The sequence below is a fragment of the Acartia tonsa genome, chromosome 9 (genome assembly GCF_053477335.1).
Source record: "Acartia tonsa isolate MP-2025a chromosome 9, ASM5347733v1, whole genome shotgun sequence".
NCBI lineage: Eukaryota > Metazoa > Arthropoda > Copepoda > Calanoida > Acartiidae > Acartia > Acartia tonsa.
This window is the reverse complement of record NC_137268.1, coordinates 127098-257500: the sequence shown is the minus strand read 5'-3', so window position 1 is coordinate 257500 and position 130403 is coordinate 127098. Positions and strand designations below refer to the sequence as shown.

General features: G+C 32.1%; 6 protein-coding genes and 2 long non-coding RNA genes across 10 annotated transcripts in view; 6 read left to right on the top strand and 2 right to left on the bottom strand.

The window, feature by feature from the left end:
- The window catches only part of LOC145328381 (immunomodulatory peroxidase-like), a 36303-nt gene extending 16652 nt beyond the window's left edge, over window positions 1-19651 (top strand). Inside the window, exons 14-23 of the mRNA XM_080172014.1 lie at window positions 2371-2457; window positions 4056-4105; window positions 5173-5274; window positions 6601-6700; window positions 7677-7733; window positions 8607-8689; window positions 16166-16244; window positions 17251-17384; window positions 18172-18304; window positions 18660-19651. Of these exons, the coding sequence (XP_080028140.1) occupies window positions 2371-2457; window positions 4056-4105; window positions 5173-5274; window positions 6601-6700; window positions 7677-7733; window positions 8607-8689; window positions 16166-16244; window positions 17251-17384; window positions 18172-18304; window positions 18660-18803 (969 nt within the window). The 3' untranslated portion in view covers window positions 18804-19651. The remainder of the gene's footprint in view (window positions 1-2370; window positions 2458-4055; window positions 4106-5172; window positions 5275-6600; window positions 6701-7676; window positions 7734-8606; window positions 8690-16165; window positions 16245-17250; window positions 17385-18171; window positions 18305-18659) is intronic.
- Window positions 19652-25791: 6140 nt separating this feature from the next.
- On the bottom strand, window positions 25792-35304 carry LOC145327972 (uncharacterized). 2 transcript variants are annotated; one of them, XM_080171491.1, is made up of 11 exons: window positions 35191-35304; window positions 33934-34057; window positions 33535-33624; window positions 31317-31415; window positions 31057-31155; window positions 30570-30668; window positions 30318-30416; window positions 29948-30046; window positions 28339-28407; window positions 27748-27796; window positions 25792-27166 (listed from the first exon to the last, which is right to left on the bottom strand). In XM_080171491.1, the coding sequence occupies exons 1-10, from the start codon at window positions 35293-35295 to the stop codon at window positions 27768-27770; spliced, it is 912 nt and encodes a 303-aa protein (XP_080027617.1). In that variant the 5' UTR covers window positions 35296-35304; the 3' UTR covers window positions 25792-27166; window positions 27748-27767. The 2 variants fall into 2 exon arrangements, with proteins under 2 accessions (XP_080027617.1, XP_080027618.1); XM_080171492.1 differs by lacking the exon at window positions 30570-30668 and having other exon boundaries at window positions 25793-27166.
- A 7662-nt stretch (window positions 35305-42966) lies between these two features.
- On the top strand, window positions 42967-75416 carry LOC145328377 (uncharacterized). Its single transcript, XM_080172011.1, has 23 exons — window positions 42967-42995; window positions 43843-43914; window positions 44383-44450; window positions 44582-44680; window positions 46355-46408; window positions 46528-46585; window positions 46948-47033; window positions 47562-47598; window positions 47754-47825; window positions 67370-67437; window positions 68377-68475; window positions 68959-69016; window positions 70891-70987; window positions 71079-71210; window positions 71448-71485; window positions 72029-72062; window positions 72210-72243; window positions 72530-72652; window positions 73387-73485; window positions 73760-73855; window positions 74242-74340; window positions 74924-74992; window positions 75403-75416. Exons 2-23 carry the CDS (start codon window positions 43877-43879, stop codon window positions 75414-75416), a joined length of 1572 nt encoding a protein of 523 aa, XP_080028137.1. The 5' UTR covers window positions 42967-42995; window positions 43843-43876.
- On the bottom strand, window positions 57061-59689 carry LOC145328334 (uncharacterized). Its single transcript, XM_080171965.1, has 5 exons — window positions 58772-59689; window positions 58476-58532; window positions 57998-58038; window positions 57469-57606; window positions 57061-57078 (listed from the first exon to the last, which is right to left on the bottom strand). Exons 1-5 carry the CDS (start codon window positions 58959-58961, stop codon window positions 57061-57063), a joined length of 444 nt encoding a protein of 147 aa, XP_080028091.1. The 5' UTR covers window positions 58962-59689.
- A 14038-nt stretch (window positions 75417-89454) lies between the features above and the next one.
- Window positions 89455-95344, top strand: LOC145328375 (uncharacterized). The gene is made up of 10 exons (XM_080172009.1): window positions 89455-89519; window positions 90069-90161; window positions 90278-90329; window positions 91167-91305; window positions 91617-91653; window positions 92096-92167; window positions 92552-92619; window positions 92751-92849; window positions 95240-95274; window positions 95336-95344. Exons 1-10 carry the CDS (start codon window positions 89455-89457, stop codon window positions 95342-95344), a joined length of 669 nt encoding a protein of 222 aa, XP_080028135.1.
- A 74-nt stretch (window positions 95345-95418) lies between these two features.
- LOC145327971 (uncharacterized) lies at window positions 95419-96684 on the top strand. The gene is made up of 4 exons (XR_013882296.1): window positions 95419-95473; window positions 95823-95908; window positions 96437-96473; window positions 96616-96684. It is a non-coding gene; the product is annotated as an uncharacterized LOC145327971 (long non-coding RNA).
- An 11504-nt stretch (window positions 96685-108188) lies between these two features.
- LOC145328374 (uncharacterized) lies at window positions 108189-111336 on the top strand. The gene is made up of 4 exons (XR_013882429.1): window positions 108189-108283; window positions 110613-110711; window positions 110974-111072; window positions 111233-111336. It is a non-coding gene; the product is annotated as an uncharacterized LOC145328374 (long non-coding RNA).
- Window positions 111337-111496: 160 nt separating this feature from the next.
- Window positions 111497-113614, top strand: LOC145327969 (ankyrin repeat and KH domain-containing protein mask-1-like). 2 transcript variants are annotated; one of them, XM_080171488.1, is made up of 4 exons: window positions 111497-111590; window positions 112434-112502; window positions 113045-113089; window positions 113356-113614. In XM_080171488.1, exons 1-3 carry the CDS (start codon window positions 111506-111508, stop codon window positions 113071-113073), a joined length of 183 nt encoding a protein of 60 aa, XP_080027614.1. In that variant the 5' UTR covers window positions 111497-111505; the 3' UTR covers window positions 113074-113089; window positions 113356-113614. The 2 variants fall into 2 exon arrangements, with proteins under 2 accessions (XP_080027614.1, XP_080027613.1); XM_080171487.1 differs by having other exon boundaries at window positions 113045-113093; window positions 113356-113613.
- Window positions 113615-130403: the final 16789 nt, after the last annotated feature.

Sequence of the window (130403 nt, the reverse complement as noted above, 5' to 3'; positions counted from 1 at the left end):
TATCTATCTATCTGTCTGTCTGTCTGTCTGTCTGTCTGTCTGTCTGTCTGCATGTCTATATATCTATACAACTACCTATCTGTCTGTCTGCATGTCTGTATGTCTATCTATCTATCTTACTATCTTAACCCCCAATGGAATGATGAAACTCTGTTCCAGGTACAAATCTATCTATCTATCTCTCTATCTATTGGTCTATCTTGATATCTATCTATCTATCTGTCTGTCTTTCTATCTATCTTTATATCAGTCTGTCCGTCTGTCTGCATGTCTGTCTATCTATCCAGACATCTATCTATCCATCATTCTATCTATAAGAAATTAGGGCTACATACATCCAGTCTATAGAATGAAACAAGGATGACAACATCCATAAGTATAAATATCCATAAAACCTAGGAATCGATTTAGCACCTTAACCAATAAGCAAATCTTAATGAAATTCTGTAGGAATATGTAAAATGGTTCCCCAAAAACGTTTCAGACATACGGACAGACGGACATTTCAAATTATAGAGTAGCTTCGCTACGAAAAAAAAATATTATTTGTAAAGCACCATGTTATGCATTAATATTAGCATTAACAGATTTTTTAAAAAATAAAATTTTTAAAAATTTTTAAAATTATTTAAATTACAAATAAACATAATTTAACAAGGATGACAACATCCATAAAAGCGAAGCACTGAAACGGTAGGACAAACGGACATTAACACTTGTATAGTGTTAGAACTTAATTATCATAATATAAATATATAAGAGTCAAAGCAAAATTGTAAGTAAATTTGCTGAAAAACTGCTTGATACAGGATAATTTTTATGGACATACTTACATTTTTAGGACTTGATTATAGAGTTGCTTCGCTTATTACATTATACTTTGTTGTCCCAGGAATCATTATACCAAAAATCAGATCAATCGGATGATTAGATCACATAAAAATTTGTTGTTAAAAAAGTAAAAAAAATCAACATGTTTAAAATGGACATACGGACATTTTGGTAATGATAATAGAGTTGCTACGCTTTCTAAATCGTACCTAACTACTAAAGGAATCACCATGCAAAATTTGAAATCGATAGGACAATTCTAACATGCCTAAATTAACGGAAAAAGCTATCCGTTACGGACGTACGGACGGACGGATGGACGTACGGACGGACCAACCCTAATTATAAAACAGCTTCGCTTTTAAAAATGTCCTCCATACATTTCCACACAAGAATATATAAAAAATTTAACATTGTAGGAGACACGTTTCATATCTATCTATCTATCTATCTATCTATCTATCTATCTATCTATCTATCTATCTATGTATATATCCATCTATCTATTTATCTATCTATCTATTTATCTATCTATCTATCAATCTATCTATCTATCTATCAATCTATCTATCTAACTATTTATCTATCTATCTATCTATCTATCTATCTATCTATCTATCTATCTATCTATCTATCTATCTATCTATCTATTTTATCTATCTATCTATCTATCTATCTATCTATCTATCTATCTATCTATCTATCTATCTATCTATATATATATATATATATATATATATATATTATCCATCTATTTATCTATCTATCTTTCTATATGTCTATCTGTCCTCTATACATTTCCACATAAGAATATATAAAAAATTTAATATCCTAGGATACAAGTCTCATATCTATCTATTTATTTATTTATTCATCTATCTTTCTATCTATCTATTTATCTATCTATCTATCTATCTATCTATCTATCTATCTATCTATCTATAAATCTATGTATCAATCTATCTATCTATCTATCTATCTATCTATGTATCTATCTATCAATCGATTGATCAATCTATTTATCTATCTATCTATCTATATATATATCCATCTATCTATCTATCTATCTATCTATCTATTATCTATCTATCTATCTATCTATCTATCTATCTATCTATCTATCTATCCTATCTATCTATCTATCGTAGGAGACACGTCACATAGTCGCAGCACTGGTGCAGCACATCACCTTCTAACTATCTATCTATATACTAATCTATCTATCTATCTATCTATCTATCCATCCATCTATCTATATATCCATCTATCTATGCTAGGAGACACGTCACATAGTCGCAGCACTGGTGCAGCACATCACCTTCTAACTATCTATCTATATACTAATCTATCTATCTATCTATCTATCTATCCATCTATCTATATATCTATCTATCTATGCTAGGAGACACGTCACATTGTCGCAGCACTGGTGCAGCACATCACCTTCTAACTATCTATCTATATACTAATCTATCTATCTATCTATCTATCTATCTATCTATCCATCCATCTATCTATATATCCATCTATCTATGCTAGGAGACACGTCACATAGTCGCGGCTCTGGTGCAGCACATCACCTTCAACGAGTTCCTACCCATGGTGCTGGGCAAAGAAGTCATGCAGGCATGTTCAATAATGTTATCATACTACTTTGGGTACTTATTACTTTGGGTACCTATTTCTTTGGGTACTTACTACTTTGAGTACCTATTACTTTTGGTTCTTATTACTTTGGGTACTTATTGCTGTGGGTACCTATTACTTTGGGTACCTACTACATTGGGGACTTATTACTTTGGGTACCTGCTACATTGGATACTTATTACTTTGGGTACTTATTACTTTGGGTACTTATTACTTTAGGTACTTATTACTTTAGATACTTATTACTTTGGGTACTTATTACTTTGGGTACTTATTACTTTAGGTACTTATTACTTGGGGTACTAATTACTTTGGGTATTTATTACTTTGGGTACTTATTGCTTTGGGTACTTATTACTTTGGGTACCTACTACATTGGGTACTTATTACTTTGGGTACTTACTACTTTGGGTACTTAATACTTTAGGTACTTATTACTTTGGTTAATTATTACTTTTGGTGCTCATTCCTTTGTTTTTAAGCTTTCTTGGTTGCTATCATAGATAGATTGCTGAGTTTTTGTGTGAAGATTTTACAAATTAATTTGAGTATTTATTAAGGGATCTAAAGGGACAAGACAATGACTATTAAATTGATGTGCATTCACAATGATTGTACACAAAATTACACCTTCAGTAGATCAAAATTAATTTGAACACTCAACTTAATGATTCCGAATTCACTCCAAAGTTGTTAAGCCAACGAATATTATAATGTTATTGTAAAACTTTTGGGGACTAGTGTAATAAACAGCCTATTGTCCCCTCTCTCTCTCTCTGGTATTTACTCTTTAACTAACTTATTTTTCATTTTCAAGGCTGGTATTAAATATCCAATATGAGTATCTACTTTAAACTAAACCCGCGACCGTGGCTCAACACGTAGCGCATCCGCTCGTCATCGGGAAGGTGATAGGTTCGAATCTCGGACCGACACCGCGTCATAACTAAAGACGTTAAAAATGGTTCCTACTGCTACTATGTCAGATGCGCGACATAAATAGAGTAGGGGGAATGCCTTGGCCCAAAACAGGCGCAACTCGTTACCATGCACAGTTGGGACTTCTCAGACAAAGGTCGTGCATCACAGAAAGTTGGTTGTCTGTTGGATGTTACTTAACCTAATATCCTTGGGTGTTTGGACAGAGAAGGGTGCGCAACAGTCATCCTTAGTTCTCCTGGATTGCTGGACCAGGACCTAGACAGTACACCAAGTCGAAAAGGTCCTGGACTGTAATCCCGCCCGTACGAGGTAATCTAGGTAATCCACTTTAAACTAAAACGACCAAGCTAATATTGCTTGATTCACTTTTACAAGAGACAAAATGAATGCTAAAATGATTGCTAAAATCGAAATATATCTTCATGTCTTAGAATAGTGTGTTTTTTTTAAATAGGTTGAAAAACATACTAACTTTAAAATATCTACTTTATAACTAACTTTTTTAGTCGGTCGGTGATATGGATTAAGGAATTTAAGGAAAAATGTGATTTTTTGGCTGCTATCATAGAGAGACATATTGAAGTTTCAGCTATGTTGCTCTAAGTTATTGAGCTACATTAATGAATATGCTATAGGCCCATGATTTGGTTCTACTGAAAGATGGATACTTTGACCGTTATGACAGGTATATAGATAGATAGATAGATGGATAAGTAGATATATAGGTAGATAGATAGATAGATAGATAGATAGATAGATAGATAGAAAGATAGATGGATAGAAGATAGGCCCATGATTTGGTTCTACTGAAAGATGGATACTTTGATCGTTATGACAGGTATATAGACAGATAGATATATGGATAGATAGATGGATTGATGGATTTATAGATGGATACTATGACAGGTATATAGATAGATAGATAGTGAGATTTATGGAGGTATAAATGGATAGATAGATATTATAATGTACATTTGATTAATGATAGATAGATAATAGATAAACAATAAATGGACAATAGATTAATTATAGGAGGACAATAGATAATCAATAGATGGACAATTAATCAATGATAGATAAATAATAGATTGTCAATAGATGGACAATAGATAATCAATAGATGGACAATTAATCAATGATAGATAAATAATAAATTGTCAATAGATGGACAATTAATCAATGATAGATAAGTAATATATTGTCAATAGATGGACAACAGATGAACAATAGATGGAAAAGAGGGACAATAGATTGAAAAAAAGACAAATTATAGATAGACAATAGATAAACAATAGATGGACAATAGATTGATAAGAGATGAACAACAGATGGATAATAGGTAATTTTTTAGATACACCAACCCTACAGCTGCCAGTGGATTTGTAATAGATTAACAGTAGAAAGACAATAGATTGACAATAGATTAACAGTAGTTGGAAAATTTGTCAATGATAGATAGACAATAGATTAATAATAGATGGACATTAAATTGAATAATAATAGAATAAGAGTAGAAAAATAATAGATAAATGATAGATGGACAATAGATAGACAATAGATGGACAATAGATAAACAAAAGATGAACAATAGATTAATAATAGATGAATAATAGAAGAACAATAAATGGGCAATTGTTTAGTTACACCAACCCTACAGCTGCCAGTGGATTTGTAATAATAGATAGACAATAGATGGACTATAGATAAACAATAGATGGATAATAGATTAATAATAGATGGATGATTATTTAGATACACCAACCCTACAGCTGCCAGTGGATTTGTGTCTGCCGCCTTCAGATTTGGACACTCTCTCCTTCCCTCCACAATTGAAAGATGGTCTAAAACCCACAGGTATGACTTCCAAACCGATTAATATCCGGATGGATAAGAACCGGTTCTCAGCTAGGGTTAGGCCGGATATCCGGTTATCCAGCTGGTTTCTCATACCAGATATCCGGCTGATTACCAATACCGGATATCTGGAAACTATCTCCCTCCCTCCACTATTGAAATATGGTCTAAAACCCACAGGTACGGCTTCCAAACTAATTAATATCCGGATATCCGGCTAATTTTTGATACCAGATATCCGGCTGATTTATAATAACGGATATTTAGACATTCTCTCCTTTCCTCAATTATTGAAAGATGGTCTAAAAAAACCACAGGTATGGCTTCAAAACGTATTGATATCCGTATATTCGGCTGATTTCTAATATCCGGATATCTGGCTGATTTATAATACTGGATATTTGGACAAATTCTCCTTCCCTCTACTATTGAAAGATGGTCAAAAACCTACAGGTATGACTTCAAAACTTATTAATATCCGATATCCGGCTAATTTTTGATACCGAATATCCGGCTGATTTATAATACCGGATATCTGGAAGCTATCTCCTTCCCTCCACTATTGAAAGATGGTCTAAAACCCACAGGTATGGCTTTAATATCCGGATATCCGGCTGGTTTCTAATACCGGATATCAGGCTGATTTATAATGCTGGATATCTGAAAACTGTATCCTTCCCTACACTATTGAAAGATGGTCTAAAACTCATAGGTATGGCTTCCAAACATATTGATATCCGTATATTCGGCTAATTTCTAATATCCGGATATCCGGCTGATTTATAATACTGGATATCCAGAAATTCTTGCCTACCCTCCACTATTTAAGATGGTCTAAAACCCACAGGTATGGCTTCCAAACTAATTAATATCCGGATATCTGGCTAATTTTTGATACCAGATATCCGGCTGATTTATAACGCCGGATATCCGGAAACTCTCTTCTTCCCTCCACTATTGAAAGATGGTCTAAAACCCACAGGTATGGCTCCAAAACTTATTAATATCCGGATATCGGCTAATTTCTATTACCAGATATTCAGCTGATTTCTAATGCCAAATATCCGAACACTCTCTCCTTCTCTTTTATGTTTAGTCACGTGACAAAATGAAGCCGTACTATTGGTTGATATATTTTTTTCTAGATATGTTGGATCTCAGAAGTTATCCGAGATGTTGCAGCAACTGTATGACTATAAAGCCCTCCTATTGGCTGATTTTTAGTCATGTGACAAAATAAAGCCCTCCTATTGGCTCATTTTAAGTCACATGACAAAATGAAGCCCTCCTATTGGTTGATATTCATTCAAATATATTTTATTACAGATATGTTGGATCTCAGAAGTTATCCGAGATGTTGCAGCAGCCATACGACCTGTACAAACCCGGATGGTCAGATGCCTATCTCATGGGTCTGGTTAACCAGGTAAATATCCGGTGGATTAGAACCGGTTCTTAGTCATATACTATCCGCGGAAAGCTGTCTATAAAACGCAGCAGCCGTATGACCTGTACAAACCCGGATGGTCAGATGCTTACCTCATGGGTCTGGTTAACCAGGTAAATATCCGCTGGATTAGATCCGGTTCTCAGTCCTTTACTATCCGCATATTATCCGCGGAAAGCTGTCTATAATACGATTTATGAATACATATACAACTCAGGGATCTAAAGGGATAAGACAATGGCCAATAAATTGATGTACATTCCCAATGATGATACACAAAATTACCCCCTAATGTAGCTTGCAATTAGTGGTTGAAATGTTTGGACGCCAAACTTATTGAACTAACCAATATAAATTCAATAATAGTTATTTCTAGCATTGTATTATTAACAGCTTTTCGCGGATATAGAATGTACAATTATAAGATTAGAACCAGTTTTTTTTAGCCCCGAGGTGCCGAAGGCACGGGCTAAATACGATGGGCTATAATACGATGTTAGACATATTTTTTTCGTATGGATTAGAACCGGTTCTTATCCACCAGATTCGAATGAATACGATAAACGTCCCTAAAGCTGATAAGCCAACAAATATGCTTACCTCATGGGACAGATAGATAGACAGATAAATAGACAGATAGAAAGACAAATATATAAACAGATAGATAGACAGAAGATAGACATAAAGATAGACAGATAGATAGAAAGATAGATAGACAGATAGATAGATAGACAGATAGACAGACAGATAGAAAGATAGATAGATAGATAGATAGAAAGACAGATATATAGACAGACAGATAAAAAGACAGATAGACAGACATATAGACAGACAGATAAGCTGAAGGACAGACCGACAAACAGAAAATGATTGCTCAAGCTTTGGTTAATTTTAATTGGTTGGTTCATTAAGTTGAGTGTTCAAACGTTACAACCACTAATTTCACTTAATTTAGGTTGCTCAAGCTCTGGATGATTCTGTCACTCAAGAAGTTACCAACCATCTCTTCCAGGTATGATATGCCCTCCTATTGGCTGACTTTTTGTCACGTGACAAAATAAAGCCCTCCTATTGGCTGATTTTTGTCACGTGACAAAATAAAGCCCTCCTATTGGCTCAATTTTGTTACTTGATTAAATAAAGCCCTCCTATTGGTTGATATTCATTCATTTTGTATACAAAATGCCCTACTATTGGCTGATTTTTTGTCATGTGACACAATAAAGCCCTCCTATTGGTTGATATTCATTCAACCAATTTTCTTTTTTTCATCATATTATTATCGGCTAGTGGCACTTTAAATGTTTTTTTTTTTACTTGAAATATGTAATCATTTCTATAATGAGTTCCAATAAAGTAACAGTATGTAAGTGTGTTTGTGTACATGTCTGTACCGAAGGATCTCGCTAACCGCTGAACCGATCGGGATCTCCTTTACAGAGTACCTTTCATAGGTCCCGTGAAGGTTTATGACTATTTTGGGGGAGGGTACCACCACCCTCCCAAGAGTAACCACAAAAATATAAAGGATTTATCTACTTTTCTATTTTTCCATCTATCTTTAATCTACCATTCTATCTATCTATCTATCTATCAATCTATCTTTTTACCCAATTTTCTATTATCTATCTATCTATAAATCAATCTATCTATCTGTTTTTTCTACCAATCTATTTTTCTATCTATAAATCAATCCATCTATCTATCTTTTTATCTATCTATCTATCTATCTATCTATATATCTATCAATCTATCTATCTATCTAACTATCTAGGAGCCTGGCAAGAAGTTTGGCCTGGATCTGGCTACCCTGAACATCCATCTATCTATTTATCTATCTATCTATCTATCTATCTTTCTATCTATCTATCTACTATCTATCTAGGAGCCTGGCAAGAAGTTTGGCCTGGATCTGGCTGCCCTGAACATCCAGAGAGGTCGGGACCATGCTATTCCCAGCTACAACAGGTAAGACAAACTTTGGGTACCAAGAAAACTTTGGGTACCAAGAAAACTTTGGGTGCCAAGAAAACTTTGGGTACCAAGAAAACTTTGGGTACCGAGAAAACTTTGGGTACCAAGAAATTTTGGGTACCATAAAACTTTGGGTACCAAGAAAACTTTGGGTACCGAGAAAACTTTGGGTACCAAGAAAACTTTGGGTGTCAAGAAAACTTTGGGTACCAAGAAATTTTGGGTACCATAAAACTTTGGGTGCCAAGAAATTTTGGGTACCATAAAACTTTGGGTGCCAAGAAAACTTTGGGTACCAAGAAAACTTTGGGTACCAGAAAAACTTTGGGTACTAAGAAAACTTTGGGTGCCAAGAAAACTTTGGGTGCCAAGAAAACTTTGGGTGCCAAGAAAACTTTGGGTGCCAAGAAAACTTTGGGTACCAAGAAATTTTGGGTACCATAAAACTTTGGGTACCAAGAAAACTTTGGGTACCAAGAAAACTTTGGGTACCGAGAAAACTTTGGGTACCAAGAAAACTTTGGGTACCGAGAAAACTTTGGGTACCAAGAAAACTTTGGGTACCAAGAAAACTTTGGGTACCAAGAAAACTTTGGGTACCGAGAAAACTTTGGGTACCAAGAAAACTTTGGGTACCAGAAAAACTTTGGGTACCAAGAAAACTTTGGGTACCAAGAAAAACTTTGGGTGCCAAGAAAACTTTGGGTACCAGAAAAACTTTGGGTACTAAGAAAACTTTGGGTGCCAAGAAAACTTTGGGTGCCAAGAAAACTTTGGGTGCCAAGAAAACTTTGGGTGCCAAGAAAACTTTGGGTACCAAGAAAACTTTGGGTACCAAGAAAACTTTGGGTACCAAGAAAATTTTGGGTACTATGAAAACTTTGGGTACCAAGAATCTTTGGGTTCCAAGAAAACTTTGGGTACCAAGAAAACTTTGGGTACCAAGAAAACTTTGGGTACCAAAAAAACTTTGGGTACCAAGAAAACTTTGGGTGTCAAGAAAACTTTGGGCACCAAGAAATTTTGGGTACCAAGAAAACTTTGGGTACCAAGAAAACTTTGGGTACCAAGAAAACTTTGGGTACTTAGAAAACTATAAGATGCAGGATGTCCCAAATAAAACACAAAATTCTAAACGGCGAGACAAAGTATGTGCCAAATAAAACTCAAAGATTCTACGCAGCTAGATAAAGGGTGCACTACAAAATTTAAAGGTTCTATGGAGCAAGAAAGGATGACTCAAAAAATTACAAAGAACTTAAGGTGTTAAATTACGTTGAAACGTTTGGACACTCAAGTTAATGAAAAAAAAAAACAATCAAAAAATTGAATAAGTTGTTAAGCCAACGAATAAGATTTCATTATAATAGAACTTTGGGGACTTTTGTCTTGTTTTTGACTTTTGACTTGTTTAATAAACAGTCCATTGTCCCCTCTAGATATGTTTGAACAATTTGGGTATCAAATCAATCTAAAAACTCTCAAAATGCGCAGTTTTTAATCAAAAAACTTTATAAGACTTACTTTTTGAAATAAGAATTAATGTGTTTAAACTTCGATTATTGTCAGTTGAGGAATTTTTTCAAGTGACATTTGTCCGCTTACAATCCGCTGGATTAGAACCGGTTCTCAGCCATACTATCCGCGGATAATGTCCGCGGATAGCTGTCTATAATACTGTCAGTTGAGGAATTTTTTCAAGTGACATGCATCCAGGGATCTAAAGGGATAGGACAATGGCCGAAAATTAGATTAATATCTCCAAAATTATTCCTTCTGTAGATTACAATTAGTGGTTGAAAAGTTTGAACACTGAACAAATATAAAATTGACTAAAGGTCCCCAAAGTTGTTGGGCCAACGAATAAGAAAACGTTAAAACGTTGGGGACTAGTGTAATAAACAGCCTATTGTCCCCTATCTCTCTGAGATAAATTGACAATGGACCGTTTATTACACTAGTCCCCAAAGTTTTATGATAACGTTTTCTTATTCGTTGTCTTAACAACTTTGGGGACTTTAGTGAATTTTGATTGTTTTTTTTTATTAAGGGATCTAAAGGGATAAGACAATAGCCGGTAATTTGACATACATCCCCAATGATGATACACAAAATTACCCTTTTCTGTAGATTACAATTAATGGTTGAAACGTTTAGACACCTAACTTAATGAACCACCCAATCAAAATTTATTAAAAATCTCCAAAGTTGTCAAGCTAAGGAAAAAGAAAACTTTGGGGACTAGTGTAATAAACAGCCCAATGTCCCCTCACTCCCTGGGCAAACATGCAGAGACATTTAAACTAAACAGATGTCATTCTAACCCTTTGAGTCAGACTTGGCCGTTTTTGAGATTTTATTGGACATACAAACGTACACATTTTAAAATATAGGATATATTTTAGGGAGGGAGGGGACAATGGGATGTTTATTACACTAGTCCCCAAAGTTTTATAATAAACGTTTTCTTGATTTTGATTGTTTGGTTCATTTAGTTGAATGTCCAATAATTATAATCTACAAAAGGGGTAACTTTGTGTATCTTGATTGGGGAAGTATATCAATTTATCGGCCATTGTCTTATCCCTTTAGAAGTTTAGATCCATGGTTTGTTAAACTTTTTTGCAGCAAATATTTGTCTCGTCCAAAAAGGGTTAAACTGTCAATTGACAAGAATTAGTTTACTTACTTACAATGTGGCTTTTTAGAAGCGAAGCTACCCTAAAATTAACAAGTCATGGATATACGTCAGTCACAAGAATTTCATGTTCTCTAATAATGTGAAACTCGCAGCTGGCTAAAATAACAAATTCCCCTTTTCACCACCTTTACCCTATCCCCTCCCCTAGATATACCACACTTTTCTGGGATCTTGCTGCGTCAAGTATCAACTGTTGGGAATATCAAAGGATGACTCCATGCAAAATTTGAGCCGGATCCGGCCAAAACCGGCCGTGAATTTTATAAAAAAAACCGGTTTTTTCCGGTTTTTAGGGGGTATCTGTAAATCGATTCAGCTGGAGCAAAACCGGTTGGAGGTACAAAAAATTTTACTTCACATGAAATTTAGCCAATGCAATTGCCTACAAAAATGTACTTCATCATCAACTTGATTGGACAACTCTTTCCCCTCCTAAATGTCCATTAAAACCTCGGAAACGGCAAAAATCGCCAAAAATCACGCCTTCGGCGGCGAATAACGGCTAAACGGTCAGTCGGAGGCGAATGAAACATAAATAAAGAAATGTCCGCCTCAAAAAGTTGTTCAATATCAAAGAGATGCTTGAAGTCTCTAAAATGACTCCTTCCCCTCCTTTAAGGGGAAAAACTGAAAAAACGTCATTTTCAAAAGTATGCCCACTTCGTGGGTGTGGGGGGCACTGAACCCGTCACCCCTGGGTCACCAAATATAAAGTCTAGGCGGCTCACATTCCTGAATTTTCACCAAGTGAAAGTCTTGAGTCATTATCTCTTATGAGAAAAAAGTTATTAATGAATTAAAATTTCAAATTGTGATTTTTTGATGGATTTCTTTGATGAAATGACAGGCCGGTCAATTTTTAGGCCATTTTTTGCGGTTTTTGGGCCGTCACGCCCAAACGGTTTGAGATAATCTCACGGGACCTTTTGCCCAACCTAAGTCTGGTTATTTGTGAGGTCTAGGAACAAAAATCAGACTTACGCAAAAGATTATAATAATAATCTTTACACAGAAAAATGGCACGAGGTGAGGGTTTGAGGGGGCAAAATGAGACGACCAGCGATTTTTGACGGCGCGCAGCGACGTCGTGCTTCATCCAATCAGGGATTTTTTTTTATTAGACCTCACAAATAACCAGACTTAGGTCGGGCAAAAGTTCCCGTGAGATTATCTCAAACCGTTTGGGCGTGACGGCCCAAAAACCGCAAAAAATGGCCTAAAAATTGACCGGCCTGTCATTTCATCAAAGAAATCCATCAAAAAATCACAATTTGAAATTTTAATTCATTAATAACTTTTTTCTCATAAGAGATAATGACACAAGACTTTCACTTGGTGAAAATTCAGCAATGTGAGCCGCCTAGTCTTTATATTTGGTGACCCAGGGGTGACGGGTTCAGTGCCCCCCACACTCACGAAGTGGGCATACTTTTGAAAATGACGTTTTTTCAGTTTTTCCCCTTAAAGGAGGGGAAGGAGTCGTTTTAGAGACTTCAAACATCTCTTTGATATTGAACAACTTTTCGAGGCGGTCAGTTCTTTATTTATGTTTCATTCGCCTCCGACTGACCGTTTAGCCGTTATTCGCCGCCGAAGGCGTGATTTTTGGCGATTTTTGCCGTTTCCGAGGTTTTAATGGACATTTAGGAGAGGAAAGAGTTGTCCAATCAAGTTGATGATGAAGTACATTTTTGTAGGCAATTGCATTGGCTAAATTTCATGTGAAGTAAAATTTTTTGTACCTCCAACCGGTTTTGCTCCAGCTGAATCGATTTACAGATACCCCCTAAAAACCGGAAAAAACCGGTTTTTTATAAAATTCACGGCCGGTTTTGGCCGGATCCGGCTCAAATTTTGCATGGAGTCATCCTTTGATATTCCCAACAGTTGATACTTGACGCAGCAAGATCCCAGAAAAGTGTGGTATATCTACCCTCCCCCCACTTCTAAATGAACGAACTGACCAATACACTGATTCTAAGTTGCTACGCTTTCCAAATCATACCAGTTACAGGAATTACCATGCAAAGTTTAAAATCGATAGAATAATACTAACATACCTAATTTTATAAATGTATTGACCGACCCTAATTGTAGAAAAATCTTCGCTTCTTAAAATATTTCAATTAATCGTTTGATTAAAAGAAATACTGTTTTTTTTGTCAAGGATCTAAAGGGATAAGACAATGGCCGATAAATTGATGTATATACCCAATGATGACACACAAAATTACCCATTTTATAAATTACAATTAGTGGTTGAAACGTTAAATTGAGTATCCAAATGTTTCAACCACTAATTGTTATCCAATGAAGGGGTACTTTTGTGTATTATCATTGGGGATGGATATGCAGACAGATAGACAGGGAGATAGACAGAAGGATAGACAGACAGATAGATAGACAGATATACAGACAGATAGATAGACAGATATACAGACAGACAGACAAACAGATATTTAGACAGACAAATATACAGACAGATAGACAGAAGGATAGACAGACAGATATACAGACAGACAAATAGACAGATAGACAGACAGATAGACAGATATATATATACAGACAGATAGACAGACATATAGACAGACAGATAGATAGAAAAGATATACAGACAGACAGACAAACAGATATTTAGACAGACAAATATACAGACAGATAGACAGAAGGATAGACAGACAGATATACAGACAGACAAATAGACAGATAGACAGACATATAGACAGATAGATAGACAGACAGATAAACAGACAGATAGACAGACAGATAGACAGACAGATAGACATACAGATAGACAGACAGATAGACAGACAGATGGACATACAGATAGACAGACAGATAGACAGACAGATAGACAGAGATATGTATAGTACAGGTTGATGTACATTAATTAATCGGCCATGGTCTTATCCCTTTAGATCCCTGGATTCCATTTAATTGTTCAGGTCAAAATGTCAGGAAATATTTCAACACTTGAGATTTAATCTAGAGTGTAAACAAATCAGCAAAGAAATACAAATCCGCTTACAATCCGCTGGATTAGAACCGGTTGTGTCAGTCATGCTATCCGCGGATAATGTCCGCGGAAAGCTGTCTATAATACAAAGAGAAAGATTTGCTGCTATGTCAGGCACTTGTAGAGAGATAGAGAGAGAAATAGAGAGAGAGAGAGAGAGAGAGAGAGAGAGAGAGATAGATAGAGAGAGAGAGAGAGAGAGAGAGAGAGAGAGAGAGAGAGAGAGAGAGAGAGAGAGAGAGAGAGAGAGATAGAGAGAGAGGACAATGGGCTGTTTATTACACTAGTCCTTAAAGTTTTATGATAACGTTTTCTTATTCGTTGGCTTAACAACTTACTTTGGGGAAGAGTAAATTTTTGATTCATTAAGTTGAGTATTCAAACGTTTTAATGTACATAATTGGTAATTTGTGTATCATCATTGGGAATGTACATCAATTTATTGGTCATTGAGGCACAGAAGCACTTGACTATTCATGTAAATAGGGGTTATACCTTGACTTATAAATTTGTTCAACTTCCATGCATGGTTAAGGACTTTAAGGCAAAGGTTGGATAATCAAAGAGTTTGTTGTCTGTTTCTGGTACCTGTCCTCTAGAGGTTATCGAGGTTCCAAAATAAGGCCTTATCCTATCATTTAAAGTTGTAGAAAAGGATCTTGCTAACCGCCAAACCAATATGGTTCTCCTTTACAGTGTAGCTTCTTATGGGTCCAGGGAAGGTTTTTAACTAGTTTTGTGGAGGGTAACCCCACCGTTTAAATAAAAAATGACACCACCCCTCGAAAAAAAAGTTTTATTTTTACTTTTTTTTTGAAAACTCAAATTGAAAATGGGGAGGGGATTGACTTTCCCTCTTCCACCTTAAGTGCCCCTAGAGGCTTTTAAGGGCAAAGCCGCTAGTTGAAAATAAAAAGACTTTACTTTACTTTCTTTGAGACAATTTAGAGATCTATTAAAATATTTTGAATTCTTTCTAATTAAAAGGATAAAAGTAAAACAGACAACTAACAGATTTGCAAACAGACTATCTATCTATTTCTTAATCTGTCAGTCTATTTATCTATCTATCTGTCAATCTATCTATCTATCTGTTTCTTAATCTGTCAGTCTATTTATCTATCTATCTGTCAATCTATCTATCTATCTATTTCTTAATCTGTCAGTCTATTTATCTATCTATCTGTCAATCTATCTATCTATCTGTTTCTTAATCTGTCAGTCTATTTATCTATCTATCTGTCAATCTATCTATCTATCTATTTCTTAATCTGTCAGTCTATTTATCTATCTATCTGTCAATCTATCTATCTATCTATTTCTTAATCTGTCAGTCTATTTATCTATCTATCTGTCAATCTATCTATCTATCTATTTCTTAATCTGTCAGTCTATTTATCTATCTATCTGTCAATCTATCTATCTATCTATTTCTTAATCTGTCAGTCTATTTATCTATCTATCTGTCAATCTATCTATCTATCTATTTCTTAATATATCAGTCTATCTATCTATCTATCCATCTAACTATCTATCTATCTTACTATCTATCTATCTTTCTATCTATCTATCTAACTATCTATCAATCAACCTATTTATATTAAAATCTTTCAGTCTATCTTACTATCTATTTATCTATCTATATATATAAGCATCTATTTGGGTACCCATAAAAAATTTGGGTACCAAAAAAACTTTGGGTACCAAATATCCATTGGATCTAATAATCTAATAATCTAATAATTTTATTTAGGTGGAGAGAGTGGTGCGGCTTGAAGCCTATGACAACTTGGGATGATCTCCATGGAGTTATGGCTAATAAATCCATTAAGGTAGGTTATCTATCTATCTATCTATCTGTCTGTCTATCTATCTATCTATCTATCTATCTATCTATCTATCTATCTATCTATCTATCTATATGTCTATCTATCTATCTATCTATCTATCTATCTATCTATCTATCTATCTATCTATCTATCTATCTATCTATCTATCTATCTATCTATCTATCTATCTATATGTCTATCTATCTGTCTATCTATCTATCTATCTATCTATCTATCTATCTATCTATCTATCTATCTATCTATCTATCTATCTATCTATCTATCTATCTATCTATCTATCTATCTATCTATCTATCTATCTATCTATCTATCTATCTATCTATCTATCTATCTATCTATCTATCTATCTATCTATCTATCTATCTATCTATCTATCTATCTATCTATCTATCTATCTATCTATCTATCTATCTATCTATCTATCTATCTATCTATCTATCTATCTATCTATCTATCTATCTATCTATCTATCTATCTATCTATCTATCTATCTATCTATCTATCTATCTATCTATCTATCTATCTATCTATCTATCTATCTATCTATCTATCTATCTATCTATCTATCTATCTATCTATCTATCTATCTATCTATCTATCTATCTATCTATCTATCTATCTATCTATCTATCTATCTATCTATCTATCTATCTATCTATCTATCTATCTATCTATCTATCTATCTATCTATCTATTTTGTATATTATCTCTCTTACTTTATTGTCATCTTTTGATGTTTAAAAGGTTTGAAGCAATAGGACAATTCTAACTGCCTAAATTTTAACTATCGATTCCGGACGGATGGACCAACTCTAATTATAAAAAAGCTTTGCTTTAAAAAGGACTGCTTAATCAATTGATTTCATTCAGTTAATGTAATTTATTACAGGCATACACAGACGAGTATCTATATATCTATCTATCTATCTGTCTGTCTGTCTGTCTGTCTATCTATATATCTATCTATCTATCTATCTATCTATCCTAGGCATACGCAGACGAGTACGCCACCCCCGAAGACATTGACCTGTGGACGGCCGGAGTGACCGAACAACCGTTGCCTGGCTCCATGGTCGGTCCAACCTTTGCCTGCATCATCAGCAAACAGTTCCACAATTTCAGGTACCAGTATAAAACTTTGGGTACGAGTATAAAACTTTGGGTACTAGTATAAAACTTTGGGTACCAGTATAAATTTTTGGGTACTAGTATAAAACTTTGGGTACCAGAATAAAACATTGGGTACCAGTATAAAACTTTGGGTACCAGTATAAAAAAGCTGTCTATAATACGATGTTAAAAATAAATATATAAAACTCAGGGATCTAAAGGGGTAAGACAATAGCCGATAAATTAATGTACATTCACAATGATGATGCAAAAAACTACCCTATCTGTAGATTACAATAAGTGGTTGAAACACTCAACTTAATGATCTAACTAATCAAAATTCAATATAGTCCCCAAGGAAGTAAACATTATTGAAAAACTTTGGGTACCAGTGTAATAAACAGTCCAACTGTACTCTATTAAACTAGTCCCCAAATTTTTATATTACCGTTTTCTTATACATTGGCATAACAACTTTGGGGACGCTTAGTGAATTTTGATTGGTTGGCTCATGAAGTTGAGTGTTTACTCTTCAGACAGGGTAATTTTGTACATCATTCTATCGGCCATTGTCTTATCCCTTTAGATCCCTTATTTTACATCCATCTACATTGTTAGTGTCCAAACTTTACAACCAATATTTATTTCAGAAATAGGGGCATATTCTGGTATATGAGAACAATTTACTCTTTTATATTAGTTCCCAAAGTTTTATTATTTATTGGCTCAACAACTTTGGGGACTGATTCTACATCCATCTACATTGTTAGTGTCCAAACTTTTCAACCAATATTTTTAGATATGGGGACAGATTCTGGTATGAGAATGGCGGCTGGCCCAGCAGCTTCACGCTGGAGCAGTTGAATGAGATCAGACACGTCAAGCTGTCAAGGATCTTGTGTGATAACTCTGATGATCTGGAAAATGTCCAGGTATCTATCTATCTATCTATCTGTCTGTCTGTCTGTTTGTCTGTGTGTTTGTCTGTCTGTCTGTGTGCGTGTCAGTCCGTCTGCTAAGCTGTAAAGAATCTTGTGCAACAACTCTGATGATCTGTAAAATATCCAATTATCTATCTATTTATCTATATGTCTGTCTGTTTGTCTGTTTGTTTGTTTGTCTGTCTGTCTGTATATCTATCTATCTAACTGTCTGTCTATCTATATGTTTGTCTGTCTGTTTGTCTATCTGTTTGTCTTTTTTCCTGTCTGGCATTCAGTTTGTCTGTCTGTTTGAGTGTCTGTGGGTCTTTCTGTCTATCTATCTATCAATCTATCATCTATCCAGGTGTACGCTATGGTGCTGCCTGATCATGAGATCAACCCACGTATCCCGTGCAAGTCCGGCGTCCTGCCCAGGATAGACTTGTCCAAATGGAAGGATGCCACCTACCACCCTCCCCCATCCTCCTTCCATGGATTCGGAAAATAGAAGACCCCTAATATGCTACCTTGGAGCACTCCATTATAGAAACATAATAGGACCTAATATGCTACTTTGGAGCACTCCAATTCTAGAAACATAATAGGACCTAATATGCTACCTTAGAGCACTCCAATTCTAGAAACATCATAGGACCTAATATGCTACCTTGGGGCACTCCAATTCTAGAAACATAATAGGACCTAATATGCTACCTTGGAGCACTCCAATTCTAGAAACATTACAGGACCTAATATGGTACTTTACATAATAGGACAATTGTCTGTAATTTTATAACTCTTGCTATGTTTTTAAGAATGGAAACTTTTAATTTTAAAAAACATTTTGGATATTATCATAGATATCATAGAATATGAAGTAATAGAATAGAAAAGCCTACTTTTTCTTCTGAATCTTTTTATTCTATGATTTTATAGTCAGACATTGAAAGGAGGGTGAAAACCGCCTAAAATACCACCATATTAATAGCCATTTTTGTATTTATAGAAAAATAATCATTAAAAAAATACTTTTTTATTAAGTTTTTTATATTTATATTGTTTTATACTGTTTCATTTAATTTTCAATTTTATTGTTTTTTTTTGTAAAAAAATATAATTTTATTTTTTAACAAATTATTAGGGCATTTATTTTTGAGTTTTTTTTAAATAACATTATTATAACAACCTAGTCATTTATTATTTATTTATTTATTTTTATTTAACATAATGTACCTAAAGTTATGATTTAAATTTATTTTAATTTTTTAGAGAAAATAAATTTAGATACTTAGATGTAAAATGTATGTAGTTTTGTTAAAAAAAAAGAACTTAGCTAATAAATTATTTAATTTAGAATCTTATTTTTGGAAGCGAAGCTACTCTATAATTCACTTTGTCTGTCCGTATGTCAGTAAGCCCGTAACGCTATGGGGAAAGCGTGGTTTTCTCAGCTTCTATTAAAGATAGACATATGACATACTCTATTGATAATTTTTCCAGAAGCCGATTCATAATTTTTTAGCTTTGCTACTTATGGTTGTTGTCATCCTTGTTTTAAGGCAAATCTTAAAAGTTACACTGCGGCATAATAAAGACTTTAAAATAGTATCCATGGTTGCTATGACTGACTGGTGACGCTAATTAGCTTAACCCCTAATGGTTAGAGGGGGGGGGGGGTAGGCTGAAAAAAGGGGTATAATTAGGTGACTTTTCAAAAATGGGTATTTTACATAACTGAGAGTTTGAATATCTCCATCCTGGCAGGCACACTAAGCCAGCAAACCTGGCAGGGTCATCCAGGTAAAAAGCATTTTATGTTAGCAAAATACTAAAATATCCCATATAGTACATCCCAATTTGAAATATATGTGTTCAAGTCAATTTCATCAACTGGAAATATAATTTTGATACTATTATTCACAAAAACTTTAAAAATCAGACATTAAACCAACAAAGATATGCGGAAATATGTAAAAAAATCAAAAAAAAAGTACTTGTCCTTTCTTCTGTCAACACAAAAATCCTTTGGAACCATGGGAAAATCGAACCAAAAACACCAAAGATATAGGGAAATATGGGAAAAATATAAAAGTGGCTAAAAACCTGCCTAAAAGCAGCCCATCTGCCATGGAAGTTTTATAGTTAATCATGCTCCATATTTATATGTCATCAATGGGATGTTTATCAATTGATAGGGAATTGTCCTATCCCTTTAGATCCCTGTAAAAAAAGTAACAAGATCTGTGTCTGTTTGCACCAAAGGATCTTTGTAACGGCTGAACCGAAATGATTCTCCTTTACAGTTTAGAACCATATTTCCTGGAAATGTAAGTAAAAGTAAGTAAGTAAGTAAAAGTATAAAAGTAACAGGATGTTTGTCTGTACCAAGGGATCTCTGTAACTGCGGTACCTACATGGTTCTCCTTTACAGAGGAGCTTCTCATAGGTTCTGGACAGTATTAAAACTTATTTTTAGAGAGGGTACCACCACCCTAAATGACCCCAAACATTTACAAATTTTTAATTTAAAACGACAATATATAAATTGATATGAACTATTATAATAGACAAAATTACCCCTTTAATAGAATAATTAGGAGAAAAATCTGGACACTGCTATTTTGTACCAACCAATTAATTACCCAAAGTAATAAATGAGATGTGTTTATAAAACTTTGGGTACCAGTTCAAATTACAGTCCAATGTCCCCTCCCTCTCCTCCCTACAGATAGATAAATAGATAGATAGATAGATAGTTAGATAGTTAGATAGTTAGATAGATAGATAGATAAATAGATAGATAGATAGATAGATAGTTAGATAGATAGATAGATAGATAGATAAATAGATAGATAGATAGATAGATAGTTAGATAAATAGATAGATAGACAGATAGATAGATAGATAGATAGATCATTATGACAACGGATGATAGATTGATGTTAACTCTGCCAATTATCATCAACAAAATTACCCCTTTAGTAGAATAATTATGGTAAAGCTTAGGTAAACACTGTTAGTTTGTACATACCAATCAAATGAAAGAACCCAAAGTTTTTAAGATAACAAATGAGATAAAGTGTTTATAAAACTTTGGGTACCAGTTCAAATTACAGTCCAATGTCCTCTCCCTCTCCCTAGTACCTACACAGATAAGACAATGGATGATAGATTGACGTTTACTCTGCCAATTATCATCGACAAAATTACCCCTTTGGTAGAATAATTAGGGCATAGCTTTGTTAAACATTGTTAGTTGGTACGTACCAATCTAATAAAAGTACCCAAAGTCTGATTTTATCTTGTTTTCAATAATATACTTTGGGTACCAGTTTAAAGAACTAAAAGTACCCCAGATTTGATGTAATATTTATCTATCTGTCTATCTATCTATCTCTCTATCTATTTGGCTATCTATCTATATATCTATCTATCTATTTAACTAACTATCTATCTATTTATCTATTTATCTATCTATCTATCTATCTATCTATTTAGCTATCTATATATCTATCTATCTATCTATCTATCTATATATATATCTATCTATCTATCTATCTATATATATATCTATCTATCTATGTATCTATCTATTTATCTATCTTATTATCTATCTATCTATTTTTCATTAATTTTAAAAATTATTACCATAGTCTGATTTCATCTTGTTTTAGAATGGTTTAGTGATTAAAATATTTTATACTAAACCGGGATCCTAAGGGATAAGACAATGGCTGATAAATTGATGTACATTACCAACAATGATGCACAAAATCACCCTTTTTTTAGATTATAATTAGTGGTTAAAACATGTGGACACTCATCTTATTTATTTATCTATCTATTTATCCATTTATCTACCTATCTATCCATCTATCAATCAATCTATCTATCTATTTATCTATCTATCTCATAACAATCCTAAAATTTTAGAAAGGTTTAGTGATTAAAATATTTTTGTTAATATATATAATACCATAATATGTATCTATCTATCTATCTATCCATCCAACTATCTATCTATCTATCTTTCTATCTATCTATCTATCTATCTATCCATCTATCAATCAATCTATCTATCTATTTATCTATCTATTTCATATCAATCCTAAAATTTTAGAAAGGTTTAGTGATTAAAATATTTTTGTTAATATATATAATACCATAATATGAATCTATCTATCTATCTATCCATCCAACTATCTATCTATCTATCTTTCTATCTATCTATCTATCTATCTATCCATCTATCAATCAATCTATCTATCTATTTATCTATCTATCTCATATCAGTCCTAAAATTTGAGAAAGGTTTAGTGATTAAAATATTTTTGTTAATATATATAATACCATAATATGAATCTATCTATCTATCCATCCAACTATCTATCTATCTATCTTTCTATCTAGCTATCTATTTATCTATCTATCTATCCAACTATATATCTATCTATTTAGCTATCTAATATTAATTCTAAAATTTGAGAAAGGTTTAGTGATTAAAATATTTTCTGTTAATATATGATACTATGATATATTTATCTAACTAAAGATTAAGAACTTATTTGTATCTATCTATATACATTAATTACAGTCTAATTCCCCCCCCCCTCCCCTCCACTCTTGTCCGTATAGGGATATGACAATGGATGAATGGTAAAATTATTATCTATCTATCTATCTGTCTATCTATCTATCTGTCTATCTATCTATCTGTCTATCTATCTATCTGTCTATCTGTCTATCTATCTATCTGTCTATCTATCTATCTATCTATCTATCTATCTATAAATATATATATATATATCTCTATCTATATATCTGTCTATATATCTATCCAACTATCTATCTATTATATTATTCCCAAAATTTGAGAAAGGTTTAGTGATTAAAATATTTTTTGTTAATATATATAATATGATATATTTATCTAACTAAAGTTTAAGAATTCATTTATATCTATCTATCTACATTAATTATAGTCCAATGCCCCCCCCCCCTTCTCTCTACAAGGATATGACAATGGATGAATGGTAGAATTATTATATATCTATCTATCTGTCTATCTATCTATCTTTCTATGTATCTATCTATCTAACTATATATCTATCTATCTAATATTAATCCAAAAACTTGATAAAGGTTTAGAGATTAAAATATTTTCTGTTAATATATGATACTATGATATTTTTATCTAACTAAAGTTTAACAACTCATTTGTTTCTATCTATATACATTAATTACATTCTAATTCTAATTACAGGTATATGACAATGAATGAATGGTAGAATTATCATCTATCTATATATCTGTCTATATATCTATCTGTCTATCTATCTATCTAATATCAATCCTAAAATTTGAGGAGGGTTTAGTGATTAAAATATATTTTTGTTAATATATATTTATCTAACTAAAGTTTAAGAAATCATTTGTATCTATCTATATACAATAATTACAGTCTAATGCCCCTCTCTCCCTTCTCCCTATAGGGATATGACAATGGATGAATGGTAGAATTATTATCTATCTATCTATCTGTCTATCTTTCTATATATCTATCTATATATCTATCTTGTATCAATCTATCAATCTATCTATCTATCTATCTATCCCACTATCTCATATATGATAGGAATTTGACAATGGATGAATGGTAGAATTATTATCTATCTATATATCTGTCTATCTTTCTATATATCTATCTATCTATCTATCTATCTATCTTGTATCAATCTATCAATCTATCTATCGATCTGTCTATCTATCTATCTTTCTATTTATCTGTCTATCTATCCATCTATCTATCTATTCAACTAAATATATATCTAGCTATCTATCTATCTAATATCAATCCTAAAATTTGAGAAAGGTTTAGTGATTAAATATTTTTTGTTAGTATATGATACTATAATATATTTATCTAATTATCTATTTAACTATCTCTTTTTTTTCTATCTATATACATTAATTACAGTCTAATGCCCACCCCCTCCCTTTTCCCTATAGGGATATGAAAATCTACCCATCTATCTATCTATCTATCCAACTATATATCTATCTATTTATCTATCTAATATTAATCCAAAAACTTGATAAAGGTTTAGAGATTAAAATATTTTTTGTTAATATATATATGATATATTTATCTAACTAAAGCTTAAGAATTCATTTGTATCTATCTATATACATTGATTACAGTCTAATGCCCCCCCCCCCTCTCTCCCTACAGGGATATGAAAATCTACCCATCTATCTATCTATCTATCCAACTATATATCTATCTATCTAATATTAATCCAAAAACTTGATAAAGGTTTAGAGATTAAAATATGATACTATGATATTTTTATCTAACTAAAGTTTAACAACTCATTTGTTTCTATCTATATACATTAATTACAGTCCCCCCCCCTTCTCCCTACAAGGATATGACAATGGATGAATGGTAGAATTATTATCTTTCTATCTATCCATTTAATCCTTTCTATCTATGAAAAATCATATGAATTTGACAAAGGTTTGGTGATTAAAACATTTGGAATTAGTGCTGTTCACAGTTATATGTTTCTAGATATTAGTTTTAGTAGTGGAGCTTCTCTAGAATTCTTGCTGTATGTCCGACATTGAACATCAGCCATTGAAAAGCAAATTTATTTTCATTTTTATTGGAATTGTATATCCCTATTTTTAAATACCTATTTATTTATATTATATTACTAAACTTTACTATGGTGACTAGTGAAATAAATGAATGGATATGCCTTAAATCCATTAATTAAATTATGTGTGGCATAAAATATTTTTTTTTATTTTTAGAGGTTTAATGATTTTTATTGTCAATTTTACTCAGATTTAATTTAATGACTATGTTAGATTTTTTATGTAAAAACAATATTCTTGAAATATAATCCTATTATCTCAAGTAGTAAGCTTTTTTTGTCTGAAGCCAAGGATATTGCTAACCACTGAACCGATATGGTTCTCCTTAACAACGAAGATTCTTATATATTCAGAAAAGGTTTTTAACTATTTATGGGGAGGGTGTCTCCACTTTAAGTGTCCCTAGAGGATTCTAGGTGCATTACCGCTAGTCTATAAAACAAAGTAGAACAATGTTTGTCTGTTTGTTTCTTTGTACCAATGGATCTCACTAACCACTGAACCAATTGGGTTCTCCTTAATTTTTACTTATCTTTGAAATCAAAATAAATAGTGCTCCTAGAATCCTAGGGACAAATCCGCTTGTATAAAATAAAGAGGAAGCAGAAAACTTTCTATAACCTAAACAGAATAATAAATAAGTAGCTATTGAAAATAATATAGACTCATTATAGACATACAAAGTAAATTAAATTAGAAGATAATTAAAATCATAAAATTAAAACATTGAATGCTAATAATTTTATTGGTTATATATCAAGGACAATTAATCCATAATAATAAATGTTAATAATCAAAAAGTTTAAAGTATCCAAATCTATAATTTTTTTGAAATATTGCTTTAGATTAAACTTGAATCAAAAAATCACTTTTTACAAATTTATAAGAAAAAAATTTATAGATTTGAACTGATACAAATTAACAAAATATAAACTTACAAACTAAATTAATATGTTATATGATTATTATATCTGTAAATAACTAGCTATATAGAAATAAGAGAAAAGTTAATGTGAAGTCACAACAACCCAAGCTACTTTGTTTTCTTTCCATGATAAAAATTATATATTCTACAGATAATAAATCAAACTGGCAAAATCTTGAAAGTACAAACAATATTGATTAAATTCAAGGTATTATTTTTTTTAATTTCTTATGCTTGGATCCTGATACCTGATGTTTTTATTTTTTAATACCCAAAAATCTAGATAATTTTGTTAGTAAACTGGACCAAATTATATCTTTAATATCAAATTCTTATTACTTAGTCAAAATTCATGCCAATTTGCTCCATATACCATGTTTATATAGTAGACACTCAGTCCCTTAATGTAATTAAGATATTCAACAAGACATAAAAGACCAATTAGTCAATAAACTAGATTATTATCTTCAATAAATCCTTATAATAAAGTAAAAGGATGTTTATATATTTGTTTGTTTGTCTGTGTGTCTGTCTATAAGAATATTGTAATGGTTTCTTTTAAGATATTTTGATCTTTTATTTTCTCTTAAATTGAAATAATTTGAGGACACAAAGAAAAATTCCTTTTCAAAATCACACTTGAAGTAGCAAAAATGGATCATATTCTACATTTTATAAAATTATTTATTTGATAACTCCGTTCAGATATAATTATTGTTTTTTCATCTAAAATATTAAAAATGATAACCAATATTCAAATCATTACTCGGATGGTGGTTTAGTTTGATCTATGAAAATTTATGCCAAGCAATGTATTTTATCCCATTTACTAAGATTATGTACAATCATTTTTTTATGGCCCAAGATGCTGAAAGCATAGAATAAGAAAACTGGTTTTAATCTTATAATGATACATTTTTATCCGTGGAAAGCTGTTTGTAATATGATGCTAGAAATAACTATTATTACATTAAGGGAGAATGTCTGTAACTGGATATAAATTGAGTAAATAGTAATATATATAGTTAATAAAAAAATATGGGATCATGTAAAGGAAACACAGGTGTGAGTTTTATCATATTTTCACAGTAGGTTTTAAAAAGTTATTTCAAGTTAGGTTACGTTAAATTAGGTGATTGTCCTGCTGGGTAAGAGCCCACCGCAGGGTCTAGAAAGAGCAGAAAAGCTTCTGTGAAAATATGACGAAACCTGCTACTTTGTTTACTTCACATGACCTAAAATATGTTCTGTGAAGGATCTTTATCTGCTGCCATTTGTCAATTCTGAAGTATTATCATTGAATATAATAAGAAAATCCTTTTACTAAAGTAGCAGGATGTCTGTTTGTCTGTGTATTTGTACCAAAGGATCTTGCTAACCGCTGAACAGATCGGGTTCTCCTTCTCATAGTTCCCGGGAAGGTTTATAACTATTTTGGGGGAGGGTACCACCAACCTCCCAAGAGAAATCACAATAAATAGAAATTTTTTTTTCTCAATTAGAGACTCCTATTTAACATTGCAAAGTATCGTAGAACATTGATAGAGACTCCTTTGAAACATTGCAAGGTATCATATTATTTTTTTTGTTTAAACCAAACATTTAAAGTGCCACTAGAGACCTCTAGGGGCGTAGCCGATAGTAACAAATAAATCATCAACAAAAAAGATTCACTGGACTTAACTTATTCATACATTTAAATATTCTACAACAGAAAATTAATAAAAAAAAGGATGTGTGGTTTTGGTACATTAATCTTTGTTTAAACATGGAATTTTATCTTGAATGATTAAAGAGAATATTTAACTCTTTAGTTTTATTTTTCTTACATGTTTGCATATGTCGAATTTATATAACTTTTAACCTAATTTCAGTTTTGTTCATTTACTCAATATCCCCTCCTCTCTTAGCTCCTGAAATATTCATTACATCTTTAAATTAAATAAAAATAATAGAATGTAGATACTTTGATATCTGTATTTCTGTCATTATGACCAATCAAAGTTTCCAAGATGTCACAAAATTAACAACTCCTGGTGTATACAGAATAGCAATTTAGTACACACAAAAAAGATTGTCAATGTCAATCTTAAAATTTTATTTTTTTATCTGTCTATCTGTAGGTGTGTCTCTCTATAAATTAAGAAACCATACAAAAAATTTGTTATTTGTTATCTACCAGGAGACAATTTAAAGGTTTCTTTATGTACAGATAAGGGTTGCTAGATAGTATGGGCAAAGAGGCAAGTCAGAACTATAAAAAAGGGACTTGCACATACACATTCAGCAATCTAGCTCAACTGTATGGTGGTCATTTTGGATGAAACCACCCCTCCCTTCCTCTACAAATGATTGAGAACTCATTTAGGTTCCAGGGTATTAGGGTAAAAACAAAAAATGAGAAAGAAAACATGCTTCCTGCAACAGCTAAAGCTTAAACAAAAGGGGAACTTACCATTTTCTCTGAGTACATCTGCAGTTTCAGTAAGCCCCATAAAAATTGCCATGTCAAGTGCTGTGTAACCTAGACACATTAATTTCTATAAAACACATGTTCACAACTAAATATCTAGCCTAATATAAGATGGACAGAAAAAGAGGAATTAAACATATATATACATGGTGGGAGGATAATAGTAGAAAATTCTGATCACAATCAAGCTGTCACTCATTTGTTTTTGAAGATAAAAGAAAGCATAGAACATCCTATTATGAAATATATGAGTTAAAGTCAATTTCAGGTTACTGGTGCAATCCTGCAGGTCCTAATCCTACATGTCATGGCTTTTGTGAACACAATTTTTTAATGGACCTGGAGTAGAAAATTCCAGTCCCAATCAAAGTCGTAAAGATAAAAGGTTGTATGGACATCCCATTATCAAATATATGAATTCAAGTCAATTTCAGGCTCCAGGTAAAATCCCGCAGGTTCAAATTCTCCAGGTCATAGCTCCTGTGACGTAATTTTTTTATTTAAGGACATTGAGTTTTAAACTTTAGCCTTAGTTTACATAACATTTTGAGTTTCCTTGCTGACCACTAAATGCTGCAGCTGGACCTGCCAAGTGCAGCTACCAAAATTTTTGTTTAGAGAATTCTAATATGGTTCTTTTGGCTTCAAAAATAAAAAAATTCAGCCATTTAAATTTTTCAAAGTTAAAAAGGGCCTAAAACCCAGGAACTGCTATTCAGCCAATTAATTCCATTTGAAATTGCCATAAGTTAAAAAAGTATTTTAAAATGTGAAGGGGTTGTAGGAAAATTGTCGCTCAGAATTGTTTGTCAGAATCACATTCACTTTTCCTTGCCTAAAACCAATGGTTCTTAAATAAAAGGGCAAAGAAAGCATGCACAAAATGTTTAGCTCTGTAGCTCATAAGACTGGTACTTCCTAGATGAACATACATTTGTCTAATATATAAGAATATTAAGCAATAAAAGTATTGTGTAGCTAACCATTATTCTCCTATGAATAGTCATCAACCTTATGTTCTTATAAATAATTAACAGGTAGATGGATAGATACAATTAAAATAAATTGTGTAACTAACCATCTTTATTCTGTAAATTGACATCAGCTCCATTTTCTAGGAGAGTCTTCACAATATTAGTGTATCCATTTCTTGCTGCCGACATAAGACTGGTTTCTCCTGGATAAACATTTGTCTAATATATAAAATCATTCTACAATAAAAGTATTGTGTAGCTAACAATTATTCTCCTATAAATAGTCATCAGCCCCATGTTCTAATAAATAATTAAAAGGTAGATGGATAGATACAATTAAAATAAATTGTGTAACTGACCATATATATTTTGTAAATTGACATTAGCTAAATTTTCTAGAAGAATCTTCACTATATCAGTGTGGCCTTGAAATGCTGCCCACATGAGAATGGTTTCTCCTAGATTAAATGCATTTTTCTTATATATAAAAATATTATAAAATAAAAGTATCGTGTAGCTAACCATTATTCTCCTATGAATAGTCATCTACCTTATGTTCTAATAAATAATTAACAGGTAGATGGATAGATACAACTAAAATAAATTGTGTAACTCACCATATTTATTCTGTAAATTGACATCAGCTCCATTTCCAATCAGAATCTTCACTATATCAGTGTGGCCCTCCATTGCTGCAAGTATAAGACTGGTTTCTCCTAGATTAAATGCATTTTTCTTATATATAAAAATATTATACAATAAAAGTGGTGTGTAGCTAACAATTATTCTCCTATGAATAGTCAACAGCCCCTTTTTTCTAACAAAGAATTTTCTTTAAAAAGTAGATGGATAGATAAAAATACATAAATTCATATAAAGTAATGTAGAAAACCATTATTCTCCTATGAATAGTCATCAGCTCCATGTTCTAATAAATAATTAAAAGTTAGATGGATAGATATAACTAAAAAAAAATGTGTAACTAACCATATATATTTTGTAAATTGACATCAGCTCCATTTTCTAGGAGAGTCTTCACACTATCAGTGTGTCCTCTCTGTGCTGCAGCCATAAGACTGGTTACTCCTGGATAAACATACATTTGTCTAATATATAAAAATATTATGCAATAAAAGTATTGTGGAGCTTACATTTATTCTCCTATGAATAGCCCCATGTTCTAATAAAGAATCAAAAGTTAGATGGATAGATATAACTAAAAAAAAATGTGTAACTAACCATTTATATTTTGTAAATTGACATAAGCTCCATTTTCTAGAAAAATCTTCACTATTTCAGTGTGTCCCTCCATTGCTGCAAGTAAAAGACTGGTTTCTCCTAGATTAAATGCATTTTTCTTATATATAAAACTATTATATACAATATAAGTATTGTGTAGGTAACAATTATTCTCCTATGAATAGTCATCAGCCCCATGTTCTAATAAATATCAAATATTATTACAATGAATTGTGTAACTAACCATTATTATCCAGTATATTGACATCAGCTCCTTTTTCTAGAAGAATCTTCACAATATCAGTGTGTCCATTCCATGCTGCCTGCATAAGACTGGTTACTCCTGGATAAACATACATTTGTCTTATATATGAAAATATTATATAATAAAACTATTGTGTAGCTAACATTTATTCTCCTATGAAGAGTCATCAGCTCCATGTTCTAATAAATATCAAATATTATTACAATGAATTGTGTAACTAACCATTATTAGCCTGTATATTGACATCAGCTCCATTTTCTAGAAGAATCTTCATGATATCAGTGTGGCCTTGAAAGCTTGCATGCATAAGACTGGTTTCTCCTGGAGGAAAATACATTTGTCATATATATAAAAATATTATTGCATAATAGTACTGTGTAGCTAAATCATCATTATCCTCTAAAGAGTCATCAGCCCCATGTTCTAATAAATAATTAAAAGGTATATGGATAGATATAACTAAAATAAATTGTGTAACTAACCATTATTATCCTGTATATTGACATCAGCTTCATTTTCTAGAAGAATCTTCATGATATCAGTGTGTCCTTGAAATGCTGCATGCATAAGACTGGTTTCTCTTAGATAAACATATATTTGTCTAATATATAAAAACTAGCAGTTTCGCCTCTAGGGGCTTTGCCCCAAGCAGTTCGATGAACCTATTTTTGTGTTATTTAAATTCAAAAATGAAAATAAAAAAAAAATAAAAATTTGGGGTGGATTTTTTTTTGGGGTGGGGGTGGGTGTTGGAGGTGTCCCACCCCCTAAAAAAATAGCTTAAAACCATCACTGGACAGACAGACGGACAGACGGACAGACGGACAGACAGACAAACAGACAAACAGACAGACAGATGGACAGACAGACGGATAGACAGACAGACATTGTGTTGTAAAAAGTACATTTCTCTCCCAGAGAATATATGTATATTATTAAATATAGCTCAGTCTAGTGTTGTTACTTCCTGAAGCAGGTTACTGCTCTGGGATTGACACAGACAAAAGTGTATTCAGTTTATATTGTGAACTATTAATATCTATATTATCATTTAACTTGTATTTTAATTAATATATAATCATTAGTAAAAGATCTGTTTCTCTTTGCCTCGGCTACGCTACAATTGTATTACTTTGGATTATAGATATTATTCAATAAAAGTATTGTTTAGCAAAACCATCATTATCCTAGCCCCATTTTCTAGTAAGAATAAAAGATAGTTACAATTAAAGTAAATTATTTTGTAAAATTTTGTTGACCCTTAACAGTCGGGGCCTTTGCAGCACATTAATCAGTCAGGTTCAACGCTCCCCCCCCCCCCTATTACCTCAGTTCCTATTAAAGCTAGAGGGCTAAAATAATAATGTTTGATAATAAATTTCCGACCTTAAGTAAGTCAAAGTCAATTTTTGCTTCCTTCACCCTTTTATTTAACAACCTTTGTTTTTAGGTCCTTTTTTACTTAAAAATTTCAAACTGCTGTAATTTTCCTATTTTTGAAGCTAGAAGAAAATTGTTTTTGCAGAAAATGTTTATCTTTATGTAAATGGGCACAGGAGCCTTTTAAAGATTTCTGGAGACCTGGAGGATCAGAACCTACAGGATCATACCTGGAACCTGAAATTGACTTGAACATTTGTATTCAATATGAGGATGTACACCTAGAGGATATTTTAGTATTTTGGTAAGATAAAATGCTTAGTTTAAGTCAAAAATACATCTTTGCTCTTTACCTGGATGACTCTGCCAGGTTTGCTAACATCCTGTGCCTGCCAGGATAGAGATATTCAAAAAATTCCAACTCTCAGTTATGTGTCATATCCAAACTTAAAAAGTCAAACAGTTTGGGAGCTTTATCTTTCACAGGAGTACCATATCAGTTCAGCAGTTAGTTATATCCCTCAGAACAGCAAGACAAATAGACATTACCTTATTATAAGAATTTACACAAAAAGTATTTTTTAGAGTGTACAGTAGGATATATAAGTTGGAAGGAATTTTAATGTTAGGGGAAGATATGAAAACTGCATCAAAATTTAAGGATTTTTTATAAAATTCGTTTTTTGTGTAATTTTTTTTATCTAACAGCAGAAATACAATTTAAGTTAATTAATTTTGATATCTGTGATGAAAACTCTCTGCGCTCTGATTGGAGAAACTTAAGTGTTGTACATCATTCACCCAATTAGAGTGCAGGTAGTTTCTAGTCCACCTATCCTATTGGTCAAAATTAATTAACTTAAATTGTATTTCTGCTTTTAGATAAAGAACTTTACAAAAAACAAATTTTTACAATTTTTCGAGATTATATTTAAAATAACTTTTTCATTTAAATTAAGAAAACAAATGAAGTTTTCTAACAATATTTTTCTTAAATGTGAGTTATTTCATATCATTTAATAATGGATGAGAAAGTTGACATGTCCATTTATATGCAGTCACATTTTTTTTGTCAAAGTGGTCATAACAAAATAATCTTTTGATTTCCATGCAAACTATCTATAGTAAGTAGAGCGTAGAGTATGTCAAAAAAGGTTTTATTTTTAAGTAATTCTTGGAGTTGTTATTAAAGGGTTAATAAAATTTTTAAAAAGAAAATAAACTTAAAAAAAAGAAAAATATAAAATTTGCAATACTAATTATGCTATCTTAAACAAAATTTTAACATTTTTTTGCACATGAAGAAATTTAAATCTTTACCTTCATTATTATAAGCATCAACATTAACACCTTTTCTTATTAGTTCTCTGACTCTACTGATTTCACCATTTCTAGATGCTTCAACCAAATCTTAAAGTAAAAACAATAAACCAGGGTATATACCAAAATAAGAGGGCAACAAATCTTTTTATTTGAAACAAGCATGAAAAAGTGCTATAAAAATTATTCCTACTCTTAACAATTTCTTTTGTGTGACATACATATGTATGCAATTTTAGGAATAAAATATAAGTTTTATACATTAACAAATTAATTTCCTTTAATTTTATAATAAAATTTTATTTAGGTAAGAATAAACAATTACTCTTATTTAGACCATGTGCAAGTTTTTAATTGATATCTAGAATTGATTTTTGAAATAAATAAAAAAATCATTACCTAACTCTAAAGCTCTTGCTTCTAGTTCACTTATAGTTGTTTCTTCAGGAGTTGGTATACCATCAGGAGGAGGAGAAGTTGTGGAACAGGATATACTTTGATGTGCAAGGACCAACAGGAAAACCTTATAAAGAGAGAAAAAAATTTAGCATTGACTAAAAATATGATAATTTCTTTTTCGTAAATTTATTTACATTCAATAGCAAAAATTCTAAAATACCTGAAACTAAAGTTTTAAAACATTCTAAAGAATTCTGAAGGGGCAAAAAAGTTTAAATGTAAAAATTCTGCTACAAAGGTAAACTCATCTATAATCCTTATGCAAAGGTAAGAGTCTTTCTGACTGTTTAAAGGGTCGCACTAACCACTGAACAAATATGGTTCAACTTCACAGTTCTTTTTTTTATTTTATTGGAAACACAAACCTCTTAAAAAAAATTGCCAAAAAAAAGCAGAAAAGTCCTGCTAGGCAGATCCACTGTATGACTTACTAGTTTTACCTTCCTAATAGGGTGCTGCAACTTTTTTTTTTTCAAAACTAAAATTGAAAGTGGAAATCACCTTCCCCTATCCCTCCCCTCCCTCCATTGCAAGGGGCATTAATGGCCTCTAGGGGTGTAGCTGCTAGTACTACATATTTGGATACTTCATAATAGAGCAGATATTAGCCCTGCAGGTTTAGGGACCACAAATATAGACCCAACAAGGTTACAGCCCCCAACAGGTGTTAGGTATATAACCTTAAAAAATCTACTTTTCCTCCTAATAATTTAAAATTAAACCGCTTTCAAACTAGTTTAAGTTTCCAAAGGTTTATTAAAATATGATACTTATTTTCTCAGAACCATTTGTTGCAATGTTACTTAATTAAAGGATACTGTTAAAGACATACTCACATTTTTAGGACTTGAGTATAGGGATGCTTTGCTTATAGCATTGTACTTTGTTGTCCTAGAAATCAGTATTCCAAAAATCAATTACATCACATAAAAATTTTTTGTCAAAGAAAGTTAAAAATCAACATACTATAAATGGATGTATGGACATTCTGATAACAATTATAGAGTTGCTAAGCTTTTTAAATCATACCTAATTGTTGTAGGAATCATCATGCAAAGTTTTAATTGGATAGGACAATTCTAACCTGTCCAAAATAAACAAAAGAGCTAACCATTCCATGGGCTTATGGACAAACGGACGGACTGACTCTAATTATAGAAAACCTTCACTTTTGCTAAATAATTAACTTTAACATACAAAATTAAGTCTTCTCATGTTAAGAGTTGGCTGGTTCACAGATGATGTATTACTAAAACCTGTATCTAGCACTAATGCATGGTTATGCAGGGAGGAAGGGGACATTGAGCTGTTTATTACACTAGTCCCAAAAAATTGAAATAAAGATTTCTTATTTTAATCAAATTTGTAATGGTTGGTTGATTGTCCAAACTTTTCAACCACTAGTTGTAATCTAAAAAAACAGGTTATTTTGTTTATCAACATTGGGGATGCACATCAATTCATTGACCATTGTCCCTTATCCCTGTAGATCCCTGATGATTATGTAACTAGAGCCTCAGCTCAATTAGAAAGAGAAAACTAGTATGGCAAGAAAATTATTTTCCAAAATGAAGACATGTATTTTATAACAAAAGATAAAGTTTATATAAAATGAACTAATTGGAAATTTTCTCTTTACTCAAGAAAGAGGGTTTCTAATATAAAACTATCAAGTTTTACCATATCACTTTAAAACCGATTAATATCCAGTGGATTAGAACTGGTTTTCAGCCATATGTAAAATATTTAGTTTTCTATAAAAATATGAAATATTAGAACCAATTTTTTAGCCCATGCCTTCAGCAAATTTAGGCTAAAAAAAAATGGTTTTAATCTTATAATTTTATATCTGCGGAAAGCTGTTTATAATACAATGCAAGAAATAATTATTATAAATCAGTTATCCTTATTTTTGTCAATAACTTAAGAAACATATAAATGAAGAAAAATTTGCTTAATATTACAATTCCATGTCCCCTGTAAATCTTGTTTTGTAAGATAAAAATTCCAACTTATGCAACGTTTTACTTGGCTCATAAAGGGCCCCAAGCAGGATTTTTTTTATTTTTGATCTGTGCAATAATGTAGGGCCCCAAATTATTCTGTATTACATTGTTTTATACTAGCAGCTTCGCCCCTAGCCTCTCATTTTTTAACACCTCCTCCCACCAAATAAATACAGAATTTTTTTTGTGAAAACAGATGATACAAAAAGACATGGATGGATTTTTTTGGAAGATTGTGGTAGTGTCCCAACCCTCAAGATAATAGCTTAAAACCACCACAGGACCATTAGGTATATTCCCTGAAGAGTAGATCTCAATCAGTTTAGTGGTTACTGAGATCTTAAGCTTCAGACAGACAGACAGACATCAAGCTACTTTGTATTATAGATATAAATCTGTGTATCCAATCTTAGTAAAAGCCGCACCCAGTTTCAGTAATGTAGCTAAATGGATGTAAAATATACATGGATATTATGACAGGAGAAAACTTGTTGTCAATTTAGCCTCCAATATTCCCTCACATTTATTGGTTGGGCCGTTTATCCAGTAAGAGGGAGGGAAGGGGTAAAAGAATTAGATGGGGGAGATTGTTATTTTAGCCCACTACAGAGTTAATTTTACTATAAAACATGAAATTCTGGTGTAATATCCAAGTTTTAATAAATCCATTTGTCCATTTGTAGCTATGACATAATAATTTTTCTTTTAACTAAGCCTTTAATGTTTAATTGAGCATCACAAGCCCCCCCCCCCCCTCTCAAGTAAAAATGTATCTTTCAGGGTTATATTCAACCACTAATTGGAATTTTCAGAGGGGGTAATTTTGTCTATCATTATTCGAAATGCACATAAATTTACGGCAATCCCATTATATCACACATGGCCCCAACTAGATTTGTCAGGGAGGGAGGGGACATTGAGCTGTTTATTACAATTGTACCCAAAGTTTTGAAATAAAAGATTTCTTATTTGATGGCTTAACAACTTTGGGGACTCAAATAATATTCAAGGGGGAGAATTATTTGTTCCATGGATAAATAAAATTATCCCAAATTAATGTGTTACATCATCCTATTGTATCACACAGGGCCCCAAGTATATTTGTCAGGGAGGGAGTGGACATTGGGCTGTTTATTACAATAATCCCCAAACTTTTATATTATTTTTTTCTTATTTATTGGCCCAAGATCTTTGGGGACTTTTTTGTTGGTTTATAAACTTAAGTGTCCAAACATTTCAACCACTAATTGTAATTAACAGAATTGGTTATTTTGTGTATCATCATTGGAGATGTACATCAATTTATCGGCCATTGTCTTATCCCTTTAGATCCCTGTTCATGATCTCATTGTATGACTGCACAGGGCCCCAGTACCAATATTTGTCAGGGATATAAAGGGATAAGACATTGACCAATAGATTACAATTAGTGGTTGAAACGTTTGGACACTAAACTTAATGAACCAACCAATTAATATTCAATTATAGTACTCAAAGTTATTAAGTGAACAATTGAGAAAACATCAATATAAAACGTTGGGGACTAGTATAATAAACAACCCAATGCCCACTTCTTCCCTGTATATATGTACATACTACAAACACGAATATTTTCTGTGATTCACAGGCAAGAAAAATTGTGAGATTGAGAGAGAGAGAGAGAGAGAGAAAGAGAGAGATAGATAGAGAATAAGTGAAAAAGAGAGAGAGAGAGAAGGAGAAAAGGAGAGAGAGAAATAGAGAGAGACTTATATGGATAGATAAAGAGAGAATGAGACCTAGAGAGAGAGAAAAAAGGAGAAAGAGAGAATGAGTAAGAAAGAGGGAAAAAGAGATTAAGAGAAAAGAGAAGGAGAGATAGAAAGAGAGTTAAAAGATACAAAAATACTAAAAGCATAAAAATTCATTACAAAGAAAAAACTAGATACATATTTGGAAAATAAAAACTATTCAAGCAATGAAAATTACAAGGGATAAGACAATAGCTGATGAAATGATGTATATCCCAAAAATATCCCTTCTATAGATTACAATTATTGGTTGAAATGTTTGGACACTCTACTTAACCCTTAACAGTCGGGCCCTTGCCGCACCTTAATCGGTCAGGGGGGGGGTGTTCAATGCCCCCCCCCTATTATCTCAGTTCCTATTAGAGCTAGAGGGCTAAATTTTTGTGCAAGTCCCCTGTTTGATAATGAATTTTCAACCTTTAGTAAGTCAAAGTCCATTTTCTCTTCCTTCACCCTTTAACAACCTTTGTATTTAGGTCCTTTTTTTACTTAAAAATTTCAAACAGCTGTAATTTTCTTAATTTTGAATTTAGAAGGACAATTTTTTTGCAGAAAAAAATATCTATCTTTATGTAAATTTTATATTAAAAATATCAAAGTACTAATTTCAGCGGCTGCAGCTGTACTTGGCAGCTGCCAGCCGCTGCATTCAATGGTTGGTGGGAAAACGGCATCGGATCTTTATGAAATTTTAATGCGTTATTTAGACATGTATGAAAAGCTTAAGTTTTAAATTTGAAGTCTATAAGTCAAAAACTGCAGCCACAGGAGCCTTTTAAAGATTTCTGGAGACCTGAAGAATCAGGACCTGCAGGATAATTACTAAAGCCTGAAATTGACTTGAACACATATATTTCATAAGAGTATGTACTACTAGGGGATATTTTAGTATTTGAGTAAGATAAAATGCTATGTTTAAGTCAAAAAAATATTTTTGCTCTTTACCTGGATGACTCTGCCAGGTTTGCTGGCATCCTGTGTCCACCAGGATGGAGATATTAAAAAAATTCAACTCTCAGTTATGTCTCATACCCAAACTTAACCCTTTACAGTCGGGCCCCTAGCCGCACCTTAATCGGTCGGGGGGGGGGCGTTCAACGCCCCCCCTTATTATCTCAGTTCCTATTAGAGCTAGAGGGCTAATTTTTTTTGTGCAAGTCCCCTGTTTGATAATGAATTTCCAATCTTTTATAGGTCTAAGTCAATTTTCGCTTCCTTCACCCTTTTATTTAACAACCTTTGTTTTTAGGTCTTTTTTTACTTAAAAATTTCAAACGGCTGTATTTTTCTTATTTTTGAAGCTAGAAGAAAATTTTTTTTCCAGAAAATGTTTATCTTTATGTAAATTTTACATTAGAAATATCAAAATATAAATTTCAGCGGCCGCAGCTGTATTTGGCAGCTGCCAGCCGCCGCAGTCGGCGGTCGGCGGGAAAACGGCGGCGGATCTTCATGAAATTTTAATACGTTATGTAGACATGTAAGAAAAGCTTAAGTTTAAAATTTGAAGTCTCTAGATCAAAAATTGCGGCCACAGGAGCCTTTTAAAGATTTCTGGAGACCTAGAGGATCAGGACCTGCAGGATCATACCTGGAACCTGAAAGTGACTTGAACACCTGTATTTCATATAAGGATGTACTACTAGAGGATTTTTTAGTAATTTGGTATGATAAAATGCTTTGTTTTAGTCAAAAAAATATTTTTGCTCTTTACCTGGATGACCCTGCCAGGTTTGCTGGTATCCTGTGCCCGCCAGGATGGAGATATTCAAAAAATTCCAATTCTCAGTTATGTGTCATACCCATACTTAAAAAGTCAAGCAGTGTGGGCTCTTTATCTTTCACACACAGAAAATGAGATAGAAAAAACCGGAGGGGGGGGCGTTCAACGCCCCCCCCCCGACCGTTAAGGGTTAAAAAGTCACATTGTTTGGGCTCTTTATCTTTCACACACAGAAAATGAGATAGAAAAAACCAGATAGCAACTGTTAAGGGTTTATGTCCAAGTCAACCCCCCTCTTCAAATCAAATAAAGGCCCTGAAAATGAAAATGTAAATAGCATTTATTTAGATAGATAGACAGATAGATAGATGGATATATAGACAGAGAGATATATAGATAGATATTCAGATAGATAGATAGATAGATAGACAGATAGATAGATAAAAAGATAGAATAATAGATGGATAGATTTAGAGATATACAGATATATGGATTGATATATAAATATATAGATAGATGAAAATGAGATAAAAAAAAATCCCTCCCCTCCTCCTACAAATGATAATAATAAAATGCATAAATTTTTTTGTACTTGTATATTTATAGTTTTATTAAATTTTGGGACATGTAGAATTGTATTCACAAAGATGGAAATTATAAGATAATTATTGTAGAATAATGTATACAAATATATTCATCTTTTTTTCTTTGAACTTTTTTTATTTAAATGGTTTAATATGTGATGTGTCCTATTAAAGCTCCACATATGTGTCCAAGCTAGATTTGTACTCCTACATACAGTGGCAATATTCCTCATAATTGATAGTGGGACAATCAATGCCACCCTCTTATTTATAACTTTTAAATAGTCTTTCTTGTGATGCTTTAGTTAATCTTGTGATGAGAACCCCACAGGGCAAGTATCTACAGTTAAGAAATTGTGATGATTTTGTTGGTAAGAAATATATGTGGTCAATTGAACAATGAGAGTGAGACTACTACCAAAAATAGTCTTTGTTTATTATTAATTTATTAATATTGAGGATGGGTGTAAATACTAAAAAATCTTATAAAACCCAACCAAAAATATTTCCTATGTGAATGAAGATTACCTGAAGTTCATGATAAGAATTTATATAATTGAGAGAAAATTGGAATTATTCAGAAACATCTAGCATAATTTTTTCTTGTTTCACAAATTAAACATGTCTTATTTAGGATGGGATGTGATCTTGTTTTGAAGCAAGGAATAAAACAATCATGTGTATACAGTGTGATCTATTGGGGTCATAACATATATGGCCCCTTATTGTTTCAGCAAATTTTACACTTTTTTCTATCTACTTTCAGGGGTAAGTACTAATAATGAGTAAAGTTTTGTTGATAAGCAATAATATTATTAGGAATTTTAGTTGTGATAACTACATCTACAAACCAAGTTATTCAGATTTTTTTTAGAAGTGAAGCTACTCTATAATTCATTTTGTCTGACTGTCAGTCAATTAACTAAAATTAATTAAAAACATCCATGGTGGTCAGACTTTTTTAAATTTGGCTATTTTATATTTAATAAATTTTTCTCCATATCTTTGGTGTATTTGATATAATTTTAAGAGGTTTTATAGATAACGTTATCAAAATTATATATAATGTTGTTCTAAGAGATTATTGTATCTGTAGATGAGAAGACAAGTACTTTTTTGATTTTTCACATATTTCTTTGGTGATTTTGGTCCAATTTTCAAAATTTTGTTGATAATAATATCAATAAAAATTTCTGTTTTCCGTAGCATTCAATATGTAATTTACTTTGACAGTCAGTCTGTCAGTCATCATTCAAAATGTTAATATTAAAAACTATAAAAATAATTCATGATTTTCTTTTCTGTTCATATTATTTTCTGTTTACAATTATTTTAAGAGTGCATGTGTTTGTGTCTACTAATATTTAAGCTAGTTTTTCAAGCATATGTTTTAATAGAGATTTATTAGAGTAATTAATTTTAAAAACTTTAACTTATAAAAAAGCACAAATTTTAGGCCAAAAAGATTTTTTTGATTAAACATGTAGTTCTTTATTATATCATACTAGCGACTACGCCCCTAAAGGCCTCTAGGAGCACTTATGAGAAGCTACGCTGTTAAGGAGTACCCAATCAGTTCAGCAGTTAGCAAGATCCTTTGTTACAAACAAACAAATAGACAGAAAGACATCATTCTACTTTGTATCATATATTTATTAGAACCAATATAATTATTATTATTATAATTATTAATCTCAGAAGTTTTAATTTTCATATCTGTGGAAAGCTGTCTTTAATATGATGTGATAAACTATTTTTACATAAATTTTTTAAGTTGCTATAAAAAATATATTTGTACAGTTCTTCAAAAATATCTCTAAAGTAACTTGTCTATTACAAGATTTTCTGCTCAAATGATTTAGTGTTTATGTCTCAGTTATTGAGAACTAGCTTTTTAAGCATGTGTGAACAATGATATTGTTAACTGTATTTTTTTAACCCTATTTCAGAGGGGGGGGGGGGGTAAATGACCTCCCCTTCTTAACAATTTGTGCCTCTGAATTTAATTTAATGAAAGATAGTTACAAAATTTTATGCCTTTAAATGTGAAATTATGCAACTTGCTGTTTTACATTGAAATGTAGAAATTTGGATTATATATTAAGTTGGGGTGATAGTTAACTTTTCTATTATTTCAGAAGAAAAAAAATATGCAACAGTTTCACCCACTTTGGGTAACCATAATATGCTTACTCTTGTACCAAGGTTTGTATAATTTGAATAGCAAAGCTACTTCATGACTACATTTGTCATGTTTTGTCTGTTATTAGGAAAGTGTAATATTTTCATGGTAAAAATCACAACATTTTTAAGTTTTAACCTTTGAACGTCTGACCCCTTTTGCACCTTAATTGGTCAAGGAAGGGCAAAAATATGTTGTTAAGTTTGATAAATATTCCTACTATATAGTTACTGTAGGATTATTTTATTTCATAAGCTCAAAAAATATTTCCAGAAAATGTCTTTTATGTAAATTTTATATTAGAAATCTAAAAACATATGTTTTTGCTGCAATTTCAATTGTAAGGAAAGCCAGATGGGAGTGGATTTTGACGCCTCTACACTTTAGGATTATATAGATATTCATATATTTTAATTTTAGGCGAAAATGTTCTTGCTTCCAAGAAAACTCCAATTAGAACAGGTTTTTAGTTTATAAACTAGAAGTTTTAACTTGTTCAAATTAAACATAAGTTAAAAGCTTTCTTATTCTGCTTTGAATTAAATTTTCAAATAAACAGTTTTTTTAACAGATTATTGACTAGATATATAAACAGTATTTATGAAAACAAAAGTTAAGAACTTGTCTTATTTTTCAGCAAAAATATAAAAAATAATAATTTGATTTCTTTCAAATCTTAGAATCTCTGATTCCTGATTTACCTGAAAACTGTACAAGGTGATATGTTTTATGCTTGTAAATTTGTTGCAAAACTGTTAAATACAGGATTATGTCAAAAGGGCATACTTACATTATTAGGACTTGATTATTGCAATGCTTTCCTTATACTATTCTTATTGTTGTAATAGGAATCATTTTTCCAAAAATCATATAAAAGCTTATATTGTGACTTTTTAAATATGGGTATGTCATACCTAGATTTGGAATTTTTGAATATCTCCATCCTGGCAGGCACAGACCATCCATACATTAAAAGAGCAAAACTTATTTTTGACTTAAACAAAGCATTTTATCTTACCAAATTCTAAAATATCTTTTAGTAGTAAATCCGTATATAAAGTATAGGTGTTCAGGTCAATTTCAGGTTCCAGGTACAATCCTTCAGGTCTCCAGAAATCTTTAAAGCCTCCTGTGACTGCAATTTTTTACTTAAAATTTTAAGCTTAAGCTTTTTTACATGTCTACATAATACATTTACAGCTACACTATTTTCCCACCAACCGCCCATTGTAAAAAGTAAAAATCAGTAAAAAATTTCATTTTCTCTATAAACAAGATTAAAGATATTTAAAATAGTTATGAACACATTTTTTATTTCAATATCATTAACAACAGATTGTCACAGCCCATTGTTGGCAAAAACTGCTGTATCTGTAAAATAGTTCTAGAAAAAGATAATGGTTGATATTCCAATATAACATATTTGTGCTAATTGAAAAGAAAAAAACTCTACATTCCACACAACTAGAATGAGAGGCAAAAAATTTGTAGGGTCTACCTTATTTTCAGCAGTTTGAATGGTGTAATTCTTGCAAGATTACTTTAAGTTAGACATTTATTATAGGTCCAACACAACTTTGTTGTCTGACGGAAAAGTGATGTATATGTTCATGGATGAACATGGATATGGTCGGAGGTAAAGTTAATGTGGCAAATAAAGAATGTAAATTTAATAATATTAAGATTTAAAGCTAATTATTGGTATGTGACCTACAAATGTGACAACATATAGAACATTGGGAAGGTTCAAAACTAGGCACATTATTTAGTCATAACAAAAGACACTGAAAAGATACTGAAGCTGTATCAGATGTGTGTCATGAATAGTTGGAAAAGGGGGAATGTCTTGATCAAAAACAGGTGCAACTCAATACCATGCACAGAGAAAGGTGATGCAACTAAAGAGTTGGTTGTCATAATACCATGCACAACTATTGAGAAAGATTTAGTTTAGAAATGCACCATAATAAGATCTTGTGGTGTATTCCTTCCCAATAGGCAATCATTAAATGTAATATTTTTTTTCAATAATATCAAATTTAAAAAGTTTGTACATCCCTTTTATTGTAATATTGTCCTTTTTTATCTAAATTTTTTTTTGTAGTTATTCAGATGAGGAAAAAACATTTGTTAAAAAGCAAATGGAAGTAATAGAAGCTCTCCCACTTCAAGGTCTTGTTTTTTCTTCACTGATTAAGAATTATAATTTTAGATTGTAATCATAAACATAGTTTATATTGTATTTATTTACTTTATAATTGCCTTAATTCTTACAATTTGCCAAATTTAAATTTAAATTTTAGACACAATTAAGTTTGTAGAAGTGGAGGATATGAAAGACTGCAGCAACTGCTTGTTTTTTGACAAGAAAGATACATCAACAAAGTGTTCTGGAAGGAAAAGTAAGTAGATGGATGGAATCAGTTAATTTTAAAAATAAACTTTCCAAATTATTTAAGAAATCAAGTCATACACAGAAAATATCAGAACACTCACAAATGTGCAACAAATACTTTTTGGGTCAAACTTAAAACTTTTAAGGGACAAATATGCAAAGTGTTCTGGATGGAGTAAGTTTTCAAAAATGAAAATTTCAAAATTTGCATAAATTGAGAGAGATATATAATCTAACATATTGTGACAAGCACTATTTCATAAAAACTTTAAAAGGAACAAAATACAAGTAGGGTTTAGGTTACTCTAGGATTTTCAAATTTCTAGCTAGGTTACAATATAGAATTTGTTGCAAACAAACAAAGTTAAACCTCTTCAATTGGTTAACTGCCATGATTGGAATAAAAATATTTATATTTTTCAATAAAAAAACAATTGTGTCTGCATACTTGTAAATTCTAAAGTGTGTAATATAATTTATGTAGAACTGGAATGTGAATGTAAAATTAGTTTTTTTCTTTTGCCTTTCTAATTTAACCCATTAGTGCCGAGCGCCACTTTTATGGGCCGATCGAGCTGTAAGTTTCAGGGAAGCTTTATAATGGTCAAAACGGAATTCGTATTTTTTTGTTTTGCTCTAGTGGCGTGCACAGGAAAGTTGCAAAAAAACCCGGTTCGGCTTGGCCATAAATACCAACCAGGCATTAACACCCATTTTTGGTGCTTTCCCCCAGTTTTAAAACCCGGTTATTTTGACCAAAAATCGAAAAATGTAATTTTTGAACGCCAAAAGTGAGATGAACACTTTTTAGAACTTTGATACGATCCGTAATTGAAAACTACACAACCTCATGTAATCTAAAGAGCTACAAGTATAATACGAAGCGATTTATTTCAAATTTCGTGTTTAGCTGGCGATTTCGGGTAAAAAAACCCTGTTTGTTGTTGTTGTCAAAAAAGATCTATTAGTGAAACCGGGTAATAAAAATTTCAGACTCAAAATGGAAATGCCGAACCGGGCCTATATAGGGCGTAAAAAAACGATAAAAAAATCATATAAAAAATAATAATTTAAATAAAACGAATTCACAAATAGATGTACTTGTCAATAAACTTTAGATTTAACGAAAAAAATCAGCAACTTTACTATAAAAACAAAAAAGTTAGATGGGGTATTTTGAATTTTCATGATTTTCAAACTTTGTTGATCTATACCGGCAAACGGAAGTAAGAAAAACTACCTGCTCCAGGGGGAAATGAAAGCCAGAGTAGTAGAGGGGGGATTCATACTGAGAATGATGCAATTATGAAGCCGAAAACCGGTTTTTTAACATTTTCTGGCACCGGGTTTTAAAACCCGGTTCAGCACTAATGGGTTAATCATGTGCATATCCCAACTATGGTCTTTTATAAAAATGTCCAACAGTGAACCACCCTAATAAATATTCTTTATTTGACTGAGATGGCCTTTTATAATATTTAATTATATAAACATTTGTTTCACCTAGATAGATTTTTGTCCAACATTAATTTTCCTAATAAAATAGTCTTTAAATATTTGAATAAATCTCCTAATTAAAAAAAGAAAGGGCATTCAACTTTAGAGATGTCCCTCTAGTATGTTTGTCCTCTCCTAAATTTGTCATTGTACTAACATATCTTTTATAAATATATTATTTTAGGTCAATGTAATGCATCTATGTCACTTGGACACCCAGCCTGTTTTCAGTCCAATGGTGATTTTTTAAACTTAAAAAAAATCCAGTTTTTTAATAAAGTTGTTTTAAGATTATTTTAAATGATATTTAAATTGTACTGATAAAATCTTTTAATTCTAAATTAATTTAAATGTCAGGACCTTCAATGTTTCAAGAACTTCTGAAGGTTATAGAACTTGGACCAAAGCAAATAAGGTATTTTTTATTAAGGAGTCCATAACAATGTTATTATTATTGGCTATTTGACATTCATGTTCAAAGTTTTGTTATTAGAAGTAAAATTTATTGAATAAAGAAAGCAACCCAACTCACCACCAAGATTATATGTCATAAGAAAAACATAATCTATTTTAACTCTCATTTTTTAAAAAACTTTTATTGGAATAGCTTAGTTTATTGCATTTTTTTTATTTATTGGTAGTTGTATTTTGTATTTGTATTTTGAATTTCATAAGGGGTTGAAGTATAAAATGTATAGTGTGTACATAGTCCATATTAATTTATTTCATTACTAAATAATCAATAAATTTATAATAATCAATTCTTAAAATATTGAGAAATGAAAGTACAATTGAAAGTGCTGGAAGTGATGAAAATAACTTTGGACAAGATGAGTTTCAGGACTATGAAGATCTATTGTTAGGTTATTACTAATAAATTATTTTTAATGAATATTAAAAATCATATATTTGTTATCAATTATCTTATACTTTTGTTTAAACTAGCTGCATAAATCATAAATGATAATTATAATTAGATAGAGTTTTTTTTTTAATTCAAATAAAAAGTAATTACATTTTTCACCTAGAATATATAATTAAGAATGTAAGATATAGACAGTAGGATTTTTTTTTATTTAAAAAAACATGAATAATTACAATTATTTGATTAATGCAATAATTTATTTTTCAAATGTTGGTGAAATAAAGTTTTGCTTCTATTTAGCTCATTGAATGACCAAAACAAAAATACATCATTTTTATTCCAGGACTCCTACAAGCCAATTTAAATATCCTTGTAGGTTTAATAATTGTTTACTTTTAATCTAATAAAAAAACCCTGTATGATTATATTGAAATTTTATTGATAGTAAATGTATTGCAAAAATTTATGTAATAAAAAAACTAATGAATAAGCCACTATCCAATAATTTATAGTTTTAATGAAACAGGTGATGTTGATTATGATTCTGGTTATAGTGCTGTCAGGTAAAATAAATATCAGAGAGTTTGATATTATGGAGTTTAGGTTTATTTTTGGCCTTCACTTTAGATGTGTTTACATTTTACAATACAGTTACAAAATTTTCTGACTTTTTAATACCACTATTATTTTTATCAAAATCTTAAGATCTTTTTTATAGTAATACAAGTTACAGATGGTATAATGGCACTATACCATTCCTATTTATGGATAAATGGGACTATGGAAGAAGGTAAGTTTAAACCAGTAAAAGATAATTGAAAATATAGTGAGATTTTACTTAGTATAACAAAAATTTGGAAATAAACACATTTTCTACGCATCATTGGCTATGTTGAGCATCAAAATAAGTTCCCTCAGCTATAATAATAACCCTTAAGAGGCACCTTTCCACACTAGGAATTGCAAACAGATATTTTAGTCTAACTTATTCAAACAATGATGTTTGTTATATATATAATTAATCTAGTTTGAAGTATTTTTTTTATTAAACAATTTTCTTTGGACTTTAAAAGTTAAAATGTATCACCCCTCTTTCCTATTGAAGCTGGGGTACTCAGGGGAGTTGAGGGAATAATGATTAGTCTTTAAGCAAACTCTGGCCTGGACGTTCCTGTTTAGGAATGTTTATTATTTTATATTTTAGTGGAAAGTGGTATATTTAGGTTAGATGAAAAGTTCTTTCATTTCATATTACAGGGTATTTTATGAGATATTTGGTTACTTTAAATCAACTACCAACCTCTCATTTCTTTTATGGGGCTTTAGAATAGTCATTTTTGTATTATTATTATTGGGGTAAGTTGGATTATAAATTTAGCTGCATTAATAAATTCGTAAAGATCTTTATGGGTATTGGAGATTTCTTTAGTCACATTATATGTGTTATTGGGTGCTAAGGGGAAAAGGGGTTTTATTGATTTAAAAAAATGAATTTTGATAAAATTAAATTAAAGCAACCTGATCAGTTATCCTAAATTCCTTGTTTTCTAGTTAGACTAAGTAAGTAAGAACTGCTTAAAGTGGCTGTGAATTTGCAAATAACGTTATATATATAGGTAGATAACTAACAATTGAAGATAAATCTTTAAAAATATTGCCTAAAAAAATGAAAAATATTTAATTAGATGAAAAACAATTTTCAAATTTTCTAAACAGAACGATACCGCGCTTATCATTATTATGAAAACTGAATAATAAATGCATTAAATAAGAACAATTGCAGTGCATTTATAGGGAATTGTATTCAAAATAGATAAAGCATTGTGTATTTTTTTTAATGTCATTTAAAAGTAACACAACATGATTATCATTTTAATGATAAAAAAAGCAAAAAAGAAAATTAGTCGAAGTTCGAAAAGTAAAATGTTTTTTACCGGCACAACATTTTATTACCTCTCTTTCTATCTATCTGTCTCTCTCTCCATCTCTCTCCTTCTCTCTCTCTCTCTCTCTCCTTCTCTCTCTCTCTCCTTCTCTCTCTCTCTCTCTCTCTCTCTCTCTCTCTCTCTCTCTCTCTCTCTCTCTCTCTCTCCTTCTCTCTCTCTACCTAACTAATAACTATGTATAAAAAGATTATCATTCTAATCTTGTAATTTTATATTCAATTTCAAATAAAATAGCCTAAAACCTTCGCTACAGACAAAAAAAGCTTACCACTTTATAAAATATTATTATATGTATAAACACATTTAATTTTTTAACTATTTATTGGTGGAATAGGATGTTGTTAAATCTTTTTATTAAAAACTTGACATTCTTTCTATTCTGTATTCAGGGAGGAAATGGATATTTAGCTGTTTATTACATTAGTTCCCAAAGTTAATGACATTTTATTCGTTGAATAAATAACTCTGGGGACTTTTATTTAATTTTTATTGGTTGGTCCATTACTGTGTGTGTCCAAATGTTTAAACCACTAAATATAGTTTACAAAATGTGTAATTTTGTGTATATTTTCCTTTTGGATATCCATTAATTTATTGGCCATTGTCTTATGCCTTTAGTTCCCTGGTTAAGTAAGGTGTGTAAATATGTGGGGGGAGAGTGGGCGTTTAGGCAGAATGGGTGTGTGTGGGTGTGGGCGTTTGTGTGTGTGTGTGTAGATGCGTGGGGGGAGTGGGCTTTTTAGGCAGAATGAGAGTGTGTGTGTGTGTATATTCGTGGGGGGGAGTGGGCATTTTAAGCAGAATGAGTGTGTGTGGGTGTGTGTGTGTGTGTTAGGCTACGTAGTGTGTGTGTGTGTGTAGATAATTGGGGTGTGTCAATGTGTGTGTGTGGATTATTACTAATCTTTCATTGACATAAAAAATATTAATTTTTATGGAAATATTTTAGTAAAATGACTGAATCTTTTGCTAAAAGTGTGTAGCAAATATAATATACTTTCACTTTTTAAACCATTAAATTCTTAAATATTATTCTTTCTAGAGATTTAATCAATTTTTCTTTTGTCTTCATAGCAGCTCAAACATACCAAAATTTAGTTAATCATTTTATAAAATAAAAGGAATTTTGTAATTACATTTTAAAGAAAGTTTGAAGACAAATATTAAAAGAGGTTTATTACAAAATTATTTCCTAAGTATTGATTTTTTTGTTTTTATCTGCAAGCAAAGAAATGGCTTATTTTCTTATAGTTTAATTGTTGCTCAAACTTACTGGAACTTTTAAGAAATTATTCTACAAAAATTACTTAACCCTTACAGATCGGGCCCCAATTCCCACCTTAATAGATCAGGGAGCAGTCAGACCGCTCCTTAGCCGCTTTTTAGCGGCCAGCCGCTAAATTTTAAAACAGCTGTAGAGCGGCCGATTTTGCAGCTAGGATGACCAAATTTTAGGACAAACTTTTATTTTTCATGATAAAAAAATTACTTTTTCTGATCATCGCCGAAAAACGGCAATATTTAATATTTTTATCTGATTATTATTGCTCAAGGGTTTACCAAAAAAAATTATAGGTCTCTAGCTGTAATAGAAGCCACGATATTCATGATATATATATCTGTAGTAAAAGCCGGACCAAAATCGGTCATAAAGTTGGTCAGGGAGCGGTCAAACGGTCATAACACCACTTTTCTCAGAAGGTCATTGATATCTAAGTATTCACCAAAAACATTTTAGGTTTCTACCTTATACACAAAAGTCATAATGTAGAAATTAAGATTTATTTAGAATTTTTTCTAATTCGTGATCTCTTTAATAGGGGTTAGATATAGGGTGAAAATGCCACCCACTTGATCAATTAAGTACTCCCAGAGGGCCTGATCTTTAGGGGTTTAATAACATGGTAATTAATTTAAAATTTTACATAAATGATTCTCCACATATGGTTAGTTAGTTTTTGTATAAATTTGCCAAAAATTTAATCTTTAAATTAATAAAAGACTTTTGAGATATTATGAATGAGAAAATGTTTATGATTTATAAGCACAGAAAACCATCATACCTTCAAAGTACCATTGTCATGAAAAAACAAATGATTTTCTCGAAAATTGAATTGCAAATGGTTTTTTTATCTTTGATAACGAGACCAACAAGAATTTCTAGGACATCAGCAACATGTATTGACCAAATTTTTACTAACACAAAAGATAATAGTTTTCATTCGGGAATTTTATTAAATGATATATCTGATCATTTCCCAATTTTCACAATAACACCTTATTCATATAAAGCAAGTAAAGAATCATGTATTTTTACAAGAAATATTAATGAAGAAAAAATTACTGGGTTTATCAATCTATTAAGAAATGTTAATTGGGAAAATGTAACTAACAGTTTGAACCTCAACATTGTTTTAATAAATTTTATGAGCTTTTAATGAATTTTATGAACTTTCTTTTCCTTTACAAAAGATAAGAATTAAAAAGAACATACATAAAATTGAAAAATTTATGACTGATGGTTTAATGAGATGTAGAGATAAAAAATTTGAATTGTCAACGTTAAGTATTAATGAGCCAACTGCTGATAATATTAGGATATATAATAGATATAGAAATATCTATAATCGTGCAATAAAAACAGCTAAAAAATTGTATTATTGTAATGAGCTAAAAAAATGTAAATCTGACTTGAGAAAAACTTGGGATATTATTAGAGATGCAATCCGAAAAACAAAAGATAAAGCAACACGTATCAATGAATTGAAGTTTAATGATGCTATATATTTAGATATTGCAGAAATTTCTGAGAAATTGAATAAACACTTTACTTCTGTAGCAAGCAAGATATCATCTAAAATAAATCCTTCTAACATTGATCCGTGTAGCTATATACCTAATTATAATTCCAGTTTTAAAATGCATACAATAAACCCAAATATAATTATAGATATTGATAAAAAAATTAGAAATAAACAAAGTATGGACATTTTTGGCCTGTCAAATTCTTTTTTAAAGAAAATAATTCCTGTCATTGCCCTTCCTCTCTCTCATGTGATTTACCAAACTATTTTAACTGGAAAAATACCTTCTGAATTAAAAATCGCAAAAGTTATACCTATTTTTAAGTTAAAAGGAAATAATTCTAATAAAAAAGCTGATCCATCCAACTATAGGCAAATAAGTTTATTAGCTATTTTCTCAAAAGTTTTAGAAAAAGTCATTTATCAACAACTGTTGTGCTATTTGATTAGAAATAATATCATTTTTGAACATCAGTATGGATTTCAATAAAAAAAATCTACAATACACCCTGTGATACACCTCTTAAATTACATAGCTGAAGCAAAAAACGATAATAAAACTGTAATTGGAGTCTTCTTTGATCTTGCAAAATGTTTTGATACAATTCCACACTCTATTTTAATTAAAAAGTTGTCAAAAATTGGCATTAATGGCGTTGAACTTGAATGGTTTAAAAATTATTTAAGTAATAGACAGCAATTTGTACATGTAAACAACACTGACTCAACAAAGCTGAACATAGATAGAGGTGTCCCACAGGGCTCTATTTTAGGTCCAATTCTATTTTTAATCTACATAAATGATCTTAAAAATTGTACTGATTTATATACCCTATTATTTGCTGATGACAGTAATTTTTTAATATCTGGTAAAAACTTTACAGAGATAAAACTGAAATTAAACAATGAACTTAAAAAGATATCTGATTGGTTTAGGAGTAATCAAATGAGCTTAAATCCTGATAAAACTAAAATCATGATATTTAATAAAAATGAAAATACTATTGATTGGAATGCTCTTAATATTAAGCTAAACTTTAACAATGAAAATGAGTTTGATCCTGAGAAAATAAAAATCTTAAATTATGTCAATTCAAGTAACAATATTCCTGCAATTAAATTCCTAGGTGTATTTATAGATCCTTCTTTAAATTTTAAATATCATGTAGAACATTTACGTAAAAAGATTTCTAGTTCTTTATTTCTAATAAATAGAGCTAAACATATACTGAATTTAGATAGCAAAAAAATGCTTTTTCATTCACTTATAAATAGTCATTTACTTTACTGTTTACCTGCCTGGAGTTGTGGTCTTCAATCTACTATGGAACCATTAATTAAATTGCAAAAAAAGGCAATAAGAATTGTTTTTAGTAAGAAACACATCTCACACACAATGCCTTTATTTAAAAAAAATGAATGTCCTTCCTTTACATGAATCAGCTAATTATTTGAAATTATTATTTATGTATGATTTTATAATCAGTAAGCTACCAAGTTCCTTTCAAGGTACTTGGCTTTGCCGTAATCAATTACATACCAGAAATCTTAGAAACTCTAATATGTTTGATGTTAAAAAACCAAAGTTTAAATCTATTGAAAGATTTCCTAAGTATCATTTCCAAGAATTATGGAATAACCATTGTAATAATGATTTATTAACCCACAATCAATCAAGAAAAAAATTTATTAAAAATCTAAAAGAATCTTTGTTATCAAGCTTAACTCTAGTGTGTAACAACCCATTATGTCAAGAATGTAGATAAATTTATATTTCTTTTCAGCATTATCCTCTTAGAAATTTAAAAAATTCTTTTTTTCAATTTTATACCCCCCCCCCCCCAAATATCAACAAACAACTATTTTAGGTTAGGTTAGGTTTTAGGCTAGGGAGCCGAGCACTGCGGCTAGGCAGGCAAGGGGGCCGAATGCTGCGGCTAGGCAGGCAAGGGGGCCAAGCGCTGCAGCTAGGCAGGCTAGGGAGCCGAGTGCTGCAGCCAGAGTTCATAGTTCGCTGGTGGGGGAAGGGGGGGGGGGGTACAAAATTGAAAAAAATTGAAAAAAAATTTTCTAAGAGGATAATACCTTCTTTTCAATATTGTTTGAAATCTGATAAATTAATCAAAATCTATTTGTTAAATTTTTTTTTTAAATTTCTATTATTGCAATAATGGTGTAAGACTTGTATGCCCTAATCAATCCTTCCTATTATCATTCTTTCCTCTCCAATATGATTTATTTATTGCTTATTATCTTTTTTTCTATTTTTTTTTGTCCTATTTATATGGCCTGTATGAAAACAATGTGTGAATACACATTAATGCATACTTCCTAGTGTCATATATTTATGTTGTGATGTCATATATTTAAGTTTGCAGACATATTTTAGTTGTTACTCTTAATTACTCTTCAATTGCTCTCAGAAAGAATAAAGAGAAAATATATTTAAGTCAGTTGATATTGAGAGTCCTAACACAGAACATTATCTGGTTTGGGTTCGAGTCTTTATTAAGACCAATACAGCTATTTACAGACATCCTACTACTTCAGCTAGTTTGCATAGGCAGATATTCTACCCCTTCAAAGTGCATAGTTAATTAATACATTGTATTAATTAAACAGACAGTCATCCTGTTGCTTGGTGTCCTGATATACAGACAGACATCCTGCTACTTCAGAACTTTCCAGCTTAAATAATCAGTAGTTTTGAATTATTAATATATTTAATCATATCTAAATAAAGTATCTATATCTAATCTTATTTACTCAAAAACTGCATTTAATCCAATATAATAAATACTTAAAAATCTGTTTGCATTTTGAATTGAATATTAAGTCTACTCTATCATTAACTTATGTAAGTCTGTCTATGTCACATTTGGCGCAGTCTTATTGTGCTACGTGTTATTTAGACCTGCTACTGAGTTAAGGGTGGGGGAAGTGGTGTTTAATTTGAATTCAATCACTTTTTGAGATTTTTTTATCTCGGATTTTTCACAGTTTTGTTTTATTTTTTTATATTTCTAACTTGATTTATATTTTAGGTTTCTGTGGAATTTCATTCTTTAACTCTTCTGATCTAAATTTCACGGCGAATCTAGTTCTAGTGCTCGGATATGGCTGATGGAGAAAAAGGAGAGCGGGGTAAAAATGAAGGCAAGCGTGGACGGCCGCCTAAGCGTCCTCGGGAGACTGACAGTCAGGATGATGATGGAACTCCCGAAAATTGGGAGGAGGATGATGCTGTGGCTGAGGATGTTGGTGCAGGTGCCAATGCGAATGTGGAGTCGGCGTTGGGCGAGGTGGAGAATGACGTTGTGCCTGAAAGCATAAAAAAATATGTTAGGGCAATGTTAAAGGAGCATACGACTGTCAAAGGTCAGGTGGATAAGCTAACGGCGGCGAATAAACGGCTGGAGAATAAGGTGAAAGAGTTCAAGAATTCTGATGAGCATAAGAAGTTAGGCTATGATGTTGATTTGGCTACTATTAAGATAAAGGTGGCGCAATTGCCAGCGGATGGGGATATTAGCGGTTTTTTGTATGAGACAAGTATGGGGGCTAGTGTATCTGCAGTCAAGTTGACGGGAGATGATTCGTTTAATACATCTTTCATTAATCGTTTGAGTGTGGAGGCTAAATTGGATTCTACAAATTTTGAGGCTAAAAGGGTGAAAAGTGCTCCTGGACATCTGAAGTTTTCGCAGATTGAGTTTTTGGGTCCGGTTGGGAATGGAAATTGGATGAATGTTCGTGAGAGTTGTTTGACCGAATATGAGAATCAATTGTTGGATATATTTCCTTTAATTGAGGAAAGGGCTGAAGTGCTTAAGGCCTATAAAAAGGTGGCCGGCGGTAGTGTAAGCCAACAGACTGTAGAGGAGCAGTTTAAGGAGTTTTGTCTTGTAAGAGGAGTCAAGTGGGATAGTGATTTTGTGCGGGATGCTCCATTTTGGGATGGAAACATTGATTTTGAGGATTATTTCTTATCCTTATGGAGGGTTGCTCGGTTCGCAAAGTTGGAGGATCCTATGCTTTTCAAGGACGTCCTGTACAATAGGATTTTTGAGTGCAAAGGGAAGAAGATGGGGAGGCTTATTACGCCGGAGGCTAATGCTTCCCTAAGTGCTTTAGGTTATTACCTGTTGATAAGAAGGTTGGTGATACCCTTTGCAGATACAGAGTCAGCTACTGAATTCTTCTACGCCCTGAAACAAAAGAGTGGTCAGAATGTGGATGTGTTCTTCAATGCTAAGTTACGGCTGTTTAGGCTTATGCATCCTGGTCAAATTTCTAGACAATCTTGGCGTGATTTCTACAATAATGTGGCTAAGAATTTGCTGTTTTCTGATTTAGCTAGAGATATGGCTAATTTCATTGAATCTATGCATTACCTGGAAGATTACAGTGCTTTCTTGACTTATTTGATTCGCAGAGGTCAGCATTACATAAGCTGGGCCCGTTCTGGACACGTTTCACCTGAAAATGTAACGTCCTGTTATTCTCAGGCTATGGAAGGGTTGAAGCTAGAGGATTCTAGGGAGGTAAAAGCTAGGCCTGTAATCAGTGAAGTGCATGTATCTGATTGGGAGGGCAGGACTGAGATTGGCGATAATAATGCGTGGATTGAAGGGGATGATGATATTCCTTGGGATCAGGTTGAGAACGTGATTGGGGCTCTGAATTCGAAGGCTAAAACTATGATTTGTTGGTATTGTGGGAAAAAAGGTCATGTAGTGGCTAGTTGCTGGCAGAAGAGAGACGGTAAGCCGCCAGCTCCTGATTCTCGCATAGGAAAGACCAAAGCAAGGTTTTTCTCAGCGGGTAGCGAAAAGAAAGAAGGTCCTGGAGTGCCTAATAATAGGGTAATACCTGAGCAGTTTCTGAAGAAGACAGTCAATCAGGTGGGGCCTGTTGTGGATTCTGAAAAGAGCAGAGATGAGAAACAGTATGAGGCTATGATTGCTGACATAGCTAGGAACAATTTTCAGCAATATCCTATGTAATGGATATGACTGATTCGATATATAAATTTCATTTTGGGATGAAATTTATAGATCGTTCTTTTATTCGTATTCATTATATAGGTTATAGTACTGTAGTTGATTTTTTTCTGGGTTTGCTATGTGTAATTAGTTAATTTTGCTGTTTTGTATTCAGATAATTGCTCTCAACTTTATAAAGTATTACTGTCTTGCTTATTCTTCAGTCAAGGTGTGATCGTGTTAATGAAAACAATATATATATATATTTATATATATATATTTACTATATATTATATTTTGATAGGTACCTATGCAAAGTTAAGAGTTAAGACTCTAGGGGGCTAGGTGTCGCTTCGGGTACTAGACCTATATCTCCACGCACCTTGGAACGTACTTGCAATTGCTATGATTGCGGTGTAATGCGTCCAATCACCCATCAGACAACCAACTCTCTGAGATGCACGACCTTTGTCTGAGAAGTCCTAACTGTGCATGGTAACGAGTTGCGCCTGTTTTGGGCCAAGGCATTCCCCCCACTCTAACTATTTACGTCGCGCATCTGACATAGTAGCAGTGGGAACCATTTTTAACGTCTTTAGTTATGACGCGGTGTTGGACCGAGATTCGAACCTAACACCTTCCCGACGACGAGCGGATGCAAAGTTGGAGTAAATGTTAAAACTTTGAGAGGTACTTACTTGTATGAGAAAAGACTTGGTGTATAGCTGTGTGATGCTGGTAGTCTGGAAGATGTACAGGATTTCATAAATCGAACAGTATGTTGGCGGCTGGTGACGGAGGGAGGGCTGACTGCTGTGTAGTGGAATGATGTATATCTAAAATTTAAAATTAATTAACATGGATATATTAATTATTTGTAATCCTGCATTGAGATTTTAATTCGAAGATATATGGATAGAAATGACTAGTGTTTTCAAGAGATTGTGAAGTTTGTGAAGATAACGAAAATGCCTATTTGTGCAGATTTGGATTTCTTTGTGCCAGGGGCTGATATTACGGTGAAGGAGTTAGGGATTATTGATACAGGAAATAATTTTAATTCTTTAATATCTAGAGAAATTCTTGATAAACATGGAATTGAGTTTTGTCCTGCTAAATTATCAGCGTATTCAGTAGATTTAAAGAAAGTTAATATTATTGGATATGTCGAGTTGAAATTTAGATTTGCTGGAACTCAAGCTGTGTTTACTGAGATATTCTATGTACCTGAGGTGACGAGTAGGTTGGTGAATCTTGGATCTGATTTCCTGAAAAAGAATAAAATTAATATTTGTTTGGATGAGGATAAGTTTGAATTTTGTGGGGAATCTGTTCCTATTAATTCCTGTTTACAGAAACAGGTGGTGGCGGAGATACAGAAAATTCCTATTTTGTCCGGACGAATGAATTCTGAAATTCCATCTAAACCTACTTTGCCAGGGATAAAGGAGGGGGGTGGGTTTGGAGAGTTATATTCAACGAAGTATAATGTGAAGTTGCTGGACAAAACTATTTTTTATCCTGGAGGATCTACAGCTGTTGTGCATGTGGCTGGATTAAAGACTGATGGGTTTTGGTATGTGTCTCCTAATTCTTCTAAGATGACAAGTGGCAATGGGATTATGATTATTGAGGGAGTGTATCAGCCACGGAAAGATGGATCCTGCGTGGTTAATGTAGTTAATGCGTCAATAAAACCTATTACCTTGCTGAGAAATGTGAAGATGGGGCATTGTTTCGTCATGGATAATCAAGATGTCACCTGTAATAAAACAATTAATGAGTTGGATAAGCCAGAAAAGTTGTCGGGGCAAAAAATGCATGAACGGGTACAGTTTATTATTCAAAAATTGAAGTTAGATGAAAACCAGATGATTAAAGAAAATCCAGAATTGAAACCTAGGATTATTAAAATTTGTTTGGAAAATTTTGATATCTTTTCAATGAATGATTCAGATATTGGTGATTGTCGATTAATGACATATAATATAGAATTGTTACCTGGAGCTAAACCTGTGAAGGCCAGAAATATTCCGTTGAATCCAGAGTACGATGCTAAGTTGAAAGAACAGTTAACCAAATGGTTGGACGCCGGCATTATTGAAGAGGGTTTCTCGGATTGGTCTAGTCCTATTTTTGCTGTGAAAAAGAAGGCTGCACCTGGAGCAGAGGCGAAGTTGAGGTTTGTCATCGATTTTTGCAATTTGAACAACGTGACTAAGCGGGTGGCGTGGCCGCTGCCACTGATTTCTGATAATCTGACGAAGCTGGGTTCTGGCAAGGTGTTCAGTACTCTTGATTTGACAGCTGCCTACCATTCGATGACTATGGATGAAGACTCTAAACCGTTGACAGCTTTTAGTGCAGCAAACAGGATGTATTTGTTTAACAGGTTGCCATTTGGGTTGTGTAATGCACCCAGCCTGTTCTGTGCTCTGATGGATAAGGTGCTGTCTATCCTGCCAGGAATGTATGGATTCTGTATCAGTTACTTGGACGATCTGATCGTGTTTTCATCAAGTCCAGAGGAACATGTAGAGCATCTGCAGGCACTGTTTCAAGTTCTTAGGCAGGTCAACCTGAAATTGAATTTAGATAAGTGTGATTTATTGACTAGAGAATGCCATTATTTGGGGCATATTATTAGTGCCGATGGATTGAAAATGAATCCTGCATATTTGGAACGGATTAAGGATTGGGGCAAGCCTAGAACAGGGAAGGAGTTACAGAAGTTTTTGGGATTTACCAATTATTACAGAGGATATTTTGCTGATTATGCCAAGAGGTCGTGCATGTTGGATAGTCACAGGAATGACACTATAATAAAGTGGACAGAAGAATTGAATAGAGTATGGACTGAATTTATGGAGATGTTCAAGACTGAGATGTGTAAAGGCTATCCTCAATGGGATAATCCTAATCTTTTTATCGTGGACGTAGATTATAGTTCTCAGTATTTTGCAGGGATTATTTCGCAAGAACAGGATGGTGTGGAGAGAGTGTTCGGTGTCTGTAGTAAAAAGTGTAATGCTGCGGAACAAAATTATCCTTCTTATAAAGGAGAATTAGGTGCATTAGTTAATTAACCCTTTACAGTCGGGCCCCTTGCCGCACCTTAATCAGTCGGGGGGGGGGCGTTCAACGCCCCCCCTATTATCTCAGTTCCTATTAGAGCTAGAGGGCTAAAATTTTTTGTGCAAGTCCCCTGTGTTATGATGAATTTTCGACCTTAAGTAAGTCAAGGTCAATTTTCGCTTCCTTCACCCTTTTATTTAACAACCTTTGTTTTTAGGTCCTTTTTTACTTAAAAATTTCAAACGACTGTAATTTTTTTATTTTTGAAGCTAGAAGAAAATTTTTTTTGCAGAAAATGTTTATTTTTATGTAAATTTTATGTTTGAAATATCAAAACATAAATTTCAGCGGCCGCAGCTGTACTTGGCAGCTGCCAGCCGCCGCAGTCGGCGGTCGGCGGGAAAACGGCGGCGGATCTTTATGAAATTTTAATACATTATGTAGACATGTAAGAAAAGCTTAAGTTTAAAATTTGAAGTCTCTAAGTCAAAAATTGCGGCCACAGGAGCCTTTTAAAGATTTCTGGAGACCTGGAGGATCAGGACCTGCAGGATCATACCTGGAACCTGAAATTGACTTGAACACCTGTGTTTAATATGAGGATGTACTACTAGAGGATATTTTAGTATTTTGGTAAGATAAAATGCTTTGTTTAAGTCAAAAAAATATTTTTGATCTTTACCTGGATGACCCTGCCAGGTTTGCTGGCATCCTGTGCCCGCCAGGATGGAGATATTAAAAAAATTCCAACTCTCAGTTATGTGTCATACCCAAACTTAAAAAGTCAAGCAGTTTGGGCTCTTTATCTTTCACACACAGAAAATGAGATAGAAAAAACCGGAAGGGGGGGCGTTCAACGCCCCCCCCCCCGACCGTTAAGGGTTAAAGAATTTTTTACACTTTTGTAGGTTTCGTGAATTTTTGGTTCGGACAGACAGTATTTCACTAGTGCATTATAAACGTTGGGCTAAAGGATCAATAAACGGTGTCACCTATCGATGGATAACTTTCTTGCAAAGTTTTGACTTTACAGTTATCCATCGACAGGGGACTAAGCATGTGAACGTAGATTATTTGTCGAGAACTGAGTTAGATTGTAAGGAACATCGACTGAAGGATTGTCAGGAGTGTAGAGAGACAGATAATAAAATTTTGGATCCTTACCTGGATGATTCACCATTTCTGGATCAAATCTATTCCATTATGCAGGTACATTCTGCAGAGGATGAGGTGGATGTTGAGTTTGTCTGGCAACGTAGTCTTCAGCAGGAGAAGATTCTAAATGAAATAAGGTTATGGATATTGGAAAGGAGACAGTTGTCTTCTTATGAGAGGGCGGAGTTATCGGGCAGAAAAGAACTATTGTACAATCTTATTGGCCATATGTATGTGCTAGAGGGGGTTGTAATTTTCAGACAGCCTTTGGCCGAAGGGGGTTTTGTCGAGAGGCCTGTAGTGCCTCTTTCCTTATACAATGATATATTTGATTCAGCTCATGGTGGATATGGTTCTGGACATAGAGGTGTGCAGGAGACAATACGTAAAATAAATGAGAGATTTTTTATGCCTGGCGTGAACAAGTTTGTGGAATCGAGAATGCGAAGTTGTATTACATGTTTGAAAAAGGCTGGAAGTAATCCTAAACATGTTTCACCTATAACTCATTCTGTTCAAAGTAGTGAAGTTTTTGCTAATATGTCAGTGGACCTAGTTGGTCCTTGGACTCCATGTTATCATCAGGGACAGACGGTTAAATTTGTCTTAATCATGGTTTGTTTATTTTCTAGATATGTTTTTACATGTCCGTTGGTTGATGCTAAAACTGAAACAACTGTAAAGGCTATATTGGAAAATTTTGTACCTACCTATGGTTTATTTAGGGCTTTGAGATCGGATAGAGGTACGAATTTTACAAGCAGTGTGTTTAAAGGGGTGATGAAAGGATTGGGGGTGGATACTGTTCTAGTTCCCCCCAGGAATCCAAATTCGAATCCTGTAGAGAGGCAAAATCAGAGTTTGTATGCTGCTTTGAAAGTAGATGAAAATCATGGAACTAAGGACTGGGCTAAAAAATTACCTTTGGCTACGTTAGTGATTAACTGCTCCAAGAGTTCTAGAACTGGCTATTCTCCATTTTTTCTGGTTTTCGGTCGTCAGCCACGTATTCCCCTCGATTTTCTATCACCAGTTCCGTCTGTTGAATCTTCATCCTCGCGGTCGTATTTGGAATTTCTGAAAAATATGGAGGATGTAATTAAGAGAATTTCTACAAAATCCAAGTTATATTTAGAGGTTCAAAATAAACACAGAGTACAGAAGGAAGCATTGAGGGTGACAGATGTTTGTTATGCTTTCTTTAATATTGTGAAGACTGACGTGTCCAAGAAATTACAGTCTTTTTATGGGGGGCCTTTTATTGTAGTTAAGAAATTTTCGGATGCATTGTATGAATTGGCACCTTTTGGGAATAATCCTATCAAGAAAAATCAGGTTGTGGCTAGAGATAAAATTCGAAAAATTCATGCTCGAACGGAAGTTTTAGGAGAGGAGGTTAATTTTAACGTTTTTCCTTTACCTGAAATTTGCCCTTCCGATGAGATATTTTTGTGTATTTGTCATCTGAAAATGATGGTTTTGAATTGGCAGAGGAAAGACAGAGTGACGAGATCCAGGAGAAGGAGAGTGAGGTTGCGGTTGATAATGACAGAGTTTCAGGGGATGGAAATGAGTGGAATATTAATAGAGAAAATATACCTGTAGGTGAAGGAGTAGAGGTGGGAGTGACAGATGAATCTGTGGTGCCTGCTCCTGTAGTTGAGGGTAATTTTGACGAGGTTGAGATTCCATCGGAACAGTCGTTTTTGACTATGGCGCCGCCGCAATCTTCACCTGAAAGATTAGTAACAATTAAGAAAAGTGGATCACGGGTGGCGAAATATTTATGGGACACTGGGAGGAGGTTAAGATCTCAGGTAGGGGGTCCTGTGGTACATGTTCAGATAGGAACTCGAGGACGGAAAAAGGAGGGAAAGGAGAGCTGATAATAATTATTTTTGATATTGTAATATTATAAAAATATATTATAATAAGAGTTCATGAATTGTTATTTGATTATTTTAATAACAAATATGTGCTGACAAAGCTAGTAGGTGGAGAGTTGTTCTACAATGAAAGGCTAAATCAGTTGATATTTGCGGGTGGACCGGTGAACAGTTATCAGCTAATAATGTCTGGTCATAATAATAAATTCAAATCAGGTAAATATTTTTTAATTTGGGGATTGTGTTTAATATCCTGTGGGGCTGACGTGATACCTGTGCTAGTAAAGGAGTGTGTTGGCGGCGGTCCTGAATTGAGAGCTTCAGAATGTACAGTGTTTGGACAGCATGAATTCAATGGAACAATCAGTGGTCACCTGTTAAAAAAAGTAGGAGTGAGATTTTTGCCCGCGGTGCAATGTCACGTCGACAGAACGGTTCACACCTGGTATTGTGGCAAATATAGCCATATACATTTAGGGGCACCAGCTGTGGTTAGTAGTGATGAGTTAATTTCTAGTGAAGATTGTAAAAGGATGGAGGAACAGAGGGTGTTAGACATAGATGGGCGACGGTTGCCTGTAGCGTTTTATGACCGGTCAATGACTTATTTCATAAATGGTACCATTCTGTATGAGGATATGATGACGTATGGAATTGACCCTCAGTGCAGAGGGGATGGTATTTATCTAAATAATACCTTTGTGCCTAACACTTTTCAAGAAGTTCAAATTACAAGTTATTTGAAAAATATACAAATTTCAATGTTACCTGATAACAGTTGTTTTCTTGAGAATCAGTTCATTGGTGCACATTGTCTGGAGTCTGATCTGCGGCTTGGGCTTGATCGAGTGATAGTTCACAATAAATCACATGAAGATAGACGTCATTTTAGTTATTTTCGGACTGTTGAAATTGTAAATTTAACTTTGTTTACATTTTCTAATATGGCGGATGATGCTAGTAATCAGGGTGGCCAAAGTTGGTTGGCGATTTCTCCACAGTTTTCGTTGGGATTGAAACTGGGGAAAAAAGTGGAGTTTTCTGACTTTCTGACTGATTTGCATTATTTTCATACCAACGTTCCGGATGTATTTTTGTGGATTACAACAGCTAAAAAGAATTTTTTTCCTTGGATGCGTAGAAAGGAGGAGGATGGTGCTTTATTATTACAGCTGACTTCTTCATACCATCAGGTGGAAAGGATTTTGCAGGCAGAACAGGGGTGTTGGGAGAATAATTTGTTTCATTCCAACATCAAACAAGTCGGAAATTTGTTGGTACAACATCTAGGGGAGATGGAACTTGTGTCTGTGTGTAAAAAAAGATGGTTGAATGTGACTTTAGGAGCGAATTTGCCGTGTTATCTTGGTCATTTTTCTTTGTTCATGGACAATAGAATTGTTGCTGTAGAACCGTTCACAAGATTAGTTAAAAATGTTTCCTTGTTGATGGCTGTCGAGTGCAGGAAAAATCCAGTATTTGTGAGAGTTAAACCTGGATTATATCTGGGCAACAAGGGGGCAGGAATGCAGCTGGTTCAGACTAAACGGCTGGAGGATAGTTGGCTGAAGGTACCGTTGAATTTTGAGCATTTGTTGGATAAGGGAGAGACAGGACAGGTGTTGGAGTCTGTGGAAGAGGCTAAACTTTCGGAATTGGCTGCTAATTCACATGCTTTTGTTGTAGAGGTTACAGAAGATTGGTTTGTACATCTGTATAATACCTCGATTGATTGGTTGACTAATAGTTGGCAGCATTTTGTTATGGCTGTGATTGGTGCTGCGGGGGTGGTTGTTGGATTGCTGTGTGTTGGTTGTTTGGGCAAACTGTGTAACTGCGTTAAATTTTCGCGTTATCCTTCGGGGAGGCAGTAATTAAAATTTGGCATCCCTGATAAATATAATTTGTGTAAAGTATTTCGTTTTGAATGTCGTCTTATATATGAAAAATGTTAAAATATTAAAATGTTAATATTTAATTATTGATTATTATCAGGAAATGGAGATGGAAACAAGAGGCGGTATCAGCGGGCGTCTGGACGGCGGGAGGAGCGTGAACCGTCTGTTGAGATGCTGGATGCTGGTAGAGCTAATCGGCGGCATGTTGTGTATAGAAGAGATGATAGGAGGCAGTATGAGGTAGAGTCGCCCAGGTATGAGCCTGGGTATGATGACGAGGACGATGTTGGCAACGTGGGCCTTGAGGTTGAGCTTGATTCCAGGGATCGTCTGCCTAGTGAACAGAGTGGTTCGGAGCTAGACAGTTGGGCTGAGCCTCCAACGGACAAGCCTGAACAAAAGGTGGCAGATACTAGTTCTGGTGAGGGACGGCGCAGGTTTGGTAAGTTTGTGCCAAAACAGGCTGCTGGGTCGGTCAGGACTAAAGGAGCCAGCAAGGCTTATGATGATGCTGGGGAAGGTACTTCCAGAAGGGGCGTGGTCAAGGGTCCTGCTGGGGCAGATTCTCTTGGGCCTAAACAGAAGAGGGAGTTACCAGATTTGCGTGCTGAAGTCGAGAGGAATAAGGCTGAACGCAAGAATGACAGACGTGGTTTGGCGCCGCTCAGTGATGAAGATATAGGTAGAATCAGTAATTCTGTTGCTGTGACTTTAAAGCCTATGGTTGAGGAAAAAATTTGTGAGGCTGTAAAAGAATCAGTCAAAAGTTTGAACACTGCACAGAAACTTTGGCAGACTGACGGTCATAAACGGATTAAAGACATGTTGGCCACGCATAAGAAGGATCTAATGGAATGCATTAGGAAGGTAGATACGGAGGTACAGCAAATGGTGGCTACTACTGCACAGCAAAAGGCTTCTTATGTGGTACAGCGTGTACAGACAGCAGTGACTGATAATTGGGAAAGTAATTCAACCAAGTTGGGACAACAGGTGGGGCAACAGGTAGAAAGTGTTTTGGCAGGGCAGGGAACTAAGGTTCAAGAGGCTATTTCTGAGATGGCGCAAAAAGAGGCTGAAGTGCAAAGGCACGTGTCTAATATTCTTAGCGAGCTGTCCGAGATTCGGCGCAGAATAAACAATGACTTACCGGCGGCGGCATATTGGCAGCTGCAACAGGCTGGGACTTCTGGCGGTGCTGAGGCTAACAACGGGGTGATGATGGTTTCGGGAGGTGTTCAGGTCGCTGGTGGTGTTGAGATGGAGGTGGCAATGCCGGCAGATGGGTCAGGGGTTGCTGCAGAGGTGGCTGTTGCGAATGATACTGCCTCGGCTGTAAATGATGCTGTGATGGTTGCTGTAGGAGGGCCAGTAGCTGCTGCAGCGAGTAATGCTGTCATGGCGGCAACAGTGGGTGTCTCGGATGAGGTTGGTGGAGGGGCGCTGAACACTCCTCCTCCAGTGGGTGAAGGAGATGAAGGACTTGAGGCCGGGGTTAATTTTGATGTAGGTTCACCCAGTGAAGACGTTGATCCCAGTTTGTTGGATCAGCCTGATGGATGGTGAAACCATGCTTAGCTGGATGGTTTCAGAAGGGGGTAAATGTCATATATTTATGTTGTGATGTCATATATTTAAGTTTGCAGACATATTTTAGTTGTTACTCTTAATTACTCTTCAATTGCTCTCAGAAAGAATAAAGAGAAAATATATTTAAGTCAGTTGATATTGAGAGTCCTAACACAGAACATTATCTGGTTTGGGTTCGAGTCTTTATTAAGACCAATACAGCTATTTACAGACATCCTACTACTTCAGCTAGTTTGCATAGGCAGATATTCTACCCCTTCAAAGTGCATAGTTAATTAATACATTGTATTAATTAAACAGACAGTCATCCTGTTGCTTGGTGTCCTGATATACAGACAGACATCATGCTACTTCAGAACTTTCCAGCTTAAATAATCAGTAGTTTTGAATTATTAATATATTTAATCATTTCTAAATAAAGTATCTATATATAATCTTATTTACTCAAAAACTGCATTTAATCCAATATAATAAATACTTAAAAATCTGTTTGCATTTTGAATTGAATATTAAGTCTACTCTATCATTAACTTATGTAAGTCTGTCTATGTCACACTAGTTTTTAGGAAACTGCCATTTGGGAAGAATTTTTTTTTTAATAACATTTGACTGTATATATAAATGTATATAATATTTATTCAATTCATTTGTTATTTTGTTGTTTTTTTATTCTATGTATGTACACCCAAGAATAATAAATCTAATCTAATCTAATCTAAAGTCCCTAACAGTCTTAATATTTGTTGGCATGGTGTCTAATGCAAATTGTTGCTTTTTAAAACGCTTATTCTTTTACTACTTTAGCCTATAAAAATTAAAAAGAATTTGGCTGTCAACTACTGGCTGTTTTATAAGATAATATTAAAATAAGCTGCTGTAAAATCTCACCAAGCTAAATTCATTAGTTAGCTGCCAATCATTTATATAAGCATTTAATAAATCAGTTTACCTTGGACACACCGTAGAAACATTTGTTTGCATAATTAATTATTTAGGTATACAGATAATGAGAAGAATGTAATAAAGTCACAAATGAAAATAATAGAGGATCAATTACCTAAAGGTAAAATTTTAAATTGCTACTAAAAAGACAACATAGTCATTAATACATAAATATTTATTTTGGTTCCATTGTACTATGTTGCAATATCAACTGTTTGCTATTGTATAAAACTTTGATTGACTGACATTAAGATATAAAGAGGGCCATAGTGCATTTTACATTTTTAAAATATAAACGGTTTAAAAAAAACACAAAAGCAATAAATTGTTTTATTTATTTAAAAGTTCTCCTTTTGTTGTTGTTCGATATATATACTAGGGTGGGTCGATTTTGGACATTTTTTTTCTGAGGCCAAAGCGGGGATCTGCACTCAATTTATATAGATATAATACACCTCTGGATGATTTAAATTTATCCTAAGTCTTGGATAACAATTGTTATCCTAAGTATAGCTATTTGTAAATGGGAGTCAAAAATTTATTGAATCAGAACTATGGCTTCATGGTGCTCCCTGGAAATGCCTTGAGGAGCTGAGTCAGGAACTTTTGTCCGTTTCAAAAAATCTCGCTCCTAGCCTGAGAAAATCTAAAAAACCTCTACAAATTGGACAATTCTTAATAAACCTTAAAAATTTTGGTTTTTTAGTGATTTCTAAGGCTAGGAATGAGATATTTTGAAACGGACAAAAGTTCCTGATTCAGCTCCTCAAGGGAGCACCATGAAGCCATAGTTCTGATTCAAAAAAATTTTTGAATGTCGTCTTTGCATACTAATAAGTAATGAATTATATTTTTAAGTGGTCGTGTTCTAAAACTCAATTTTTTAAAATTCGTTTTTGGTCAGAAATGTTTTTAAGGTTAATTTTATCTGTTGCATATCCCCGCTTTGTCTAATTCCGATATGAACCCACCCTAATATATACATAATGTTCATTTATGATATTTTTATAGAAACCAAATCATAATTATAATTAATGTCATGAAAGGTTGCTTAATTTAGGTTGCATACAATTCATTGATAAAGAATTGACAAACAGGACATTTACACAAGAGTTGAAAATTCACAAAAAGGATACATATGATTGTTCTGGTTCAATAGGTTATTTTTAATTAGAATTTACTTTTAAAAACTGAACATAGTTTCTTATATTCTTGAAAAGATTAAAAATATTTTCAAAATTAATTAAAAGTTCTAATATTTGAATGTCATTTTTAAATTCAAAAATAAACTTTATATTTAAAAATTTTAGGCTACAATGATAAACAATATAGGGGACTAATTCTTGGAAACCCTGGATGCTTTGGTGAAGAAGGTTATTATAAACTGTTAGCTAAAGTAACCAGTTAAGATAAAATCTGGATCTTTATATAAAGGCTATGAAATTCTTAAATTTTCTTTGTGTTAGGTCAAAAGAACCACTGTTGGTATTCTTTTTAGATAAATGATACATGATGGATAAAATGTTATTCAAAAATATCTATCAAAACATAAAGTATGATTACTTTAGAAGAGATTTCTACTTTATCTTTAGCTTTAAAAATGTTCTTTTTTTTAACTGAAAAGATAAATGTATATCCTTAGGTAGAATCATATTGCATGAACTGGTGCATGTTCTTGGGTTTGTACATGAGCAAAATAGGTAAAAAGTTTTATATTGTAAATTTTATTAACACTAGAGTTTTGTTGTCTACTTTTGTAAGCAAATAATATTAATATGATTAGTAATAAAATTGGGTACTTACTTACATGTTGTAGACTGGAGCACCGAACCCCCCCCCCCCCCTGCTTAGTTTTGACAAAAATTAAAAATAAGGCAGGGGTAGTTTTTTACCCCCCCCCCCTCTTAATTTTAAACAAAAAGCGAAAATAAGGGGGGTAGTTTTTAACCCCCCCACCTCAATTTTGAAGAAAATCAAAAAAAGTGGGGGGTAGTTTTTTCACTGTACAACATGCCAGAAAGTTGAGTGAGGTAAATCAAGTAAATCCAGTATACCAGAGGGGAAACCTTATTACAGGGATATTCATGTTTTGGGGCATAATTTCTTTATTTAATGACTGATTTTAGTAATTGATGTATCCCTGAACAGGTAGTCTTAAGGGGAATATATCAGAAGTGTTTTCATGGGGAATGAGGGTGTTTTGTGAATTCTGAGACCTGGTAACCCTTAGATTTTCAGTCAACAATTTAAATTTCCAGTTATTAATTCTTACATCAAATAAGAGGGGTTTACATTTAAATCTTGTATTTCACAAGTATAAATAATAACAATTAACATAATGTAATATATTAAATATCAGATGGAATCTCATGTAGCTTAACACGGGGTTTTACTGAAATAAAATATAATATTAACCTAAATTACATTAAATTAACTTGATTTTACTACTATTTGAATGAAATTATACTACAATATGATCAATCTTATCTATTCTGAGCTGAAGACTTTGAATTAGATAAGAATGATAATATGTTTTAAAAGTATGGAAGGTCAAAAAGCAGAAATTAAGAAATAAAATAAATAAAAATTAGATAATATATCTTACCAAACATTGAACTATCCAGGCTGAAAGGTAGAATATCTTAGAAATTATCAAAACATCAGTCAAATCTTCTAATGCTGTATAAAGTCTAAATATCTGATATTAATAACATAGATTAGGTATATCAAATACTACATTTGATATACCCAACCATAAAACATAAAAAGGGATTGGTTCTCAAATCTACAAATAAAAAAAGAATCTAAGCTTAATTGAAATCACTTAAATTGTCTATGAATTAGAGCCCTAAGATAAAATGAAATTAAATTAAATCTACCACTTAATTACTCTATGAACAAGAGTAAAAGTAATAAATGTACAATTAATAAAGCTGGCTTCCATGCCTTTATTATGATAGGACTTACCTAACCAAGCTTTTGAACTTGATAGCTGAGGGTTTGTGCCTAGTGTTACTACTAGGACTTTACTGGTCAGACTACAATTCGAATTCGAATGCTCTATGCTTTTATAGTAAATGTTTCAGACTAGAACTGGTTCCATTTGTAAACAAATGTGAACAGCACATTTATTTATCTATTTATTATTGTTTTTTTATACAAATACCAACATAATTTTACATATTTTAGGCTAAAAATAAAAGTTTTGAATAAATTTTGCCCTTTACAGACGAAATTAAATAATTCTAAAAAGAAAGAAAGTTTTATGTTCAATTTTACTCAGAACATCCTGAAATCTACAAAACAGAGGGGGAAAGGGGGGAAAAGGGAAGGAAGGGGACAATTTCTTTACTTTTCACCATAGATTTGTTATATAGCAAAATGGGTAAAAAGTTTGTTATATATTGTAATATCTTATTAACACTATAGTTTTATTGTCTACTTTAGTAAGTGAATGGATATTAAATGATTATTAACAAAATTGTATACCTTTTCAAATAGTAATAAAGTAATCAAAATTCTGGTATAATACATCTTCCTAGATTACATTTAAATTCTAATGATTTACATTTAGACCTGATCGTGACCAGTTTGTTGAAATAAAGAAGGAGTTTGTAGAAAATATGAGAAAAACAATGACTCAAAGACCAAAATTTAATGAAACACATGGGGTGATTATTTTAATAAATTTTATGTCTTCTTTTCATTAGTCTTCTAAAATTTATAATTCTAAATATTTTTTTTCTATTAAAATTTTTTCAGACTCCATATGACTACTACTCCATAACCCATTATACAGAAAGCAAAGGATGCCAAAAGGGGACAGTATGCATGATTGTTAAAGAGCCTTTTAGAACATACTTCAATGACACTGATTTGCTAAAACAATATCCTGTGAGTTTTTATCTTTAGTCAAATTATGAATATCTAATATTTATATGCTATAAGCATAAAAATAATTATTTTGCTCCAAAATTATTTTTTTTATATCAGAGCCCTTACCAGTAGGAAAGTTGAAATAAGCAATTTCCTTACACATTCCTTTACCAGTAACTTAACCGAGACCAGTTATTTGTTAAATCTAACTGACCTTATATAATATCTTTAAATATTAAATAAGCCTATTTTCAGAGCCAATTATCTCCAGTGGATGTGGTTGAGATTTCAAGGTACGGTTTTTTTAGAAATATATTAGAGAGTGAAGAAAGCATAATATGACTTTGACTGACTTGTAGTTGGAAATTCTTTATCAAACAAGGGACATACATAAAATTGTATAACAATCTGAAATATCAGGGGAACATCTGCTACCCCCAACCAAGTGGGGAAAGAGGTCCAACTTTTAATAATTAATTTGACTAAATAACTTTTAATAATTGTTCCCAAATGTTTGAAGTTATTCTAAGTTTCCTGGGGCTATCACTCCATCATTTAATGCTAAATCCATTTATGCTAAATAGGACAAAAATTGTTTTAGACATATGAGAAGTTAGATATTTTCACAAATTTTTTAACAAGTCTTGACAAATTGTCAATTCTACAGCTTTACACATTTTATTTACAAAAGGGGTTAAATTAAGATTTTTAAAACTTATTACATATTACTTTTGAAAAGTAGAACAATATTATAAATATTCCATGAAATTTTTTCTCCGTCTTAACTCTTTTAAAAATCAGATTATTTGTAATTTTATCTTTTATTTTTCTTTCAGAGCCTATAACTGTAATGTGACTGGTGAAATGAATGTAAGATTTACTTTATTTTTAATGAAATGATTTTTACTAAAATAAGGTGTAGATAAGTTTTGATTGAAACATTTACTAACCGTATTTATCATCATACTATTAAATACCAAAGAAAAGAAATATTATAAACCAACTTAATTATTTCAGGAGAAGTATGAGGAATACAAGAACATTATAACAGGTTAACAGTGCAAATTATATCTGTCTTTTTTGGTACCAAAAATATCATTTACATTATTTTTTATACATTTTTTACGATAAATCTAATTTTTTATAATGAGCGCCAGGATAATAGTTTTTTTGGGGGAGGTGGGAGGGGGGTGGGTAGGGGTGGAGGTGGTTGTTACCATGATATTCCTAATTGAAAAAAATCCAAAGGGGATAGTAATGAGATCTTTCTATAATTTAACTTATCCTAAAATAATGAACAATATTTTTGATTTATGTTCTTATTTATAAATATTTAGAATTGAATGAAAAAATTACTAATCTTGGCAATCTTCTTCTTGATGCTTCCGAGGCAGGACTATTGGAGAAAGTAAAATATTATATATCCAATGGTGCTGATGTCAATTTAAAGGATAAAGAAGGTCAGTTACTAACTTTTATATCTCTAATATCTGTATCTGCATATCCATTCTTTTGTCCATAAGTTATTAAGACACATATTAGTGTAAGTAAACTAACTGACTGGTCAAACCATCCTACATCAATATCTTTCTTTAACTCAGTCTTTACATTTAATTAAAATACCAAAACATATTACTCTAGAACTAGTTGATATCAAATATCAAAGAATTGAATTTCAGTAGTTTTCCAAAATTGCCTCTTGGACCACTTAATCCAACCATTTTTGTGTAATTGAATATAAGAGAGGGGATTTGCATTGGCAAGAGTTACTGGGCCAATATAAAACCCTGTGAAACTTGAAAGTGGTCATTTTGATAAGCAACATGCCTGTGATTGAAGGAATTTCAATGTTTGGTTTTATATGAGGGTTGGCACATTTTATACCCCCTGTTGCCTAGTGTTTTTGGAAAACAAAACCCCTTTCAAGTTTCACAGGGTAACCTTTTAACCCATCAAAAAACATTTTTGTATACTTTTAATTATTTATTCAAACATGGGGCTAGGACACTTTTATTGTATAATAGTTTTATACAAAAGACAATTGTATGTTCATCTAGGATTTACCAGTCTTGTGTAAAGACTGGGATAATGATGGTTTAACCACACGATACTATTCATAGGAGAATTATTGTTACCTACACAATACTTTTATTTCATAATATTTTTATATATAAGAAAAATACATTTTATCTAGGAGTAACCAGTCTTATGGCTGCAGCAGACAGAGGACACACAGAAATAGTGAAGATTCTTCTTGAAAATGGAGCTGATGTCAATATACAGGCTAATAATGGTGAGTTACACAATTTATTGTAATTGTATCTATCCATCTACCTTTTAATTCTTTATCAGAACATGGGGCTGATGATTATTCATAGGAGAATAATAGTAATCTACATTACTTTATATAATAGTTATAAATTTATGTATTTTTATCTATCCATCTACTTTTTAATTCTTTGTTAGAACATGGGGCTTATAACTATTCATAGGAGAATAATTGTTAGCTACATAATACTTTTATTGTATAATATTCTTATATATTAGACAAATGTATGTTCATCTAGGATATACCAGTCTATGGGCAGCATGGAGAGGACACACTGATATTGTGAAAATTCTTCTGGAAAATGGAGCTGATGTCAATAAACAGGATATATATGGTTAGTTTCTTAATTTATTTTAGTTGTATCTAACCATCTACCTTTTAATTCTTTATTAAAACAATTGTTAGCTACACAATACTTTTATTTTATAATATTTTTATATATAAAACAAATGTGTATTCATCCAGGAAGTACCAGTCTTTTGTTTGCAGCATTTCAAGGCCACTCTGATATTGTGAAGATTCTTCTAGAAAATGGAGCTGATGTCCATTTACAGAATAAATATGGTTAGTTACACAATTTATTGTTATTGTATCTATCCATCTATTAATTATTTATTAGAACAGAGGGCTGATGACTATTTGTAGGAGAATAATTGTTAGCTACACAATACTTTTATTGTATATAATGATTATAGATTAGACAATTGTATGTTCATCTAGGATATACCAGTCTTATGTATGCAGCAAATAAAGGCCACACTGATATCTTGAAGATTCTAATAGAAAATGGAGCTGATGTCAATTTCCAGAATAAATATGGTTAGTTACACAATTTCTTTTAGTTGTATCTATTCATTGACCTTTTAATTCTTTATTAAAACATGGGGCTGTTGACTATTAATGGCTTTTTACACAATACTATTATTGCTTCATTTTTTTTTCCCAGGAGAAATCTGTCTGACAGATAGACCTACAGAAAATTTTTATTTTTATGTAAATTAGAATTCTCTAAATATAAATTTTGGTAGCAACAGCTGTACTTGACAGGTCAAGCTGCAGCAATTGGTGGTCAGCAGGGAAATTTAAAATGTTATGTGAACTAATGCTAAAGTTTAAAATTTAATGTCCTTAAGTAAAAAATTAAGTTCACATGAGCTATGACCTGGAGGATTAGGACCTGTAGGATTGTACCTGGAACCTGAAATTGACTTGAATTCCATATCATAATCTTTTATCTTCAAATACTAAGTAGCTACAGCTTGGATTGTGATCAGAATTTTCTACAATTACTCCCCCACCCTGTATATATCTGTTTACAATTCATCTTTTCTGTCCAAACTATTTTTGGTCAAATATTTGGTTGTGAATCTAAAATGTGTATTATATAAATTAATGTGTCTAGGTTACACAGCACTTGACTGGGCAATTAGAGGAGGGAACACTGAAACTGCAAAAGTACTTAGAGAAAATGGTAAGTTTACATAAAGTCCCATTCTTTTTAAGAGTTGGTTTGTAGAGGAAGGAAGGGTGGCCGGTTCTAAAATAACCGTTTAGCTAGAGGGCTTTTTTATAGTTCTGACTTGCTTCCTTACCCATATTATCTAGCAGCCCTAATCTGTAGGTCCCTTTTGTACCTATAAATTGGCTCCTAGTAGATAAAGAATAATGTGGTTTCTTAATTTTTAGAGAGCCAGACAATCAGACAGACAGATAAAAAAATAAAGAGTGTTGAGGCTACAAATTTTAAGATTGACATTGACAATCTTTATTTGTACTAAATTCTTCTAAAATTCTTTAATTGGTAACAATGACTGCTGACAGAAATATAAATTTCTACATCCTGTTATTTTATTTTATTCATATATGTTATCAAAATTTCAGGAGCTAAGAGATGAAGGGATGTTGAGTAAATGAACAACAATAAAAGTAGGTAAATCTTGACATAAATTTGACATATGCAATTAGCAAGAAAAAAAACCTTAAAGGTGGAATAAACTCTTTATATCATTCAAGCTGAAATTTCATAATTTTTGTTGTTGTTTATTTATTTGTTACTATCGGCTACACCCCTAGAGGCCTCTAGTGGCACTTTAAATGTTTGGTTTTTAAAAAAAAATAATATGATACCCTGCAATGTTTTGAAGGAGTCTCTATCAATATTCTACGATACTTTGCAATGTTACATAGGAGTCTCTATTTGAGAGAAAAAAATTTCGATTTATTGTGATTTCTCTTGGGAGGGTTGTGGTACCATCCCCGAAAATAGTTATAAACCTTCCCGGGAACTATGAGAAGGTACCCTTTTAAGGAGAACCCAATCTGTTAAGCGGTGAGCAAGATCCTTTGGTACAAACACACAGACGCACAAACACACAGACAAACAGACATTCTGTTACTTTAGTATAAGGATTTTCTTATTATATTCAATGATAATACTTCAGAACTGACAACAGCAGCAGATAAAGATCCTTCACAGAACATATTTTAGTGTCATGTGAAGTAAACAAAGTAGAAGGTTTCGTCATATTTTCACAAAAGCCATTCTGCTCTTTCTAGCCCCTGCGGTGGGCTCTTACCTTGCAGGACAATCACCTGATTTAACCTAACCTAACTTGAAATAACTTTTTAAAACCTACTGTGAAAATATGACAAAACTCGCACCTGTGTTTTCTTCACATGACCCCATATTTTTTCATTAACTCTATATATTACTATTTACTCAATTTATATCCAGTTATAAACATTCTCCCTTAATGTAATAATAGTTATTTCTTGCATCATATTATAAACAGCTTTCTGCAGATATAAAATGTACAATCATAAGATTAAAACCAGTTTTTTTATTCTATGTTTTCAGCATCTTGGGCCATAAATAAAAATGGTTTTAATCTTATGATTGTACATAATCTTAGTAAATAGGATATAATACATTGCTTGACATAAATTTTCATAAAGATCAAACTAAACCACCATCCAAGAAATTTGTGTTCCCTGATAGTCTGATTATTTCAAATTTAGAAAAATCACACATCAATGTAAGATCAAAACATCTCTGAAGACAAAGTTTCAATATTCTTAATTTATTGAAGATAATAATCTAGTTTACTGACTAATTGTCTTGTTGAATATCTTAATTACAATAAGGGACTGAGTGTCTACTATACATGATATTTGAAGCAAATTGGCATGAATTTTGACTAAGTAATAAAAATTTAATATTAAAGATATAATTTGGTCCAGTTTACTATCAAAATGATCTAGATTTGTACGTATTAGAAACATGAGATATTTAAATAAAAATAAAATACTTTGAATTAAACCAATGATATTTATACTTTCAAGATTCTGCCAGTTTGTTTTATTATCTGTTGAATATATATTTTGTATCCTATAAGAGGTTAACTCACAAATAAAATATGAATTTTAAATATTTATTCAAATTGTTTTGTGCATGTTTGCACTCTTCAGATGTCAATGTAAAACTAAAGTTTAAAATAAATTTAAATTTAAAGGATTTTTACAAATATTTTTGAAGATTTTTTGTACATACTAATTAAAAAAAGTTTGTATCGTAAATATATTCAACAGTATCATGTTGTATTTTACTATATTTCATATATATTATATTATTATATATACTTATGTTGATTTAAAAAAAAGTATTGCAAATAAATTTAAAACCAGCCCAACATCTTCAGTTTTAAGATTGCAGTTTCTATCCAACTCTCTTTTACATGAATGCATTTTTTTATACTAAAACCTGACCATTAAAATATTTTCTAATAATAATATAAAAAATTATATAAAAAAACTTATCCAATTGTCAGGATATTAATGTTTTTTCCTATTATTTCCAAAGATCTTTAGACTTTTGAAAAATTCCTATTTATTTGCAATTATTTTATCTAAACATTATATAGCTAGTTATTTACAGATATAAAAATCATTATAACATATTGTTTTAGTAAATAAGTTTATATTTTATTAATTTGTATCAATTCAAATTTAAAAATTTTTCTTCTTATAAATTTTTAAAAAGTGATTTTTTGATTCAAGTTTAATCTAAAGCAATATTTCAAAATAATTATAGATTTGAATATTTGAAACTTTTGATTATTAACATTTATTATAATGGATTAATTAACCTTGATATATAACCAATAAAATTATTAGCATTCAATGTTTTAATTTTATGATTTTAATTATCTTCTAATTTAATTTACTTTGTATGTCTGTAAAGAGTTTTCAATAGCTACTTATTTATTATTCTGTTTATGTTATTGAAAGTTTTCTGCTTCCGCTTTATTTTATACAATCGGCCTTGTCCCTAGGATTCTAGGAGCACTATTTATTTTGATTTTAGAAATAAGTAAAAATTTAGGAGAACCTGATTGGTTCAGCGGTTAGTAAGATCCTTTGGTACAAAGAAACAGACAGACAAACATTGTTCTACTTTGTTTTATAGACTAGCGGTAATGCATCTAGAAGCCTCTAGGAACACTTAAAGTGGAGAAACCCTCCTCATAAATAATTAAAAACCTTTTCTGAATATATAAGAAGCTTCGTTGCAAAGGAGAACCATATCAGTTCAGTGGTTAGCGAGATCCTTGGCTACAGACAAAAAAAGCTTACTACTTAACCCATTAGTGCCGAACCGGGCATTAAAACCCGGTTCCGAAAAATGGAAAAAAAACGGTTTCTGGCTTCATAATTGCATCATTCTCAGTATGAATCCCCCTTCTGCTACCCTAGTCTTCATTTCCCCCTGGAGCAGGCAGTTTAGCTTACTTCCGTTTGCCGGTATAGCTCGACAAAATTTGAAAATCATGAAAATTCAAAATACCTCTTCTAACTTTTTTGTTTTTATAGTAAAGTCGCTGATTTTTTTCGTGAAATCTAATGTTTATTGACAAGTACATCTATTTGTGAATTCGTTTTATTCAAATTATTATTTTTTATATGATTTTTTTGTCGTTTTTTTACGCCCTATTATGACCCGGTTCGGCTTGGCCATAAATACCCGACAGTTTTAAAACCCGGCTCGGTTTCGGTTTTTATTACCCGGTTTTAACTTTTCAACCAATGAAAATAACAGTTTACGTCATTAGTAAGGGTTTGAGCCACCCTAATAACCCTAGTAATCTCTATATGTGTCTCCCAATAGTTTTATGCTCGTTTTCTGATATGTAACACTCAAATTTTATATGTTCTTTTTTTGTAGTGTGTGTCTTTTAAAACTTCGAGCAACGGGTTTTTTTACCCGAAAACGGTGGTACCTATAGCCGAAACACTAAATTTGAAATAAATTGCTTTGTATATTACTTGTAGCTCTATAGATTACATGAGGTTGTGTAGTTTTCAATTACGGATCGTATCAAAGTTCTAAAAAGTGTTCATCTCACTTTGGGCGTTCAAAAATTACATTTTTCAATTTTTAGTCGAAATAACAGGGTTTTTAGTACAAAACCGGGTTTTAATGCCGGCGGAACACAGTGGTCTATTTTGGCCTTTTGGTGGACATTTCACCTACCTTTACTCAAAGTCAATTTTCTCAGCTTGTAGCTGATAGAATCGTTCAAAATAAAAAGCATGCGCCTTATTATTACCTAATACAACTCGTATGTGCATCTAGAGAAGAAAAACAAAAGCCAATTGGTCTAGAAAATACTTTGAAACTTAGCTAAAATTTTATATTTTCATAATTTTTTCTTGGGTCGTAGAGAGCCTAAATTCGATGTTTTAAAGCAAAAAAAACATTTAAAAACCTTAAAGCATTAATAAATATTACTTTAAAACTGATTATATAAAGGTAAATGCCCTATCACCAATCTTTGTGCAACATACATTTGATACAACTAATTGACGATTCTTTACCCTTTTTTTTACAAATTTATTTTCTCTTAGATTATTTATGATACTTAATATAATCTAGTAATAAAAAACAAGGATAGGTTACTGGCAAAAGTTACTTTATTAGAAAGGAATTTATCAAAAAATGTTGTTTTTGTGGTAACCCAAGTCGTTGCTTCTAATCACGAAATAAACACACAGGGATATGTTACTTGAAGACAATCTTTTTAGCCTCCAAAAGAAAGTTTCATTCAGCATGCAATAGCAGCGAGGAAGGGGACATACGACCGTAAATTACACTGGTACCCAAAGTTTTATACACATGTTATCTTGTTTGTTGGCCCAAAAACTTTAGGTACTCTTTATTGAAATTGATTGGTTGGTTCCAAACTAGAAGTGTCCAAATTGGTTTACCAATAATAAAGGGATAATTTGTTTAGGGATGGATATCATTATCAATTAATCATCCATTGTCTTATCCCTTTAGATTACTTATGCAATAGTACTTTAATTGGAAGAAAAATGATTAAATTCGATGACTGAAAAGTCGGAGGCATTGTTCCTTAGATGCCATGTCTATGACGAAAATAAAATTTCCAGATGGTTTTTAGTCTAGCAATGGATTTATTATTACTTGAATGTTACACCAGATTTTTATGTTGTCAAATAAAGGGAAACTCCAAGCGGACTAAAATAACGATACCCACTCCCCCCCCCCCCCATAACCCTCCTTTACCCCAACCCATCTCCTACTCGATAACTGAACTGACCAATAAACAAGTACCATGTTTTAGGAAACTCGCAGCGGACTGAAATAACGATACCCCCAAATCCACCTTCTTCTAGCCCATACCCTCTCCTACTTGATAAATGAACTGACCAATAAACGAGTTCCAAGTTAGCAAGCTAAATTGACGACAATTTTTCCCCTGTCATAATATCCACGTATTCTATATCCATTAGTCTAGCTGGAAACCGCGGCTATAGCAAAAAGGGTAATGCGTTTGCTAGTTTTATTTTTTGTGTAAAACGTAATCATCTAGAGACGTTAAAAAAGGCTGCAGCTTTGTTAGGCACGTTACTTTTAGAGTATAGGCATTGTATTGGCCCTTGAATTGATAAATGTAACAAGACATTTTTATTGATATTATACCTACTAGTTTAACAAAAATCAAAAAATCTGTTTTAGATATCTTACATAACAAACAAACAAATTGAAACATTATTGATATTATGTTATTAATAAGAAATAAGTTAAAATGCATTAGGAATAAAAATTAACAGAGAAAAGAAAAAAAAAATTAAATTTTTTTTCTTTCATCTATTGCAATTTTAGAGTTTACCCTCTAAAGTTAAAGTTAAAATTTGAAATAAACCGGGCCCCGTAACAACCTAAACTAATCATCAAACCATGGCATTATACCTGTATATTAAGAATAATATATGGTTTGGTATGTTACGGGGCCCGGTTTTTGGTGAAAACCTTAAAAAACTGAAAATTATTGCCAAATTTTTTTGCAAAAATATTTAGGAAATGACATAAACTTTTTTAAAAAACAACAATAAAATGGATTAAAAAAGTAAAAAAAAATTCTAAAACACCAATTTACTAATATATAATGTAATATTATGAATATAAATAGGTGAAGAAACTTCATTGTATTAATGTAACACTGAAAAAATTATTTTTCTAAAGATGGTGAAAATTCAAAAGGTAAAATTCATGACGAAAAAATAATCCTTAACCTTCATGTTTCAAAGTTCATCATTCATCAACCAGTGGTTGAAAAGACAGAAACTCTTCTGTTTTATGTGAGATAGGGTATATATTTTCAAAATAAATTATTAATTATGAGGAATTCCAATGTTGGTTTTTGGCGAAATGTCCGGCCTTAGACCACTGTGCGGAAACCGCCCAAAACGGGTCATAATGCCTGGTTGGTATTTATGGCCAGGCCGAACCGGGTTTTTTTGCAACTTTCCTGTGCACGCCACTAGAGCAAAACAAAAAAATTAGAATTCCGTTTTTACCATTATAAAGCTTCCCTGAGATTTTCAGCTCGATCGGCCCATAAAAGTGGCGCTCGGCACTAATGGGTTAATATAATAGGATTATATTTGAAAAGAAAGCCTTTATAACTTCAAGAACATTGTTATTACATAAAATAGTTAACATAGTAATTACATTAAATCTGGGAATAATTAACAATAAAAATCACTAAACCTCTAATAAAATATTTTATGACACACATAATTTAAATCAAAATTAGACTAAAAACATAATATGATAGACTTAAGGCATATCCATTCATTTATTACACTAGTCCCCAAAGTCACCATAGTAAAGTTTTCTTATTCATTGGCTTAATAACCTTGGTGACTTTTCATTGGTTGGATCATATAGTTTTGTATCAAACATTTCAACCACTAAATATAATCTACAGAATGGATAATTTGTGTATCATTTGGAGCTTTCAATTACGGCTCTATTGGCGTTTTGTTGTAATTTGGAAAGATGGACTGACTGACAAACAGTCATGTGGATGGATAAACAGATGGACAGACGAATAGACAGACGGACAGAGTTACAAACAGAGTTATGGAGAGACAGACGGACAGATAGACTGACCAGTCATGTATATGGATAAACAGATGGATAAGAAGACAGACAGAGAGATGGATGAACAGAAAGACAAAAGACATACGGACAGACAGACAGTCATGTGGAAGGATAAACAGATGGACAGACTCACAGACAGACAGAGTTACAAACAGAGTAACAGACAGACAGTTGGACAGATATACAGACAGTCATGTAGATGGATAAGCAGACAGACAGACAGATGAATGAACAGAAAAACAATAGACATATGGAAAGACAGACAGACAGTCATGTGGACGGAAAAACAGACAGACAGACAGATGGACAGAGTAACGGAAAGACAGAGGGACAGAGTTACAGACAGACAGACAAACAGATGGATAAGCAGACAGACAAACAGAAAGATTTTACCTATCTCAGTATGGCTACAGATGGGGGGGAAGGGATCAAGGCAGGGAGGGGGCTGTTTACACTAGTCCTCAAAGTTTTATTTCTTATTCCTTGGCTTAACAACTTATATTAAGGTTGATTGATTGGTTTATTAAATTCAGTGTCAAAACATTTCAACCACTAATTGCAATCTACAGAAGGGGTAATTTTGTGTATCATCATTAGGGGGATGTACATGAATTTATAGGTCATTCCTTTAGATAAAAGATACATTTTATCCTAGAATTTTATAAAAATAATAATTCATGGTAAGATAAGTATTTAAAAGTAGGGATATATGATTCAAATAAAAATAAAAAAAAACCCTGCTTTTCAATGGCCAATATTCAATGTCAGACATACAGCATGAATTATAGAGAAGCTCCATTTCTAAAACTAATATCTAGAAACATCTTACTGTGAACTGCACTTGATTGAAATGTTTTAATCACCAAACCTTTGTCATATTTCTATGATTTTCTATAGGTACATATTTTAGGATTAAATGAATAGATAGATAGATAATAATTCTAACATTCATCCATTGTCATATCCCTGTAGGGAGAAGAAGGGGGTGGACATTGGACTTTATTTAATGTATATAGATAGATACAAACTAGCTCTTAATCTTTAGTTAGATAAATACATTGTATATATATATTATAATTATGCTGCTTTCTATCCCAAGCAAGGTCCTATGTAAAGTTATTTTAAACAGAATTGATGAGAAAATTGACAATAAACTAAGAGAAGAACAAGCTGGATTCCGTGCTGGAAGAGGCTGTGTTGACCAAATTTTCACCCTTAGGACAGTTATTGAACAATGTGTTGAATTTAACAAGCCACTCCATGTAAATTTTGTTGATTTCTCTAAGGCCTTTGACCCCATACACAGACAAACACTCTGGAAAATACTAAGAAGTTATGGTATACCTGAAAAGATGATAGTTAAGTGATAACTAAATTTTATGACAACTACCAAGCCTGTGTTTCAGTTGGAAACAATAAGACATCTGTTTCTTTAAAATAAGCACTGGAGTTAGACAGGGATGCATTTTATCACCTATTCTATTTATATTGGTCATTGACTGGGTGATGAAGAAAACCCCACAGAGGACAAAAAACGTGGTCTCCAGCTGGGCATACTAGGACACCTAGAGGATCTGGACTTTGATGATGACCTGGCACTGATTTCAGAAACAATTAAACATCTACAAGCTAAGACAGATAGACTAGTCAAATACGCAGGACAAGTCGGGCTCTTTGTTAATGTCAAGAAGACTGAAATTATGAATATACCTACAAACCCTGATCAAACTATAACAATAAATGGTGAACAATTGAAACAAAGCAACAAATTCACCTATTTGGGGAATGTTATCAGCAGTGAAAATGGCTCAAAAGCTGATATTAAAACCAGGATTGATAAGGCTAGGGTTGCTTTCAACAGTCTACACAACGTTTGGAATTCAAAGAAACTTGCTCTGAAAACAAAAATCAGACTTTACAACAGTAATGTGAAATCAGTTCTTCTCTATGGAGCGGAATGCTGGAGAACTGTGAAAACTGAAACAAATCAACGTAATGCATTTCACAATAGCTGCCTAAGAAGAATTTGCAAAATATTCTGGCCAAACAAAATATCAAACATTGAGCTGTATGCTAAGACCAAGTGCAATAGTATTGAAGCAGAAGTGAAATTTAAAAGACTAAGGTGGCTAGGACATGTGCTTAGAATGGAACAAAATAGGTTTCCAAAAAAGTGCTTAAAATGGAACCCCACAACTGGTAAACGTAAACGGGGACAACCAAAAATGACCTGGAGGCGGAGCACTGAAAAGGACCTCTTTAATTTGGAATTAACATGGGGAAAAGCTGAAGCACTTGCCAAAAAAAGGAATTCATGGAGTATTCTCTGGACTCCACAGTCCAAAAGAGAGACACGTCTGAACTGAAATAAATATATTAACAAAAATTATTTTAATCACTAAACCTTTCTCAAATTTTAGGATTAATATTAGATAGCTAGCTATCTATAGTCAGATAGATAGATAAATTGATAGACAGATAGATAGATAGACAATAATTAATGTAGATGGATAAAAATGAGTTTTTAATCTTTAGTTAGATAGATGCATTATAGTATCATAGACTGCAATCAATGTATATATAGATAGATACAAATAAGTTCTTAATCTTCAGTTAGATAGATATATTGTATATATGTATTGACAAAAATTATTTTAATCACTAAACCTTTCTCAAGTTTTAGGATTAATATTAGATAGTTAGATATATAGATATATAGTTGGATAGATAGATAGATAGATAGATAGATAAATAGAAAGATAGATAGATAGATAAATAGAAAGATAGATAGATAGACAGATCGATAGATATATAATAATTTTACCATTCATCCATTGTCATATCTCTATATTGAGAATAAGGGGGGGGGGCATTAGTCTGTAATTAATGTATATAGATAGATACAAATGAATTCTTAAACTTTAGTTAAATAAATATATCATATATATATATATATACATTAACAAAAAATATTTTAATCACTAAACCTTTCTCAAGTTTTAGGATTAATATTAGATAGCTAGATAGATAGATAGATAGTTGGAAAGATAGATAGATAGATAGATAAGTAGATAGATAGATAGATAAGTAGATAGATAGATAGATAAGTAGGTAGATAGATAGGTAGTGGTAATTTATATATTTAAAATCACTAAACCTTTCTGAAATATTTGTATTAATGAAAATAACCACTGCATCTATAATAGACTGTCAGCATGTCTGTAATGCACTAGATTCTTCGAGAGACAATGGGCTGTTTATTACACTAGTCCCCGAAGTTTTGTTTTCACGTTTTCTTATTGGTTTGCTCAACAACTTTTGGGATTTTTGATTCATTAAGTTGAGTGTCCAAACGTTTCTACCGCTAATTGTAATCTTAAAAAAGGGTTTATTTTGTGTACCATCCTTAGTAATGTACATCAATGAAAATGACTAAAAGTACCAAGGGTTGGTACTCCTCTGCTCTCTCTCTCTCTCTTTTTATCTATACTATGATATCCGCGGAAAGCTGTCTATAATACAATGATATATTCTAGGTGAGTAACACGTGTGTGAAACAGTGGAATCCAATTGATATCCGCTGGATTAGAACCAGTTCTCATACATACTATCCGAATAATATCCAGTGGAAAGCTGTCTATAATACGATGTGTGAAAATATGGAATCTGATTAATATCCACTGGTTTAGAACCGGTTCAATCAGCTATACTATCTTTTTTCTTTCTCTCTCTTTTTCTCTCTCTTTTTCTCTCTCTCTCCCTCTCTCTTTCTCCCTCATTCTTTCTCTCTCTCTCTCTCTTTCTTTCTCTCTCTTTCTCTCTCTTTCTCTCTCTCTTTCTCTTTCTCTCTCTCTCTCTCTCTCTCTCTCCCTCTCTTTCTCTCTTTTTCCCTCATTCTCTCTTTCTCTCTCTCTCTCTCTCTGTCTCTCGCTCTCCCTCTTTTTCTCTCTATCTCCCTCTCTTTCTCTCGTTCTCCCTCATTCTTGCTCTCTCTATCTTTCCTCTTTCTCTCTCTATATCATTCTCTCTCTCTATATATATATATATAAACCTTCTATAATACGATACAATTTTCTCTCTCTCTATCTCTTGCTCTCCCTCTCTTTCTCCCTCATTCTCGCTCTCTCCATCTTTCCTCTTTCCTCTCTCTATCATTCTCTCCATCTCTATATATATATACTAGGGGCTTCGCCTCTAGCCTCTAGGGGCTTCGCCCTATGAAATAATGGTAAGTCAACCCTCCTAAATATAAATAAAAATAATAAATTATTCTTTGTTTAATTACTCTGTGGTAAAGTTAAACCCAGGTTGTGCACTGTATGCACAAAAATTTCAATTCGTAAAATTCAACCAGGTTGTTTGCTGTATACACAAAACATTTTAATTAGTAAAAATTACACCCAGGTTGTTCATATACAAAAAATTAAAATTTGAAAAAAAAGATTTAAAATTTTTAGGGGGGGATTCATGGGGGCTTCGCCCCATGGTGCAGTGGGGTTCCCCCATCCAAATTACTGGTTTTTGTTTACAAAAATAAAAATAAAAAATTTTGTAAGTGGGGATTTTTTTTTGGGGGGGGGGGGTGTTCCAACCCCAAGAAAATAGCTTAAAACCACCAGAGGACCAGTAGGTATATTCTCAGAAGGTTAGAGTCCAATTTGTTCAACAGTTACTGATATTTTACAAAAAAATGTAAATTATTTTTTTTGGGGGGTTGGGTTTTTTAATTTTTTGGGGAGGTGGGGGTGTCCCAACCCCCAGGAAAATAGCTTAAAACCATCACAATATCACTAAGTATATTCCCTGAAGAATTGAGCCCAATCGGTTCAGTGGTTACTAAGATCTTGAGCTTCAGACGGACAGACAGACGGACAGACAGATGGACAGACATCAAGCTACTTTGTATTATAGATGTATGATGGTGTTTGAGTTGGTCAATTAAATCAAAGATCATTTTCCTACATTCAGCAGGCTTTAAAAGAAGTTGGATTTTTTGTACATGTCCCCTGTATGATAATGAATTTCCAACCTTAAGTAAGTCTAAGTCAATTTTCACCTTCTTCACCCTTTTATTTAACAACCTTTGTTTTTAGGTACTGTTTTACTTAAAATTTCAACCGGCTGTAATTTTCTTATTTTTGAAGCTAGAAGAACAATGTTTTTGCAGAAAATGTTTATCTTTATGTAAATTTTATATTAGAAATTTCTAAATAAATATTTCAGCGGCCCTGCTGTACTTGACAGCTGCCAGCTGCCGCAGTCAGCGGTCAGTAGGAAAACGGTGACCGAGCTTTATGAAATTTCAATACGTTATGTAGACATGTAAGAAAGGCTTAAGTTAAAAATTTGAAGTCTCTAAGTCAAAAATTGTGGCCACAGGAGACTTTTTAAGATTTCTGGAGACCTGGAGGATCAGGACCTGCAGGATCATACCTGGAACCTGAAATTGAGTTAAACACCTGTATTTAATATGAAGAAGTACTACTATAGTATATTTTAGTATTTTGGTAAGATAAAATATTTTTTTTAAGTCAAAAAATATATTTTGGCTCTTTACTTGGATTACCCTGGCAGGTTTGTTGTTTGGGCTCTTTATTTTTTACAAACAGAAAATGAGATAAAAAAAAAACAGAGGGTTGGGCGGCCTCCCCCCCCAACTGTTAAAGGTTAAGTTTTAAAAACATTTCTCTTGAAACACCCTGTATATTTGTATTGTGACTCTAATAACAATAATATACACATGTTTAAAAAAACTTGTTTTATGTGATGTGTCTTTAATAAAGCTCCACATATGTTTTCAAGCTAGATTTATACTTTTACATACAGTGGCAATACAATTGATAGTGGGACAAACAATGCCACCCTCTTATTTATAACTTTTAAATAGTCTTTCTTGTGATGCTTTAGTTGAGTAAATTTTAAATAAGAGAACCCCACAGAGCAAGTATCTGAAGTCACAAGACATTGTAATAATTTTGTTGGTAAGAAATATAAATAAAAAAAACGTACAAAATTTAGGACAAAAACATGTTTTGGATTTAACATGTAGTTCACAAATAACTCTAAGAGGTCGACCAATTTTTTCTGTAGGTCAACAATTACAACCAACAAATACCTTTATGAAATAGGTCAACCAAAATATTTCAGAGGTATATTATGAACATTTCCACGAAAAGCTGTCTATAATATGATGCTATAAATAACTCTTCCTATATAAATTTTTAGTTTGATAGGAAAAGTATATGAGTTAAGTTCCCTAATAAAATATCTCTAAAATAATATGTCTATTCAAAGATGCTCTGATCATATGTTTTAGTGTTTATTTCTCAGTTATTAAAAACTAGCTTTCTTAGAATGTGTAAACTAGGATTTTGTTAAGTCTATTTCAGGGGGAGGGGTGGGGTGTTGCTCAATAAACATCCCACCCTTAATGTTTTTGCCTAGAAATTTAATTTTATGAAAGATGGAGTTACAAATTTTTCTGATTGTGCTATTTTTTAATAAAAATAGTTATAAACCTCCTACCCGCATTGAAGGGAAGGGACATTGTTCTATTAATTACACTAGTCCCTAAAGTCATATCATAACGTTTTCTTATTCATTGGCTTAACAACTTTGGGGACTTTTATTAAATTCCAACCATAAATTGTAATCTACAGAAGGGGTGATTTTGTGTGTTATTATTGAGGATGTATATTAATATACCGTTTATTGTCTTATCCCTTTAGATCCCTGGATATTTTTACAATTTCCTATACCTGTAATATATTTCAGAAGAATTGCACAATGAAACAGTTTCACCCACTTTGGGTTAACATAATATGCTTACTCTTGTACCAAGGTTTGTATCATAAAAATTTTCATCTTTTCTAACTTAAATTTAAATGAGGGGAGGTCGATTCCCCTGTGAATGAATAGAGACTTAATATATCACCACTCTCCCCACCCAATCTAAGTGGCCCTAGAGTTTTATACAGGGCATATCCACTAGTTAAAATATATAATATGAAAATTTTGACCTTATGATAATATTTAGTGTCCTGTCAAGAGTATCTGCATTATTATGGAACAGTTATAGTAAAAGCAGGTATTATAAATTCATGTATCAAAAGAGGTAGTTGCATGAAATGCATTTGAACTTATATTTATAAATATATATATAATTTTCCTGTTTAATTGTTTAAGCTATATTTGTAAGGCATTCGTATGAATTTCAATTTTCTGCTATGTATAAGTCTAAAAGACATCAAGGCTTAAAAATCGTTCTCTTGTCAATGTATGCAACTTAAACAGGCATTTTATTTTCACTATATCATCAAAAACGACTTTCTAACTCATAAACCACCAACTAAAAGATATTTTTATTTTATTTTTCTTATTACTAACCCATGATTATCATATTCTAATCCTACTTTGTAAACACAGTGGTTCATTCATTCAAAGAATTGGCATGTTTAGGTGAAATGAACACATTTGAATGTATAGTTGATAATAATGATGGAAATCATTACTGGACACTCGAAGAAAGGTAACCACATACAACTAGTTTAATCATTTGCAAAGCTACTCTATAATTCAAAATGTCAATTTGTCTGTCTATAGAAAATGTCTATTCATAAAAAGTTTTTTTTGTAATGATTATTTGTACTAATGAATTCTTGGTATGTAAGTCCGTCAAGCAACAAAAAGACATATTATACACATTTATTTATATGGTTGGATAGGTGCAGATACCTCCCCCCGCCCCTTTTCCAATTTTAAAAAGTGAGAGAGAAAAATAGCGTATAGTTCCTCTTGTGGTAATGCTTCTTAAGAGGAGTTTCTTTGTAATTTCACAGTAGCTTTTCTCCTATTTCTAAAACCTGCGGGGGCCACTAACCCTGCAGAGCCCTTCTAGGCAATTACCTTACCTAATATAACCTAACCTAAACAAACATAAAATAATGAAAGCCATTGCGAAAATACGACAAAATGCCTCTTTTGCTTTACATAGTTGATACATGGTTCATGCTACAACAGACAGACTCACAGATAAAATCAAACTCGAACAACTTGTTGATATAATTAATTTTCCTAGGAATTATTCAGCAGAATTGAAGGATGATGGGACAGAAAAGTTGATGATTATACACTTCATATTTACTCTTCAAGATGATGGCCAGGAATTGAGGTCATTTTTGTTTGTTAGAAAAAATAAAATTATAGTACATTTTATAAACATATTTTTTACAAACTTTTCATTTAAGGTAAGATGAAGAGCCAATATCTAAAAATATCTTTTTTTAGATGCTGGAAAGATGAAAATTTTGATTTTATACAGATATCTGTCCTTGAGCAGGTTTATTAAATATTTATTTTTTCTTGTTACAAATGTTACCAAATATTACCTGACTATAGATATTGTCAATTGTGTTAGTAACCAATAATTTATCTTCTTAATAGTCTTTTATGTATATGCATGTAAAAGATGTGTATAATGTGTGAAGTGTATGAGTATATTTTTAAAATGGATACTTTTTATCTAACTTTTTTGCTTTTTTACTTTTTATGGGATCATTGCAAAATTTGACGATTTTTATTTATCATTAAAAAGTTTGTGCTTAATAAAGATAACTAGATTATGCCTCTAGGGGCACTTGAAAAGGGGAGAGTCAAGTTTGATAACATAATTTATTATTTTAGATTTTTAAAGAAAAAGAAAAAAAAATTGGGGGGGGGGGGAATATTTTGGAGGGTATTTTTCTTCTAGAGGCGATTTCTCTGGGGAGGGTACCCTTACCCAAAATAGTTGTAACCTTCCCTGGACCTATGAAAAGCTATCCTGTTAAGGAGAACAGATCAGCTTAACGGTTAGCAAGATCCTTCAGTACAAACACACATAGACAAACAGACATCTGGTTACTTTAGAATAAGGATTGAATAGTTGCTTTTATCTATTGCATCATATTTTAAACAGCTTTCAATAACAGCTATAAAAATGTACCAATTATAAGATTTTGTTCCAAATGCCAATGGCACAGGCTAAAAAAATGGTTTTAATATTGTGATTGTACATTTTTATATTCATAGAAAACTGGATATAATACAATGCATGGTTTTTCAGTGTGTTTGAGATTTGCTTCTTATCTATTGGATATTAATTGGTTTCGAAGCCATAATGGAAATAAAAATTTAGACTTCACCTGGGTTGAGACTTGATGATGGCTTAGTATATGCTGGACAAATTCTGAATGGTAAACCTCATGGCTATGGACAAATAATCAAGAGTTCAGGAGAAAAGTACTCTGCTGTTTTTAAAAATGGAGTTGTAACAGGTATATTTCCTATTATTTTTAAGTTTTACATTTCTTAGCTCAGGTTAGCTCCCCAGAGTTGTATTTATTGCTATGATAAGGTTTAGATATCTTGCAGGAACTGGGGGGTTCAGGTAGTTAGTACATGTCAAGTGGAATTTAATAAATATAAGTTTTGGTGGACCATATTCTAATAAATATTGGTTTACTAAAAGATTTTTGATGGAGCCATTTCATCATTTGGAGATAATCTAGGAAATTATTTATTAAAACAACAGTTAAGAATCATTTTCCAGTATAAATATAATAATTTAATTTCTTTTAAATCTTAGGTTCTCTGATTAATGATGTATCTGAAAACTGTACAAGGTGATAAGTTTTATATTTAAAGATATGCTAAAAAATGATAGGACAAATAGATATTAGCTTTGTGTAGATATATGAACCAACCTTTGTAAAAAAGGTAATAATCAGTAAAAGCTTCATTGTGCTTCCTAGAATTTTCTCTATGAACCAGATTAAAGATAATTAAAGTAGTTATTAAAATACTTTTTATTTCAATATCAATAACAACAGATTGTCACAGCCAATTGTTGGCAAAAACTGCTGTATCTGTAAAATGGTTCTAGAAAAAGATAATGGTTGATATTCCAATATAACATATTTGTGCTATTTGAAAAGAAAAAAAACTCTACATTCAACACAACTAAAATGAGAGGCAAAAAAGATTTGTAGGGTCTATTTTATTTTCAGCAGTTAAAATGGTGTAATTTTTGCAGGCTTCCTTTAAGTTACACATTTTAAATTTTAGGTCCAACACAACTTTGCTGTCTGATGGAAAAGTGATGTATATGTTTATGGATGAACATGGATATGGTCGGAGGTAAAGTGAATGTTCCAAATAAAGAGTGTAACTTTAATGATTTTCATACAAAAATTTTATGATTAGAGCTAATTATTGTTATGTGACATACAAAGTATTGGAAGTGTTCAAATCTTAGCACATTATTTTGTCATAACCAAAGACACTAGATTTAGTTCCTAATGTAGACACATTAGTTGGAGTAGGAAGAATGCCTTGTCCAATAACTTAATACCATGCACAGACAGGACTCCCAGACAAAGGTCATGCAATTAAAGGGTTGGTTGCCTAAAGGGAGTTTGACCATATTGTTATTCACAGCAAGATAATAACAAATTTTAAAAGTTTGTAAATTCTTTTTTATTATAATTTGTCATTTGTTTAATCTAAAAAATTTTGATTTAGTTATTCAGATGAGGAAAAAGCATTTGTTAAAAAGCAAATGGAAGTTATAGAAGCTCTCCCACTTCAAGGTCTTGTTTTTTCTTCACTGATGAAGAATTATAATTTTAGATTGTAATCATAAACATAGTTTAGATTGTATTTATTTACTTCATAATTGCCTTTATTCTTACAATTTGCCAAATTTAAATTTAAATTTTAGACACAATTAAGTTTGTAGAAGTGGAGAATATGAAAAACTGCGGCAACTGCTTGTTTTTTGACAAAAAAGATACATCAACAAAGTGTCCTGGAAGAAAAAGTAAGTAGATGGATGGAATCAGTTAATTTAAAAATTAAACTTTCCAAATTATTTAAGAAATCAAGTCATACACAGACACTCACAAATGTGCAACAAATACTTTTTGGGTCAAACTTAAAACTTTTAAGGGACAAATATGCAAAGTGTTCTGGATGGAGTAAGTTTTCAAAAATTAAAATTTCAAAATTTGCATAAATTGAGAGAGATATATAATCTAACATATTGTGACAAGCACTATTTCATAAAAACTTTAAAAGGAACAAAATACAAGTAGGGTTTAGGTTACTCTAGGATTTTCAAATTTCTTTCTAGGTTACATATAGTCTAGCTAGGTTACAATATAGAATTTGTTGCAAACAAACAAAGTTTAATCTCTTCAATTGGTTAACTGCCATGATTGGAACAAAAATATTTATATTCTTCAATAAAAAACAATTGTGTCTGCATACTTGTAAATTCTAAAGTGTGTAATATAATTTATGTAGAACTGGAATGTGAATGTAAAATTAGTTTTTTTCTTTTGCCTTTCTAATTTAACCCATTAGTGCCGAGCGCCACTTTTATGGGCCGATCGAGCTGTAAGTTTCAGGGAAGCTTTATAATGGTCAAAACGGAATTCGTATTTTTTTGTTTTGCTCTAGTGGCGTGCACAGGAAAGTTGCAAAAAAACCCGGTTCGGCTTGGCCATAAATACCAACCAGGCATTAACACCCATTTTTGGTGCTTTCCCCCAGTTTTAAAACCCGGTTATTTTGACCAAAAATCGAAAAATGTAATTTTTGAACGCCAAAAGTGAGATGAACACTTTTAGAACTTTGATACGATCCGTAATTGAAAACTACACAACCTCATGTAATCTAAAGAGCTACAAGTATAATACGAAGCGATTTATTTCAAATTTCGTGTTTAGCTGGCGTTGCTACAAAAGACCAACTCTACAAAAGACCAACGCCTACAAAAGACCAACTAGTCGGTTCTACAAAAGACCAACGCCTACAAAAGACCAACCCTACAAAAGACCAACGCCTACAAAAGACCAACGACTACAAAAAATCGTAGAGCTGGAAGGTCTATAGCTGCAACTGGTGTAGCATCATATTTGTATTTATCAAATTAATAAATATAATGAATATAATGTATGCTTTAAATAGATTTTAAGCGACACAATTACAAGAAAAAAATTGTAATTATTTTTTTGTATCTATGTAATCAAATAATGCCTTGAAAATCTTCTAAATTTTAAAGAAAAAATCTTCCAATTTTAATGATATCCAATATGGCGATTAAAACACAAGGACAAAATTCAAAACCGAAATTTCTTTCTTGAATAACTTTGTCCGCAGGCTGAATTTTAAAATTCCGTCCGACAGTTTGTCCAAAGTCTGTGTTTGCTATGTAACGGAATAGTTTCGAACCCGATACAACCTTGCTTTTAAAATATTGACCCTTTTGTAGTTGTTGGTCTTATGTAGGTGTTGGTCTTTTGTAGGCGTTGGTCTTTTGTAGGCGTTGGTCTTTTGTAGAGTTGGTCTTTTGTAGGCGTTGGTCTTTTGTAGAGTTGGTCTTTTGTAGGCGTTGGTCTTTTGTAGAGTTGGTCTTTTGTAGCAACGCCGTTTAGCTGGCGATTTCGGGTAAAAAAACCCTGTTTGTTGTTGTTGTCAAAAAAGATCTATTAGTGAAACCGGGTAATAAAAATTTCAGACTCAAAATGGAAATGCCGAACCGGGCCTATATAGGGCGTAAAAAAACGATAAAAAAATCATATAAAAAATAATAATTTAAATAAAACGAATTCACAAATAGATGTACTTGTCAATAAACTTTAGATTTAACGAAAAAAATCAGCAACTTTACTATAAAAACAAAAAAGTTAGATGGGGTATTTTGAATTTTCATGATTTTCAAACTTTGTTGATCTATACCGGCAAACGGAAGTAAGAAAAGCTACCTGCTCCAGGGGGAAATGAAAGCCAGAGTAGTAGAGGGGGGATTCATACTGAGAATGATGCAATTATGAAGCCGGAAACCGGTTTTTTTTACATTTTCTGGCACCGGGTTTTAAAACCCGGTTCGGCACTAATGGGTTAATCATGTGCATATCCCAACTATGGTCTTTTATAAAAATGTCCAACAGTGAACCACCCTAATAAATATTCTTTATTTGACTTAGATGACCTTTTATAATATTTAATTATATAAACATTTGTTTCACCTAGATAGATTTTTGTCCAACATTAATTTTCCTAATAAAATAGTCTTTAAATATTTGAATAAATCTCCTAATTAAAAAAAGAAAGGGCATTCAACTTTAGAGATGTCCCTCTAGTATGTTTGTCCTCTCCTAAATTTGTCATTGTACCAACATATCTTTTATAAATATATTATTTTAGGTCAATGTAATGCATCTATGTCACTTGGACACCCAGCCTGTTTTCAGTCCAATGGTGATTTTTTAAACTTAAAAAAAATCATGTTTTTTAATAAAGTTGTTTTAAGATTATTACTTTAAATGATATTTAAATTGTACTGATAAAATCTTTTAATTCTAAACTAATTTAAATGTCAGGAACTTCAATGTTGCAAGAACTTCTAAAGGTTATAGAACTTGGACCAAAGCAAATAAGGTATTTCTTATTAAGGAGTCCATAACAATATTATTATTATTGGCTATTTGACATTCATGTTCAAAGTTTTGTTATTAGAAGTAAAATTTATTGAATAAAGAAAGCAACCCAACTCACCACCAAGATTATATGTCATAAGAAAAACATAATCTATTTTAAAAAAAACATTTATTGGAATAGCTTAGTTTATTGCATTTTTTTATTTATTGGTAGTTGTATTTTGTATTTGTATTTTGAATTTCATAAGGGGTTGAAGTATAAAATGTATAGTATGTACATAGTCCATATTAATTTATTTCCTTACTAAATAATCAATAAATTTATAATAATCAATTCTTAAAATATTGAGAAATGAAAGTACAATTGAAAGTGCTGGAAGTGATGAAAATAACTTTGGACAAGATGAGTTTCAGGACTATGAAGATCTATTGTTAGGTTATTACTAATAAATTATTTTTAATGAATATTAAAAATCATATATTTGTTATCAATTATCTTATACTTTTGTTTAAACTAGCTGCATAAATCATAAATGATAATTATAATTAGATAGAGTTTTTTTTTTTAATTCAAATAAAAAGTAATTACATTTTTCACCTAGAATATATAATTAAGAATGTAAGATATAGACAGTAGGATTTTTTTTTATTTAAAAAAACATGAATAATTACAATTATTTGATTAATGCAATAATTTATTTTTCAAATGTTGGTGAAATAAAGTTTTGCTTCTATTTAGCTCATTGAATTACCAAAACAAAAATACATCATTTTTATTCTAGGACTCCTAAAAGCCAATTTAAATATCCTTGTAGGTTTAATAATTGTTTACTTTTAATTTAATAAAAAAACCCTGTATGATTATATTGAAATTTTATTGAGAGTAAATGTATTGCAAAAATTTATGTAATAAAAAACTAATGAATAAGCCACTATCCAATAATTTATAGTTTTAATGAAACAGGTGATGTTGATTATGATTCTGGTTATAGTGCTGTCAGGTAAAATAAATAACAGAGAATTTAATATTATGGGGTTTAGGTTTTTTTGGGCCTTCACTTTAGATGTGTTACAGTTACAAAATTTTCTGACTTTTTAATACCACTATTTTTTTTTATCAAAATCTCAGTATCTTTTTTATAGTAATACAAGTTACAGATGGTATAATGGCACTATACCATTCCAATTTATGGATGAATGGGACTATGGAAGGAGGTAAAATATAAACCAGTAAAAGATAATTGAAAATATAGTGAGATTTTACTTAGTATAACAAAAATTTGGAAATAAACACATTTTCTACGCATCATTGGCTATGTTGAGCATCAAAATAAGTTCCCTCAGCTATAATAATAACCCTTAAGAGGCACCTTTCCACACTAGGAATTGCCAACAGATATTTTAGTCTAACTTATTCAAACAATGATGTTTGTTATATATATAATTAATCTAGTTTGAAGTATTTTTTCTATTAAACAATTTTCTTTGGACTTTAAAAGTTAAAATGTATCACCCCTCTTTCCTATTGAAGCTGGGGTACTCAGGGGAGTTGAGGGAATAATGATTAGTCTTTAAGCAAACTCTGGCCTGGACGTTCCTGTTTAGGAATGTTTATTATTTTATATTTTAGTGGAAAGTGGTATATTTAGGTTAGATGAAAAGTTCTTTCATTTCATATTACAGGGTATTTTATGAGATATTTGGTTACTTTAAATCAACTACCAACCTCTCATTTCTTTTATGGGGCTTTAGAATAGTCATTTTTGTATTATTATTATTGGGGTAAGTTGGATTATAAATTTAGCTGCATTAATAAATTCGTAAAGATCTTTATGGGTATTGGAGATTTCTTTAGTCACATTATATGTGTTATTGGGTGCTAAGGGGAAAAGGGGTTTTATTGATTTAAAAAAATGAATTTTGATAAAATTAAATTAAAGCAACCTGATCAGTTATCCTAAATTCCTTGTTTTCTAGTTAGACTAAGTAAGTAAGAACTGCTTAAAGTGGCTGTGAATTTGCAAATAACGTTATATATATAGGTAGATAACTAACAATTGAAGATAAATCTTTAAAAATATTGCCTAAAAAAATGAAAAATATTTAATTAGATGAAAAACAATTTTCAAATTTTCTAAACAGAACGATACCGCGCTTATCATTATTATGAAAACTGAATAATAAATGCATTAAATAAGAACAATTGCAGTGCATTTATAGGGAATTGTATTCAAAATAGATAAAGCATTGTGTATTTTTTTAAATGTCATTTAAAAGTAACACAACATGATTATCATTTTAATGATAAAAAAAGCAAAAAAGAAAATTAGTCGAAGTTCAAAAAGTAAAATGTTTTTTACCGGCACAACATTTTATTACCTCTCTTTCTATCTATCTGTCTCTCTCTCCATCTCTCTCTTTCTCTCTCTCTCTCTCCTTCTCTCTCTCTACCTAACTAATAACTATGTATAAAAAGATTATCATTCTAATCTTGTAATTTTATATTCAATTTTATTTAATTCACTAGCAACTTTTATAATAAAAATAAAATAGCCTAAAACCTTCACTACAGACAAATAGGAATAGGATGTTGTTAAATCTTTTTATTAAAAACTTGACATTCTTTCTATTCTGTATTCAGGGAGGAAATGGATATTTAGCTGTTTATCACATTAGTTCCCAAAGTTAATGACATTTTATTCGTTGAATAAATAACTCTGGGGACTTTTATTTAATTTTTATTGGTTGGTCCATTACTGTGTGTGTCCAAATGTTTAAACCACTAAATATAGTTTACAAAATGTTTAATTTTGTGTATATTTTCCTTTTGGATATCCATTAATTTATTGGCCATTGTCTTATGCCTTTAGTTCCCTGGTTAAGTAAGGTGTGTAAATATGTGGGGGGAGAGTGGGCGTTTAGGCAGAATGGGTGTGTGTGGGTGTGGGCGTTTGTGTGTGTGTGTGTGTAGATGCGTGGGGGGAGTGGGCTTTTTAGGCAGAATGAGAGTGTGTGTGTGTGTAGATTCGTGGGGGGGAGTGGGCATTTTAAGCAGAATGAGTGTGTGTGGGTGTGTGTGTGTGTGTTAGGCTACGTAGTGTGTGTGTGTGTGTAGATAATTGGGGTGTGTCAATGTGTGTGTGTGGATTATTACTAATCTTTCATTGACATAAAAAAAAGAATATTAATTTTTATGGAAATATTTTAGTAAAATGACTGAATCTTTTGCTAAAAGTGTGTAGCAAATATAATATACTTTCACTTTTTAAACCATTAAATTCTTAAATATTATTCTTTCTAGAGATTTAATCAATTTTTCTTTTGTCTTCATAGCAGCTCAAACATACTGAAATTTAGTTAATCATTTTATAAAATAAAAGGAATTTTGTAATTACATTTTAAAGAAAGTTTGAAGACAAATATTAAAAGAGGTTTATTACAAAATTATTTCCTAAGTATTGATTTTTTTGTTTTTATCTGCAAGCAAAGAAATGGCTTATTTTCTTATAGTTTAATTGTTGCTCAAACTTACTGGAACTTTTAAGAAATTATTCTACAAAAATTACTTAACCCTTACAGATCGGGCCCCAATTCCCACCTTAATAGATCAGGGAGCAGTCAGACCGCTCCTTAGCCGCTTTTTAGCGGCCAGCCGCTAAATTTTAAAACAGCTGTAGAGCAGCCAATTTTGCAGCTAGGATGACCAAATTTTAGGACAAACTTTTATTTTTTATGATAAAAAAATTACTTTTTCTGATCATCGCCGAAAAACGGCAAATAACGGAAACCGCCATTTTCGGCGGTTACGGCGGTTGGCAGCACATTTTAATATTTTTATCTGATTATTATTGCTCAAGGGTTTACCAAAAAAAATTATAGGTCTCTAGCTGTAATAGAAGCCACGATATTCATGATATATATATCTGTAGTAAAAGCCGGACCAAAATCGGTCATAAAGTTGGTCAGGGAGCGGTCAAACGGTCATAACACCACTTTTCTCAGAAGGTCATTGATATCTAAGTATTCACCAAAAACATTTTAGGTTTCTACCTTATACACAAAAGTCATAATGTAGAAATTAAGATTTATTTAGAATTTTTTCTAATTCGTGATCTCTTTAATAGGGGTTAGATATAGGGTGAAAATGCCACCCACTTGATCAATTAAGTACTCGCAGAGGGCCTGATCTTTAGGGGTTTAATAACATGGTAATTAATTTAAAATTTTACATAAATGATTCTCCACATATGGTTAGTTAGTTTTTGTATAAATTTGCCAAAAATTTAATCTTTAAATTAATAAAAGACTTTTGAGATATTATGAATGAGAAAATGTTTATGATTTATAAGCACAGAAAACCATCATACCTTTAAAGTACCATTGTCATGAAAAAACAAATGATTTTCTCGAAAATTGAATTGTAAATGTTTTTTTTATCTTTGATAACGAGACCAACAAGAATTTCTAGGACATCAGCAACATGTATTGACCAAATTTTTACTAACACAAAAGATAATAGTTTTCATTCGGGAATTTTATTAAATGATATATCTGATCATTTCCCAATTTTCACAATAACACCTTATTCATATAAAGCAAGTAAAGAATCATGTATTTTTACAAGAAATATTAATGAAGAAAAAATTACTGGGTTTATCAATCTATTAAGAAATGTTAATTGGGAAAATGTAACTAACAGTTTGAACCTCAACATTGTTTTAATAAATTTTATGAGCTTTTAATGAATTTTATGAACTTTCTTTTCCTTTACAAAAGATAAGAATTAAAAAGAACATACATAAAATTGAAAAATTTATGACTGATGGTTTAATGAGATGTAGAGATAAAAAATTTGAATTGTCAACATTAAGTATTAATGAGCCAACTGCTGATAATATTAGGATATATAATAGATATAGAAATATCTATAATCGTGCAATAAAAACAGCTAAAAAATTGTATTATTGTAATGAGCTAAAAAAATGTAAATCTGACTTGAGAAAAACTTGGGATATTATTAGAGATGCAATCCGAAAAACAAAAGATAAAGCAACACGTATCAATGAATTGAAGTTTAATGATGCTATATATTTAGATATTGCAGAAATTTCTGAGAAATTGAATAAACACTTTACTTCTGTAGCAAGCAAGATATCATCTAAAATAAATCCTTCTAACATTGATCCGTGTAGCTATATACCTAATTATAATTCCATTTTTAAAATGCATACAATAAACCCAAATATAATTATAGATATTGATAAAAAAATTAGAAATAAACAAAGTATGGACATTTTTGGCCTGTCAAATTCTTTTTTAAAGAAAATAATTCCTGTCATTGCCCTTCCTCTCTCTCATGTGATTTACCAAACTATTTTAACTAGAAAAATACCTTCTGAATTAAAAATCGCAAAAGTTATACCTATTTTTAAGTTAAAAGGAAATAATTCTAATAAAAAAGCTGATCCATCCAACTATAGGCAAATAAGTTTATTAGCTATTTTCTCAAAAGTTTTAGAAAAAGTCATTTATCAACAACTGTCGTGCTATTTGATTAGAAATAATATCATTTTTGAACATCAGTATGGATTTCAATAAAAAAAATCTACAATACACCCTGTGATACACCTCTTAAATTACATAGCTGAAGCAAAAAACGATAATAAAACTGTAATTGGAGTCTTCTTTGATCTTGCAAAATGTTTTGATACAATTCCACACTCTATTTTAATTAAAAAGTTGTCAAAAATTGGCATTAATGGCGTTGAACTTGAATGGTTTAAAAATTATTTAAGTAATAGACAGCAATTTGTACATGTAAACAACACTGACTCAACAAAGCTGAACATAGATAGAGGTGTCCCACAGGGCTCTATTTTAGGTCCAATTCTATTTTTAATCTACATAAATGATCTTAAAAATTGTACTGATTTATATACAGTATTATTTGCTGATGACAGTAATTTTTTAATATCTGGTAAAAACTTTACAGAGATAAAACTGAAATTAAACAATGAACTTAAAAAGATATCTGATTGGTTTAGGAGTAATCAAATGAGCTTAAATCCTGATAAAACTAAAATCATGATATTTAATAAAAATGAAAATACTATTGATTGGATGCTCTTAATATTAAGCTAAACTTTAACAATGAAAATGAGTTTGATCCTGAGAAAATAAAAATCTTAAATTATGTCAATTCAAGTAACGATATTCCTGCAATTAAATTCCTAGGTGTATTTATAGATCCTTCTTTAAATTTTAAATATCATGTAGAACATTTACGTAAAAAGATTTCTAGTTCCTTATTTCTAATAAATAGAGCTAAACATATACTGAATTTAGATAGCAAAAAAATGCTTTTTCATTCACTTATAAATAGTCATTTACTTTACTGTTTACCTGCCTGGAGTTGTGGTCTTCAATCTACTATGGAACCATTAATTAAATTGCAAAAAAAGGCAATAAGAATTGTTTTTAGTAAGAAACACATCTCACACTTAATGCCTTTATTTAAAAAAATGAATGTCCTTCCTTTACATGAATCAGCTAATTATTTGAAATTATTATTTATGTATGATTTTATAATCAGTAAGCTACCAAGTTCCTTTCAAGGTACTTGGCTTCGCCGTAATCAATTACATACCAGAAATCTTAGAAACTCTAATATGTTTGATGTTAAAAAACCGAAGTTTAAATCTATTGAAAGATTTCCTAAGTATCATTTCCAAGAATTATGGAATAACCATTGAAATAATGATTTATTAACCCACAATCAATCAAGAAAAAAATTTATTAAAAATCTAAAAGAATCTTTGTTATCAAGCTTAACTCTAGTGTGTAACAACCCATTATGTCAAGAATGTAGATAAATTTACATTTCTTTTCAGCATTATCCTCTTAGAAATTTAAAAAATTCTTTTTTTCAATTTTATACCCCCCCCCCCCCCCAAATATCAACAAACAACTATTTTAGGTTAGGTTAGGTTTTAGGCTAGGGAGCCGAGCACTGCGGCTAGGCAGGCAAGGGGGCCGAATGCTGCGGCTAGGCAGGCAAGGGGGCCAAGCGCTGCAGCTAGGCAGGCTAGGGAGCCGAGTGCTATAGCCAGAGTTCATAGTTCGCTGGCGGGGGAAGGGGGGGGGGGGGGTACAAAATTGAAAAAAATTGAAAAATTTCTAAGAGGATAATACCTTCTTTTCAATATTGTTGGAAATCTGATAAATTAATCAAAATCTATTTGTTAAATTTTTTTTTAAAATTTCTATTATTGCAATAATGGTGTAAGACTTGTATGCCCTAATCAATCCTTCCTATTATCATTCTTTCCTCTCCAATATGATTTATTTATTGCTTATTATCTTTTTTTCTATTTTTTTGTCCTATTTATATGGCCTGTATGAAAACAATGTGTGAATACACATTACTGCATACTTCCTAGTTTTTAGGAAACTGCCATTTGGGAAGAATTTTTTTTTAACCCTTACAGATCGGGCCCCAATTCCCACCTTAATAGATCGGGGGGGGGGTCATATTGACCCCCCCCTCTATCTCGGCTTCTGTTACAGATAAAGACGTAAAATTTTTTTCTGGTGGTTCGTGTGTATTTTTAGAGAAAATTACTTTTTCTAGTAATAGCGACCAGGCCGCTCCAATAGCCGCTTTTTAGCGGCCAGCCGCCAAACTTTAAAACAGCTGTAGAGCGGCCAATTTTGCAGCTAGGATGACCAAATTTTAGGACAAACTTTTATTTTTCATAACAAAAAAATTACTTTTTCTGATCATCGCCGAAAAACGGCAAATAACATAAACCGCCATTTTCGGCGGTTACGGCGGTAAAACGGCGGTTGGCGGCGCCAATTAATATTTTTATCTGTTTATTGTTGCTCAAGAATTTACCAAAAAAATTTTTGGTCTCTAGCTGTAATAGAAGCCATGATATTCATGATATACAGTATGACCCTCGAAAAAGTATCTTTAAGGGTATACAGTCCTTATTTCTTAATGTATCACAAAAAATAGCATATGTCCTTGTTCTCTGTACATTTCCACACAAACATATATAAAAATTTTAATTTTACCTCCATTAACACCGGAGATTTTTAGAGCTAAAATTTTGAAAAAGTGACTGAGAAAAATAATTTTTTTTTGTTTCCCACTATTTTTGGATGGTTACATTATGTCTTTCTGGTAACTGAAGAATGATAAACAAAGAAAAACATGGTAACTAATTATTTCTTTTTATTCCACCAAAAAATATAAATTTTTAAAGGCAAAAAATACTACTGAATGAATTAATTATTTGCAAATTTCAGGCTATTTACTTACCCTTATTTAAGAAAAGGATTAATTATGACAGTTGCTCCGCCCCCTTTTTTGACATCTCAATCACTTAATAGGGGGTTAATTAAGCTTTTTAGACTAAAAAATCATTATAATATAATTTTATTTTCCTTATAACTTTTTTGTTATTAAAGTTATGATTATGAAACAAAAACAATATTCCTGCTATATTCATAAAGATTTATTTGGTTTTTTAATCTAAAACAATTTTGCCCCATAAGTAAGTTTTTCAAAATATCATTACACAAGAAAGACTCAAAAATATGTGTAAAAAAAAGACTTTTAACTTAAAACCTAATTTTTTTGTTTCATTTTTGTATAAAGTTTCTGCTAGTAACAAAAATAATAGGAATTCTATCTTAATTTTGCCAAAAAAGTCAATTTATGTTAAAAGTTACTTTTTGCTCAGTCACTTTTTTAAAACTTTAGCTCTAAAAATCTCCAGTGTTAATGGAGGTAAAATAAATTTTTTTATATATGCTTGTGTGGAAATGTACAGAGAACAAGGACATATGCTATTTTTTATGATACATTAACAAATAAGGGCTGTATACCCTTAAAGATACTTTTTCGAGGGTCATGCTGTATGTCTGTAGTAAAAGCCGGACAAAAATCGGTCATAAAGTCGATCAAACGGTCATAACACCACTTTTCTCATAAGGTCATTGATATCTTAGTATTCACCAAAAAAACTTTAGGTTTCTACCTTATACACAAAAGTCATAATGTAGAAATTAAGATTTATTTAGAATTTTTTTAAAATTTTGGTGCTACCCAACCAACTTTGACCGGACACCACGACCGACACAGACCAGATATCTTAATAAAATCAACTCTTGCCGACGCATAATTACTAAACTTAAAAAGTCATGAAGTCACAGCTCTCCATCTTACCTACAAAAAAAATGACATTGAAAAAACTAGAGGGGGGGGTCAATATGACCCCCCCCCCGATCTGTAAGGGTTAATAACATTTGACTGTATATATAAATGTATATAATATTTATTTAATTCATTTGTTATTTTGTTGTTTTTTTATTCTATGTATGTACACCCAAGAATAATAAATCTAATCTAATCTAATCTAAAGTCCCTAACAGTCTTAATATTTGTTGGCATGGTGTCTAATGCAAAATGGTTGCTTTTTAAAACGCTTATTCTTTTACTACTTTAGCCTATATAAATTAAAAAGAATTTGGCTGTCAACTACTGGCTGTTTTATAAGATAATATTAAAATAAGCTGCTGTAAAATCTCACCAAGCTAAATTCATTAGTTAGCTGCCAATCATTTATATAAGCATTTAATAAATCAGTTTACCTTGGACACACCGTAGAAACATTTGTTTGCATAATTAATTATTTAGGTATACAGATAATGAGAAGAATGTAATAAAGTCACAAATGAAAATAATAGAGGATCAATTACCTAAAGGTAAAATTCTAAATTGCTACTAAAAAGACAACATAGTCATTAATACATAATAACTTGTTTTTCTTTGTGTATCATTATTCAGTTGCCAGAAAAATATAATATAACCATCCAATAATCATAAGAAACAAAAAAAAGTCTTTTTCTCAGTCACTTTTTCAAAACTTTAGCTCTAAAAGTCTCTGGTGTTAATGGAGGTAAAATTAAAATTTGTATATCTACTTATGTGGAAATCTATAGAGAACAAGGACATATACATTTTTTAATGATTCATTGAGAAATAAGGGCTGTAGATGCTAAAAAATACTTTTTCGAGGGTCATACTGTATAAGAATCTGAAATATCAGGGGAACATCTGCTACCCCCAACCAATTAAGGTGAGGAAACTTTTAATAATTAATTTGACTAAATAACTTTTAATGATTGTTCCCAAATGTTTGACACATTCTCTGTACACATGTCACAGGAACCAAAATTGATAAATCCAAAAGAAACAAGAAATTGTTTACAACTTAGAATTTAAAGGAATGGTTCAACAAACAAAAACAAAGTCATTCTAAGTTCCCTCACTTCATCATTTAATGCCTCGGAATGTAAAAAATCCATTTATGCTAAATGGGACAAAAATTGTTTTAGACATATGAAGTTAGATATTTTCAAAAAATTTTTAACAAGTGTTGACAAATTGTCAATTCTACAGCTGTACACATTTTATTTACAAAAGGGGTTAAATTAGGATTTTTAAAACTTATTACATATTATTTTTGAAAAGTAGAACAATATTATAAATATTCCATGAAATTTTTTCTCCGTCATAACTCTTTTAAAAATCAGATTATTTGTAATTTTATCTTTTATTTTTCTTTCAGAGCCTATAACTGTAATGTGACTGATGAAATGAATGTAAGATTTACTTTATTTTTAATTAAATAATTTTTACTGAAATAAGGTGTAGATAAGTTTTGATTGAAACATTTACTAACCCTATTTATCATCATCCTATTAAATAGCGAAGAAAAGAAATATTATAAACCAACTTAATTATTTCAGGAGAAGTATGAGGAATACAAGAACATTATAACAGGTTAACAGTGCAAATTATATGTGTCTTTTTTTGGTACCATGAATATCATTTACATCATTTTTATACATTTTTTACAATAAATCAAATTTTTTATAATAAGCGCCAGAATAATACTTTTTAATGAGGGGGGTAGGGGTAAAGGGGGTTGGTACCACAATTTTTAAAATTATAAAAAATACAAAGGGGATAATAATGAGATCTTTCTATAACTTAACTTATCCTAATGAACAATGTTTTTGATTTATGTTCTTATTTATAAATATTTAGAATTGAATGAAAAAATAATTAATCTTGGCAATCTTCTTCTTGATGCATCTGAGGCAGGACTATTGGAGAAAGTAAAATATTATATATCCAATGGTGCTGATGTGAATTTAAAGAATAAAAAAGGTAAGTTACTCTAATATCTGTATCTGCATGTCCATTCTTTTGTTCATAAGTTATTGAGACACATATTGGTGTAAGTAAACTAACTGACTGGCCATACCATCCTACATCAATCTCTTTCTTTAATTCAGTCTTTACATTTAATTAAAATACCAAAACATATTACTCTAGAACTAGTTGATATCAAATATCAAAGAATTAAATTTCAGTAGTTTTCCAAAATTGCCTCTTGGACCACTTAATCCACCCATTTTTATGTAATTGAATATAAGAGAGGGGGTTGTTTTGAGATAGTTTTTATAATTATGATAGGTCTGTTGTTAGGTTAGTTTTTTATTTGTTAGCCCTGCATGGTTAGGGCACCACAGTTGTATGCCCTGTAGTTATAGGACTCCTTTGCAGAATAATAAACAAGATTTTTGTCCAACCCCCTTATTTTTAAAATATCAGTAGTTAGGGGAGTGGGTTGGGTAAATGTCTGAAGAATGTTGAAGTAACAAAAAAATTAACTAAAAACTTTGAAATAAAAGCTAAAACTAATAATGGTAAATTTTTTAAAATGCTCCAACTTATTTAAAACTTTTCAACCTCTCTCACATTTTTTAAGTACCTAAACTACAAATTGCACAAAAATAGTACTAATATTTCCCAAAACTAGAGTTTATGACAATTCTTACAGTATGTATAACATTTTTCTACTATAAACCTGTAACCCCTAAAGGTTGGGAGGGGGGGGGGGGGGTTGAACACCCCTTTTTTCTATCTCATTTTCTATTTGTGAAAGATAAAGAGCCCAACCTGCATGACTTTTAAAGAATAAGTATGACACATAACTGAATTTTTTTAATATCTCCATCCTAGCTGGCACAGGATGCCAGGACACCTTTGGTGGGGTGTGATAAGCATTGAACAAAAGGGTGGATTGATTTTGGAATTTCACATAAGTACACATTGGCAAGAGTTACTGGGCCGATATAAAACCATGTGAAACTTGAAAGTAGTCATTTTGATATGCAACATGCCTGTGATTGAAGGAATTTCAATGTTTGGTTTTATATGAGGGTTGGCACATTTTATACCCCCTGTCACCTGGTGTTTTTGGATAACAAAACCCCTTTCAAGTTTCACAGGGTAACCTTTTAACACATCAAAAAACATTTATGTATACTTTTAATTATTTATTCAAACATGGGGCTAGGACACTTTTATTGTATAATAGTTTTATATAAAAGACAAGTGTATGTTCATCTAGGATTTACCAGTCTTGTGTAAAGACTGGGATAATGATGGTTTAACCACACAATACTATTCATAGGAGAATTATTTATTTTAGTTATATCTATCCATCTACTTTTTAATTCTTTGTTAGAACATGGGGCTGATGACTATTCATATGAGAATAATTGTTAGCTACACAATACTTTTATTGTATAATATTCTTATATATTAGACAAATGTATGTTCATCTAGGATATACCAGTCTTATATGGGCAGCATGGAGAGGACACACTGATATTGTGAAGATTCTTCTGGAAAATGGAGCTGATGTCAATATACAGAACATTTATGGTTAGTTACACAATTTATTTCAAATGTATCTATCCATTATCTTTTAATTCTTTGTTAGAACATGGGACATTTTATATAAAACAAATATGTGTTTATCTAGGAAATACCAGTCTTATGTATAGACTGGGATAATGATGGTTTAACCACACAATACTATTCATAGGAGAATTATTGTTAGCTATACTATACAATACTTTTATTTTATAATATTTTGGATCTACTGCAGTTCATAGTAAAATATTGCTGGTAACGAATACTTCCTGGTTCCTGGCAATATTACAACATTCCTGGATCCAGCAGCACGCATATTCCCCTAAATCCTAGGTTCCTGTTAGCTGGCAATCTGCAAATTTTCCAGGTTACCAGCAATGAGAGAAGATTACTGGCTTACAGGAGTTTTTACCCCATACCCCTTATCACATTTTCTTAGGGGGTAAACAGCAATGATTAATAAAGGACAGTTGCTTCCATTATTTTATTAATAATATAAGGTGGGGGAAGGATATAGGAGAGTTGGAGCTTTACCTATACATTTAACTGTTTCTATCTTCATATCCAATTTCGCACCAAAATTTGGGCGCGCCTTTTTATTTTTTAATACATTGAAAAGTGGGGGAGATAAATTCGTAATTTTTATCGTATTGATAAATTATTTTTTTTCTAAGTGGGGTTCTGAAATCAAACAGTAAAACCAACAAACTTGAATGCCTATAGAATGCCAAAACTTAATACTAGCCCCTATAACCTAAACTAACCTAATTATAAAAAAGTGCCACAGCCAGGGAAGGGGGATCAAAATTTTAAAAAAAATTCTATGAGGATAACGCCAACAATTCTAGCCTAAATCAACAAAAAGAGTGGCGTAACTGTGAAGTACAGACCATGAAACCATGTAAGTAATTAGATTATGGCGGGAGATTTTTAATTCAAACTATTCTATTCCCTCCCTTTTTTAGACTTTTAAATTTAAATCAATAAACCTTTACACACATATGATTTAATTCGCGCCAAGATTTCGTAGCGCAAGTTTTTAAATTCAATTAACGCCAGAGGCTGTATAAACTTTACGGGAAAGAACACTTTCGCACCAAAATTGGAATGGCATTTTTATTTCGTCTTATAAAATACGGGGTTTTAATTAGTGGGTATTCGAGTTAAGATAATGTAACCTCTTGACAAAAAAGCTAATTGGTTACCCATTTTTAAATTTCAATCTCTGATACTTTTGGCGGGTGTTTTAAATTTAAATTATCTTCCCTCCTTTTTATGCTTTGTAATCTCAAGCAAGCAAGGTTGACAATATAGCAATATTTGTTTTTTTCTCAATTAAGATCTCACTAACCACTGATTCGATGGAGTTCAAAATAGAAGCTTCACAAGGTCCCATGATGGTTTTAGGCTATTTTCTGCCCCCTTTCTATCAATTTAAAACAGAGCCTCATGATGCTAGGGGCGCAACTGCTATAATCTACAACAAAAGTAGGTTACAATTTCATAATGAGTTTCATACTAATTTATAAGTAACAGGGTGTCCGCTTTTGTGTGTGTTTGACTGTCTTTGTACACAGAGGGATCTTGCTAACCGATAAACCCAAAAAATTATAATAATATAATAATATCTAGTGGCGGTTTATCTTAAGAAGATTGTAAATGATACCCTCAAATCAACCAAAATAGTTAAAATCCTTCCCAGGATCTATTAACCTTAAAGTTTTTCCTGACTACTTTTATATTGTTACTTTTACACCTACGTAAACGTTGTATTATTAACTGTTGATAAAATCAGAAATAAGGAATTTTTCTCGCATTCATTCGATTCCGGTGTATAGGAACCGGTTCTCATCCATACGAAAAAACTATGTCTAGCATCAAATTATATCCAGCTTTCTACGAATATAAAAATGTACAATCATAATTGTACATTCTATATCCGCGGAAAGCCGTTTATAATACGATGCGAGAAATAACTATTATGATATTTGTCTCAGTCTCCCCCTCTCTAATTCATTATAGCCACTTTTGAGTTGTCTGAATCTTATCAACCTCTAATTGTGGGGTAAGTGTAATAAAAGGGAAATTGGAATTAAAAAGGGAAATATTGCTTTTTAACAGGAATATTTCAAACATGGCAGTGGCCAGGAATATGCATAAATTTCTGGCAACCAGGAAAGTAAAACATTGGTGGCTCCAGAAATATTTCTTGTTATGCTATATCCAGGAATCTTCTAACATTGCCAGGAAACAGGAAGCATTCGTTACCAGCAATATTTTACCATGAACTGCAGTAGATCCAATATTTTTATATATAAGAAAAATGCATTTAATCTAGGATGTACCAGTCTTATGTATGCAGCATGGGGAGGACACACTGATATTGTGAAGATTCTTCTAGAAAATGGAGCTGATGTCAATATACAGGATAATGATGGTTAGTTCCTAAATTTACTGTAGTTGTATCTATCAGGCTACCTTTTAATTATTTATTGGAACATGGGGCTAATGACTATTCATAGTAGAATATTGGTTTTCTACATTACTTTATATAATAGTTATGAATTTATGTATTTTTATCTATCCATCTATCTTTTTATTATTTATTAGAACATGGGGCTAGGTTAATGATGATTTAGCTTTACAATACTATTATTGTTTAATATTTTTATATATAAGACAAATGTATTTTTATCTAGGAGATACTAGTGTTACAAAAGCAGCATTTCAAGGCCACACTGGTATCATGAAGATTCTTCTAGAAAATGGAGCTGATGTCAATATACAGGATAATGATGGTTAGTTTCATAATTTATTTTAGTCATATCTATCCATCTACCTTTTAATTATCTATTAAAACATGGGGCTAATAACTATTTATATGAGAATAATTGTTAGCTACACAATACTTTTATTGTATAATATTCTTATATATTAGACAAATGTATGTTCATCTAGGAGAAACCAGTCTTATGGATGCAGCATGGAAAGGCTACACTAATATTGTGAAGATTCTAATAGAAAATGGAGCTGATGTCAATTTTAAGAAAACTAACGGTTAGTTTGTAAATTCATTCTAATTGTATCTATCCATGTAACTTTTAATTCTTTATTAGAACATGGGGATGATGACTATTCATATGAGAATAATTGTTAGCTACACAATACTTTTATTGTATAATATTCTTATATATTAGACAAATGTATGTTCATCTAGGAGAAACCAGTCTTATGGATGCAGCATGGAAAGGCTACACTAATATCGTGAAGATTCTAATAGAAAATGGAGCTGATGTCAATTTTAAGAGAAATAATGGTTAGTTCCTTAATTTACTATAGTTGTAACTACTGGATTAGGGTCAACACCCCTCTTAGCTCCTATTAGAGCTAAAACATTTTGTGGATGTCTCCTGTTTCATATTTTGCTTTCTTTGCCCTTTTATTTAACAACCATTAGTTTTAGGCAAGGAAAAGTGAATGTGATTATGACAAACAATTCTGAGTGACAATTTTTCTACAACCCCTTCACATTTTTCTCCCCTTTTTTTCCCCTCCCCTTCCGTTAGATAAAAAACAATTTTTACACCTCAATGCCAACAAAATACTTTCTTAACTTTTGGCAATTTCAAATGGAATTAATTGGCTGAATAGCAGTTCTTGGGTTTTAGGTGCTTTTTAACTTAAAAATTTAAATGGCTTTTTTTATTTTTATTTTTTTATTTTTGAAGCTAAAAGAACCATATTAGAATTCTCTAAACAAAATTTTTGGTAGCATCAGCTGTACTTGGCAGGTCCAGCTGCAGCAATTGTTGGTAAGCAGGGAAATTTAAAATGTTATGTGAACTAATGCTAAAGTTTAAAATTTAATGTCATTAAGTAAAAAATTGCGTTCACAGGAGCTATGACCTGGAGAATTAGAACCTGCAGGATTTTACCTGGAACCTGAAATTGACTTGAATTCCTATATTTCTATGTTCTATGATTTCTTTTATCTTCAAAAACAAATGAGCTACAGATTGTATTGTGATCAGAATTTTCTACTATTACCCTCCCACCCTGTATATATCTGTTTACATTTCATCTTTTCTGTCCAAACTATATTTGGTCAAATATTTAGTTGTGAATCTATCATGTGCATTATAGAAATTAATGTGTCTAGATAGAACTGCACTTGACTGGGCAATTTCTGAGGGGCATTCTGAAACTGCAGAAGTACTCAGAGAAAATGGTAAGTCCTTCTTGTTTAAGCCTTAGCTGTTGCAGGAAACATGTTTTCTTTCTCAATTTCTGTTTTCGCTCTAATACACTGAACCCTAAATGAGTTCTCAATGGTTTGTGGATAAAGGGAGGGTTGACCATCTTACAGTTGAGCTAGAGTGCTGAATGTGTATGTGGAGTTCCCTTTTTTATAGTTCTGACTTGCTTCCTTACCCATATTATCTAGTACCCTTATCTGTAGGTCCCTTTTGTACCTATAAATTGGCTCCTAGTAGATAAAGAATAATGTGGTTTCTTAATTTTTAGAGGGCCAGACAATCAGACAGACAGATAAAAAAATAAAGAGTGTTGAGGCTACAAATTTTAAGATTGACATCGACAATCTTTTTTTTGTACTAAATTCTTCTATAATTCTATTCTCTATGAACCAAGATTTATTAATAATTTTGTGAATCTTTGGAAACTTTAATTGGTCACAATGACCGCTACCAGAATTATAAATTTCTACATCCTGTTATTTTATTTTATTTAAACATGTAATGAATATTTCAGGAGCTAAGAGAGGAATTGATATTGAGTAACTGAACAACAATAAAAGTAGGTAAATCATGACATAAATTTGACTTATGCAATTAGAAAGAAAAAAAACCTTAAAGATGGAATATTCTCTTTATATCTTTCAAGCTGAAATTCCATACTATGTTTAAAACAAGATTAATGTACCAAAATCCCACATAATTTTTTTTATTCATTTTCTGTTGTAGAATATTTAAATCTATGAATAAGTTAAGCCCAGCTAATCTTTTTTTGTTGTTGCTGATTTATTTCTTATTTACTCATAATATTCAATGTTAATACTTCAGAACTGACAACGGCAGCAGATAAAGATCCTTCACAGAACATATTTTGGGTCATGTAAAGTAAACAAAGTAGCAGGTTTTGTCATATTTTCACAGAAGCTTTCCTGATTTGTCTAGCCCCTGCGGTGGGCTCTTACCCTGCAGGACAATTACCTAATTTAACATAACCTAACTTGAAATAACTTTTTAAAACCTACTGTGAAAATATGATAAAACTCACACCTGTGTTTCCTTTACATGATCCCATATTTTTTTATTAAATATATATATTACTATTTACTCAATTTATATCCAGTTACAGACATTCTCCCTTAATGTAATAATAGTTATTTCTTGCATCATATTATTAAAAGCTTTCTACAGATATAAAATGTTCAATCATAAGAATAAAACCAGTTTTCTTATTCTATGCTTTCAGCATCTTGGGCCATAAAAAAATGATTTTAATCTTATGATTGTACATAATCTTAGTAAATGGGATATAATACATTGCTTGACATAAATTTTCCTAGAGATCAAACTAAACCACCATCTGAGTAATGATTTGACTATTGGCTATCATTTTTGATATTTTAGATGAAAAAAAATAATTATATCTGAAAGGAGTTATCAAATAAACAATATTATAAAATGTAGAATATGATCCATTTTTGCTACTTCAAGTTTGATTTTGAAAAGGAATTTTTCTCTGTGTCCTCAAATTATTTCAAATTAAGAGACAATAAAAGATCAAAATATCTTAAAAGAAACCATTACAATATTCTTATAGACAGTCACACAGACAAACAAACAAATATATAAACATCATTTTGCTTTATTATAAGGATTTATTGAGGATAATAATCTAGTTTACTGACTAATTGGTCTTTTATGTCTTGTTGAATATCTTAATTACATTAAGGGACTGAGTGTCTACTATATAAACATGGTATATGGAGCAAATTGGCATGAATTTTGACTAAGTAATAAGAATTTGATATTAAAGATATAATTTGGACCAGTTTACTAACAAAATAATCTAGATTTTTGGGTATTAGAAACATCAGGTATCATGATCTAAACATAATTAATATATTATAAATACTTTAAATTAAATCAATAATATTTATACTTTCAAGATTCTGCCAGTTTGATTTATTATCTGTTGAATATATATTCTGTATCATTTAAGAGGTTAACTCAAAATATGATTTTTACATATTTATTCAGACATTACAAATTGTTTTGTGCATGTTTGCACTCTTCAGATGTCAATGTAAAACTAAAGTTTAAATAAATTTAAATTTAATATTTGGAAGATTTTTTGAACATACTAATTTAAAAAAGTTTGTATCGTATATATTCAACAGTATCATGTTGTGTTTTATTATATTTCATATATTATTATATATACTCATCCTGATTTAAAAAACAAATATTGCAAATAAAATTAAAACCAGCAAAACAACTTTAGTATAAGTTTGCTGTTTCTATCCAAATCTCCTTTACATGAATTTGCATTTTTTTTATACTAAAACTATATTTATACTTTATTAAAATATTTTCTTATTTTTTATATAAAAAAAAACTATTTTCAGGATAATTTAATTTTTCCCCCTTATTTCTAAAAACCATAGACTCCTGTGTATTACTTTTGAAACAAATTTAAAAAAATTTCTATTATTTATTTGCAATTATTTATATCTGAACATTATATTGCTAGATATTCACAGATATAATAATCATTATAACATATTAATTTAGTTTGTAAGTTTATATTTTGTTAATTTGTATCAATTCAAATCTATACATTTTTCCTTTGAATTTGTAAAAAGTGATTTTTGATTCAATGTTATTCTAAAGCATTATTTCAAACAATTATCGATTTGGATACTCTAAACTTTTTGATTATTAACATTTATTATAATGTATTAATTGTCCTTAATATATAACCAATAAAATTATTAGCATTCAATGTTTTTAATTATCTTTTAGTTTAATTTAATATATCTGTAATGCAAGGGTGTCCAAGCTTATTTATTTGGGGGGGGGGGAATTTTTTTAAGGGGGAGGTAAAATGGCGCTCGAAGTGCGCCGCAAATTTTTTTTACCTACCCCAAAATTTTTAAAATTTTTTTGGGGGGTAATTTGAAAATGTATTAATATTTAGTAGTAAAAATGCGGGCGAATCGCGCCAAATGTTTTTTTGTTGGGGATTTTTTATTTTTTTGGAAAATACCTCCTCCTAAATGGTAAATTTTAAATGGCAGGGGTAAAATGAAAAATATTTTGGGGGTGCCTATTGCATCCCCAAATTCGTTTTGGGGGTGTAATCACCCCTTTAACCCCCCCCCTTGGACGTCTATGCTGTAATGAGTCTAATTTTTTGTTATTCTGTTAATGTTTTCTGCTTTCTCTTTATTTTGTATGATATTTAAAAAAAGCCTTTTTAACTTCAAGATAATTTTTACTTATATGGGTTTTGTCTTCTATTTTACTTTTAACCTTTTTTTGATAGAATAATTAACCTGGCAAGAGTTGTTTGTTTTAGAATATCACAATTCTTACACAAAATGTTTCTTTGGATCTGAGTAAAATTAACAATAAAAATCACAAAACCTCTAAAAATAAAATTAGTATTATTATACCTCACATAATTGAAATCAGAATAAGACTAAAAACATAATTAATAAATAATTATAGTTTTAAGGCATATCCATTAATTCATTACACTAGTCCTCAAAGTCACCATAGTAAAATTTTCTTATTCTTTGGCTTAATAACCTTGGTGACTTTTCATTGGTTGGATCATATAGTTTGTGTTAAAGCGTTTCAACCACTAATTATAACCTATCAAATGGGTAATTTGTGTATCATTTGTGTATAATTATGGAGCTTTCAACTGGTGTTTTGGAGCTCAATTCATTTAAAGTTATTTTGTAATTTGTCAGACAGACAAACTAACAGACAGTCATGTGGACAGATAAACAGATGGACAGACTCACAGACAGACAGAGTTAAAAACAGAGTTATGGACAGACAGATGGACAGATATACAGACAGTCATGTAGATGGATAAACAGATGGATAAGCAGACAGACAGTCATGTGGACAGAAAAACAGACAGACAGACAGATGGACAGAGTAACTGACAGACAGATGGACAGAGTTACAGACAGACAGACAAACAGATGGATAAGCAGACAAACAGACAGATGGACGAACAGAAAGACAATAGACATACGGACAGACAGACAAAAAGACAGACAGACGGTCATGTGGGCGGAAAAACAGACAGACAGACAGATAGACAGACAGACAAAGTTACAAACAGAGTTATGGACAGACAGATGGACAGATATACAGACAATCATGTAGACAGATAAACAGATGGATAAGAAGTCAGACAGAGAGATGGATGAACAGAAAGACAAAAGACATACGGACAGACAGACAGTCATGTGGACGGAAAAACAGACAACAGACAGATGGACAGAGTAACGGACAGACAGATGGACAGACTCACAGACAGACAGAGTTACAAACAGAGTAACAGACAGACAGATGGACAGATATACAGACAATCATGTAGACAGATAAACAGATGGATAAGAAGTCAGACAGAGAGATGGATGAACAGAAAGACAAAAGACATACGGACAGACAGACAGTCATGTGGACGGAAAAACAGACAACAGACAGATGGACAGAGTAACGGACAGACAGATGGACAGACTCACAGACAGACAGAGTTACAAACAGAGTAACAGACAGACAGCTGGACAGATATACAGACAGTCATGTAGATGGATAAACAGAAAGACAGAACAGATGGATGAACAGAAAAACAACAGACATATGGAGAGACAGACAAAAAGACAGACAGACAGTCATGTGGATGGATAAACAGATAAACAGATGGGCATACAGATTTTTTTGGTTACTTATCTTAGTATGGCTACAGATGGGGGGGGGGAGGTGAAGGGATTAGGGCATGTAGGAGGCATTGGGGTGTTTATTACACTAGTCCTCAAAGTTTTATTATATGATTTCTTATTTGTTGACTTAACAACTTTGATTGGTTGTTTCATTAAGTTCAGTGTCAAAACATTTCAACCACTATTTGAAATCTACAGAAGGGGTAATTTTGTGTATCATCATTGGCGGGATATTCATAAATTTATAGGTCATTGTCTTATCCCTCTAGATCCCTGATAAACAATACATTTTCATCCTAGAATTAAAAAAAATTTTTATTTGATAAAATAGATGAAATTTAAAAATAGGGATATATATTTATATAATTCAAATAAAAATAAGAATAAAACTTGCTTTTCAATAGCTGATATTCAATGTTGGACATACAGAATTATAAAGACCCTTCACAACTAAAATAAATATCTAGAAACATTCTACTGTGAACTGCATTAGATCCAAATGTTTTAATCACCAAACCTTTGTCAAATCTATATGATTTTTAATAGATAGATACAAACGGTCTCTTAAGCACCAGTTACTTAAATATATCTTCATTATATATTAACAAAACATATTTTAATCACTAAAAAGATAGATATATAATAATTCTTCCTTTCATCTATTGTCATATCCATATAGGGAGAAGGGGGGGGGGGGAATTAGACTGTAAATAATGTATATAGATAGATACAAATGAGTTATTAACCCTTAACGGTTGGGGGGGGGGGGGGGCGTTGAACGCCCCCCCATCCGGTTTTTTCTATCTCATTTTCTGTGTGTGAAAGATGAAGAGCCCAAACTGCGTGACTTTTTAAGTTTGGGTATGACACATAACTGAGAGTTGGAATTTTTTAAATATCTCCATCCTGGCGGGCACAGGATGCCAGCAAACCTGGCAGGGTCATCCAGGTAAAGAGCAAAAATATTTTTTGACTTAAAAAAAGCATTTTATCTTACCAAAATACTAAAATATCCTCTAGTAGTACATCCTCATATTAAATACAGGTGTTCAAGTCAATTTCAGGTTCCAGGTATGATCCTGCAGGTCCTGATCCTCCAGGTCTCCAGAAATCTTTAAATGGCTCCTGTGGCCGCAATTTTTGACTTAGAGATTTCAAATTTTAAACTTAAGCTTTTCTTACATGTCTACATAACGTATTGAAATTTCATAAAGATCCGCCACCATTTTCCCGCCGACCACCGACTGCGGCTGGCAGCTGCTAAGTACAGCTGCGGCCGCTGAAATTTATATTTTGGTTTTTGAAATATAAAATTTACATAAAGATTAACATTTTCTGCAAAAAAAATTTTATTCTAGCTTAAAAATAAAAAAATTACATCCGTTTGAAATCTTTAAGTAAAAAAGGACCTAAAAACAAAGGTTGTTAAATAAGATTTAAGATTTAAGATTAAGATTTAAGATTTTATTTCCTCTAAGGTGCATATAATTAGGGCGAGTTACTAATAAAGGTTACAATTATTTGACTAATTGATTTCTTCCTGAAAGAGAATGCATGTTAATAAGGTACTAAGTTTCTTCCTGAAAAAGATTGCAGGTAAGATAATAAATACATATTATAGAACACATCTTTCATTGCAGTAATAAATATCCATTTGTAATTTATTAGCATATTAAGTTTCTAAAGTACATTTACTATTTATGTACCTAGCTCAGGGTTGTAGTGAACTTCTCCTTCCCCGTTCACCTACATTTTACTTTTTACTATACAATTAATATATAATTGAACACTGAGCAAGCTGAGAAACGAGTGGATGGCTTAACCCCGGCCGGGGTTGTTGAACCGCAGTTCTGCGCGGCGCTTACCAAGTCGTTTCAGAGCTTAAGAAATAGTTGTAACAATCATATTAAGTTACATAACTAAACATATATAAGACATATATAAAACTACTATACTAAGGTATGCTGAATATACCATCTAACAATCATTCCACTAGAATCCATACGGGGTTTCCAAAAATAAGACCAATACAATTAGGTTATCGGTGCCATGGAAGTTAGCCATGTTTTTTTTCCCGTTATAAACTGCGACCCCCACCGCCCTATCGTTCCCGGATTAAATGATTATGAGAACTGAGTATTTTAATCCCGTGGGATTTAATCCCACACTTCTTTGATACCTGCTAACTTATTTCCGAACCGACACTTTATTCCTACATCCCTGGTGGCGTTAAAATTTGCATATTTATGTTTTATGTTAGGTAAAAACTTGAGGGCTTGATGGATTTTAGCCACATTTAAACATTGGATTGCAATAACAAGGATTACATATTCACGATGGGCGTGTGTATGTACCTAGTATGAAAAAAATGAAGAGAGATATCTGAAAAGTTAAGTGAAAAGGAAGTAAAAAAGATTATGGATATTAGAGAAAAACTGAATTAAAAGGAATTTTAGTTTAATTGTTTAGGTGGCGACGTGCATTGACAGTTTTTAATATCGTGTGTAAGTATCTTGGGCTAGGTTAGTTATAGAGTGGCTTTGTTGACTTTGAGATGTAATTCTTATTTAAGTTTGATATTAAGATTGTGTTTTTTTGTATAATTCAATTTAAAGGAGGATGAAAACTATTATTTAGAAACACATCAGTTTACAACTATTGTTCTTCAAGTGAAGATTCTTGTATAAGGATTAATAAGACGTTAAGAAGAGAAGATTTTTGACCATAGAGAAGTTTTTGACTGTAGACGGTGATTTTGAGGAGAAAGAGAGTAAGGACAGCAAGGACAAGGACGAGAATAGAGATGGCAGGTACGGCGCTCGAGCGGCTGCGCACCAGAGTTCTGACCGCGGCGGCCAGTCCTTGGTGTATCTTATCTGAGCGCTTAACAAACGCTTCTTTGTTAGCAGAGTTTTATCTCTGGGAGGTTCAAATTGAGGATGAAGTTTACCTCGAATTGGCTGGGATTTATGACAAGATAAATGAGCTGCGCTCATTTATTTTTGTCAGGCGACCCCGCAGCTTGACTGGCCACCTGTCCGGGCTGTGCTCTTTGCGGCGCACACAGGTCGCCATCCTTATCGTCGAAGGAAGACTTGCTGTGTGCGTGGAAAGATGCGCTCAGACTCTTAGTGCGCGGCGCCGATCGCCCTACCTACCAGATGTGGTTGACGCTAATGAGGATTAAATGATTAAGTGATCTGAGGAGAGACTGACCGACGATTTGGCTGAAGATTGAATGAGAAGGGTGAAAGAAAATATTAAGGAGAGAGTGAGCTAGAGGCTAAAGACTGAGTGAATGGATTAAGATTAGAATGAACATTTGTTTATGTTAACGCCTAGTTTGTAGTGATGAATATATAAAAAAGAAAAACGAAAAAAGATGAAAAATGTATCAACCAATCGTTCCTTAAACATTTTAGTTAGAATCTGCTAGAGTCACTTACCTCCTATGTACCTATGTACCTATGTAACCGCCTTGATAAATAAATAAAGAGTGCTTGAAAATTTGATTCTATGTGAAAAATTGTTTAAATAAATAATCTCTCCAATTTAATGGATTAATTAATTATGTAACAACCCTTCGTAATTGCGGTTACAGATACCTTGCGTCTTTATGTCGTGGAATAACTTAACATCGCAATAACTTAATAACTTAATAACGTCAATGCTACTCTATAACTGAATGTTTCCGTGTTTAATTATAAGATTTTTTACTGGCAAAGACAGAGATAATGGTATGGCATGTTCGGATAAAGGTGGTGAAAATAAATGATAATGGAAATGATGAAAATAATGACTGATGGAAAAAAGAGTCTTGGTGAGATATTAATGAATATAATGAGTATGAATATAAGTATATAAGATAAAATAAGTTAAAGTTAAAAATTGGTGTAAGTTTTTGTAAAGCACTATATACCCCCCCCCCCCCCCCCCCTACCTACCCAGGTGAGTGATCGGATCTTACAGATCCTATTTTTAGATTTTTGAGTGTAAGGCATAGATAATTGATTATAGATATTAGAACACTTACCGTTTATGAAAAAAAATATGTGTTTTTTAGATTTATAGGTACCTATGTAAAATCAATTTGGTTTAGAAAGTAGGTGAAACATTTTCTATTGAATTCTTTTTCATTTTCTATTTGTTTAATATTATTGGGGAGACTGTTAAAAATTGTGGGGAATGAATGAAGGGGTGAGTTTAGTAAAAAATTTCTATTTGCTCCGTTTGCATATGCAAAATTATTTACATTTCTTGTGTTGTACCTGTGGCGATCACGAGAGATTTCCCAGGTATTATTAAAAATTTCTGGCTGTAAGCCATGTAGGTACCTATACATAAATTTACAAACATTAAATTTAATTAATAGATTAATGGGTAAAATCCCATTACTTTTAAAATATTCTGCTGTGTGTGCTCTACTAGGTAAGTTTTCTATAATTCTTACTGCTGCCTTCTGGATTTTCAAAATTGGGTTTAGAAGATAGGCTGGACAGGCTGTAAAAAGAAGGCAGCAGTATTCGACATTTGCCTTAATATAGCTGGAGTACAAAATTTTTAAGTGTTTCTTATCAAGTAAGTGGCGCATGACGCACATAGAATAAATAATCTTTGAGATTTTTGCATGTACTTTTTTTAAGTGATAAGAAAACTTTAATTTTGTATCCAGACTAATCCCTAAGTGCTTTACAAAACCCTCATTATTATCATCTACAAGGTTTAGTTTTGTGATCTTTTCAGGGATGCTTTCACCTACGTTATTCATATCTATGTAGACATTAAATTCCGCTTTCAATTGAATTTCTTCGGGGGTAAGATTTTCTCTGGGGGAAGTAAAGACCATAACTTTGGTCTTGAGGGGATGTATTAAGAGTTCATTTGCGTTATACCAGGCGGTCAGCTTTGGGACAGTTATCTTTGCGAGTTCGATCAATTCGGCTAATGAGTTCCTTTCCAGGAAGGTTAGGGCATCATCGGCGAAAAGATTAATGAAAATTTCTGGGCTACAGTTTGCAAGATCTTTTATGAAAATTAAAAATAGTACTGGGCCAAGAACTGACCCCTGTAAAACGCCTATGATAATCTCTTCTAACGTAGATGAAAACAGCCCCTTAAAGTACACCTTTTGGCGCCTATTGTTATAATATGAGCGGAACCATTGTAACGGTAACCCCCTAATCCCTGCATTTCTTAACTTCTCAAACAATAGATTTCTTGGGATCATGTCGAAACACTTCCGTATGTCCAAAAAAATGGACATACAGGAATTGTTTCGACCTAGGCACTGAGTGATCATATTTGAGAGGTCAAGAACATTGTGGTAGGTTGAAATGTTTTTTCTGAACCCAATTTGCCTACAGTTGAAAAAGTTTTTTTCATCCAAAAAATTTACCAAGCTATCGCATACGTACTTTTCCAGGGGTTTGCTAAAGTTATCAATCAGACTGATACCACGATGGTTATCAGTCTGACTGAGTGAACCTGATTTGTGAAGAACAATGATTTTGCTTATTTTCATGCCATCAGGGAAAATGCCAGATTGAAGGGAAAGATTATAGATGTGTGAAAGGGGGTGTGCGATAACATCCGCACAACGGGAAATTAAAAACATACTTACGTCATTAATGTCTGTGGACCTTTTGGGCCTAATGTTTCTAATTAAGTTTATTACTTTGAAGGGGTAAAGAGGTTCAAAAAAGATTGAGTCTTGGATGGGGGGGGGTAAATATTCGGCAAAGTTTTTTTCTGTTGTTGGGATCTCAGGTTTAAGGGAAGTTCCAATCTGGCTAAAATAGGAATTAAATTCGTTAGCGATAGCTTGGTCACCCTCTACTTTCCTGTCCCCGACCTCCAAGTATGAACACTCAGCACTCTTTTGATCAAATCCTAGCATATCTTTTAAACAACGCCATAATTTTTTACTGTCTCTGCCGCAATTTCTTATATCTAATCTGTAGTATTCAAGTTTTGCACGTCTTACATTTCTATTGTAAGAGTTTCTGTAAGAGTTATACAACAGCTCACTTTCCCTTGTCCTTTCCCTAAGAAAATTGTCATGGAGGGTATGTTTGTGCTCTCTCATTCTCAAGAGGTATTCGTTCATGAAGGGCTGTTGGGGTTGGACCCTTAAGTTTTTTTTGACCTTTACAATGGGGCACAAGGTGTTGTATAACTCAAGAAACCTCACAATAAAATTACTATAGGCAACATTGACGTCATTTTGGTTAAGTACATTTGACCAATCGGTGCCGAAAAGTGCGTCATTCAGTGAATTAATGTTCTCATCGCCTAGCAATCTTTTTTCATAAGAATCAGGTTGTTTTGGTTTTTTGATAGCATTAATTCTATACGCATTTATCAGCATCAAGTGGTCACTTATTTGAGATGTTAAGACACCAGACAACATAAGATTTGGAATAAAATTACCAACGCCAAATATATCAATTAAAGTTGAAGTGTTTTTTGTGATTCTAGTGGCTTTGGTGATAGTATTCAAAATGCCGTTGAAGTTTAATGACTCTAGCAGACGCATACTTGGACTGTTGTTTTCACTAATCTTAAACAAGTCAAGATTAATGTCTCCAACAATAAAGAATGGTAGGTTGAGTGACATGATCCTATCAAGTAATTCTAGGTAAATTTCAAAAAATTCATCAAGTTCAGCACTACTTTGGTTAGGCGGTCTATAGGTGTTCAACACCAAGAATTTAAATCCATTGAACGAACATTTAAGACAGATAGATTCACATATACGTTCCTTGAATGAGATATTGTCAAACATTCTTACTACTTGACATGCCAATTGTAGCCTTCGATATTATACACATCAAAATTTGCATTGGAATTTGCCCAGAGTTCTTGACACGCAAGAACGCTGGGCCTTATTCCTTTGCAACCAAATTTGTCTATGCACGCCACTAATTCATCAAATTTAGAGTTAATTGATTGACAGTTTAAAGAAAATAAAATTATCAGTTGTTCTCTAAAAGATTTCAATTTTGTTATTGCTTCGTTTTCGGACATATATTGACAGTTAATACCAAATTCCTCATTAAATCCATCAAAATGCTGGCCATAAATAGGATTTAGGAGGTCAAGTGTCGGGTTAAGATTTAAGTTAGCAGGTACCTGTTCGTTTAATCCATTAGGGAGGCTTGTAGGGTACAGGTGTGGGGTCTAGGTTTATCGCAGGAGGATTAGCACGTATATCATCCAGTGGGAACGACTGAAAAACAATATATATCAGCATACATAAAACATAAACATATTTACAATAGTAATAATAGTGAGATAGATAAAACATTTAGCTAAGAGGTGATGTGCCTCCGCTCTTTACTCTTTCCCCCCCCCCCCGTGGTATATTTGCTAGATACAAAAATCAGTAATCAATAATTTTTAATCTAAGTGTTGACATAGGGGGCAGGTAGGTAAAAATAGAGATAAATTCTGTACGTATGTTTTTTTAATTCTTTGACAAAAGATGACAAGGAGAAAAACAGATCAGAATTAAGATACAGCATGTGCTGTGTTTACATAGTAGAACTAATATTAATATTAGTGTTAATGGCTATATGGACAGTAAGTATTAATTAGCGGCTTAATAATAACTATCTATTTATTTTATCTTACTGTCGTTTGTTTTCTTTGCAGTTCTTGCAGGGAGAGATTTAAGTTGCGGTAGCGGCTGCAGTTTAGATGAGTCTGCTTCAGGCTCCTTGGCTACCGGGCGGGCTGCTACTGTGGCAGGGGCTGGAGCTGCTGCTGCGTTGGGCGCTGCTGCTGGAGCTGAAGTTGGCTCGGCTGGGGCAGTTGCGCTCTCATCCTCGGCCTCAAGGACATCGGCGGTTGCCGTGTCGGAGGCGGTGGCGGTGGCGGGCTCCAGGGGCGGGAACTCGTCTGTGCTGGCAGCGTTGGGAGGAGGTTCAAAGTTATCTTCAAAGTCGTCCTCTGTGATGAGAGGGTTGCAGAACTTTGAATTTGGGAAGAATGATCCTCTGTCTGTGTAGGGCACGCTGTTGTATTTAATCAGGAGAGGCTCCGTGGATGTGCTGAACAGCTTCTCGGTGCCAGGTATTGGTTTAGTCATACCAATTAGTGTGTCAGCAAATGGATTCAGCACTTTTTGCCATTTAGATCCGGACTTGATCTGAAAGGCCACAGTCTCTCCCACTATTTTCGTGCGGGAGATCAGCTTGGTGGAGTGCAGAAACGTCTGGACGCTTTTATTCAAGCGCGTTGCGTCGTACTGCACTTTCAGCATTCTTCCTGGGTAGTAAGGTGCAGGGGACACACTCTGGCTGGTTGACTTGTACTGGTTTACCCTGGCTGTATACTCCTCGAGGACAGGGCGCTTGGAGATCATTACCGCTTGGAGATGGACGCGACTGTGAAACCTAAAGATGGCCTGGGGGATCTCCTTTCTCTTGGGGTTGAACGGCAAGTGGTGTGCGTACTCGATGACGTCCCCCCAGTACTGGGGGACGAAATCGAGGAGGCCATTGCGGTGGGCGATCTTTAGTGAGGGCAGAATAAGTGTGTTGTATATCTTGAGCATCGTGATCTTCTCACGGCAGTGCGGTGACTGGAAGTTTGTCACCCGCAGGCTCCACGCCCTACTTCTCTGCTCGCGGCAAGAGTTCTGAAAGAAAGAATAACGTTTGAAATTGTCATCGTTATTTGCTTGCGTCTCGAATTTACTCTGAAGAACCGCTATGCTATCCTTAATCGCTTTTAGAGTTTCTGCCGATATTTGGGCATCTTTAAAGTTATCAATTTGCTCAAGTACAGAGATTTTGTCACTTAGTTCGGAAAATTGTTTTTTTACCGCATCTATTTCTTTTTTGTGGCTAGAGATAGTATTAAAAACTTCTTCGTGCCTTACCTTGGCTTTTTTATCATCATATTCCTTGAATTTTTTGTCGAAAATCACTTCCATTTTTTTCCAGAATTCCGGAGATGAGTGTTCCGGCAACATTTTCAAGCAAGTGAAGCCGTGTAGCTAAGATGGAGGTGAATGTATAATGCAGCTAGCCAATAGGATACGAGGAGATATTGATAACAGCCAATAGTGTGGTTTGTTGTTGACGCTACTTACTATCTAGCCAATGAGAGGGCGACACAGATTTGGCCCTCGTGTGATGTGGCCAAGTTTAAAGTAGAAATAGATAAAGAATTGCGGATTTTTTAATTTCACTGATTAGGCGATTTTTCACTAGGATAGCATAAAACGGCTTTACACCGGCGATTTGACCTAGACAGCGGTGTAAAATATGGTGCCAAAACTATATACGAGTTTGCCCATGGCTACCATATCTTCCCAGTACCAACACGCGGAGGGACCACGGACGTGGGGTAAAGGGGAAATTAGTAAAGAGCGGGGGGTGTGCTGTACAGACTAGTACATACACATGGGCAGGAGATTGAGAGATGTTGTACGCTCCACGCTCTGAACTAAACTAAAATAAAAGGGTGAAAGAAGCGAAAATTGACCTTGACTTACTCAAGGTCGGAAATTCATTTTAACACAAGGGACTTACACAAAAATTTGTAGCTCTCTAGCTCTAATAGGAACTGAGATAACTGAGTTAACCGCCCCCCCCCCCCCCCTGACTGATTAAGGTGTGGCAAGGGGCCGGACTGTAAGGGGTTAAACTTTAGTTAGATAAGTATATCATATATATATATATATATTAACAAAAAATATTTTAATCACTAAACCTTTCTCAAATTTTAGGATTAATATTAGATAGATAGATATATAGTTGGATAGATAGATAGATAGATAGCTAGTTGGATAGATAGATAGATAATATATAGTTGGATATATAGATAGATAGTTAGATAGATATATAGATACATAGACAGATAGATAGATATATAGTTGGATAGATAGATACACAGATAGATAGATATATAATTGGATAGATAGATAGATAGATAGTTGGATAGATAGATAGATATTTTGATGGATAGATAGATAGTTGGATAGATAGATAGATAGTTGGATGGATAGATAAATAGTTGGATAGATAGATAGATTGAAAATAATTCTACTAATGGTAAGTTTGTTTTTGATAATTGGTAGATTTTATATTAGTCTAACATCCATTGTCATATCCCAGTAGTGAGAAGGGGGGGGGGAACTGAAATTAATGTAGATAGATAGATACAAATGAGTTCTTAGTTAGAAAAATATTTTAATCACTAAACCTTTCTCAAATTTTAGGATTAATATTAGATAGATAGATATATAGTTGGAAAGATAGATGGATAGATAGATAGATAGATAGATAGATAGATTAATAGATTGATATAAGATAGATAGATTGATACAAGATAGATAGATAGATAGATTGATACAAGATAGATAGATAGATAGATAAATAAATTGATTGATAGATGGATAGATATATAGAAAGATAGACAGATAGACAGGCATTAGACTATAATTAATATATTTAGATAGATACAAATGAGTTGTTAATCTTTAGTTAGATAAATATATCAAAGTATCATATACTAACAAAAAATATTTTAATCATTAAACCTTTCTCAAATTTAAGGATTAATATTAGATAGCTAGATAGATATATAGATAGATAGTTAGATAGATAGTTGGATAGATAGATAGATAGTTGGATAGATAGATAGATAGATATTTGGATGGATAGATAGATAGATAGATTCATATTATGGTATATATATATACTAACAAAAAATATTTAATCACTAAACCTTTCTCAAATTTTAGGATTGATATTAGATAGATAGATAGCTAGATAGATAGTGGGATAGATAGATAGATAGATAGATAATTAGATTGATAGATTGATAGATAGATGGATAGATATGTAGAAAGATAGACAGATATATAGATAGATAATAATTTTACCATTCATCCATTGTCATATACCTGTAGGGAGAAGGGGGAGAGAGGGGCATTAGACTATAATTAATATATATAGATAGATACAAATGAGTTGTTAAGCTTTAGTTAGATAAATATATCAAAGTATCATATACTAACAAAAAATATTTAATCACTAGACCTTTCTCAAATTTAAGGATTAATATTAGATAGCTAGATAGATAAATAGATAGATAGTTAGATAGATAGATAGATAGATAGATAGATAGATAGATAGATAGATAGATAGATAGATAGATATATAGATAGATAGATAGATAGATAGATAGATAGATAGATAGATAGATAGATAGATAGATAGATAGATAGATAGATAGATAGATAGATAGATAGATAGATAGATAGATAGATAGATAGATAGATAGATAGATAGATAGATAGATAGATAGATAGATAGATAGATAGATAGATAGATAGATAGATAGATAGATAGATAGATAGATAGATAGATAGATAGATAGATAGATAGATAGATAGATAGATAGATAGATAGATAGATAGATAGATATAGATAGATAGATAGATAGATAGATAGATAGATAGATAGATAGATAGATAGATAGATAGATAGATAGATAGATAGATAGATAGATAGATAGATAGATAGATAGATAGATAGATAGATAGATCCTTCCTCCTACAAATAATAATGATATAAATAATAAACTGCAAAAAAAAATTTGTAATTGTATATTTTTAGTTTAATTAAATATTTTGGGGCATTTAGAATTTTATTCACAAAATGGAAATTATATAAAAAGCTAATATTTTGTAAAATAATGTATACAAGTATATTCATCTTTATTACTGTTTAAACTTTTGTGTGATGCTTAAGTTAAGTAAATTTTACGAGAACCACAAAGGGAAAGTAATTGTAATCACCTCACAAGAGTAAAAAAAATTCCTCTAATTTTGTTGGGAGCAAATTTATGTGGTCAATTGAAAAATAAGAGAGGTTGTACCCTGAAACCTTTTTTTATAAGTAAATTATGCATGTGTTATCAATAGTCATGATGGGATTTAAACTTATTTTAAAGCAACAAATGAAACAATCATATGTATACACTGTATAATTTTTGTATCTGCAGATAAAAAGAAAAGAAACTTTTTTTTTAAATTTTTCACTTATTTCTCAATTTCTTTGGTGTTTTTGGTCCAAGAATCTTGTTGATAATAATATCAATAAAAATTTCTGTTTTTCTTAGCATTCAATATGTAATTTACTTGGGCAGTCAGTCTGTCAGTCATCATTCAAAATGTAAATATTAAAACTATAAAAATAATTCATGATTTTCTTTTCTGTTCATATTATTTTCTGTTATTATTTTAAGAGTGCATATGTGTGTGTCTACTAATATTTAAGCTAGTTTTTCAAGCATATGTTTTAATAGAGATTTATTAGAGTAATTAATTTTAAAAACTTTAACTAATAAAAAAGCACAAATTTTAGGCCAAAAAGATTTTTTTGATTAAACATGTAGTTCTTTATTATATCATACTAGCGACTACGCCCCTAAGCACTTATGAGAAGCTACGCTGTTAAGGAGTACCCAATCAGTTCAGCAGTTAGCAAGATCCTTTGTTACAAACAAACAAATAGACAGAAAGACATCATTCTACTTTGTATCATATATTTATTAGAACCAATATAATTATTATTATTATAATTATTAATCTCAGAAGTTTTAATTTTCATATCTGTGGAAAGCTGTCTTTAATATGATGAGATAAACTATTTTTACATAAATTTTTATAGTTGATATAAAAAATATATTTGTACAGTTCTTCAAAAATATCTCTAAAGTAATATGTCTATTACAAGATTCTCTGCTCATATGATTTAGTGTTTATGTCTCAGTTATTGAGAACTAGCTTTTTAAGCATGTGTGAACAATGATATTGTTAACTGTATTTTTTTAACCCTATTTCAGAGGGGGGGGGGGGGGTTAATTGACCTCCCTGTCCTTAACAATTTGTGCCTCTGAATTTAATTTTATGAAAGATAGTTACAAAACTTTATGTGAAAATAAGCAACTTTACTTTCAAAAACTTGTTTAAAGCTTGTTAATTCAGAAAATATAAGCAAGCATTATCTAAGTGTACTATTTTACTTTTCCTGTATCCAGAATTTAATTAATGAACAACCTTGCTTTGTTATCTTTTTCCAAGATATGAATGTAGGAGGGGGAGAGAGGTGTGATTTG

Bases quoted from the DNA above. Each gene is read 5' to 3' on its own strand.
- LOC145328334 (XM_080171965.1), bottom strand. From the start codon at position 58,961: ATGACAAACCTCAACTTCGCCTCTGCTCCAGGTGCAGCCTTCTTTTTC. The intron at 58,039-58,475 runs GTAATAGGTTTT...ATTCTTTTTCAG, and splicing joins TCTTCACATTTCTCAGCAAG to GAAATCAGATCCAAGATTCA. The intron at 57,607-57,997 runs GTACATAGAATA...TTTAAATTTTAG, and splicing joins CAACCTACTCGTCACCTCAG to ATATACATCATTCCACTACA.
- LOC145327972 (XM_080171491.1), bottom strand. From the start codon at position 35,295: ATGTCCCCTTCCTCCCTGCATAACCATGCATTAGTGCTAGATACAGGT. The intron at 33,625-33,933 runs GTAATGATTTTT...TTTTACTTTAAG, and splicing joins AGCAAGAGCTTTAGAGTTAG to ATTTGGTTGAAGCATCTAGA. The intron at 30,417-30,569 runs GTTAGTTACACA...ATGTTTATCCAG, and splicing joins CAATTTACAAAATATAAATG to GAGTAACCAGTCTTATGGCT.
- LOC145328377 (XM_080172011.1), top strand. From the start codon at position 43,877: ATGTATATGTTCATGGATGAACATGGATATGGTCGGAG. The intron at 44,681-46,354 runs GTAAGTAGATGG...ATATTATTTTAG, and splicing joins AAAGTGTTCTGGAAGGAAAA to GTCAATGTAATGCATCTATG. The intron at 71,211-71,447 runs GTGAGTTTTTAT...GCCTATTTTCAG, and splicing joins ATTTGCTAAAACAATATCCT to AGCCAATTATCTCCAGTGGA.
- LOC145328375 (XM_080172009.1), top strand. From the start codon at position 89,455: ATGAACACATTTGAATGTATAGTTGATAATAATGATGGAAATCATTAC. The intron at 91,306-91,616 runs GTATATTTCCTA...TTTAAATCTTAG, and splicing joins TAAAAATGGAGTTGTAACAG to GTTCTCTGATTAATGATGTA. The intron at 92,168-92,551 runs GTAAAGTGAATG...ATTTTGATTTAG, and splicing joins GAACATGGATATGGTCGGAG to TTATTCAGATGAGGAAAAAG.
- LOC145327969 (XM_080171488.1), top strand. From the start codon at position 111,506: ATGGATGCAGCATGGAAAGGCTACACTAATATCGTGAAGATTCTAATA. The intron at 111,591-112,433 runs GTTAGTTCCTTA...TAATGTGTCTAG, and splicing joins CAATTTTAAGAGAAATAATG to ATAGAACTGCACTTGACTGG. The intron at 112,503-113,044 runs GTAAGTCCTTCT...TGAATATTTCAG, and splicing joins AGAAGTACTCAGAGAAAATG to GAGCTAAGAGAGGAATTGAT.